This window comes from Tiliqua scincoides, chromosome 4 (genome assembly GCF_035046505.1).
Source record: "Tiliqua scincoides isolate rTilSci1 chromosome 4, rTilSci1.hap2, whole genome shotgun sequence".
Classification (NCBI taxonomy): Eukaryota; Metazoa; Chordata; class Lepidosauria; order Squamata; family Scincidae; genus Tiliqua; species Tiliqua scincoides.
The window spans coordinates 168,727,024-168,855,726 of record NC_089824.1 but is presented as its reverse complement, the minus strand read 5'-3'; the positions used below and the strand labels follow the sequence as shown (position 1 = coordinate 168,855,726).

Below are 128,703 nucleotides of genomic sequence, written 5' to 3'. Positions count from 1 at the left end.
GATAGACATAAAGGGAAATGGCGCCTGAAGCACCACAGAAACTATGTTGTTTGCCTACACAGGCATGCCCATGCACCCCCCTACTTTAGTTAGGAGGCAGCAGGGATCAGTGTTCTCAAACTGTGGCTCCGGACCCACTAGGTGGGTCACAAGCCAATTTCAGGCGGTCCCCATTCATTTCAATGTTTTGTTTTTAACATATTGGACTTGATGCTCCCATGGTACATGATTGGGTTTGGGGAAATGTTACAGATCTGTACTTTGAACAAGCTACTGTGTATAATCTTTTAACAATGATTGTAAATGGAACTCCTGGGTAAGTGAGCATTGCAGCCTGGGATTGTTAGAAATCTTCCTGCTTGATGATGTCACTTTCAGTCATGACATCATGACATCATCAGTAGGTCGTGACAGATTCTCATTCTGAAAAGTGCTAAAGGTGCTAAAGGTGCTAAAGGTGTGAGAACCACTGCTTTACATGATTGAGACATACAAAATTGTGCAGGGGAAGGATAGAGAGATGCTGTTTTCCCTCTCACATAACTTCAGAACCAGGGGACATCCACTAAAACAGAGTGTTGGGAGAGTTAGGACAGACATGAGAAAATATTTCTTTAACTCAGTGTGTAGTTAGTCTGTGGAACTCCTTGCCACAGGATGTGGTGATGGCATCTGGCCTAGATGCCTTTAAAAGGGGATTGGACAAATTTCTGGAGGAAAAGTCCATCATGGGTTACAAGCCAGGATGTGTATGTGCAACCTTCAGATTTCAGAAGTGGGTTACCTCAGAATGCCAGATGCAAGGGAGGGCACCAGGATGCAGGTCTCTTGTTGTCTTGTGTGCTCCCTGAGGCATTTGGTGGGCCACTGTGAGATACAGGAAGCTGGACTAGATGGGCCTCTGGCCTGATCCAGCTGGGCTGTTCTTATGTACCTGCCCACCGCTTTCTCTGGGATGGTCCTCCTTCTCAACCCTTTGCCTGTGCCTCAAAACAAAATGGTGACAGCAGCATTGCTGCAATCCACCTTTTGAAGTCTCTGGTCATTCAACGTAAGGTAACACAGCCAGTGTTGTGTTTCAGTGCATTTAATGGCAGGCTGAAGTCCCAGAAGTACAGCTTTCCTCCCTGACCATGTTTAGGCTGCAGAAACTGAACCTGTTGAAATTCTGGTTGCTCAGCTGTTAAAAGGCACAGGAGCCCTATCAGAAAAGAGGTTAAAGCTAAAGTTTGCTGCTGTTAAAATAATGTTGTTTGAGCTGTGCATGGAACTATTTGACTGGCAAAACCTGTCCCATATTCTCACATTTCACACTTCTAAAGTAGGCTAGCACAAAAAACTGGTGCCTTATTTTGTAGTTTTGCATGCCTTCTCAGCAAACAGTGCTCTAATTTTATCTCAGTCTAGGCAGGAGAGATAGCAGTGGGAAAATGACCAGCTGCAGCAGGCACTGGGATGTTTTTGGAATAATGTCATTGTGTATCTTATTCTTTTGGCCTTAATAGGCCACAGTTGCCAATATTACAATATTTTTTATTGTAAAAAGCAAAAGTATTTGTGGAGCTCTCCAAATGAATATCAAAGTCTGCCTCTGCAGCTCTACCTCTATCATATTTTAGCCTTTGTGGGATGTTCCTGCAGGGGGCAGTAGTACTATGCCTACTTGAAACTGAAGGGTGTTTTGTTGTTGCTGCTTTCCTACTGCTTCTTTTTGCACTTATATATACAGCAGTTATAATTTTTTGTGACATACATGAGTGAATACAAATTTATTGAAAGTTTTCAAGCTTTCTTGAAAGAATTCCATCCATATCAAGTTTGTCTCTGTGGGTCAGCCATGAAACACTGTATGCTGCAGAGGATATTTACTGAAGGCACTGGTCAGACCTCTTGGCCCTCACAGTTGACCTGCAAAAACCCAGCCCAAGCCTATGTGGGTTTACTCAGAAGTAAGTCCCATTAGTGTCAATGGGGCTTACTCCTGGGAAGGTTTGGATAGGATTGGGCTGTAAGTCTGCATTCATATATCAGGGGTGTCCAAAGTTTTTGGCAGGAGGGCCACATCATCTCTCTGACACTGTGTCAGGGGCCGAATTAATTTACATTTCAAATTTGAATAAATTTTCATAAATGAATATATTAAAGATGAACTTGTATGAATGAATGAAGGTCTTGCAGTACTTTAAGGCCTATAAAAGGCCTTGCACAAAGCAAGGCTGGCCTTTCCTTTCCTGCTGCTACTGCATCACAGACGTGAAACAACAAGCAGTGGAGGAAGCCCTCATCCCACAGCTCACTCGAGAGGCCAAACAGTTGCCCTCACACTGAGAGCAGTTGCATTGGGCCAGTGTGGGCTCCAAAAAATCTCCGGAGGGCCAGAGGCTCATTGGAGGCTAGAGGCTCCCTGAGGGCCACATAGAAAGGCCTTGAGGGCCGCAAGTGGCCCCCGGGCCGGGGTTTGGGCACCCCCTGATACACACACACACACACACACACACACACACACACACACTTTCCTGGGAGCAAATCCCACTGAACACAATGTATTCAATAGGATTTACTTATGAGTAAACCTGTATAGGAACGTGTTGTTATGAAAGTGCCATACACCAAATTAGACATTGATCAGTCCAGCTCAGTATTGTCTACACTGACAGCCAACTTCAAGGTTTTGGCACATAGCATTTGCACTACCACTGAGCTGTGGCCCCTCCCATAAATTTGAGGGGCATTGTGTGCTTGAACCACGTTCAACATTCCTAAGATTGTAGGGAGGAAAGATACTGGCAAGATCCGCCTTTCCAGGCACCTTTGATTGGCACTGCTGATAGAAACTTGAGTTCCCTGGGACCTTGAGTTCCCTGAAAACAAGTGCCTTAATGTTACTGAGAGGTCTACTCAACGTCTAACAAAGTTTGCTTGTTTTAATTAAAATTGAATAAATGCACAAAACAAGAGGAGCCTTGGAAGGGGAATTGCATTTCTTGTTATCTGTAATATCACAGTCACCATCCAGTGGCTCTTGCACAACTGCATTTTCTACAATACTCACCATCCCAATGGAAGAATGGAATGGAATGCAGACAAAGGAGAACAGTAGTTGTCTTGCAGCAGCCTTCTGAGCACCAAGAAAATGCAGTTGTTCAACAGCAGCACATTCTCAGTAGAGGGGAATAGGATCCTGCCTCCCTCCAACAATTGATAAAACACTGCACATTCCTGTACTGTGCAGTATATCAAAACCAAGCCTGTAGTTTCTCTGAAAGCCACTGTAGAAAGGAACTAGTAGTAAATCACAGGTAGTCTGGTCTACTTCTTTGCTAATCTTTTGAAAAACTTAACACTGGCTTTTGTTGGAAGGCTTCCATTATCTGCATGAGTGCTGTTGCAATTCATATGCCAATCTGTAGCAAGTTGATTTAGTTTCAGTCCTACACTCTTGATTAAATTGTCTCACTGTCTTGGATCTATCAGAACAAGAAGTCATAATGACTGCAGATAGAGAGCTGCATGAATACTGACAGATGGAGTATATAGTAGCCATGAGAGATGCCACCTTGAACTGCTGTGTGGCAGGAAGAAGCCTTCCAACCACTGCATATTTGTGCTGTGCTGGTTAAAATTGTGTGTATCAGATGCAACATATCCCAGAGTGAGAGAAGTTATTTGTGAAAAATCCTCTTTCTAGATTCAGTGCTGTCCTCCTTTGTATCTAGTCTCTAAGCCTAACTGGGTAAGAGACATGTATGGCAAGATATTTTGTTAACACTTTTTTCAGAATTCTTATTGCACGTTCTGTGCCCCAAGAGGATTCCACACACGAACACCCATGTAGAGCCTCCATGGCCTCATGGAGGCCATGAGCCTCCACCCATGTACAGCCATGTAGAACCCTATATGTAGAAACATGTAGAGTCACCATGTCACCCCAACAGGGGTAGCAAAGACAGTGCACCCCACACAGGTAAGATTCCCAGGAAACAACATACTGATGGTGTATATCTGTCTCAAGTCTCAGCCACCCAATACTGACCCCTCAGTATTGTTATATGTGTCTATATTCCATAAACTGTCTTGCCTAACCAACACTTTTTTTTTGCTACAGTTAATAGCAGTAAGTATTTCCCCCGAGGTGAATGGCAGTACTCCAACCATTGCCATTACTGGCCAAACACTCTTTTGGAACCCTTTGTTTTCCATGACTACAGCATTGCCTTAAAGCCAAGGATAGAAGGTACTATGTATCATACTCTAATTCCCAGCAGGGCTCTGCTCCATGAACATCCAGACATCACTACCCTTCCTCATGAACACTTACACAGTGTGCTCCACAAACCATATGTTGCTGCTGGACAGAGTGGATGGATGCTGGATGGACAGAGTGGATAGGGAGATGCTCTTTACACTCTCACATAATACCAGAACCAGGGGACATCCACTAAAATTGAGTGTTGGGCGGGTTAGGACAGACAAAAGAAAATATTTCTTTACTCAGCGCGTGGTCGGTCTGTGGAACTCCTTGCCACAGGATGTGGTGCTGGCGTCTAGCCTAGACGCCTTTAAAAGGGGATTGGACGAGTTTCTGGAGGAAAAATCCATTATGGGGTACAAGCCATGATGTGTATGCGCAACCTCCTGATTTTAGGAATGGGTTAAGTCAGAATGCCAGATGTAGGGGAGAGCACCAGGATGAGGTCTCTTGTTATCTGGTGTGCTCCCTGGGGCATTTGGTAGGCCGCTGTGAGATACAGGAAGCTGGACTAGATGGGCCTATGGCCTGATCCAGTGGGGCTGTTCTTATGTTCTTATGTTCTTATGCTGTTGCTATCTGCTTGGTATTTCTTTGTTCTCCACAAGCAGCTATGCAACATGGGAAGAGGAGACTGGACCTTCTACTTGCCCGGTTGTGCAGGCTCCAAGGTAATCCCATGGCATACCCCCTTGTAGTGATCAGCATGACCCATTTCCAGCTGCTGCTTGGTGAGGTTGCTGACTTACTTATTCCAGACAGGCCTCTGTTGCTTTGCAAACTGCTTGACAGGCAGGTAGCCAAACCTCACTGACACCTGCTACTTGGTTGTCTGTTGCAACAGATAACTTGGAACAAGATTGCTGGTAACCCCTTTGTATGTTTTACTGCAGATGCTGCTCTCTCTTTGAGATGGTGCAGTAAGAACTCTGACAATCACATTTGTTGCTTTGTTTTAGATAGGGCTTCCTTCTCTTAAGCCCCTCCTTGTTTCTTATCTCAGCTGGCCTCAGAGTGGTGTCTCTGCAGGGAAGAAGGCCTCTCTGTTACTAGGGCTGGGGGACATAGCCGGCTCTGGGGATGCAGGAAGCCCCACTGCTCACAAGCTACTTGTTTTCTGTTGCTCTCATGTATAAGTGAGAAAGGCGGACAGGGCAGGCAAGTGACTTCTACACCAGGGCTACTGGACAGCTTATGTCACCTCTTTTGCAATGGGCATGGGGTGTGGGAGAGGGCTACATGGGGGCTGCAACCATAGGAGGTCTGTGCCCTATGCAGACCTAATTATTTCCTAGGTAGCTGCTTTGATAAGGAGGAAGGCAAAGAGATAGTGGTGGCAGCAACCTTTCTTTTAATTCTGGTAGATCCATAGGTGGGCACCAGAAGAAGAGGTGGTGCAGGACCTCCCCCCATATTTCATACCTGAGCTGTATTTTCCTCCCCCAGATACCCCACCAGCTGTAGATTCTGCAGCTGTTGCAACCACTGCCTGCTTCTGTAACTGTTCTACGGGGTTGCATCAAGCAGGCCCTTGGGAAGGACAATCAGATTTGGCAGCAGGCAATAGAAGCCTCTTGTCAGGGCTGTGCACAGCTCCTGGAAGTGCTAGGACCTTCTGAGACAGGGAATGCACTCCATATGCTTACCATGGAGTCTAGGCAGGTGGTTCTGCTGGCAGACATGATAGGATTATGGTGCTGACTCTGGCACTGCTTAGGTGAATGCCTGGGTTGCTGCAGGAAGTGCCTGTGTGGGCATGGAGGGGGGAGCCTCTGCAGTGCTATGTGACCTATTGCAATCTTGGCTGGCATGCGTCTGTTGTCTGGCAGCTGCTATAACTGGTGAACTGTGTTGGGGTGCCCATGGATGTTGGTAGAATTAGTGGAAGGGCTGCACCAGCATGGAGTTTTGTGGGCTCATTTTTCCTTCCTTTCTTGTTGTGTTGAATGGGCTTTGGATGTGACAGACACTGTGTAAATCTAGCAGCAGCAGCAGCAGCAGCATTGGCACAACTTTGGTGTAGTATTGGACCATTATGCATAAGTGCAGTAAGATGAAGGGACCAGGAGAAATGCTAAAGCCTTCACAGATACTGAAGGTTTTGAGGAGGGATTTGAAAGAGGTAAGAGAGAAGGCACCCTACACTTGGTGACTGAAGGCATCTGACAAGGCACCAATCAAATAGATATGAGGGGGCAGTTCTGTAATGAGGAACAGCTGTAGAGAAGGCCATGTCCCAAATAGCCGTAGATCTTGCTTGAAGGAGCAGAAACTCGAGCTTCTGAAGAAAAATATAATGGCCAGGCAGGTTCATGTGGTACAGATGGCCCTTCAGATAGTAGTAATCCTATTCCTGCTCAATGTGTGTAACTTGGGGCACAAGCCTAACCAGGTCTACTCAGAAGTAAGTCCTATTCTGTTCAATGGGGCTTACTCTCAGGAAAGTGTGGTTAGGATTGCAGCCTTAAAGTTAGTACTGAGTTGAAAGACATAAAGGGCAGTAAGCAGGAAAAGACCCCCCCCCCCCAAAAAAAAAAACACCAGGAACTTTTCCATGATTAATCTGAACTGAGCAGAACAATTAGCTTATTCTTTCTGAAGGTTAAGGCATCCCAGTTCAGGGTTGCTTCACCAAGTTGTCAACAATAACAATTGACATATGTGTTGTATATGTTGTTGTTGGCAACCTTCAGTCTCGAAAGACTATGGTATCGCGTTCTGAAAGGTAGTTCTGGAACAGCGTCTAGTGTGGCTGAAAAGGCCGATTTGGGAGTGACAGTCCCTTCCACACTGGGAGCAAGTGCAGTCTGTCCCTGGTCTGTCTCCCTGGTTATGGGCCTTCTTTCTTTGCCTCTTAACCTCAGACTGTTGGCCAAGTGTCTCTTCAAACTGGGAAAGGCCATGCTGCACAGCCTGCCTCCAAGCGGGCCGCTCAGAGGCCAGGGTTTCCCACTTGTTGAGGTCCACTCCTAAGGCCTTCAGATCCCTCTTGCAGATGTCCTTGTATCGCAGCTGTGGTCTACCTGTAGGGCGCTTTCCTTGCACGAGTTCTCCATAGAGGAGATCCTTTGGGATCCGGCCATCATCCATTCTCACAACATGACCGAGGCAACGCAGGCGTCTGTTTCAGCAGTGCATACATGCTAGGGATTCCAGCACGTTCCAGGACTGTGTTGTTTGGAACTTTGTCCTGCCAGGTGATGCTGAGAATGCGTTGGAGGCAGCGCATGTGGAAAGCGTTCAGTTTCCTCTCCTGTTGTGAGTGAAGAGTCCATGACTCGCTGCAGTACAGAAGTGTACTCAGGACGCAAGCTCTGTAGACCTGGATCTTGGTATGTTCCGTCAGCTTCTTGTTGGACCAGACTCCCTTTGTGAGTCTGGAAAACGTCGTAGCCGCTTTACCAATGCGTTTGTTTAGCTTGCTATCGAGAGAAAGAGTGTCGGAGATCGTTGAGCTAAGGTACACAAAGTCATGGACAACCTCAGTTCATGTGCAGAGATTGTAATGCAGGAAGGTGAGTTCACATCCTGAACCATGACCTGTGTTTTCTTCAGGCTGATCGTTAGTCCAAAAACTTGGCAGGCCTTGCTAAAACGATCCATGAGGTGCTGGAGATCTTTGGCAGAGTGGATATTGACAGCTGCATCGTCAGCAAAGAGGAAGTCACGCAGACATTTCAGCAGGACTTTGGACTTTGCTCTCAGCCTGGAGAGGTTGAAGAGCTTTCCGTCTGATCTGGTCCGGAGATAGATGCCTTCTTTTGCAGTTCCAAAGGCATGCTTCAGCAGAACAGCGAAGAAAATCCCAAACAAGGTTGGTGCAAGAACAAACCTTCTGTATAATCCATTAGACGGCTGTTACTGCTTCTGAATTCTCTGTGCAAATCTCTGCTCACTCCGGGCTGAGCTGTTCCTAAGAAGAGATTGTGAGAGAATCCAATTTAGAAAAACACTCTCAGAGATGACCAGCGGAGGAAGAACGTGAAGGAGTTGCAAATGAAGTACCTTGCATTTGCAAGACAAACTCTGGCTACCTGGTGCAGCAGGATAATTTCCTAACAGTATTTGGGAATTTCTAGATAATTTAGGCTTGATTACCCTTAAAGCCGAGCCTTGCTCCAAGCAACAGAAGAAAATAGCCATCCTGGTCTCCTCTTTCTAGAGCTACTTTGATGGAGGAAAAATGTTCTTTTTAATCAGAGAAGTACTCCAAACATAGATCTGGATCCAAACTAAAAAGGACAAAAGGGTGCATCTCTGTAAGGAGTAATGTAAATGGCAAGCAGGTGCACAGAGACCTGCAATGTGAATTTCTGCTATTTAAATGGAAAGGAAACCTTGCATAAGAAGAAATCAACAACTCCACAGCTGTTCCACTGAGGATGTCTGAAGTGGATTTCAGGATGTCTGGTGCCCCACTTTCTCTTTCTTTTTCAGGTTGTGGCTTTCTTGCAATTTATGAGATAGGTGTAATTCAAGGTCTGTTGGATCAAGCACCTGTAATATTGCAATCTGCCCAAAAAGTGTATGGGGCATCATCTGGCTCAATCATTGCAGCAGCTGTAGTGTGCAAGCTTAGTCTTGGTAAGCAACTTGCACTTTTAGATTATGCTAGATAAATGCGTTGGTTATTATTTTTTTTTTTTAAACTAGGTAGTTTGCCTGTGAAATGTCATGAGTGGGGTAGGTGTGTTGGTGTGTGTGGAAGGACAGCATGCACATTTAGCTATGGTAAGACCTGAGGAAGGTCTTGTGATTGAAAAGTGCAGGGTTTCTGTCTAATAAATTGTTGGAGACTTGTTGGAATCAAATCTATTCTTATTTTATTTTATTCTGCAAAACATCATTCATTCATTCATTTAATTACAAGGTGTCAGCCCCACCTTTCCCTTGCCAAAGGAAATGCCCAAGGCTGCTTACAAAATTTTAATAAAACAATCATAAGAATTCTTATGAATTTTACAATGTTAGCGTCTTGCTATGGTATATGCAAATATTGCATATCTTGGGAATAAAATATCATCTAGCTTCTCTTTGGGAATATGAAAGAAAAACTGCAGAAAAGAGAATATTTCAACTTAGCTGCACTAAGCTGCTGATAACACCAGTGCTAAGACATCTGTCCACCCACACAGTGACATAGAGCCATCCCAGGAGTCATCATTTACTAATCATTGCTGTTCACCAGTTCAAAACTGGTGTATTGCACCAGTTCATGTTGAGCAATGCCGTAGCAGCAGAACATCAAGTTATCAAAGTTACTATTTCGCAAATTAAATGATGGACCTTCTTGCGAAGGACATGGTGTGAACTGGTTGCTCAATTGACTGGTAGAGTTGCCATGGTGTCTTGTTTTCTCATCAGTACTCCTGTGCTTTTAGAAGCGATGAGAACAGAAGTTCAGCCTAGGAAGCTTTTCCCAGGATGCAGTTACAATGACTAGAAAAATTACCTTTGCTGGATTTCTGCTTGTCACACAGCTGTTAAAAGTACAGGAGTGTGCTTGGTAGGGAGCAGTCCATGGGCTAAATTGAAGCACTCTACAGGAATCAGAAGAGCTGACATGTCATTGTCTGCCCTTGCTGTTAGAGTTGCCTGGAAATGCCCTAGATCTCTGAGTTCAGTAGGCTATGTGTCCTCCTGGTGAGGATCATGTCCCCATCCTATTTAAAGGAACAGCACAATCATGGTTTCGGTGAGACCAGAATGAGCAAGCCTCTCCCCAAGAGGCTTATTTATCATAAAAATCGAGCAAAGTTCTGTGATGGGAGTAAAAGACTGGAAAAATATTGCAGCTCATGAGTATATAGCAATCCCCAGCAATTTAATAAGAAAAGGTCCCATATTCTGTTGACCCCTTGACTGGAATGAATTTTTATGGTGATTCCTTCTGCAGCATCAGGTTTAGTTCAGTATGTCTTCAATTGCAACCCTAAACACACTCATTAGGAAATGTTCCATTATGTTCGGAATCAAGTTTTTCATTTCATCCTTGGTGGTTTTATAACTGGAAAATACTGTTCTCCACTGAAGCAAACCCTTTCACACCAAGCATCTTTTGCTTCGGTTCAGGAGTTTAGGAACCTCTTTGTGCCATTTGGGCTCCAGACCAAAAGCAGGTCAGTGTCTTTAAGTTTATTATTGTAAAGAGCAAACGAACAATCGGGATTGGCCTTTCATGCCATATTTAGGTATTCAGGCTTAGACGAATCATGACCTTACTTGAACTTGTGATGCAATCAACACGGTTGTCCTCCCTCTACTCAAACATTTATAACTGCTCTAATTCCCAAAGATCTAGCATCTTCAGGACACGGAAGTATTTTTGATCCATCTAATCTGTCTGTCTGCCTGTCCCATCTTTCTAAAGCAATCTCGAGATAAATGGCATGGTGATAGCTGCTAGGACATGTGAACTGAGTTTGCTTTATTACATGGCTCCATTCTAGAAAAGAAATGCTTCTGTGGCTAAGTTTAAAGATGTAAGCTCCTGGAGATCAACACTATCTGTGATTAACGTGATTAATTATACACTTTCAATATGGCGACACTTCCCCCCCCCCCCCATAACAGGGGCTCTGTGCCTTCAATAGCTTCAGGACTCACAATTCCTGTTCAGCAAATAGAGTTTTCCTTACTATGCAAATACATAATAGTTTTGCTAGTGATTTACTGATGCTGATGTATAAAAGGATTGCTGATTGGGAATAAAGTTGCATTTGGGACTACTTCTTTCCATTTCCCCTATAGAACACAAATTGGCCACAGTGGGCCCAATCCTATCCAATTTTCCCGTGCCGGTGCAGCCACGCCAATAGGGTGTACACTGTGTTCTGCAGTGGAGCAGCAGTCACAGACGCCTCCTCAAGGTATGGGAACATTTGTTCCCTTACCACAGGGCTGCATTGTGGTTGCACCAGTGCTGAAAAGTTGGATAGAATTGGGCCCTGTGTCATGTGGCCGAGTAATAGCTCTTTCAAGCAACAGTTTATACAGTGCTCCATTACTATTATACATTTCCTCATCACAAATCAATTGCTTTAAATAAAGCTGATTTTTATATATGTATATGTAGTTGTCGCCTCGAAAGCACGTTATGCTAAACAAGGAGTGTCAAACCCATTTCATATAGTGGACTGAATAGCACTTCTGACACCTGCTGAAGTGATCTCATTAAGCAGGAAATGATGTCATTAAGCAGATGATTGCCAGAAATAAGCACTTGGTTCTCACATAGAAACTCATTAGCTACAAATGACAAAAGAGAAAATATGCAAATTTTGATTGCATTTTCAAGATATAGAAAAGTCCAATTATCATGCTGGGAGAACCAACTATCACATGGGCTGCCCTTTCAGTAGTACTGCTTCTGCTGCAGCATCACTTCACAGCTCAGCAGCTGAGAGGTGGTCTCCAAAGTGATGCCTCAGCAGAAAAAGCACCGCTGAAAGGGTGGCCTGCATGATAACTGGGCTCTCCCAGCACCTTGGCAGCATTTCCTTTTTTCATACCTCTTGGACTACCGCTTCTCCCATAGCACTCCTTTCCTTCTGAGGCCACCTCCTGTTTCTCCATCCCAGAGCCTCAGCAGAAACAGCACTGCTGAAAGGGCAGCTCTGGGAGAACTCAGTTATAATGGGGACCGGATCCAGCCCGCAGGCATTACATTTGACACGCTAGTGCTAAACATTTCATTTCACTCTGTTTCTTTTTTTCTTCAATGCAAATTTATTACTGGGTAATAATTCTGATTGCTATATCCTAATAACTGCTGGTGAACTTTTTCCCCTTTTGCCAGATGATGTACAAAAGTGTTTTTATGAAGCAGCAAAAGATACCAGGAGAACCATTTTTGGTCCCTTTTCTCCTGGTTGTAACATGGTTTGGACCTTACAGAAGGAATTGTACCAAATTCTGCCAGAGAATTCTCACCAGATGGCCACAGGAAGGCTTTTCATTTCTCTCACTCGTTTCGTGGATGGCCAAAATGTCATGGTTTCAGAGTATCATTCCAAGAAGGAGCTTATTCAGGTGACAAAAAGCTTCCATTTGGTTTTATTCAGGGAAAGAAAGTTAATAATGATTCTGAAAGCTCACAGCTGAGAATAGATGGCCTTTAGAATGGATATTTTGCAATGATAAGGCATACCATCTGTATAGCACTTTTGATAGTTCAAGGTACTGCAGACAGATTACTTTGGTAGTCTTAGAGCCAAACTAGGTATGACATTAATTATGTCATTGGCCTTTATAGTAGCCTGGTAATGTAGAGGAGTATTATTATCCCCATATTGCAGTTAGAAAAATGAAACTGGAAAGAGAAGTTTGCAGAAGGCAGCAATAAAATGCATACACGCTTGAAAATTATCCTCGTTCAACGCAGCACAAATTCCTTCTGAATAAATATGCATTGGATTGGGCTGAAAGTCTGTCTTATGTGTTCATGGCTGAAATGAGATTTGAATGAATATGGTAGAATTGCTTTGCTCATCTAGTATATCACCCTTGTCTTGCTCTCCTTCCACAGGCATTGATCTGCAGCTGCTTTCTCCCAGTCTATGTTGGATTCATCCCACCTTCCTTCCAAGGTGTGGTGAGTGCCCTTTAAGCAAATAATCAAGAGGAGGCAATTTCTACTCTCTATCCTTTGAGACCAGTTTTGGATGCTTGCAGACAGTGGCTCCTAACAGTAGCCCCTTGTCTTGTGAAACAACACCACTACCTGGGTATTTAGCCCTGCCTTAAGTTAGGCCAAGTTGAAATAGATGGCCTGCAGGATTCAATCAATATCTATTGCTTTTCAATTGATTAAATCAGGGTGGAAAAACTTTCAATTTTAGGGATCCTGGACCTTTAACAACTGTATAGAAGAGGGAATTTCAGCAGGTGCAGCATGTCAACTCACAGATAACAAGCTGTTGTTGGCAACCTTCAGTCTCGAAAGACTATGGTAACGCACTCTGAAAGGTGGTTCTGGAACAGCGTCTAGTGTGGCTGAAAAGGCTGATTCGGGAGTGACAATCCCTTCCACACTGGGAGCAAGTGCAGTCTGTCCCTGGTCTGTCTCCCTGGCTATGGGCCTTCCTTCTTTGCCTCTTTGCCTCAGACTGTTGGCCAAGTGTCTCTTCAAACTGGGAAAGGCCATGCTGCACAGCCTGCCTCCAAGCAGGCCGCTCAGAGGCCAGGGTTTCCCACTTGTTGAGGTCCACTCCTAAGGCCTTCAGATCCCTCTCGCAGATGTCCTTGTATCACAGCTGTGGTCTACCTGTAGGGCGCTTTCCTTGCACAAGTTCTCCATAGAGGAGATCCTTTGGGATCCGGCCATCATCCATTCTCACGACATGACTGAGCCAACGCAGGCGTCTCTGTTTCAGCAGTGCATACATGCTAGGGATTCCAGCACGTTCCAGGACTGTGTTGTTTGGAACTTTGTCCTGCCAGGTGATGCCGAGGATGTGTCAGAGGCAGCGCATGTGGAAAGCGTTCAGTTTCCTCTCCTGTTGTGAGCGAAGAGTCCATGACTCGCTGCAGTACAGAAGTGAACTCAGGACACAAGCTCTGTAGACCTGGATCTTGGTATGTTCCGTCAGCTTCTTGTTGGACCAGACTCTCTTTGTGAGTCTGGAAAACATGGTAGCTGCTTTACCGATGCATTTGTTTAGCTCGATATCGAGAGAAAGAGTGTCTGAGATCATTGAGCCAAGGTACACAAAGTCATGGACAACCTCCAGTTCATGTGCAGAGATTGTAATGCAGGGAGGTGAGTCTACATCCTGAACCATGACCTGTGTTTTCTTCAGGCTGATTGTCAGTCCAAAATCTTGGCAGGCCTTGCTAAAACAATCCATGAGCTGCTGGAGATCTTTGGCAGAGTGGGTAGTGACAGCTACATCATCGGCAAAGAGGAAGTCATGCAGACATTTCAGCTGGACTTTGGACTTTGCTCTCAGTCTGGAGAGGTTGAAGAGCTTTCCATCTGATCTGGTCCGGACATAGATGCTTTCTGTTGCAGTTCCAAAGGCATACTTCAGCAGAACAGCGAAGAAAATCCCAAACAAGGTTGGTGCAAAAACACAGCCCTGCTTCACACTGCTTCGGATGTCAAAGGGGTCTGATGTGGAGCCATCAAAGACAACAGTGCCCTTCATGTCCTTATGGAAGGATCTGATGATGCTGAGGAGCCTGGGTGGACATCCAATCTTGGGGAGAATCTTGAAGAAGCCATCCCTGCTAACCAGGTCGAAGGCCTTCATGAGATCTATGAAGGCTAAAAAGAGTGGCTGTTGTTGTTCCCTGCATTTCTCCTGCAGGTGTCTAAGGGAGAGTACCATATCAGTGGTGGACCTGTTGGCTCGAAATCCGCACTGTGATTCTGGATAAACGCTCTCTGCAAGTACCTGGAGCCTCTTTAGTGCAACTCGGGCAAACAACTTTCCTACAACGCTAAGGAGAGAGATGCCATGGTAGTTGTTGCAGTCATCCCTGTCGCCTTTGTTCTTGTACAGCGTGATGATGTTTGCATCCCTCATGTCTTGAGGTACTCCACCTTCTCTCCAACAAAGAGGATTTCATGCAGCTCAGTGACGATGATCTCTTTGCAGCACTTTAGGACTTCAGCAGGGATGCTGTCTTTTCCAGGTGCCTTGCCAAAGGCAAGGGAGTCCAGGGCCACGTGAAGTTCTTCTAGGGTTGGTTCACTGTCCAGCTCCTCCAGCACAGGCAGGCACTCAATGTTGTTCAGCGCTTCTTCGGTGACTACATTTTCTATGGAATGTAGCTCAGAGTAGTGCTGCACCCAGCGTTCCATCTGCTGCATCCGATCCTGGATGACCTCACCTGTGGCAGACTTCAGAGGGGCAATTTTCTTCTGCGTTGGACCTAGGGCCTGCTTGATACCGTCATACATCCCCTTGATGTTGCCTGTGTCAGCTGCTATCTGTATCTGGGAGCAGAGCTGGAGCCAGTAGTCATTAGCACATCTGGCAATCTGCTGGACTTTGCTGCGAGCAAAGCTATACCTGTTAACAAGCTATACCTGATAACCTGATATATATAACCTGAACAAGATATACCTGATAACAAGCTATACCTGTTGAAATTCTCTCTCCTACACAATTGTTAAATTGTTAACAATTGTATAGAAGAGGCATGCTTCAGCAGGACATGCTTCAGCAGGACAAACAAGCAAGACAAACAAGCTAAACAAATGCATCAGTAAAGCAGCTACCACATTTTCCAGACTCACAAAGAGAGTCTGGTCCAACAAGAGGCTGACAGAACATACCAAGATACAGGTCTACAGAGCTTGTGTCTTGAGTACACTTTTGTACTGCAGTGAGTCATGGACTCATCGCACATGACAGAAGAGGAAACTGAACGCTTTCCACATGCGCTGCCTCAGACGCATCCTCAGTATCACCTGGCAGGACAAAGTTCCAAACAACACAGTCCTGCAACGAGCTGGATTCCCTAACGTATACACTGCTGAAACAGAGACGCCTGCATTGGCTTGGTCATGTTGTGAGAATGGACGATGGCCAGATCCCAAAGGATCTCCTCTATGGAGAACTCATGCAAGGAAAGCACCCTACAGGTAGACCACAGCTGGGATACAAGGATATCTACAAGAGGGATCTGAAGGCCTTAGGACTGGACCTCAACAGATGGGAAACCCTGGCCTCTGAGCGGCCCGCTTGGAGGCAGGCTGTGCAGCATGGACTTTCCCAGTTTGAAGAGACACTTGGCCACCAGACTGAGGCAAAGAAGGAAGGCCCATAGCCAGGGAGACAGACCAGGGACAGACTGCACTTGCTCCCAGTGTGGAAGGGATTGTCACTCCCGAATCGGCTTTTTCAGCCACACTAGACGCTGTTTCAGAACCACTTTTCAGAGCGCAATACCATAGTCTTTTGAGACTGAAGGTTGCCAACAACGTATAGAAGAAGGAATTTCAGCAGGAGCAACATGTCAACTCACAGATAACAAGCTGAACCTGTTGAAATTCTCTCTCCTACATAATTGTTAAAGGTCCAGGATCCCTTGAAAGTTTGCCCTCCTCTGGATTAAATACAGATGCATTAATCAGTTCTTCATCCCCAAAAAGCATAAGCAATTCAAACATTACCTGTTTTAATGCAGTTTTAGAATATAACTTTTTCAGGCAATCCTTCAGAACAGAGATACACAACAGTAACCCACCTTTTTGCAGTCCTGACTTTAGCTAGCTAAGTATAGAAATGCATACCTTTGGACCAAAGAATGAAATGTGAGCACCAGTAATGACATATATAAAAGGATACCTATCCTTCTGCTTGATCTGTTTTTGATAATTTATTATTGCCTTGAAATACTCCCCTTGCTTTCTTCCAGCATTATGTTGATGGAGCTTTATCCAACTTGCAGCCTCATTCTGACCTGGAGGCTGCCATCACAGTGTCTCCTTTTACAGGAGAAATTGATATCTGTCCTCGAGACTGCCCAGCTGGCTTCTATAGTTTGCATATCATGCACAGCAGCTTTCAGTTCTCCATAGAAAACTTGTGCAGGCTTGGCTATGCTATATTCCCACCCAACAGCCAGGTAAGTAGATTCAACTATGTGGTTATTGTACTCATCAGGCTGTAAAGAAAGTTGGTGGCGTCTGGGCCATTGCCACCCTTTCTCCTCTCACTTTCCCTCCCTTAAGAACTCAAGAGTTAATGTGTAGAATTCCTTGCCAGAAGATGTTGCCATGGCCCCTGACCTAGATGCCTTTAAAGGGGATTGGACAGATTTATGGAGGAAAAGAATATCACAGGTTATAAGTCATGATGACTGCGTGCAACCTCTGGGTGTTAGAGATATCTCTGAATGCCAGATGCAAGGGAGTGGCAACAGGATATAGATCTCTCATTGTCTTCTGTGCTGTCAGTGGTATCTGTTGGGCCACTGTGAAATACAAGAAGATGGACTAGATGGGCCCATGGCCTGATTTAGCAGGGTGGTTCTTAGGTTCTTCTGTGTGCTTTACTCTGCAATTGGGACAATTTTGCATTATTTATTTTGGTTTTGCTAATCATTGGGGGCAAAGAGCCATGCAGGCTCTATCCCTAATCCAAGGGAAAAACCTATTCAGCACTACACCTCCCACTGCCCAATGTCTGATATTTCAACAGGGATTGCTTGCATTCTTTTAAGCATATCTTAAAGCAGGGGTGTCCAAACTTTTTGACAGGAGGGCCACACCATCTCTCTGACACTGTATTGGGAGCCAGGAAAAAAAAAAGAATTAATTCACATTTCAAATTTGAATAAATTTACATAAATTTACATAAATGAATATATTACAACTGGGACTTATATGAATGAATGAAGGTCTTGCAATAGCTCAAGGCCTATAAAAGGCTATGCACAAAGCAAGGCTAGCCTTTCCTTCACTGCTGCTGCTGCATCACAGATGTGAAACCGCAAGCAGTGAAGGGAGCCCTCACCCCACAGCTCACGCAAGAAGTCGAACAGTCACTATCATGCTGAGAACAGTTACGTTGGGCCAGCGCGGTCTCCAGCAAGTCTCTGAAGGGCCAGAGGCTCATTGGATACTGGGGGCTTCCCACGGGCCAGATTAGGAGTTCCTGAGGGCCGCAAGTGGCCCCCGGGCCGGGGTTTGGGCACCCCTGTCTTAGAGGGACAGAAACTTGCTAAGGTTCTTCAGAAGCTGAATGTTGCCCGCAGTACTACATGCTGTTCTTTTTGGCACTGCTGCAGAATTGTGGCTTACATACACAGGGTGAGACTTTTCATGAGACCAACTGAGGCTGTCACCTCAGGCAACAGTTTGATGGAAGTGCACCCACCTCCATCTGCCCTCTCATCTCACTAGATTGGAAAAGGACTGAGTGGAAGTGGAAGTGGGTTAGAGTGTCACCTTTTTCCTTTCCAATTCAGTCAGGAGCAGAGGCTGGGATATCACAGCATAAGGGGGATAAGCACTTGACATGGCAGTTCAGTTGCCAAAAGTTTGGTACTTGCCATCCTGGTCACGACCCTTCCTACTACTACTACTACTACTACTACTACTACTACTACTACTACTATTATTATTATTATTATTATTATTATTATTTGTTAAGAATATTTATATAATTGCTTTTCAATCAAAAGTCATTCACATAGTGGTTTATACAGCAAAATAAATAGTTTCCTCAAAGGGGTCACAATCTTAAAAAAGTGTAGTGTAAGTTGAGCTGCATAGTTTTTGTGAAACATCTGCACACAAGCTGCTTGTAGTGACAGGAGCAGTTCTTTCCACAGATTCTGGATGAATATTATGCACAAGGATATCAAGATGCCATTTTCTTCTTACACAGACACAGTAAGTGTTATTCTCATCTGTTAATTAGAAAAAAAAATGCTTTTTTTAAAATACAAGAACTTGTTACCACAAGTACATGCTATGAGTGGAAAGACTGGGAAGACCCTAGTTAATTGTTCTGTTTTGAAGAAAAAATGATTTATTAGAAATAGTTTGGGGAGGAGTGGTTATCTCAGGAATGTTCAGTCTTTGAAATGGCCTTTGTTCAGTCGCCTGACTCCCTGAGTGAGTTCCACCACAAATATCCTTCATTTTGAGCCAGGTGAACCACTAAATGCAGATTATTTTGCTTATGAATAAATTATTGGGAGAGCATGTTGGGAATTTCCACAGAAACTCATGGAAGAGTGTAATCCAGATCTGGCAAACAAACTTTTGATTGATTCTTCCAGTCTAAAATTCTATTGATATTAAATGCTTGACTCTATCCCTCTATCTTGTTCTAGTTCTCCTAAAGTTCATAGTTTACTTGAGGGGCATGCCTGACTTCTTTACCTTCCATGTATCTTAATAAGAGGAATACAGTGTGTTGCAGCCAGGTACAGTGAATTAGCTGTGCACTGTTCCCTTAAAGCAGAGTCTAGTCTCCATTCATCCACATCCTCCTCTCCCTCTTTCCTGGGAGCCACCTTGCTGTAGACTTACGATTCTTGACAAAGAAGTGTATATAACAATGTTAATAAATTTACTAACCATAGCTGTGGGCTGGTTTGGCCAATACAGTCCAACTGACTGGTTCTACCCCTGTCCCATTCACACCCCAAACAGTGTGGGATTTTGACTTTAAATTGCTGTTCCTCTTTACAAAGGAAACTGGGTCCCCCCCTCCCTATAAGAACTTATGTATATTTTTTCTGTTTTTAAAAATACCTTCTTATGCCACTGTTTATACGTTTAATTCAGATCTTTTTGAAATTGGTTGTGTTGCCAAGACAGTGACGTTTGAGTCTGTCGGTGAATTAGAAAAAAAGGATTTGTTCCACACCACAGAGGGGCCTTCTTTCCAGAAAACTGGGAGGGGAGCCCTCAATGCTTCAAATGGGACAACTTCTACAGACTATTCCAAGCAGTATTATTCTGTGACTAGTGACGTGCACAGAACAGGCCAAAGACTAGAAAGGCAACTGCCTGGTCATTGCTCAACAGGTAAAGATTTTGTTTTCTGTTTAGTTTTTACTAGTTGATGGTGGAATTGTTGTTGTAGAAGTGGGAAGCAATGCTCTGCACACTATATGCAAAGCTTCTTTAACGCAACCATGAAGAGGCGGTCAGGAATGTTAGATTTCATTCATTGGGAGGCTGGAGCGAGAACAGTTTAGCCGATCGCATTCAGTGTGATGAGTAGTCAGAGATGCGAGTTGCCCCAAGCAAGTGCCTAAAACAAGAGGCCTTGTCTCTAGTGTGCCTATATCTCTCCTGCTATCTATCAGCTTGCAAGATTTGGTCCACTGGGCTTGGGAAGGAGTATGGACCTGTAGACTATTTCAAGAAGCAAAAGCTGAAGTTAAGCCCCTTGGGCAGTTGCTGAAATTATAGTCTCTTAGGACCGGTGGTAAAGTGGTACATTTTGAAATAACACCTTCTCATAACACCACTCATAGTCACATCCTCCAAGCCATGTGTTCAGAAGAACTTACTCCTAGGTAAATTTGTATTGGAGCCTTATGGCCCACTGCTAACAGGACCAGGTGCTGACGTAATGTGTGTTGCACCAGCAGAGGCTGCTTCATGGCAGTCACAAAGCAGCCTCTGCTGATGTGCACTGGCAGGATGCTGGCAGGGAGGCTGGAGTGGCTCCCTCCATGCTGGTTAATGGCTGAAGACCTGCCAGAGCAGGTAAGGCTACTCAGGGAGTGGAAAGGGACAGGGGAGGAGGAATGGGGGAGGGAATGCGCAGAATGGGGCAGTGATGGAGGTGGAGTCCTGGGAGGATGGCCGGTTCAGTGACAGCAAATGCCCTTCCTTGGCCTAATCTACCTTCACGAATCAACTTGGATTTACAGAGCATGGGTAGCTGGCATCTAGCCTTTCCAATCCTTTCAAGTCTACTTCTGGGGAAACTTCGGGTTTCTACTTTTAAAGTCAAGAAATCATTTTGTTTTTTTCTCTCACCCATTGGATTTTGGCTGTAACTTCAGCTGTCCTTCATGCACAGATGTGGCCTGGATTGCTAAATTCAGTAACTGGATTGCAGCATCTCATGTTCATGAAGTGTCCCACAAGAATGGCATTGGCTTTCTGTAAAAGGTATGGATACACTGACTGCAGTCTTCAACTGGGTCTTTGATTTTGTGATTTTTGTCTGTAACTTAGCAGCAAGATATTTTTGATGATTGGATTAGAAACACATAGCACAATTCTATGTGCATCTACTTGAGTTGAGTATCTTACTCCCAGGTAAGGATTGCAACCTAAGAAAATCATTATCGTATATAATGATTATGGGCAGGAGATCTGCTCTAGAGAGTAGAGCCACCATTAAGACTTAAGATAACATCTGAAGGCCACCAGTTCAAGATCACTGGAAGCTTCCATGAGCGTTGAGATCTCAGTTGCTTCCTGACAAGCTAAGCAAGAGAAACAAGAAGTTGGGTGAGAAACAAGAAGCCAGCTCTGCTGCCCTTCTAAGAGAGGGAAAGAGCTGATTGACAGCGTGGGAGGCAACCTGGACCAGAATGGTTACCAGACTGTGAAAAGATCCATCTGGAATGCTGTTTGTTTTTGAAAGATAGAACTTCTTTGTTATTGTAACCTCCCCCCCCCCCCAGTGGTTTAGAGAAAGCCTACCTATGTGAACTGCCTTGGATTAAAGTCAAAGGAGCAATCCAATGACCAAGAAAGGCAGTATATAAATACCAGTTGTTGTTATGTAATACCAAGCTGGTTCATGTATGGATGAAGAGTGCTGATATTTTAGGAAATGGCAGAAAGATGAAAAACTTTTTTCATACTTATGCTGCAATAGACAGATCCATAATTTAATATTCATAACTGTGCTGCTGAAACCCAGTGTATAGAAAATTTTGATATCATTTATTATCTTGATGTATACTGGGAAGGAGGGATTGCCCAGAAGCACAGAAATAGTTTGTACTGTTATGCTTAGAACTGCTTGTGTATATTGTCATGGTAAAGGTGTTGCAGGAGGAGCTTCAAGGAACTGCTCGAAGTTCATACTTCATACAAATACAGGTGTGAACTTTTAAGAAGAAGTGTGATATGTATTGTTTCCTAGTTTCAGAGGATGACATTGTTTGTCTTGTTTCCTCATTTTCCCTTTGTCAAAAATGCATTTGCTTTTTCTCTGTGTCTTTTCTTTTAAAGGCTAGAACAGCTGTGGCAGTTTTTGAAAGAGATCAGCTGGTTTGGAAGGCACTTTGGAAGGACCAAGAGATGGTTAGTCCAACACAGCCAGGGCAAAGTGTTAAGGAATCATATGGGTCTAGAACATCAAAAAGATATGCCTAAGAAAGGAAGGATCTGAAACTCAATGTGAGTCAAACATCTATTCCTTGTGTCTGACTTTGAAAATCAATATTGTATCATCATGAGTTTTCTAGAAATTCATCCTAGAGCAGTTCTGACCACGTGTTTAGGACATTTACAGCAGTCTTTGGGACATGACAAGCAGCTATTATCGTTTACCATTCTTATAGAAAGAAAAACATACAGCTCATAAAGTGCCAAAGCAATATAATTAGAACTAGAAAACTTCAGCTTCTTAAAAGCCCAGATTTTAGTACCGGCCAGGAAGACTTCAGAGCTGTGATTCCTCTGTGAAAGAGCTGCAGCCTTTGCTCTTGCATTTAGACTTAGTGAGCATCATGTATGTTCCTCAATGCCAAATTCTTGTAGTTGTTCTGCATCTAGTGCCTCCTGCTAAAAGAGGTTGGACAAGGTGCTGGTTTGACCTCTGACCCCAGGGAAATTTGGCTAAAAGATCAGCTTATTCCCTGTGTCCCACTGTGACCTTTGATACTGAGGTTACCTTCTTGATCCTGTTCACCACAGCCAAATGATAAAGCAATACAGAGAAAAGCGTCCTTGGAATTATGGAATCTCCCCCAGGAGGCTCACCCAAGCTTTCAAAAGTTCTATAAAATTTGGAGGGTGGGAGAGAGGACAATTTCTGGGAACTGCAGCAAAGTCTGACAGATATGTTTTCAGCCAAGGATTTTGTTGTTCTCAGCACTGGGTTTGTCAAGATAGATAAACCTCTTGAAAGCAGACTTCAGGAAGACTTTCACTGGTAAACAGAACAATGGACTTGCAGTGCTGTGACCTTCCTACAAGTCAAACTGCATGTTACTTAAAATGCATACATTGAGTATCCTGTAATTGTTCTTAAAATGAAAATAGCATGCATGGTGGCCTCAATCCAGATAAGACTGCAGCACAAGGTAGGGGGCTTTAACTCTCCCCCACCCCCCACATTCCCAATCCTGGTTGGGGGATCCTATACTTTCTATTTTTGTGTGAGAAAAACAAGCACAGAATGCTCAAACTAAGCATTTAAAGTTTGAGCCTAAGATACAGTATTTGTGGTTCCCTTGGTATGCCCCAGAGCCCTCCTGTAGGATTGTGCACTGCACAAGGGCACCACACCTAAGGGACACCATTCACATAGGAAGGAGGAAGAATGCCAGCAGAAGAGGAAGAGGTGCCTTTTTCTATTGCACACAAAGGTGTCATATGGGTTAGGTACACCTGGTACACCAAGCAGTAAAAATAAACCATTTGACCAAGCTGTTCATGATTTTGTCATAGTTAGGCAATTTGCATGGAGTCCCCAGAAGTCTCCTGCTTTACATACTATGCTAATGAAGCAATAAAGTATTTATTTCTTCCTTAATCATCATTTGTAGCAATCTTGATATTGTCCATCAAGGCTATTGTGCTAGCAAACGTATGTCTAACAGACTGTTGTTCAAGTATCTCAGCTAGGTATATTAAAAATTTAGATCAATCTAAATGTTTAGGTCCACCCATGTGAAAATTCACAACCCAGGAAGTTATATTTTAGTCTAGCTAACATATATAATTAACAGTCTAAGGGCACAATCTCAAAGCGCCCTTGGGCCAATGTAAGTCCCTTGTGCCAGCCCATAGTCATCATGAATGTGCCGTAAAGCACTTTTGCACAGACTTTAGAGCAGGGAGGCCAGTGCAAGGATGTGCACCAGCCTCCCTGTGCTGATGTGGGCCCTGGGCTCAGTAAGTTTGCACCAGCCGTTCCAGGCTGATGAAGGGGTTGGGGGGGAGGGCGGGGAGGAGGAGTTTTGGAGTGGGGGAGGATGGGTGGCAGGCAGGACCGTGGGTGGGGAGTGGAAGACGGGGCCAGGATCTGGCACTTATGTTCCTGGGTAGCTCCAGACTGTTTGGATTTGCACCACTGATTTAGTTGGCACAGATCCGAGTAGGCCCATTGGGGCTGCTGTGGTTCTATCCAGGGTAATGCTGCACGGCGAATCAGGGTTCAAAAACAATCTCAGCAGACTTAGAATTGTGGTTATCTTCAATCTTTATTCATTGCCAGCAATGGGCTTCTCTTGGTGGTTCAAAATGGGGAACACAGAGAGCTGTGATCTCTCAGTGTCCCAGAGAAAAAGCAACATTCCCATAGGTGTACATTGTTTAAATAGTATTCTGGCCTCTTTGTCTCTAAATCTCACACTCTCATTCGCTAGAAATTATGACATCAGAATTAGCTCGTTTTACAGACATTTGGTTGGCTAGGTTGAGAAGACCAATAAGAAAAATAGAAATTTGCATAAAACATGTCCAGAGGCGGCACTGTTCCCCCAATTATTACTGTCTTTGCCTGTCTCTGCTTATTCTTCTATTGGCCTGACCTTGACCATCTCTTTAACATTCTTAGTACGAAGCTTCATAGGGCTGTGTGCCAGCATTGTTTAAACTAAGTTTTCTCTTATATGTGTACTTTAGGAGATGTTAGCAAGGTATAGTAGTAAACATATATTTATTCTGTACAGGGAAACTAACTTTTAAATAAAGGTTTCCTTTTTAGAACTCTTTTCCTATTTATTTTAATTAAACTTAACTTTTTCTGTTAGCTTTTAGAAGCTTCATTAATGTTTTGCTGACCAGTGGACTTTCAAGAATGTTGGCCAATTAGACAACTTCATAGACAATTTATTACCTCATTATGCAGGTGTTTCTCTTATCTTAGAGACACAATGTTAGTTAGCTGGACTTGATTTACAAGTGTCCTCATTAGTGAGACTAGATTAATGGCTGCTTAGCTCAGACTTTCTTAAAATGATCTGAGTTATGTCTCTTTCGTGGTACTAAGAGATAAATTATCTCATTTCCTGGCCAGGTGCATCTTTGACTTCTCATTATTTTCAAATCTCCTTATGAGTTATGTTTCAGTTAAAACATCAAACAAAACTTTGAATCTTACAGAACTGGAATGTACTCCAACTAACTTTTATTCTTACAATTAACCTATTAAATTCACTTAAAATACCATACTTGTACTTTAAAGAATAGCTTCAGTAATTATTAAAGCTATTTTCCTGGTTTAATTATGTCCAAATTGCTCCTTTTGTCCAGTTTGACTTTCAAGCTTTTGGGGGTGTATTCTCTGTTCAGCCTGGCTCCATTTATCAATTCAATTAACTTCTTGACAACTGGATCATTCTGAACTCATCATTCTGGCAGGCTGCCAAGAGCAACACCCTTCAGGACTGCCTGACCAGCTTCCACTCTCTGTTCTCTGAGCATACCCCTAAATTTGCCTTTGTTTATTTGTGAAATGCTTAAAACACTCAGGCTTCTAGCATTTGATATGTTCTTAAGCATTATTGTGTACTTTATTTGTTTATTTGGCTAAAAAGGGAAACGTTGAATTACATTCTAACATTCACCTTAGCTTTTCCTATTGCATCCTATTAAAACTGTACAAAATACAACTTTTGCTAATTAGCCACTCATCTTGACATATCAGTTCCTTTGGCAGTTTTCCTGGACATTCCTTAAAACTGGATATTCTTTTAGCTGGGGTCCTCTCTAATTCCTTCAAAAGAACATTTGCTAGCTGTCAAATAGCATTTTTAATTGGAATGATATATAGACTTCAAACTGTTTCAAACTGTTTCAAACTGAGAGAGGGCAGAAATGAATCTTGCTGTTTGCCGTATGGGATCATATATATAAGCCTAACTAATTTACTCATAACATTGCATGAACAAGCATTTGCATAAATGATTAGTTTCAGCATAAGTAAACATGAGTAAACATTTAGCATTAAGTTGCTTACAGCGGCCTCTTGCACAAGCAGACCCTCTCAGAAAGAAAGAGAGAGCAAAGTTGCTTTTCTGGGCCTGCTTGAACAGAAGGCTGCTTCTGAGCAAACATACATGTTGGCTTACTTTGGGTATGCTGGACTCTTTCTCATTGATATATCTTGGCATCATACATTCATTAGCACATGAACATGTATGCAGTTTGATTACCTCTGCCAGCTTGCCTCAGTAAGGGGAATTTTTTCCCCCTTGTCCTAGGCTGGCCTGCAGTCAGCTCCAAACTTGCACTGGATAGAGTGCAGGCCCATCGGCCTGCCTGTTCCAACACAAGTTAGGATTGCGCTGCCCCAGACATTTAGTCAGGTGTATCCACATTATTATTATTATTAATTATTAACAGTATTTTATGAACAGTTAACAGTATTTTATTAACAGTTAATTATTATTAACATAACAGCTGATAGCAAACTTTGCTGAAGATATAACATGCCCCCATCTTGGGCTCTGTTTTTGCTCACTTGCTTCCAAGATTCAGGGTACTTCCTGAATCTTCCTGAATAGGCATACTTTGGACTTAGTGTGCTATAGTCATCATAGGGATGATCATGTGTGCAAAAGAGCAATAACAGTGCAGAATAACAGCACACATTTGTAGAAACAGGAGCTTCCTCCATTATCTTACCATGAATTTTAAATTGTGATTAAAATGGCCTGTTTTAGAGAAACAAACTGATGACAACAGTTCCTGCAAGACATTTGCTCTACTTTCATCATTGCCAAGATATGAATGATTCAGTGGGAACAAAAGTTCAGAATTAACTTCTGAAGTGGATGCATCCTTACAATATAGATCAGGGGTGTCCAAACCCCGGCCCTACTTGTGGCCCTCAAGGCCTCTCAATGCAGCGCTCAGGGAACACCCAGTCTCCAATGGCCCTCTGGAGATTTGTTGGAGCCCACACTGACCAGTCGCATCTGCTCTCAGCTTGAGGGTGACTGTTTGACCTCTCATGTGAGCTGTGGGATGAGGGCTCCCTCATAAGAACATAAGAACAGCCCCACTGGATCAGGCCATAGGCCCATCTAGTCCAGCTTCCTGTATCTCACAGCGGCCCACCAAATGCCCCAGGGAGCACACCAGATAACAAGAGACCTCATCCTGGTGCTCTCCCCTACATCTGGCATTCTGACTTAACCCATTCCTAAAATCAGGAGGTTGCGCATACACATCATGGCTTGTACCCCATAATGGATTTTTCCTCCAGAAACTCGTCCAATCCCCTTTTAAAGGCGTCTAGGCTAGACGCCAGCACCACATCCTGTGGCAAGGAGTTCCACAGACTGACCACACGCTGAATAAAGAAATATTTTCTTTTGTCTGTCCTAACCCGCCCAACACTCAATTTTAGTGGATGTCCCCTGGTTCTGGTATTATGTGAGAGTGTAAAGAGCATCTCCCTATCCACTCTGTCCATTCCCTGCATAATTTTGTATGTCTCAATCATGTCCCCCCTCAAGCGTCTCTTTTCTAGGCTGAAGAGGCCCAAACGCCGTAGCCTTTCCTCATAAGGAAGGTGCCCCAGCCCCGTAATCATCTTAGTCGCTCTCTTTTGCACCTTTTCCATTTCCACTATGTCTTTTTTGAGATGCGGCGACCAGAACTGGACACAATACTCCAGGTGTGGCCTTACCATCGATTTGTACAACGGCATTATAATACTAGCCGTTTTGTTCTCAATACCCTTCCTAATGATCCCAAGCATAGAATTGGCCTTCTTCACTGCTGCCGCACATTGGGTCGACACTTTCATCGACCTGTCCACCACCACCCCAAGATCTCTCTCCTGATCTGTCACAGACAGCTCAGAACCCATCAGCCTATATCTAAAGTTTTGATTTTTTGCCCCAATGTGCATGACTTTACACTTACTGACATTGAAGCGCATCTGCCATTTTGCTGCCCATTCTGCCAGTCTGGAGAGATCCTTCTGGAGCTCCTCACAATCACTTCTGGTCTTCACCACTCGGAAAAGTTTGGTGTCATCTGCAAACTTAGCCACTTCACTGCTCAACCCTGTCTCCAGGTCATTTATGAAGAGGTTGAAAAGCACCGGTCCCAGGACAGATCCTTGGGGCACACCGCTTTTCACCTCTCTCCATTGTGAAAATTGCCCATTGACACCCACTCTCTGCTTCCTGGCCTCCAACCAGTTCTCAATCCACGAGAGGACCTGTCCTCTAATTCCCTGACTGTGGAGTTTTTTCAGTAACCTTTGGTGAGGGACCGTGTCAAACGCCTTCTGAAAGTCCAGATATATAATGTCCACGGGTTCTCCCGCATCCACATGCCTGTTGACCTTTTCAAAGAATTCTATAAGGTTTGTGAGGCAAGACTTACCCTTACAGAAGCCATGCTGACTCTCCCTCCACTGCTTGTTGTTTCATGTCTGTAGCATGTAGTAGCAGCAGCAAAGGAAAGGCCAGCCTTGCTTTGTGCAGGGCCTTTTACAGGCCTTGAGCTATTGCAAGACCTTCATTCATTCATATAAGTTCATCTATAATATATTCATTTATGTAAACTTATGTAAATTTATTCAAATTTTAAATGTAAATTAATTCTTTTTTTTCCGCGGCCCACGACAAAGTGTCAGAGAGAGGATGTGGCCCTCCTGCCACAAAACTTTGGATACCCCAGGTATAGATCAATGGGGAGGGGGGATGTTGGTGTTGTTTGCTTCTGGGGTGAGGGTAGGGTGGGGTGGAGTGGCAAATAGTTGGACAAAAATTGGTTTATTATTTACAAAATTCTGAGCTGGCCATGATCAAAATGGCTGCTTACCCATATTATAGACGTTTGTGAACATCATTTTCTATGAATTTCCTGTTACTATGGCTAATTGCCACCATCCATTTTATCTTGTAACAGAATTGTACATTTCTAAAAAGACATCCCTTCCTCCATGCCTTCATGAACAAGGTCTGCTGGGAAAATCTGAAAGCAGTGTTGGTTGGAGTCAAGGCAAGAATATGGAGTCAGTAGATTACTTGAAACTGTAATCTAGGCTGTAATGACATGCAGTGTTGTGACAGCGCAAGCCTATGTATGTTTACTCAGAAGTAAGTCCCATTAAATGTAATTGGCCTTGCTCCCAAGTAAGTAGGTACAGTATAGGAATCAACTCATACAGAGCGGGTGGAGAGAAGTTTGGATGTACTGCTTCTATGTTGTTTGTAAATTGCTGTTATGTTGTATTTTACCGAGGAAGTTGCTCTGAGTACCTTTTGGTAAAAACAGGATAAAAAATGTTTTAAAATAAATAAATAAATATGTGACAATAATGACAGATGTTCCACTTGACCAAGCTGCCTGCAAATATCTATTATTAAACTATTCAAGCGTTTTAACTCTCTGTTGCAGCTTCTTTGCCTGAAGAATTGATTGGTGGTATTAGAATGGCAGTACTCAGTTATCCAACAATGGCTGAGCTATTCTAGAATAGAGAAAGATAGGAACACATTCTGAGGCACTGTGTGTAGTGATTTGAAGAGCACAGGATATATATTTTAAAAAAAGTTCTTAAGAGTGGCATGTCTCAGAGTTTGCTGTCAGTGCCAGGCAAAGAGCCTGGGCTTTTGACATTGGATGAGTTTTAATGTTCACTGCTTTTATCCCCGTTATAAAATATATAGGTTTATAGTGTTTATTATATTTTGTATATTGTATTTTCTTTTTTGTGAGGAACTGATAATTTTCACAAAAGGATATATATAAATCAATAATAATACACTGGTCGTATATAATACAATAATAACAACATACAATAATCGTAATAAACACATTCCTGTTCTCCATAGTGGTTTAGCTTTTTTGAATGTACAGCCACATGCCTCTTCTAAGAACTCAGCGGTCTATTGCTTGCCCCCAACTGCTTATGCTATCCCCAGAGTACGCCCCAATTTGTTTAAAAATGGAAGAACACCCCAGTACACTTCAAGATGAAGCATTTTATTTTATGTTTAGTTTTCATTTTCCTTTTTTATACAGATACATGGGTGAGAAATTTATACCCTTTATCCTACAACTACAACATTTGCTGTTTGAACAGCATATTGTCAGCATGTCATTTTATTTTAAATTTTATTCACATTTATTTACTCATCTTTTTACACTGACACTGCTAAAAGAATTTATAATCTTTATGTTTTATTCTGCACTGTGCACACTGAAGCATTTTCAGCTGCAATCCTAACCACACTTTCCTGAGAGTAAACCCCATTGAACAAAATAGGACTTACTTCTGAGTAGACCTGGTTAGATTGTGCCCTTACTCTCATAGGTCTTCAATATTTTTTTCTAACACTTCCTGAAGTTTTGCTACTTCCCCAACTGCTGTGTCTAGTATTAAAATGTGGTCAAATTCCAAGACACTAATGGGAATAAGCAGTCACTGAAACAATGCAAAGCTTAGGGTGCAAGTATAATGTCCCATAACTGATGTACAATTTTCCGTTGACATCTATTTATGTCCACATTGTACATTCATGTACAAGCTGCCTGAGAATGGTACACATTTGCCAAGAGCCAAATGAATACGGGTTAAGACAGTATTTCAAAACTCCATATACTTAGAGAGAAGCCCTGCTGGATCAAGCCAAAGACCCATCTCTTTCCCACAATATTAATAATCTGGAGTCAATGTGTCTACTACACGCATGTGAAATTGCCAGAGCTATTAGGTGAAGAGTGAAGTAATGATTTTTTTTGCCTATAGTAATTGCCAAAATAGTCACCTGGAATTGCTATATCCAGTGGAATGCAGAGACAGTGACAGGGTACCCCCTTAAGTGGCTGAAAGACTACATTATAAGAGGGGAGTGTTATATATACCAGGAGGCAGTGTGATTTTTGAATCCTCTTTTTCCCTGCTACCAAACACAGCAATGTATTTATGACATAATGAAAAATCCTGCCTTTTGTTCAAGGTGTCCAGGACCTCCCATTTCCAATATTTTATCCGCACAATTGCTATGTTCCATTATCCCACTAGATGGCCCCAGAAACAATAGTTTTAATTTTCACCATTCCCTTGCTGGAGGAGTTTGAATGCTTCAGTGCCCTGCTCTGAGTCCAGGAGGGTTTTTTCTTTCTCCTCTTTGGAGAGCCTTCCCCTGCTCTTTGTTGCACTTCTGCAGAGCACTGTACAGCGGAGCATCCATACGTTGCAATTGTATGCTTTTAAATAAATGTGTTTTGCATTTCCTGTGATATTTCTCACCAGTAAGAGAATAGAGACTCTTCTAGTGGATTTACAGAGTTATTCAAACCACACAATGAAGAAGAAACAAAAATTTACAAATGCTGTGCAACTTGTAAAAAGGAAGGATACTCGAAATCCCTCTCACTGCTTGTGAGATTGTTGCATGGAAGTATTTGCTGCACTGGTACTACAGTGTGATCCACCTGCTGTCTGGAGCATTTCGATGGGCAGTCCAGTCTTGTGGCAGAAGTCTAAAGTGAAACAAGACTTGGTCCCTTCTGATTCTTTAAAGGGGGGAATCTTATCCTTTGTTGACTCAAAAATTCACAGATTTACAATGGTAGGCATGAGGCATATTTCAGATCATCAACAATCCAGAGTCAGAATCTCAAGAGCAAAGAAAGCTTTTGTGAGATCCATGACTGCTGCTAATAGGAAACATGAGCAATGAGAAGTGACCAGCAGAGCCTAAGCATTGGGGGTGTGTGGAAGAGTTGCAACATTCTTCAGTTACCAAGAACACAGATACCAGAGTCTTTAAAATAACATAAATGTGATTCCTTGATAGTGGATGTCATTTTCATGAACTAGCTGTGTTTCCTAAAGAGATACCATAAGAGGTACACTTTATCAGAGCTTTTGGGGGGTGGAGTACCAAGTTCCCTGTAATTTCTACAGGGGCTGTGCAAAACCCGCACAGAGCTGCACAGTGGCAGCTCCAGAATGCTCAGCAGTGATGTAACAACCATCACTGAGCTATTGAGTGCTGTGGCAGGAGCTGTAATGGCCTTCAAGTCTGGCTGCACAGTTTCTATGTGGTTTATACGTAGATCTTGTGAGATTTGCTGGAGTCAATTAGAAGCAGTATTAAAACAGAACAGACAACAAGCTGAATAAATGTGCCATCTAACGCATAATTTTCCCTCTCAAGAACTAGAACGTCATGACCCCAGGCCTGGAATCCTCTCAGTTCAAAGTTGAGGACTAAGGATACAGGGGAGAAGACAGATGGAGGAAGGAGAATTCCCTTGAAGAAGGCCCTGTTCTCCTTGGACCACCTGAAAGTCTTGAATGAGGTCCTCCACCCCACTACAGTCTGTTGCTCTGCCCCTGTCCTAGGATTCCAAGGACTCCCTTGAAGCTTTGTATGGACTAGCATCCCTCCCATGTCATTGGAGTCAGTGCTTCCAAAGTCAGGTGAGGGCCGTCTTAAAACCAAAGGTTCCTTAGAGGACAGGGATGACATCAACTTAGTAGTTCACACACACACACACACACACACACACACACACAAAGACCTTGAGAGCTCCAGATCCTTGCTGGAATGTCTGCAGTCTTCCAATCACAGTGTCCAACTGTATTCCTTTGTCTCCCCTTGGAGAGGTCCTGACTGGCTTCTGGAGCTTGGTTGAGCCTGTTTTCAGCTACATCACCTACCTAGGCTGCTACAATGCCTGTAGTAGGATACTTAGTTCCTTGTAGTACACAGAAGCAGGAGTTATCAATAGGGCATGGCAGCCAACTATCAACAGGAAAGCAGACTAAGCACAATGTGTGCTAATTAGGCAAACTGAGATTCCAGAAATGGTAGAAGCTGATGCTGCAGATGAGATTTATAGGCCCCAGAATATATTGTATGTGAATATATGAATTAGACTCTGGCCTCTGCTCCCTGGAGTGTGTGGAAGAACTGACACTGGATTGCAGGAGCAGGGAATAGTACCCAAAGGACATTTGTCACTCATATATAATTAAGGCTGCAATCCTATACATACTTTCCTGAGAGTAAGCCCCACGGAACGCAATGGGACTTACCTCTCGGTAGACTTGCCAAGGATTGTGCTGTAATGCACATATTTGCCATATTGCCGTGCCCAGCTATAAATACAAATGGGCAGCCAGACACACAGCTTAAGCACAGCAACTGAGCCTGCATTTATTTAAAAAAAAAAAAAAAAACAGGCAAGAAATTTTGGCAGAGTGCAGGTAAACTGTGGTCCATGTTACAAATTCATGTTGGGCCCAATGCAATGAGGCTTGGACTGGACTTCATATTCAAGGACAGGGCCCAGCCCATCCATGAGACCCATTGGGACAGTCACCTCAGGCAGTACATAGGGGAGCACCCACTACTTTCCACCCATCCACCTCCACTGCTGCTCCGCCTCCCACTCCCTAACTGGAAAAGGAATATTGTGAGATATTCCTAGCCCAGCACTCTTGTTTCCTCCACACTTCCTTTTCTGCTCTGTCCTCCTCTTCCTTTTCTAGTGGGAGGCTGTGACATCACCAGGTGACAGCATTGGACATGCTGCTTCAGGCACTAGGAGGTTTCTTAACCATATTTCTGGGAAATTCTAGACCTGCAGTGTGAATTCTGCTTTGTGCAACACAACATATAGAAAAAGGCTGGAGCTTTTAATATTGCCTTTTTTACAATAGAGGTTTGGCCTTCCATCACTTTAAAGGGTGATTGATTAGAGCAGCTGCAATCTCATCTCTCATTCAGCTGACTGCTAATCAAGATGCCTGCAGCCCTTCCCTTTTTCTCAGGACTATATGGCAGAGATATACGGGTGGCTCTTTCCCTGGGAAGCTGCCCATGTGGTCAGTTTAGCAATGTTAAGATAATACCACTGTGGTATGCCACCAACACATACCATAATGAAGTACAGTTGCTGGCTAAGGTATCCATATGGGAGAAAGCAGGATTTTTTTGTTACTGTTCCCACATCTTCTGCTGATGCGGTGACCAGGAATGCCATGTCCCCTTTGACCTGGCAAGGAAGAACAAAGAGCTAAAAGCCAGCAAGATGGAACTGGAGAATGTTTGAGAAATTAGGGAACAGAGCAATATATAGGTCACAGGCAAATCAATCCACCCCAGCAGCAAATTTAGCCACTATGGTTTCCTGCAAAAATTATCCTGAGATCACAGAAAAGGATCATGACGGCCAGTGTGTTGTTGCAAAGTATGTGAGCTAGAAAGTAGCCCCTTATTCAGGTCTCCACAAGTGGCTTTGGCTGAGCCAGTATCTTTCAGCGCTTGACCTACAATGGGAGTCATAATACTGACTGATTTTACGTTGTTTTAAAGATTAACAAACTAATGGATGTGAAGTGCTTTTAGCTCTTCAAAAGTAACAGGTACATGCTTATATCACATTATTATCAAAATCACCTAGTGAACCAGAAAAGCACACAGTCTGGATTTATCTAGGAAGTATACCTAGGAAGTATGCATGCCAAATATTAGTTGTACCTGCAGAAGCTCCAAGAATATTCATAGCAGATAAATGCGTGACTTACAGTGCAATCCCATATCTACTCAGAGATGAGTCCTGCTGGGTTTAATGAGAAGTATTCCCAGGTAAGTATGTATAGGACTGCAGCCTGAAACCTACTGAATTGAACACTTGCATCTTACTGAGGATTGTCTTATGCATATATATGCATGCTTATTACTTGGTATCACCTGGTGAGTCACAGCTGAACATATGGATGGCCTCCACTGAAAACTTTCAGAGCTGGTGAGAAATTCTGCTAGTGGTGTTTAATCTGTGATGGGTGTTTCGCAAAGAGCCACTTGATGTTGTATCACCAAGAGATGAATACATATGTTTGAACTCACTCTTGGGCATGAGCAGTTTGGAAGGATGACCACAGCACAGAGATAGAGGTTCCCTGCCTCTCATCTCTGCCTACTTGTTAGCACAGAAAACCATTGGTTTCCTGATCTCCTCTGTCTCGTCAACAGCCATATACATCTTCGTACACATGACTCCGTAATACTGGTCCTATTTGGTCATCTAAATAAGCGTCAGAGCTTTCCTCCTGGTCCCAAAATGACCATTATCCTGAGGCTATTTTTAAATAAACTGTAATCCATAATCCATGACAAGCATCAAGAGTTCTGCCAAGTACTTTGCAGCTTTCACTTAGGACTTCAGCGAAAACAATAGAATATTTGCAAGACCATGACTGAGACACACAGGCTGGGCCTACATTTGGTTTCCTTAAAAGTGAAAGGTATTTTTGCCTTTGACTCGTAGAAACAACTTTAGTAATTTATGTAATTATTTGTTGGGATAGTTTTATTATTTTGCCATGCCCTTCTGCCAAATGTTAGTTGGAAGCCACACAAGCCTTTGCAAAAGGCCCCACCAAAATGATCTTGAAAATACAGCTTATAGACTCCAAAACTAACCCAATGCAGAAGGTGGTAAGCCATGACATTTCATGGGCATTTGACAAATTGAGACCACAAAGAGAGGTCATATGGTTTGCTCATCCTCTTGCATATCTTCACATGTTTCCTTACAGCTGGATTGGTGGCGGTCCACAAAACATGTACTGGAAATTTTCATACATGCCCTGGTGTGTCAGTTGCACTTTCTTTCTTAAGGGTAGATCAGGGCTATACCCTAGTAAGGGGCCATAGGTAAATAGGAAAACATATGCTTTGCATATATAAGGTTCAGTAAGCATCTCCAGTTAAAGGATCTTATGCTGAATGGTTAGGAAAACTTTTTATATGAGGCTGTGGGAAGCTGGTTGAAGCAAATGATGCTGTGTTGGGATGACCCAATCACCTAACTGTATATGACACCATTTTCTGTGTTTATATACATATGAGACTGAAAATATACATGATCATAATCAGTCATCTGCTTGCATTCTTTAAATTACTTTTCATCAATCACTGTTAGAATGATATAGGATCACTCAGGTATCCTTAAAAACTTGCATTGACAAGTTCATTTCTAGGTCCAATTCAAGGTACTGGTTAACTTTAAAGCTCTATCCAGTGTTTCTCAAACTGTGGGTTGGGACCCACTAGGTGGGTTGCAAGCCATTTTCAGGTGGGTCCCCATTCATCTCAATATTTTATTATTAATATATTAGACTTGATGCTACCATGGCATGTGACTGCACTGGGGAAATGACATACAGTTGTACTTTTAACAGGCTACCCTGTATATGCTTTTAACAATGATAGTCAATGGGGCTTACTCCTGGGTAAGTGTGGGTAGGATTGCAGCCTAGGATTGTTAAACGTTTTCCTGCTTGATGATGTCACTTCCAGTCATGACATCATTTCCATTGAGTCCTGACAGATTCATATTCTAAAAAGTGGGTCCTGCTGCTAAAAGTTTGAGAACCACTGCTCTATACAGTTTGGGCTCAATACCTTATGGGCTGCCTTCTGCCATATGAATCTACCCTTCCTTCCATATCTTCTGGGAAGGCTCCTTGTGGCATCATTGAGTAAAGCTTGACTGATGCTAACACAGGTCAGAGACTTATCTCCTTGATCACCACTTCTCCGATGAGGAGCACCCTGCTTTGAGGACCCCTTTCTCTTTGCTTTTAAAAGAGTCTTCAAAGCACACCTGTTTTGTCAGGGTTTTGAATTGGGAAGCTGAACTGCTCCTGTGTTTGCTGCTGCAATGTTGTATTTTGGATAGTATGTAATTTTCTCTAATGTAAAATTTGTTTTTACTATAAATCTTTTTTTATGCTTTTATACCCTTGTTAGCAGTCTTGGGTCTATTCAATGAAAGGTAGAGTAGAAATGAATGAATGAACAAATGAATAAATCCACGGCCTTTTAACAAGAACATCAGAATTACAGATTCTGCCCTTTTAAATAAGGTGTCTGCTGTTCTGCTCTTGTGTTTTAGGGCAGAAGAAGTAAGAATGTTTATAGATCACTTCAACAAAAGCACTCACAAAATGGATTGGATAAAATAAATAAGTGAAAGATTCCCTGTCCCCAAAGAGGCTCACAGTCTTAAAAAGATGCAGAAGAGACACCAGCAGCAAAAAAAACAGTGGAAAAAGCACCTTGCTGGGGTGCAGAGGAATGGTAGCTCTTCCTCTGCTAAATGTAAGAGGAGGACCACTGCTTGTTCACTCAGACAGCAGGATTCACCTAGCTGAGAAGGGATTTGAATGTAGGATTCACATCATAGCTGAGAAGGGATTTGAATGCAGGTCTTCTCAATCTATGTCCAATGCTACAGTGATGCAGCCATATTGGATCTCTTCTATTGGAGAAGAGAAACACAATCATATTGGATCTCTTGGTCTCATTTTCCATTTTCTGCAGTACCTACAGTATTGGAAAATCACCACCACTGCAGATGACTCCACAATACTAAACGTCAAGGTCAGATGAACCGTTATGCTGTGTGTGGCAAATGTGCTTTCTTGATGGTATCAGACCCAGCTCTTGTAGAGTCTTTGAAAGTTATCTGGGACAGCAAGATTTGAGAAATAAGTCAAGGCTGGTTAAGACAAACCAAGTTTAAGTCAATAAAAGTTTTGGGAAACTATGAAAATGCATTGCAGTGTTTTGTTGCTTTTTAAATTACTTATTAGAAGAAACACTTTACCTGTAGTGCAGTCACCAAAAGAGTTCGATTTTGTGCCGACATGGGGTGAGGAGGTTCCAATAATGGAGATGTGCTTTTTCTGTACAGGCTCTTCCTCTTAAAATTAATAGGTGAAGAGCACCATCAAGAGATCATTCACAGAACTGCTTTACAATTACAAGTGTAAGGTTATGTACAACACACTGGTGTGGTGCATATTTTCATTTATGGGTATCATACAGCAACATGCTCCAAGGAACCACGATGAACCAATGAAACCGCCTTACGTTAGCCAATATTCCATGTAGCTCACCGTTCTCTCTACACTGATTGCCAGGCCCACAGGGAGAGGTCACTCCCAGCTCCTGCTACTCAAGCCCCTTTATTCACAGATACATGGATTGAATTTGGGAATTTGGAAACTTATGCATGCAAAATATGGACTTTACCAATCTATGCCCTTCCCAACATATTGGGGTAAATTTACATTTGCCACTCAAAGTATGAAGCAGCTTTCCAGTGACTGTGGAGAAGATGATTTTAGAAATGGGCTATGTCAGAATGCCAGGTGCAAAGGAGGGCACCAGGATGAGGTCTCTTGTTATCTGGTGTGCTCCCTGGGGCATTTGGTGGGCCACTGTGAGATACAGGAAGCTGGACTAGATGGGCCTCTAGCCTGAACCAGTGGGGCTGTTCTTATGTTCTTATGATCAGCTACAGAGAAGAAGCCAGCTCTGAAGATAGCCATTTCTGTGATCTAGGCCACTTTTTGGCAAAGCCCTAGTCAATGAACACATAAAATAAAAACAACAATAAGAACAACCACAGTAAGATCACCAAGGAGAGAAAGCTTGAAAACTCTGCGCCCAAAACCCCCTGTGGGACAATGCATGACCTAACGTCCTTCTAAGGTTGCTTACTACAGCAGCCGTTACAGAATAGGCAGATACAATTTCAGGCAACCGTCATGCAGCTTGTTGTTCAAGTGTGCAGAGAAAGGGAGCAGTGGAGAGGGAAGTGACGGCGTGAATGAACCCTTTTCTCCTCAGAAGCTCCCTTCCCCACCCACATCCCTTCCCCTGGCCTGAAAAATGGCTTTGAGCTGAGTATGAAGAAGCAACAGCTGCTGGCTCTTTTGCTGCCTCAGGAAATCTGACAGCCCTGGGAGCCAGGCTGATGGCTAATTATAACTTGCGCTTGATGTATTTGTGTCTGTGGGTGTGTGATTTCCAGCCCCGCAGCCCACACCACACTGGGAAGTTTGGCTCTGCAGACAAGATCCAGAGGGGGCTGCAGCCACCCCACTGCTGGGGACGAAGAAGAGGAAGAGGAGGTGGGGGCAAGGCAAGCTTGGCTGGAGTAGGCACCTAAGGGAGGGAGAGCAACCATGGAGCCCACTTCAGGCCAGGATGATAGCCAGAAGAAAAAGCAGCAGAAGGAAAAGGCTAAGAAAGCAGCACTGGAACTTCCCCCCAGGCCTCCTCGGTCTCTGCTCTGCCTCACCCTCCAGAACCCAGTGCGCAAGGCCTGCATCGCCATTGTGGAATGGAAGTATCCTTTAGGGGAGACTCTTGGGTTGCCTCTGGGTTGACTTTCCATGGACAGGAGCCCAGCAGCCGTACATAGAGGGAGAGCTGAGACCAGGAGGAAGCACAGGCAACTTGTGAGGGCCGGAAAATACTTGTTAACAATGAAACAAGTATGAAAGTCTAAATTCTTCCCAGTGGCTTTTCTATGTTCCCCAGAAGCGCTGGAAAGGCAACTGATATTCACATTTATCTCTGTCACTAATAGAAAGGCACAGGGAGCAGGGAAGAACTCAAGAGAAAAAATTGTGTGACCCTGATTTGAAGTGACAGGGGGATGTGTGTCCGGGAGTGTAAATCAGGAGTTATATTTTACAAACTAGAATAGAGTAAGAATGGAGGCTTCTAACTCTTGAAAATATACAGTTCCAAAATCATTTCTTTATGGATGTCAAAATAGAGCCGGGTAAATTTCTGATTGTCACTTCATCTGGTTTGTCAACTGGAGTGCATTGAGTTCAGGAATAGATTCCCTGCCTCATCCCAGATTTGGGGACTTATTGGTTTGGAGACTTATTGGTGGGTGTTAAGAAATGGAAGTCCCCTGGCTAAGAGGCCAAGACATTTTCTCTGAAGCTGTTGAACAAATTAGTTTTGCTTTCAGGCTCAGGATCTGAAAAATCATCATGTTTGCTGTTAGAAAAGAATGTTCATAGGTCAGATTGGCTATCAGTGTTGTAGGGATTTCTTTTTAGAACCTACCCATAATGTGCAACTTGAGTCACTTGCTTGAGCCATCTGGATTGTTTTAGCAAGTAGTTTTTTGAATGGCATAGGCATATCTGCCATGCAGTTTCTGGTTCACTCCTGCTCTCTGCTTGTGGCACAGTATACCTTGGACAACGTGTGTCCGTCTGTAAGGAATTAATGTATGATGTGCATCTTGTTCCTAGAGCAGCCATTTTCAACCACTGTGCCGTGGCACACTGGTGTGCTGCAGATGGTCCCCAAGTGTGCCGCAGGAATTTGGGAGAGGGTCATTTATCAATAGGACCATTAAGGGATGTGAACCCCCCCCCCCATTGACAGCACAGTGTGCCTTGTCAATTGTCAAAAAGCTGATGGTGTGCCTTGACCATTTTAGTGCCTTGCCAGTGTGCCATGAGATGAAAAAGGTTGAAAATCACTGTCCTAGAGGATACTGTCCTAAGTCAGAAGTTTGGAGTAGATGATTATTTGAGCCATATGATTTCTTGCTAAAACTAGTGGTGTAAAGCGGAGCATCATTGGTGTCAAAGAAGATGTATCCCACTGCTTCGAATCACAGAAAATACCACAAATACAGTAGTAGTTTGTTTATATGGAACAAATTGAAAAGAGGCAAAAATATGATGGACAAAGGAAGGGAAACTGAACTTTGTTGCTTCTTTTCTCAACTACTTTGGAATAAATTAAGGGATAACATGGGGACACTGCAGGAGTAAGGAAAGCTTTTAATTTGAACACCAAGGAAACTAATTCCAGGTGATGCTGTCTCTCAGGCATGGTGTGTTGTAGGAGACCAGGGAATTGCTTCAGTTCTCCCATATGAAGGGGTATATTAACCTGGGGCCTACCAAGGCCTCCTTTGATTAGAGGAAGGCAAGGGATCATGAGGCTATTTGGGAGCTGTGGTGTCATTCTGTTTCACCCCTCTGCAGCTGCCTTTTTTTGAATGTAAAAGAAATGCAATAATGCATTTCATGTCATGTTTCTTTGCCTTGGAGGTGCAAACTAGGAAATCCTACCTGTGCTATGAATTCAGTAAGTGGCCTTCGGCAAGCTACTATCTCTCAGTCCCTCCATTTCCACTATGAGAATAATAATACTGAACCACATCAAATACAGGAATAATAATACACTCACAGCCCTATCCTGACCAGTGCTGGTACAGTGGGGCTGTGTGTCCCACACTGTATCCAACACTGGAAAGGAGTAGGCTGAAGGTCTCCTTGGGGTAAGGGAACATTTGCGCAATGGGGCTCTAATCTGCACCTGCCAAATGGCTGGCACAAATCCAAGAAGCCCCATGTCAGGCTTTCTGACCCAGGACAGGGGTTAGGATTCAATGAGCATCAACACTACAGATCCCACCACCTCTTGGGCCTGATCCACCCCCATATCTGCTTTCCCCCACCCTGTTACAACTCCTCCACACCATCCCCCAACCCCTGTGCTGCCTGGTGGGTGTTTAATTGCTCTGTTGGGTATGCAGTCAAGATCCAGCACCGGTGGGACAGCACTGGCCTTCCACTGGATCTGCTTACCCTCTGGGTGTCACAGAGCACTTTATGGTGCTTTTGTAACACCCTACACTACCCTACTGCGCCGGTGTTCTTTGAGAATAGCATTGTGCCATCAGCCACATGCACACATAAAAGTATCCCAATCTCCCCACTCCGACAGCCGTTCTGTGCTGTGACTTGCCCATCGCTCCATTGGCAGCTCTACCCCATCTTCTCTACTAGCTTAGCCATCATCTTCATAAGTATCGTACATATTTGATTGGATTGAAATAAAACATCCAATATTATAATGCCATTGTACAAATCAATGGTACAGCCCCATCTGGAGTATTGTGTCCACTTCTGGTCGCCACATCTCAAAAAAATATATAGTAGAAATGGAAAAGGTGCAGAAAAGAATGACCAAAAAATGGAGAAGAGTGACCAAAATTATTACTGGGCTGGGGCACCTCCCTTATGAGGAAAGGCTACAGTGTTTGGGGCTCATCAGTCTAGAACAGCCATTTTCAACCACTGTGCCGTGGCACATTGGTGTGCTGCAAGTGGTCCACAGGTGTGCCATAGGAATTGGGGGGAAGGTCATTTATTAATAGGGCCAATGGGAGATGTGAGCTCCCACTGGCAGCATGGTGTGCCTTGTCAATTGTCAAAAATCTGGTGGTGTGCCTTGACCATTTCAGTGCCTTGTCAGTGTGCCGTGAAATGAAAAAGGTTGAAAATCACTGGTCTAGAAAAAAGATGACTGAGGAAGGACATGATTGAGACATACAAAATTATGCAAGGAATGGATAGAGTGGAGGAAAAGTCCATTACAGGTTACAAGCCATGATGGGTATATACAACATCCTGTTTTGAGAAGTAGGCTACCTCAGAATACCAGATGCAAGGGTGGCGCCAGGATGCAGGTCTCTTGTTGTCTTGTGTGCTCCCTGAGGCATCTGATGGGCCACTGTGAGATACAGGATGTTGGATTAAACAGGCCTTTGGCCTAAGCCAATGGGGCTCTTATGTTCTTATGTTTCTTTATGCACAGTGGCCCTTGGTTTGTATTGAATTTAGTACCTGATATTGGAATTCACTTTCTGTCTGTTATCTGGTTGGTATAATCATGCCTATTTAAACTGGAATAGATCTGAAATAGTTTTGAATTTGTTGACTGAAATCCTGAATATTTTAATACTTTGGGAGTGAGGTGTATAGGCATTGCATAATATATGAATTGAGGATCACTAAATTGGATTATATGCTTTCTAGATTCATGAGCCTATTTATTTTGAAGTTGTTACTTTGAAAAGGGATATCTGCAAACAGTAGTAGATTTAAAAGTGCAGATGTTTGTCATGACACTCCCCCATACCATATCCATGCCCACATAGCCATAGCCTATTGTGACTACTCCCCCCTCCCAAAAAGATCAACTTCAAATGTTTTCATCAGTGTTCTCTAGCCACATATTTTTGCTTTGAGGCTTACTAAACTTCACTTAAACATCTAGCTCATTTCACCCCAAACCCTTGGTATGAGTTACAATAGTTTTAAAACAAATGTATAAAAAAGGGAGAACTGAATTTAAAATATTCCAAATAAATATGAAAGTTATGTTAGAGTGTTAGCCTATGCAAGTCAATTTCACTGTGACCAATAAGATTTACTGCCCACGCCTTTGGACAGACTCCACTACTGGAACTAGCTTTCTGGCAGTGGAACACATTTAGGGCGCAATCCTAACCCCTTCTGTCAGTGCTTTCCAGTTTTCCACTGACATAAGGGCAATGCAGCGCCGAGGTAAGGGAACAAACATTCCCTGACTTTGAGGAGGCCTCCGTGAGTGACACCCAACTGCAGGATGCAGCACATGTCCCATTGGCACCGCTATGCCAGTGCTGGAAAGCACTGATGTAAGGGGTTTGGATTGCGCCCTTAGTGTTGCAAAAACTATTCCGATGCAACGCATTGCCACGTTCTTCTAGGCTGCCACCTGAGACGGTGAGTGGCACTCCACACACAGCAGCAGCCAAGGGAGGCTCTGCCAATCCTAGTGCATTGGTGGGGAGAGTGTTTCATGGGCAGGGGGAGAGTGTTCCTGGGTAGACTCTGTGCCATGATGCTTTCTCCTCCGCAGCCTCCCAACATGCTCCCTTTCTTTCCTCAGACTTGTGCCGGCTACATAGTTGGTGCAGGTCTGAGGAGACCCATAGGCAATCAAGGGCCTTACAAAGGGATAAAGGAAAATATTTTCCCTGCCTCTCCCAAGCTTCCTGAACTTTTCCTGTGAGGAAAATTTGCATAAGATGGTGACCCTAATGTAGAATGAGCTATATGCTGTCTCTCAGTTACTCCTTGCAAAAAGACCATGACCTCCTAGACCAGGGATGTCAAGCTTGTTTCATACAGAGGGCCGAAGTTAGCATTCATGGTGACTGCTGAGGGCCAGAAGTGACCTCGTTCAGCAGGAAGTGGCATCATTAAGCAGATGATGGCCAGAAAGAAGCACTTTGTTCTCACATAGAAACTCATTAGCTGCAAATGACAGAAGAGAAAAATGTGCAAACCTTGTTCATATTTTCAAGATGTGAGTGAGCCCAATTATCATGCTGGGAGAGATCAAGTATAATGGGGGCCAGATAAATTGCTTCTGGGAGCATTATGTTTGACACCCCTGTCTTAGACCTTAATATGCACCCTCAGGCAAATTTCTGTTTGCCTCCTGTTGGCTATGCTGCTTCTTCTCCACTCTTTGAAAAATCGTTTCAAAGGCAGCACCTGAATTCTCCTGCTGATGACATCCCTGCTCCTGCAGTAGGATAAATTCCAGAGCCTCCCTCCCCCCATTCACTTTGACTACACCCCTACCTGCAGATTCCATAGAAGTAGCTCACTCTCTACAATGAGTGCATTAATTAATGCACAAGAAATACTGTATAGTCTTTTATCAGAGTACATACTGCTTTTCTCCCTTTGCTGTGGCACTTTTTCATTTTTTTTTTATGAATTCCACTTTGCATGGTACTGAGCCCTTTCATCACTGTCTGCAAAGCACCTAACGAGATGAACATTGTTAACCTGTACTCCATTTGCTTAACCCTAAGTATAAAAGTACAGTACTCTCTATCAACTCATTAGTGGTCATGCACAGTGAACCCTTCATTCTAGCATTTGCATTCTTCCCTTCTTCAGTAATTGTGTAATTTCCTTGCCATCGTTTTCCTTTTATCTGATTTGCTAAATATTTTCAGGGACCTTCAGAATTTTTTATTTATTTATTTATTTAAAAGACTTATAAACCACCCTTCCAAAAGCTCAGAGTGGTGTATATTAAACATAATAAAACACTAAAATAATGAAAAAACATAAAAATAAATGCAATAAATAAATGTGGTTGCCAATGATCAAAAGCAGGCAAAACCAAAAAACGGCAGGTAGTCACACTGGTTAAAAAGGGGTCGTTAAGAGCATCATTCCTTCCTGAAAGCCAAGCAAAATAGATGTGTTCTTAAATCCCATTGGAAACCAGGAAGAGAGGGGGCCATCCTCCAGTCTTCTGGGATTTGACATGGTGTCGCAGACATGGTGCCACAACAGAAAAGGCCCTACATCTTGCTGCCATCTCCTTGGCTTCAGATGGCAGCAGTATCCTAAGCAGGACCCTATCTTACAGTTGTAGGGGATAAGTAGGGTTATGCAGGAGAAGGTAGTCCTTAAGATATCCCTGTCCCATGCTGCCTAGGGCTTTAAAGGTCATTGCCAACACCTTGAATTGGGCCCAGAATTGAATGGGCAGCTAGTGTAGCAACGGCATGGCAGACATTAACTGCTGAGCCTGCGTGACCATTTGGGGCACCATGATCTGCAATAACTACAGCTTCTGTACCATCTTCAACCAGTGGTATAGCAAATGATCGTGTAGCCTGGTGGTGAGCTCAAAATGATGCCCCAGAAATGATGTCATGCCCAGTCTTTTAAAAAAGTGAAAATGGGGGAAAAGCCATCTCCTTCCTGGGAGGTTTAATAAATCAAATGCACTGTACAGTGTCATTGCTTTGCGAGTTTCCCCACTCCCAAAAGTGGCAACCAATGGGAACATTACAAGCGATGACATCACATCACACATTTTGGTTTACAAAACATAACCTGGGAAAAGAGCAGAATGGGACATAAGGACTTTGCTACACAACTGAGCTATTCTGGCCATTCAGAGGGAGATTGTGACATTTTGTGTACATAGTTTGAGTCTTAAAGAGCTGGAATAAGAGTGCTCAAACCAGACTCCTGCTTGCACGAAAGTCTAATCTGTCACAGTTGGCCCAAGAGGAGACCTTCAAGCAATTGAGCAGGCACCACCCTCCTTTTTGCAGCAATTTGCTATGCCACTTGCCACCTCCCTTACCCATTTGGGGTAAATAGTGAAGAGAAATAACATTCCAGTATCAGGAAGGTCAAGGGAGATATCACTACAAACAGGGAGCGAGACTGTGTGTGTGTGTGTGTGTGTGTGTGTGTGTGTGCGCGCGCGCGCATGAGAGAGAGAGAGAGAGAGAGAGCGAGAGAGCTGTCTGAATCAAGTTACATTAGTACTCAAAGAACCTGACATGCCCCCAGATCTTTGGGCACCTTGTAAATTCTGCTGCAAGACTGCCAAGAAACAGTCTATCATCTGTTGTACTAATATGCTTTTGGCAGAACTGAAAAGTACTATTTGTTCATAGGAGCTCTGCCTGACTACAGCATCAGATCTTAACATACTGGGGAGCACTGCATATCCACACTGGATATGCAGGGGAATTCACTGGAACATGATGAAAATAAAGAGCATGTGATTTTAGAGAATATTTAAATGGAATACAAATGTTTAAATATTAAAACAATGAGGACTTTATGTAAAATATTTTAATTGTTCAAAAAGCATTGTAAGTTTATTTCATTACTTTCAGCAGTCCTATCCCATCTTTCTGTTATAGTAGCAGAAAAAAAGCAGTAATAAAATTTTTTACAAATCCAAAGTTATCACTGTAAAAAAAAACTGCAATAGAAAACCATAATTAATACGAAAAAGGTGCAATCAGACACCTATTTTCATAAGGCAGCACCCAAAAATGAGACAGGTCTGAGCTGCTCAACGAAAAGTTGAGCCATGATGGAGCCAGGTGAACCTCCTCCTGAAACAGGCCGTTCCACTGTTGTATTGCCACTGCAGATAATGTCCTGCCTCTTGTGCCTACCCACCATACTTCTAATGGTGGTGCGCAGACATGTGCGCGCACACACGGATGTGTACAATCAGGTGCAAGATTACCATTCAGAATCCTCATTAGGCATTATTTGATACTGTTATAATATTGATTAAATTATGTATACAAGAAAATAGAGAAAGGAAAGAAAATCTAGTCTTCACAAATGTATAATCTTGTCAAGTACATCCATATATTAAAAAGGCATTTAAGAAGTGTTTTAGAAGTATTTTAAGGTCAGATTTATTACATGTGATGTGTCTTTGACTCATATGTTTCTCAAACATGGGGATTCCCTTTATTGCACCATAAAATATGAGTGGATAGCATGGTACCTTTACCTTATAGTTCCAGCATTTTGTAAACTGGAGCATTTTTCAATGAAACCATTTTCAAGCTCCCTATGTTCCCTAGCTGTGACCATATTAGACAATTAAATCCCAAACTCTGTCTACGAGCATTACTTCATTCAAGGAGTGTTCCTTTCCTTCGAACAGAAGCTTATCAACATCACTACCAAATGAAACATCATTCCCACATCTGATAAAAAACAGGATCTTACATCATCAAACATGGTTACTTTGGCAAATTTTACCTGTCAATCCATGATTTTATCCCACACTGATTTCCAGTTGGTATTTATATTTCTCCAAGATCAGACCTATTGTTACAAGACTGAGGGTTAATATTGCAAATAGCATCTCACTAGAGTTGCCTTAAGACAGTGATTTTCAACCTTTTTTGTCTCACGGCACACTGGCAAAGTGCTAAAATTGTCAAGACACACTGTCGGTTTTTGGACAATTGACAAGGCACAACATGCTGTTGGTGGGGGGCTCATATCCCCCAATGGTCCTATTAAAACATGACCCTCCACCAAACTCCCGCAGCACACCTGGGGACCATTTGTGGCACACCAGTGTGCCACGGCACAGTGGTTGAAAATGGCTGCCTTAAGGCTTCATCAGGCAAACCAAAGCCCTTAATGGTCCAGGATGCTGCCTTAATGGAAGTTTTCTTAGGAATGTGGGCCACCAGAGTCTGATAAGATGGCACATGCTCTACTTTCCTTCACCAGACAGAAGGGGTTGATGCATGAAGGAAAAGAGAGAACACAAGACAGAATTTCTGAGCAAGGCAGGCAGAGACAGTCTGAATGGAAAAGAGCTGAACCACCTTCCAGTGCAGGACTACTCTCTGGGGGTCTGTTATAATTTGTTGCTGCTTGTTAGAGTGCTGTGCTACTTGCCTTCATCTAATGCCCAACCTGTATATTTGCAAGTAAATCAAACTTAAGAAGGTGTGAAATCTACTCCCCCCCCCCCAGGAAAGCCAGAATTTGGACAAGGCTCTGTCCCTACCAGAACTTCTCACCTCACGGGGAAATGGCGAATGCACATAGCAACTTAACAGAAGCACCCTTTGAATGGGTTTCAACTCCACTATTCCTGTTGCTGCCACAATATTCTGCAATCAGCTGTTCTTTAACAAGCATTCTCAGGCCCTTCGAGATCATAATCCTGCTTACCATCTTTGCCAATTGTGTGGCGCTGGCTATCTACCTGCCCATGCCTGAAGATGATACCAACAAGGTCAACGTAAGATTGGTAAGAAGTTATCTTTCTTGCTTCTCTCCTGTCTGAATGCATACCAAAATGATGTCATCATCCCCTCTCCCAAAATGATTCCGTGAGTTATGCTCCAAACTAGCTTTATGATAATTACTGGTACAGCATCAAGGCAGCATCAGGAAGATTCCCTGAGCTTCTAATATTTTTAACACATGAAACCCCAAACACCAGATTTGGTTGGTCTGAAACACATACGTTTGGATCCATTGTACACAGATTTTTGTGGCTGCAAAGTGAATAAACCAAATTCTGCACTAAGAAACGTGTATTCTGAAAAATTATGCAAACAAGCCACCTTGTACATAATCTGAGTGTGGGCCAACATGCATAGCATTGGGCTGAGAGTAATGGCAAACCTATGACATGCATGTGAAAGGTGACATGCCACAACATTTTTGGGTGACACACGTTCACCAACACCTTTGTTACACTCTTACATGTGTATTTGCAGATAAAATTTAGAAAATCCTTAGACAGAGAAAAATGTATGCTACCACTGCAATCTGAAAAGGCTGGGTAAAACTTAGACCAGTGCTGGTGAAACTTTTGGGCCTGGCATGTCAAATATTTGGAAAATGCCTAAGTTGACTCTGCTGTTACCTCCCCCACCCTGAACAAAAGAGAAACAATTCATATTTCATGTATGTAATCTTTATATAATACGTAGCACTGCTTTATATGTATATGTAAAATATTGAATATATATTAAATTTATATAAATATATATAATATATAAATTATTATATATATAAAACATAGCACTGCAATTTTAAAAAATAAATATGTAAAGAATTATTTCTCTTTTGTTCTGGATTGTGTGTGCAAGAGCAGCTCAGAAGGAAATAAATGCTGTAAATAACAAAGTTATTTATAAAATAAATAAATGTTATTCATAACAATCCTTGACTGTAATAGATTGTCCTCGCTGGTCTCTTCTGCCATCTTGAATTCTATGATGGGGAGTAATAAAACAGAGCATGGAGGAACAGAGGCAGGAGTGGGCAGATCGGGTCTGGGAGGGGGCAGGATTGATGGTTCTGGCACGCACCATGCCCTATCCCCCTTCCTGGGCTCAATCCACCTGCGCAAATCAACTTGGACTTGCGCCAGCTATATCACTTGTGCAGGTCAGAATTGACCCATGAGGCTGCTGGGGCTTGCACTGGGGCAGGGGGACAAATATCCCCTTATCCTGAGGTGACCTGCAGCAGCCTAAATTCCCCTGCAGGATGCAGTGAAGTCTGCGCTGGTATCACTGCATCACCACATGGGAATTTAGTTAGGGTTGGGCTGTTGCTGAAGGACTACAGTATTTAAAGAATATCACAGTGAGAACGAATGCAAAACATACAAATACTGTACAGATAAACCTCACTAACCTCAGTCCCCTTCATTCTAAAACATGTAAAGTCTGACAGGGAAGAGGCCCTGACAGCTCTGAGGGGAGTTGAGGGTGACGGACAGTTGCAGCTGTGAGTGACAGGTTGGCAACGGCCACCTCTGATGTGAACTGTGGGGGCTGGAAGGGTACCAGCCTCAGTAACTATTCTAGGCTGTGACCGCCAAAGGTAGCCATGCAGGCAATTGAGCCAGCTGCAGCACTAAGCAGCTGAGAATGGACAGGGCTTAAGTCAGCAGCCTCTTTGGCTCAGGGGTGCTTAAAGAGCTTTCTTTCCTCCTTAGCCATGTTAAATGACATCATCTTCCATGCTTCAAAGTACTAGCAAGGGCAGGGCAACAGACTGCTGGAGCAGGGAAAGATCTGCCAGAAGGAAATAGAGTCCATTGGTTTCTCTTCGAGAATATAAAACAAGACTCATATTGCTTCCTCAAAATTTATAGGGCAGGGTATTTGTTGTTGTTCTGGTTGGTTGGCAGCCTTAGATTGGACGCAAGCATGGCTAGCAATTCTATAATCACTCACGTAGAATCAAGAAGAGCCAAATTGCTATTGTGAATCCATCTGACCCAGTTGTGTGGCTTTGGCTGCAATCCTATACACACTTTTCTACGAGTAAGCCCCATAGAATGCAATGGGATTTACTTCTGAATAGACATGCATAGGATTGTGCCCTTAGTTGTGTTAATTACCACACATACAGGTATAACCTAACTATCCACAGATTTTTTTTAACCTGTGGTTTTATCTCAACAGGATGAGGGGCCCTTTAAATTAAAGGGAAAAAGTCCCTCATTACTGGGAGAGAGGGCAGCCAGCTGACAATCCATCTGTTGTTCTCTCTCCAGGCACTTAGAACAGCTTCAGTCCAAGTCGAGCAATCCCTCCCTTCCCCCCCCCCCCCAGCACTGAAAGAAAGATAATTACTTTGCTCTGGGTGAAGGGAGGGGTTGCTGGCCTTAAGTAAAGCTTTTCTAAGTGCCTGGAGGGAGACTGATTGATGGATTGTCTGCCTACTGACTCTGTCTTACACCACAAAGGTTAGCAAGGCTGTTTTTAAATCATGGAGCAAAGGGACATTGTTTTTTAAATGGATTTGCTTTAATGCAATTTTTGGTATCCACTTCTGGGAATAATAATAATACAGGTATAACAAGACTCAACCTATGTTACTGTGCCCTTATACAATTCAAATTGCATTGATGACCTGATAATATATTAATTGGATTGATATTTATAGAAAGTTGTTGATTGTCAATCATGCTGCATTTGGATTTGTCACTGTGTGCTGTCCCAATTATGGACTGGGATCCTTGAACCCATGCCCCCGCCATCAACTTCCTTACGTGGGCTGGCAGAGTGTTCAGACAAGTTTGGCACACGTGCTAAGCTGCTGGTCATTTCCACCAGTGCTCCATGGTGCTCGACAGTGGTGTGAGAGATTGTGAGATGCACTGCCGTAGGACCTTGATGGAATTGGGCCTTCAGTCTGTTCTGAAATGTACGTTGTGGGTGACGGATGTTCCCATGGCTGAAATTTGTGAGTTTCTGCTGACATGAGATGGGGAAAGCAGCAGAAATTAGCCAGTGAATTGGCCTTTAGTCACTGAACCTGGATCTTCTCACCTCACTAAATAGATGAGACTTCTAAAAATGCCAAATTGGTAAGAACAAGAGTTGGTGGTGACACTGCATTTTAGGAAAGCAATGCCCATAGCTTTGGGTTTTTCAACATCCTTTCTGTGGAACCAGTGTGTAAGAAGAGAATCTGATTGAGGTGAGGTATCCGTGTCATTAACATTGTCCATCTTTTCCCTCTCCCTTCTGTGTTTTACAGGAGAAGCTAGAATATTTCTTTCTATCTGTATTTGCCATTGAGGCAGCACTAAAGATAATTGCCTATGGGTTTTTATTCCATGCGGACGCCTACCTCAGAAATGGCTGGAATATACTGGATTTTACCATAGTCTTTTTGGGGTAAAGGAACACATTTTAATTTATCTCTCTGTATGTAGGATTGAATGGGATTTGATGGGTGATGTCACAGTTTCCTTAAGTTGCAGCATAAGCCTATGCATGTCTACACAGAAGTCCCATTGGGTTCACTGGGACAATCTCCCAGGTAAGCATGCACAGGACTGCAGTCTAAATTATCAATTCACAACACAGTGCTACTTACCTGGTCCACCTGTGCAGCGGTTCCTGCACTGACCTAGAGTATCACAAACATCTTGTAAAGCACATTTGCGATGATCTAGAGTAACCAGCACTGGTGAGAAGATATACACTCACCTGCCAGTGCAGTATTGAAGCCCCTGGTCACCAGTGGAGGTAAGGGGTGGCGCAGGAGCTGGGAGAGGGTGGCGGGATGGTGATCTGGAGGTGGGGAGGGGTGTAGCTTGGTGGGAGAGGGCAGAATGAGACATAGGTCAGGTCCAGGAGGAGTGTGGGATCAGCAGAGGAGGCCCCTTCCATATCCTATCCTTCCTCCTGGGCCTGGAAGCCCAACATGGGGTTTCTTGGACTTGCACCAACTAAATAGCTGATGCAGAATCAGAGTAGCCCTGACTGGGGCATTACTTGGGATAAGGGAAAAATTACCCCTAACCCTGATGAGACCTTCAGCCTGCTCTTAACAAGTGCTGGATACAGCATAGGCCACTTGACCCCACTATGCCAGTACTAGTTAGAACTGGGCTGATAGTATTTGGAAGAACATGTTCCTCATTCCAGAAATCCCTCCACATACTAAACTGACGTATTAAATAAATGCATACAGTAAATGCAGGCATAAATAACACATTTTTCTGTTCTTCACCCACCCCTTTTGGGAAATGTGTTAACCCAAGGCCCTAGGAAAGGATGACTGGAGGCTCGCTAGGTGCTCACAAGCCCCACTTAGTTGATTGATATATTATGCAGTTGTGGTGTTCCCCTCACTTCAGTTGTGTTTGCTTTAGTGAACACCATAAAGTGTGAAGAGAAAAAGTGTGTAAACAACAAGCAAACATGTGCCGTGTTGTATTCCCCGAATGCATGTGTCCACCACATAGTCCTGAATGTTTAGTGAAATATGTCTGTCAGGGCAAACACAAAAAAGTGTACAGAATCTGCTGCATAAACTGTGAATCAGGCCTTGTTTTCTCCATACGACTGTGAATATGAATACATGACTTCCTGAAGAAAAGCTAATGTGAACCAGATGGCGCATGGAGAATGCTGCAGCCATTTCATTCTTGTAATCACAGCAACTGGCAAAGTACTACTAGAATCTCAAATGTAGCTGCCACCTGTTGCCTTGTGCTGCCTGGGTCACGCTAAAATATCTCCATTGTGCATGCGTGGAGAAAATAAGTAGGACTTGCATTTTTAAATGTGCTTTAGCAGTGTTAGTATAAGACTGCTAAAGTACTACCAGTGGATGTATCTGGTTTGATTCGGCCACACAAACCAGGTAGCTGAGGAAAATGAACTGACTAGGGTGGAGTGGGGTGGGGTAGACTATTTGCATACAGGGAAGCCCTTACTAAAAAATTAATTGAGCTGATGCTTCAATAGTGAGAAGATTCAGGAGCCCATAGAGACATCCACTCACTCCAGCTGAGAGCAAGGCCGGACATCTGTATCCAGTGCATACATTCCCTGCTAAATTCCATTCTCCAAGGAAGAGGGGTGGATAGATGATTGGAGCAGGTTTTCACATACATCTTGTGGGATGCAGGGCGCAATCCTAATCAACTTTCCAGTACTGGCATAGCTGTGTCAGTGGGGCATGTGCTGCATCCTGCAGTTGGGGGACAGTCATGGAGGCCTCCTCAGGGTAAGGCAATGTTTGTTCCTTTACCTCGGAGTTGCATTGCCCTTATGTCAGTGCTGGAAAGTTGGTTAGGATTGCAGCCATAGAGTCAGATCATCTTCTGGCTTTTTCTGTTTTAGCTTATCATAAAAAGGTGGTGACTTAAATTGTATTCTTTCTCCAACATAGTCACTGCCATATGGAGAGCACATTAACTCACTCCACATGGAGTTGTCACCATATGGTGAATCATTGCTGTGCAGCTTCTCACTATGCTGGCTGTTTTTGCCTTTCCACTGGAAAACATCCTTTTTGGCCCACATTCATCAAACTAGAAAGGGACCATAGCTCAGTGGCAGAGCACATGGTTTGTGCAGTCTCAGGTTCAATCCTTGGCATCTCCCGATAAGGCTGTGGAAAACTCCTCTCTGAAACCATGGAGAGCGGTGCAGTCAGTGCAGAAAATACTGAGCTAGAAGATGGACCAATGGTCTAACTTAGTATAAGGAAACTTTCTTTGTATCTCATCTGTGTGATTTAAAGTAGCTTCCATATGGCATCCATAATAGCCGAAGAAGTCAAATTCCATTCCAAGACACAGTAGGATGATAAGAACATAAGAACACAAGAACAGCCCCACTGTATCAGGCCATAGGCCCATCTAGTCCAGCTTCCTGTATCTCACAGCAGCCTGCCAAATGCCCCAGGGAGCACACCAGATAACAAGAGACCTCATTCTGGTGCCCTCCCTTGCATCTGGCATTCTGACATAGCCCATTTCTAAAATCAGGAGGTTGCACATACACATCATGGCTTGTACCCCATAATGGATTTTTCCTCCAGAAACTTGTCCAATCCCCTTTTAAAGGCGCCCAGGCCAGACGCCATCACCACATCCTGTGGCAAGGAGTTCCACAGACCAACCACATGCTGAGTAAAGAAATATATTCTTTTGTCTGTTCCAACTCTCCTAACACTCAGTGCTGCTTGATTGATGTGCCTTTGCTTTAATTGCCACTTGAACATATATATGAATCTGATTTATACTAAGTGGTTTGGACCATTGGTCCATCTTAGTAAGTACTGGCCATGTCTCTCCACAGTTTGAGACAGGGATCTTTCATAGAGATGCCAGGGATTGAACCTGGGATGTTCAGCATGCTGATCATGTCACTGAATCTCTCTTTCTGACTTTTCCATTGTTGCCACCATCTTCCTGTTTCTTTTTGCTTGCCATTTCTGCTGTCTTGTAGAGTCTTCACAGTGATCCTGGAGAGAATCAGCTTAATCGAGGGTGCACTTCTCAGTGGGCAGGGTGGCTTTGATGTCAAAGCTCTGCGAGCCTTTCGTGTGCTGCGGCCTCTACGTCTAGTGTCAGGAATACCAAGTGGGTGAACCTTTCATACGGTTTGGTGACTAGACATATGTAGGAGGATAGAACTGAGACAGCGGAACACCGTTCCACTTTGGTTTTCCATCCATAGATGATCAGAGAAATAAGAATAAAATAAATGGATTGTGTTGTTGCATCAGCTCGTTGCAATTAAAAAAAGGAAAGGGAAAGAATTATTTAGAGCAGACTATGATAAGTAGATTATAACTACAGCTGGCTAAAGTGGCTTAGGCATGTTTGTCATAAAAGAGTAATTAATCACATCCCAACTCCACAGTAGACATTAATGGAAAGGTAGTTACTGGTACTTACTATGCTGATCTCTTGTATGCACCCAGCATTTCTCACAGCTGACAGCTGTCATTACAGTGCCTGCACTAATTGTGCAATCCATAAAGCCAGCTTTGTTCTGTGAAAGCTGGGAAATGTTACTCTTCTCTTTGAGTGCTTCTCACACTTAGCCGTACAGCAGAGAAAGCTGCAAACAGCCCCAGCATATTCACGTAGGGATTTGATAGCCAATTTTACTGTCACTGCTTCCCCCATAGAATCCTGCAAATTGTAGTTCAGCAGGAGTGTCATTTTTCAGCTAGAGATCTCTAGCCTCTTCTCAGAAGTACTATTTCCATTTAGGGCTACAAAATCAGCTTCAGTCTGAGGTGCAGGTATTCCCAGTTTTTCCAGAAACAAATGGCACAGTCATTGGCAGCTTTGGGGGCTCATCAAGATGCCATAACCCATGACTTCCTCCCTACAACCTTTTTACCCCCACTTTCACACAGCAAGACAGCAGGCAAGCGATGGTGGGAAGGAACTCGTGCCACGTTCACTTACTTATTTGCCTGCCTGTCTTTCTGTCTAGACAGCAGTGATGGGATCCACCCCTAACTGATCTTTGAAACATACCAGCTGCCACCACTCTCCCTTGCTCACCTCTCTTTTCTCGGGGGGGGGGGGGGGAGGATTGGACCTAGTGGCCTCTTGAAGTCACTTGTGATTATTTTGCACTTGCTTGCAGTCACCTCTGCCTGAATGCCTGCCCTTTCCCTCCGGGCAGAAGTAATGATTGGGTCTGTGTGGCCCAATTCCCAATACTGCCTGGGGGAGAGCACAGGCAGTGGGGTCCCATGCACCTCACAAGGCAGTTGCTTACCCACCTACTTGGGTGGGCAGATGAGTGAGCAACAGCAGTGCTGTAGGGAGCAGTAAAGTGGGAAGAAGGAGGTGTCTCTTGTGCCACCAGCAGCTGCAGCACAGCACATTGTACAAGGGAAGACAGGGTGTGAGAGTGGTGGAAATGAAAACAGTGGTGTGAAGAGCTTGCTCCTTCCTCCTCATTGCAGGTTTGCAAGTGGTGCTGAACTCTATCGTCAAGGCCATGTTGCCGCTGCTGCACATTGCTGTGCTTGTTGTCTTCATGCTCGTCATCTATGCCATTGTAGGGCAGGAACTCTTCAAGGGCAAGATGCACAAGACCTGCTACTTCATTGGGACAGGTAGGACTTATGATGGGTCCTCCAACAAACACATGTTCAGGAAATATCTGGGGCGTTACCTGAAGGGGCAAGACCTCTGCTTCTAGTGCTCTTGTACAAGCAGGAACTTGATGGAGTCTTCTGTACTCTCTTCTGAAGCTCCACCCCATTTAGAACTGGAGACTGGTGTACTTGCAGATGAAAGCAAGATTACATTCCCCATCCCTGTAGATCCTTTCATCTGAATCTATTTTTTCCCCACAGACATCATTGCCACAGTGGAAAATGAAAAACCTTCGCCATGTACAACCGCAGGCCACGGACGCCACTGCAGCATCAATGGCTCTGAGTGCAGGGGCTGGTGGGCAGGACCCAATAATGGCATCACACACTTTGATAACTTTGGGTTTTCTATGCTGACTGTCTTCCAGTGTATCTCCATGGAAGGGTGGACTCAAGTCCTTTACTGGGTAGGTTGAGCATTGGGGGGGAGAGGCCATGTGGTCAATCCAAGGATGTGAACCTAAGAGTATGTGGTCCTACGAGTATGTGGGTCCTCGTATATGGTCCCAGGTACTCACTGCAGAGTTGTTCCAATGAATGGCATATACTGTAGTAAGTTTCAGACAAAATGTTTCGTTCCAGTCCTAAGAGCATCAAAGGTGGAGACCTGTTGATCCTCCAAGATTTTCACTTTGTTCAAGCCACAAGTCTGCCCTTGAAATTATCAGTGACCAAAGTTGTCAAAGCAGATGTTGCAGGTGATGTTGCAGTTGTTGCAGGCAGAAACCCAGGCCCTCACTTTTACCAGTGAGTTATTCATCAGGTTTATCATTAAATTAGGGGACAAATTATGAAGAGCTACTGAATGAGTTAAGGATCATTAAGGACCTAGCTCTGGTCTTGGTTGTTTCCCAAGCCCTGGAGTCAACCCTTTCCCCAGAATGGGAAGATTTCTCTCAAAGTGACACTTACAACCTTGCAAATCTTTATCATCTCATCTCTGTTCTGCCTCAGGTAAATGATGCCATTGGCAATGAGTGGCCCTGGATCTACTTTGTCAGCCTCATCTTACTTGGGTCATTTTTTATCCTGAACCTGATCTTGGGTGTGCTCAGTGGGTAAGCATTGCTAGCATGTGGCCTCCTACATCCTCACTTAGCATTATTGACAGGCAGGTTTGTCCTGAATGTGATGTGCAGCACAAACCATGCAGATTTACTCAGAAGTAAGTCACACTGTGTTCAAGGGGCTTACTCCCAAGTAAATGTGCATAGGATTTGCAACCTTGACGTTCTAACAGCCCAATCTTATCTCCCACCAAGGTATAGCATGCATCCATGCTACTCTAACAGAGTACTTGCTGCATGCTATGGAGGGATGACCAGAAGGCCAACCAAGGATAAATAAAAATGTTTTTCATTTACCTCTTGGTAGGCCTTCTGTGGCCTGTGGGTCTCCTCGAACTTAATGTCAGCTATGCAGTTTGAGGAGACAAAAGGAGCAGGGCAGGCTGGGAAAGAGGGAATAGGATCAAGTTGGTACAAATTCCTGCCACCAGGATCGACCTCCTCCCTGCCCCCTGCTGCCCCTGCTTTCCCCTTCCCCACTCCAAACCTTCCCTTTCCTACTCACAACATGCAGCTCAGCAACTGAGAGGTGATGTGCCAAGTGACACCTCAGCAGAAGTAGTGCTGCTGAAAGAATGGTCTGCATGATAATTGGGCTCTCCTAGCATCTCAGCAGTGTCTTGTCGCTCTCTCCGTTCGCCCCTTCCCCAGTAGTGTCCCTCACCTTCTGAAGCCTCCTTTTGTCTCCCCCTCCCAGCATCTTGGCAGAAGTGGGGCTACTGAAAGAGTGATGCTATCACGTGGACCATCCTTTTAGCAATGACATGTCAGCAGAAGTGGTGCTACCAAAAGGGTGGCTTGTGTGATAGTTGGGTTCTACAAGTGCTGCCCTTTCAGCAGCTCCACTCCTGCCAAGGCATCACTTCGCGGTGCTGGGTGGTGCTGGGAGCAGCAGATGGCAGTGCTGCATTATTATTGATACCCCTGGTCTTGGGAGTTTCTTTACGATGGTGAAAACATCTTATCTTTCCTTCATATTTTGATTGCTCCTGTCTCAGTTGCTTGTTTCATTAGTTCTGCACAGCAGAATGCCAGGGGCATGAAGATCTCTTAAGAACATCATACTCATACATGTAAACATATCTTGGGGTGCAGCACGAATAGACTGCAACTTGGACTCAAGCAATGACATGGAGTTCAGTTTGCAGTGTCAGGAGTTGACTGGGAATACTTGGCAAGGTAGCAAATGCTCTGATGTTGCAGACTTTAACATCATAAGAACATAAGAACAGCCCCACTGGATCAGGCCATAGGCCCATCTAGTCCAGCTTCCTGTATCTCACAGCGGCCCACCAAATGCCCCAGGGAGCACACCAGATAATAAGAGACCTCATCCTGGTGCCCTCCCCTGCATCTGGCATCCTCTTTTGCTTACACAAATGTGAAGAACCAGTTTGTAGCATGGAGTATTAGATTCTTCTCAGGCTTGTTCCTCTTACCCAGGATGCATTTATTTGTGATCTGCCAATAACAAATCAGATAACCAAATGAACTACTTCGCCTGGGTGAAGGCAGATGATTCAATGCTTGATAATTAGCTCCAGGTTGAAATATCCTCCCTTCTGCCTCCTAGCCCAGCCCACTTAGTCTTTGGACAAAATGTTCACTGACATGGGGAAAAATATGTTGATTTGGCTCATATAGTTCATGTCCATAACCATTACATTATGTTAATTCTCTTCTGGATTTGTTCCAGTGAATTTACCAAAGAGCGTGAGAAAGCCAAATCCCGGGGTACCTTCCAGAAACTGAGGGAGAAGCAACAATTAGAGGAGGACATGAAAGGCTATATGGACTGGATCGTCCATGCAGAAGTCATGGACAGTGATCGGACACGTGGTGAAGGTACTGTGACCATCAACTAGCACTGCTTGACTAGTGGTTCACCCAACTACTGCTAGATAAAAATTGCCATGAATCAGAAACCACTGCAGCTTCTAGAAGAAGACATTTATATGAACAAGGCATTTTTATTTTGACAGTCAAGCAGGTTTTGCTGGTTCTCATGATGTCGTGCTACTCGTTCACATCATGATACTTATTCACAGGGTCAGCCCCCCCCCATGAGGCCAACTGAGGCAGTCACCTTGGACAGTAGATTTGTTGGGGTCACCCACTTCTATCTACCTACTTGCCTCCACTTTTCCTCCTTCACCCTCTGAATTGGAAAAGGAAGAGGGATCAGAGGGGAATAGGAAGTGTGGAGGAAGGAGAATGGTGAGTTAGAGTGTCAGAAACACTTCCCTCTCCTCCACACTTCTGTTTCATCTCCCTCTTTCTTTACCAATCCAGGGAGTAGGAGGAGTAGAGGCTAGCACATCACCAAGTAGGAGGAGAGCCGTATTTAGGATGTTGCTTCAGCCACCAGGCAATCTTAAACTGGCCCTGCTTGTCCAGTGTGGATGAACACAATAGTTTAATGTCCGATAGGGTTTTATAGCTCTTTGGAGATATGCTAGAGAAGGGGAAGGACCTTTCCTTCTCCTACTCCATCACTACCTGTGGGTTCATCTCCTGCTGCTGGCCTGGGCTCTCTGTATTTTCTGGGCTGGTTGGCATCCTGGCACTTTTCACTCAGTCTTCCACATATTATTCCTATTGTCACTATGATTTCTCATTTCTTTGTGTATATTTTTGTTCCTTGTAATTTCTTGTTTGATTTTATCTCTTGGGATCATCTGTGTGTTTGGAAATACCAAAATTGGATGTACTATATACAGGGTGATCAGATTTCCTCTTTTTCCAGGACATGTCCTCTTTTTAGCCTCCTGTCCTGGAAAATAACTTAAATGTCCTCCTTTTCCCTGTGAGTAGGCCCCTGCAGGCAGCACATAGCCTTGTTGTAGTTAATAAATTATATGTAATATAGTTTCAAATTTAATAAGTAAACTAAATTAACCACATGAAATCAATACACAAGTGTTTTTAGCTTTTATTTTATCATATCCTATATTTTTCTTGGATGTCCTACATTTTGGGGTGCCTTCTCTTTTGCAGTTATGACATCTGGTCACCCTGACTATATAGGTACATTTGAGAGTTGGATATCTACAAATAGACATCCCAGATGCACTGCGTGGGGCTTAGTAGTTTTATGGTGTTCTCAGATATGCTGCTGTCAGGAATCACCAGGGCTGAGAGCATTGCCTGTTGTCTAAGCATTGCTTGGTGTGTAGTCTAAGAGAAGAAGGAAGAGCAGGAAGAGAGAAGGAAGGAGAACTGCTTGACCTTAGATGGAGTTACACTTCCATCCAGTGTTTGTAGAATACGTTTTTAGTTTTATAAATAACCTTGTTAGAACTTAAACTGTGCTCCTCTTTCTTTTTCTTCCACAGGGATGATGCCGTTGGACGAAGGTGGCTCAGAGACAGAGAGTCTATATGAAATTGAAGGCATGAATAAATGGATTCTCTTCTTGTAAGCAGAATGCCCACCAAGCCAAACCCGTTTATATGCCCTGCCACTGGAGTGCACAACAATATGGGCTCCTTTTAATATTTATACTCTTGAATGAATATACTTAAAATGGCTTTTCCATGGTTAACCCAGAATGCTCAGGACTATTAGCCATGGAAAAGCTATGTAAAGTTTTTGTGAAAAGACTTGAGTCTTGTTTTTGAATAACCCCTTTTCTCCCTACGCTTCTCCCTGCATCTCTCTCTTTCTGTCCCTGCTTCTCCTCAATGAATCCAATGGCAATGGCACACAAGGCTTTGGTTCCCCCCACAGTTCACCCACTAAGGGAATCCTGGTACCAGTGAGTCATGTGGCTTAACTATCTGCAACAGGCTGGAAAACTGATGCCAACTTCTCTAAATCCGCAGAGAGGAAGAGTAGCAATGTGAACATAGTGATGCAGGAATTCTCCCACCTCATCCCTGTTTTTGATGGTTCTGTAGGCCTTAGATGTTTGCACAAAGAATTGAGAAGACTGAAAGTATTTGGAAATCAGCCAGGAGGTTTCAAGGAAGGAGACTGCAATTGCCCAAAGGGCCCTGTGTTTTGCAGGCTTGCTCTAGTGTATCACTGCAACCCTACTGGTACCAGCCATCTTTCCAAAGGCACTCTTGTGGTTCTCAGTCACAGTTTCTAGAGAAGGTGACATCATAGAAGAGCTGGGCTCTGAATCCTTTGTAGGGGCTCTATGCTCTAGGTTGGCAAAAGGGATTAATCTGCCACCATATTGATTTTTATTCTTCTTATCCTCTTTTCCTTTAGCCGGCACTGGCGTCGATGGAACCGCCTTTTCCGCAGGAAATGCCGTGAAGTGGTTAAGTCCAAGTTCTTCTATTGGTTCGTGATCCTGATTGTTGGTTTGAACACCATTTCAATAGCCTCTGAGCATCACTACCAACCTGACTGGCTGACTCGGGCCCAAGGTGAGCTCGGAATGATGATTTTAGAGAGTTTTTAGAGAATTTCCCAGGAACTGATGAATGAAGCAGGGCAGGGACCTGTGATGATGTCCATCTTCAATTTCCTTGCTGGATCCCCTTAGGAATCTCATTGCTCTAGCCCACTGGTTCTCACCTATTTAGCACTAGGACCCACTTTTTAGAATCAGAATCTATCAGGACCCACTGGAAGTGATGTCATAACCAAAAGTGACATCATCAAGCAGGAAAATTTTTAACAATCCTAGGCTGCAATCCAATCACACTTACTCAGGAGTAAATCCCATTTACTATCATGTTAAAAGAATATACATAGTAGCTTGTTAAAAGTGCAGGTCTGTAACATTTCCCCAAATGCAGTCATATATCATGGTAGCATCAAGTCTAATATGTTAAAAATAAAATATTGAAATGAATGGGGACCCACCTGAAATTGGCTCATGACCACCTAGTGCAGGGGTTGGCAACCCGTGGCTCTGGAGCCACATGCGGCTCTTTCAGCTGTCTGCTGCGGCTCCTCCAGGTGAAAGTGGCAAAGGGGTTAACAGGAGGCACCTGTGTTGGGAGTGCAGGCTGCTTCCCTCTGCCCCCTGAGCTCACTGCCCTCCTCTCCCTTCAACCCCACCTGCCCCACATTGGTTTCCCTTTTCAATTTTGCCCGCTCTGCAGGCTTAAGCTCCGTTTTTCCCTTCCCCAACTCTCCAGCAGGATGCCCTCCTCCTCAGCCATTGCGAGCCCTTGCAGCCTGGTCCCTGAGCAGGTCCCCTCTCAGTGCAAGAAGAGGCTTTTCCTCCACAGCAGAGGAGACATCCTGTGTGTCTACTCAGTAGTAAGCCCCATTACAGCGGATGAAGCTTACTCGCAGGAAAGGGTGCCTGGGATGGCAGGCTTGGAGCCTGCTCAAGGCCAAGCACAAGGACGGGTGAGTGGGAGCCCTCGTCCGGCAGGTCTGTTAGCTAGCAAGCAAGCAAGCCCCGCTGTAGTCCCTGGACTACTCCCAGGAAGGTATGGAGGGCTGTAGCCTCAGCCCCCTCCTGTGCAGGTCTACTCACAAGTAAGCCCCACTGTAGTCAGTGGGGCTTCCTCCCAGGAAGGTGTGGAGGGCTGCAGCTTCAGCCCCCTCCCATGCAGGTCTACTCACAAGTAGTCAGTGAGGCTTCCTCCCAGGAAAGTGTGGAGAGGACTGCAACCTGAGAGCTCCAACCAACTTGTCTGCTCAGAAGTCCCATTGTAGTCAATGGGGCTTAGTCCCAGGATAGTGTGGAGAGGGTTGCAGCCTGAGTGAGGGAGGACAGGCAGGCAGGGCAGAAGCTCCCCCCCCCAGCTCCCCTCCCCCCCCCAGCTCTGGCTTCTTCTCTTCCCCACCTCTGGAGTCTGTGTCCTTTTTTCCTTCCAGCAGGCTGCCTCTGGAAGGTGGGGGGAGTTCTTTAGTATCCATGTAAGATAAGCAGATGACATAACTGCCATATGTATTGGAATCCTGGAAGATCTGGTGAGGAGGTAGATGTGGTGTCAGCAGTGGCCCCTTTAAGGGTAAAGCCTGGGCATCCAGCAGAGTGTGCTGCACAGCTGCAGCCACTTGAAGGCAATAGGGCCCTCAGGGATATAAGGAGCACCTGAGGCGGGAGGGGGGGGTGTGGGTTGGAGAAGGAGTGCAGGTTGGAGAGGAGATTGACTGGGCTTATTGATTTTGACACTCTGATTTGACTGACTTACTTTGGAATCTGACCTTGGACTGTGACTTGGCTTATTGACTTTGGACTCTGCCCTGGATACTCTGACTGACTTTGTGACTAACTGACTGCTGGAGACATTGGAGTTTGAAGAGTGGCTGCTGTGCCCAAGACCTGCTGATGACCCAGGGTCTGTTGTAGTGGTGGGAGGCTGCTGGCAGGAGAGAGGACCTCTGCAGATTGAACAGGCGAGCTACCCTGAAGGTGGGGTCCAGCAGGACTGCAGGGCAGAACCAGGGTCATTCTTTGGGGGAAAGAAGGGGAGCTAATTTACTTAAAGTGGGCATAATTCTCCAGGCAGAGAATGGCCTTGGAATCAGGTAAAACACCATAGAGGACCAGGCGTCTGAAAACACAGGACAAGAATGTATGACAGAACTAACTAAAAGCTAAAAGAGGGGGCTACATTATAAAAATGGGACCTATAAAAGCATAAAGGTAAAAAAAAAAAACTATATATGCAGTGTTATCTTCATTTTAGATGTCAAAAGGGTTTTGTGGCTCCTGAAGTTTTTTCTCTCTCCAGAAAACAGGTCCGAATGGCTCTTTGAGTATTTAAGGTTGCTGACCCCTGACCTAGTGGGTCCTGACCCACAGTTTGAGAAACACTGCCTAGACTCATCCTATCCTATCTCCTACCCATATTTGCTTTACTTCCTGTTCCATCTTCTACTGCAACCTATTTTCACATTTGCATATATATTATATGTTTCAATGCACACTCAGTTTTCTCCTTGACTTTTGTTCTTTCCTCTCTTAGCTCTAGTCTCTGCTATACACAGTTACACATTTTTTCCTCTGCCTTTCTCCAGCTGCATCAGAAGCTGCTATCGGCAGCAAATGATGAGCAAGAGTGAGCAAACCCTGGCCCTGGGGCCACTTGTGGCTCTTGAGGCCTCTCAATGCAGCCCTCAGGGAGTCCCCAGTCTCCAATGAGCCTGTGGCCCTCCAGAGATTTGTTGGAGCCCACACTGGCCCGATGCAGCTGATCTCAGCGTGAGGGCGAATGTTTGACCTCTTGCGTGAGCTGTGGGATGAGAGCTCCCTCCACCGCTTGTTGTGTCATATCTGTGATGCAGTAGCAGCAGCACAAAGCAAAGCCAGCCTTGCTTTGTACAAGGCCTTTTATAGGCCTTGAGCTATTGCAAGTCCTTCATTCATTCATATAAGTTCATCTTTAATATATTAATTTATGTAAATTTATTCAAATTTTAAATGTAAATTAATTCTTTTTCCCCCAGCCCCCAACACATTGTCAGAGAGACAGTGTGGCCCTCCTGCTAAAAACTGTGGACACCCCTGAGCTAGAACAAGAAAGATTGCTGAACTTTCACTTGCTCAAAGATATGGAGACCCAATAACTTTTTCACCATAAGTGGGAAAGCAGCTGATGGGGGGGGCAGCAATTATGAGCAGATGAAGTATAGGAACAGGTGGGAATTTCAGCAGCCTGTTGTCCCACCAGTCTTCCACTACCAATGGCAATTTCAAGGCCTAATTCTATCCAACTTTCCAGTGCCAATGCAGCCTTGAGGTAAGGGAACAAATGTTCCCTTACCTTGAGGAGCCCTCCGTGACTGCCCCCCCCCACAGTTTGCAGTGCATGCTCCATTGTCACAGCTGCACCAGCCCTGTAACATTGAATAGGATTGGTCCCTCAGTTTAAAAAAAATCAGGGGAAGGAAACCTGTAACTGCTGCATGTAATGGGTAGTTTGCCTTTCATGTATGTGCTAATGACTCTTCTGGGGGCTGGATGTGAATGTGCTACTGTCCTAGCAGAGGGGATAGCTGGATAGGAGGAAGAGAAATAATAGTACTCAACTCTTCTCTGCCCCCCACTTCTTCTTTCTTCCTCTCTCTGAGAAGGAATCAGACTCTTGGGCTGCCTTTCACTGCAAAGTGGTGTCTCCTTCACCTACCTCTAGCTCTGTTTTCTTGATTGCAGATATTGCCAACCGGGTGCTTCTAGCCCTCTTCACAGTTGAGATGATTCTGAAGATGTATGCCTTGGGCCTTCGTCAGTATTTCATGTCCCTCTTCAACCGCTTTGATTGCCTTGTGGTCTGCACTGGCATCTTGGAGATTATATTGGTGGAGATCACTTCTATGACACCCCTGGGCATCTCAGTTTTGCGATGCATTCGCCTACTGAGGATCTTGAAGATAACCAAGTGAGTGTCCCTCTCAGGGTGGAGGGAACAGAGAATTGTAGTCAGTAGTGACATTTCTGGAGAGTCTTTCCCTGTGCTGTTCCCATTCAGTCAAACCTCATTCTTGGGTTCAGAGCATGCAAGCACATTTATTATTCACAAGGCACTTTAAATATGTGACCTGTTACCATTCTTATCTTTTCAATCCTCATGGCATTTCTGTGGGTTAAATAAGTCAGTATATTAAGTGGCATAGCTAAGAGATCTGGTACCCAACATTTTTTTACACCCCTACCCTAGGATGTTAACAACCCTGGAGATCAGATGCCCAGAACACTCCCGGAGCATGTATGCTGCATATATATTTACTGTATCTATGAGAATCAGAAAGAAGACTAACATTCTTTCAGGTTTTTAGTCTTATAGAATTGACTATCAGCCAAATTCAACACAGCTCCCATGCTGCAATGCAGTGGAGCTAATGTGGCATCCTCTGCATCCTGTGGGGGAGTTTCAGCATCTGGAGGCTCACTTGGGGCCCATATTTCTTTGCCCCAGGGTAAACCTATGCCAGCCTGCTGGATCTACTTGAACCTGCAGCAGCTCTATCAGTGGTACAAGTCTGCATGGACTTGGGTCAGAGGATTGAAGCTGGGAAGGGGTTTAGGATTTCAGTGTACACTGCTGCCACCAATACCGCCTCCTTACCAGTCCTGATCTGCCCTCTTCCCTGTGCCTGTTTGTCCAGAAGTCAGAATGTATGGAAGCTGAAACAGCCGCTCTTGCCGGCCCAGTACTTTTGTGCCTGCACAAAAGCACCACAGTGGACTGAGCCTGAGCAAAAGTGCTAACGCGGGTGTTCATAACATGGGCACCCATGATTTGGGGACCCAGTGTACACTGGCTCCTCCACATAGATGTACACATATCAGGAACATTATCTCTTTCTCTAGGTATTGGACTTCTCTGAACAACTTAGTGGCATCTCTGCTGAATTCAGTGCGCTCCATTGCCTCCCTCCTCACCCTCCTCTTCCTCTTCATCGTCATCTTTGCCCTTCTAGGGATGCAGCTTTTTGGAGGGAAGTTTGACTTTGATGACAATGTGGTATGGCGTAGCACCTTTGATAATTTTCCCCAGGCTCTCATCAGCGTCTTCCAGGTATGCCCCATGGGATGCACTGTCTAGTTAAGGGCAAAGTGCTGGAAGTCAAGGATCTTACATTCTATGATAAGTTATTGGAATAAATGAGGAACTGCCAGAAGAACAGAAGACATGACTCCCAGGATATTTTCTGTGCTTGAGGTTTTTTCATAGCCTCAAGGAAAGGCACTCAGGTTATCTTCTGGACTCAGAATGAATGCAGTGGCTGTGCCCAGACCAGGGCCATATTAACCCATGGCTGGGCCCCTAGGTTTGCAGGTATTTCAGGCTCCCTCAAGCACTGCAATATTTCACCCCACTACAGCTGACAGCCTGACCCTGATATGGTAGGTACTGGACCATAGTAGATAGCCCTATATCCATTTATATATACATAGCCCTATATATTTCTAAATATATATGTACACATATTCTATAGCACAAAGTACCTTTAACCACTGGAGCCCTAGGGCGCAGATAACATGCCTCTGCACGCACACACGCATGCATGCATGCATGCATGAATAAACAAACGAATGAATGAATGAATGAATAAATGATGGTTTGTAGGCTTTAGCTTAATCAGCCTTATGAATAATATGGCTCTGGCCCAGACCATCCTGTCACTTAGAGAATTTGTTACCTTTTCTAGGTCCTGACTGGAGAAGACTGGACGTCTATCATGTACAATGCGATCATGTCCTATGGAGGGCCAACCTATCCTGGCATTCTGGTCTGCCTTTACTTTGTTGTGCTCTTTGTCTGTGGGAACTGTATCCTTTCTTTAAACGGTTTTCATGCGTTGTTGCCCAGTACTGTAATGTGGAATCCTCTATTAACAGATTCAGGTACACACTGCTCCAGTAGACACAAATGTGTTTACTTTGTACAAGATGCAATGCAAGTAATGACTAGTTCAGTACTTAGTTCAGTACTTTAATGAATTGCAATAATGCTAAACTAGCACAAATCAAATCTCATGCCTCAAAGTATGGACAGATTATTGTTGGGAATTTGCCAACATAGAGCCGTAGTCAAGTGTTCTTATGGTGGTGGAAAACCTTCAGTCTCGAAAGACTATGGTATAAGCCTACAGCACCCAGGATTCCCAGGCGGTCTCCCATCCAAGTACTAACCAGGCCTGACCCTGATTAGCTTCCGAGATCAGGCATCTGCAGGATAACAGTTGCTGTGAAGTGTTCTTAGATGCTTTCTTTTTTTCTGTATATTCAAATAGGATTGTGCATTACAGGTCTACGCTTACACCTGGAGACTGGATGTGCAGCTAAGGTGGATGAGAGTTTAATATGAAAATTTTTTTTTTGCAACGAAGTTTATTTATTTGTTACAGATACAGGTAAGGAAAATAGGTTAGACTTAGGGCTGGGACTACACAGGTCACACATGAGGGTATTGGCCATTGATTACAACATGCATTAGTCCAAAAAAAAATTGATAATATCTAAAAACAAAATTATTCATCCATACAAAAATTATCATATTTGTTAATCTACTAATTAATAATTTAAGTAAACGATCAGTATTTTTTATCTAAAATTATCTATCCAATCATAAAAAGACTTCAAATTTTACTTATATACTATTCTTGCCACTAAACTAATATTTAGAATAAAATATTTCTTATCTGATTCTTAATTTCTGATGTTGCATTTAAGAGGAGTGTTTCCAGTTTGAATGGTAATACACACTTTAATATCTCTTATAACAGTTTATATATCATTTTCCAATATTTCTTTGCTTTTTCGCATATCCACCACATTAAAAAGTTTCCTCAACTCTTTACTTATCCAACATTTGTTTGATGACCCAGGGTACATTTTTACTATTTTCTCTGGAATTAAATACCATCTATAAAACATTTTATATAATTTCTCTTTTAAAAAATAACCCTTTTAGTTATCTTAATACCACTTTAATTATCACAATATTTGTGTTCCAGATTTGTTTTCATTTACATCTGCTTTGCTTTGATATAATTAATGGAATACTCTTCACTTCTAAGGAGAATTCGGTCCATTAATATCTACAAAAAAAAAAAATTCTAGTTGTTGTTCAGCCATTTTCACTTTCTGTCTTAGTACTTTCTTTGTTCTCTGTCTTGCTGTTGTTTTCCTTCTTGCTCCTTCCACTGCTCCACTTCTTTTTCTTTTTAACTCTCTTGTATTTCTTGATCCCTCTCTTTCCTTCTTTCTTTTTCTTCATTCTGATCTTTTTGGATTTAATCCAAAAATTCTTCCTCTTCTTGAAACGATATGCTCTCTGAAAGTTCTCTCTTTTTTTCTTCCTTAAAATTCTTAATTCTGATAATAACGGTTGCTTTTTCCATCTCCTGTCTCATTTCAAAAATCTCCACTTCTTTAGTTTCATCCGACATTTGATCCATTCTTTTTTCTTGTATTCTTGTTATTTGTAATCTGTTCCTGCATGCTTGTCAGGGAGGAGTTTATTTGCTTCATTTGTTCAGATAATTTTCTGACCTGTTGCTTCATTTCACTTTTGAAATCCCACAACAAATTCATTAATAAGGACTGGCTTTTACGAACATCCTTTAAATTTTTGAATGCCATTCTTATCAATATCAAATCAAGCCAATATACCTCTGACTGTAAAAAACAGAGATAAAATGGTCCAACAATTTTAAAAAACCAACCAACGCTCAATATCTTGTTTCACCTTCTTGTAAGGCTAATTTTCAATTTTTATATCCAAAAGGGGTAAGTCAATATTCACTTCCAGTCAATAACAATGTCAAATCAGTCAAACAATTAAAAAGTCATCCAAGTCTTATTGTCTTGCATCCCTTCTTGTCCAAGGTAATCCTTATTTTTTAATATCCAAAAGGGGTTGATCAGTAATCCAGGTCAATAACACTGTCAAATTAAGTTAGTATGCCTTTAAATGACCAGGCCTGAATCGAGCCTTCTTGCTAGGAAAGCGAAAGTAAAAGTTTTTTTAGCCGTTAAAGGTTAGTTATTTATTTCTTTTCCATGCATACCATTTCAGCAGGGTGATCTTTCATCTTCCCTTATTTATCTTATCTTATCTTATCTCTCACCTTTTCTTCCAGTCACCCTTATTACAAAAAAGAAAAATACTCCAGCAAGGGTTTCTTTAAATCCAGGTTTGCTCTTTTCACCTCTGGGTGGCTACCAGCCAACGTAAATAATCTTAAAGTTATCTTTCCCTCCTTCCAACCTATTGATTGCAGTTCTTTTTATAGCCTTTTAATGAACTGGTTACTCACAGTTTAATTTCGCTGTCATGTTGTTGTATCTAGGCTGGGGGGGGGGTACCCAGCTATCCGAATCTATCTTCTCCGAAGATGGCGTCCGGTTTACAATGTGATCCAGCATAGAACAATTTCTGGGGGTTTCCTCTGCGACCGCCGTCCCTAGAGATCCCCAGAGTTCAAGCTCTCAGCCTTCATGTCTTCTTCTTAGACAATGAAGAGTCCCTCATTGCTGAGGTCCTCTGGAAACACATCTATTTAGCAGTCGTCATCCCCCCGGAGTCCTCCGAGGTTCCCTGCTACTGCACTGAGTGTTAACTCCACCCCCCGTTTAATATGAAGATTTTAAATGATCAGACTCAGTACAACACAGTATATTAGTTTCAAACAAAGGCACCATTTAGACTGAGCAAGAGAAGAAAGATCCCCTTAACACCTAATAATGTTTAAGAATTGTCTGAAACTCACAGTCTGACCCTAAGTTTCCTGGTACTGCACAGTAGAGTGACACTGAAATGCCACCGCTGTACCGTGCAGGGTCAGGGAAGCTGCCAGATGTCTCCTTGGAGGAATGGGACATTCATCCCCTTACCCCAGAGTTTTTCAAACTGGGGTGTCATGACGCCCCAGCCTGAGGGCCCTGGTCTCTTTCCCCTTATGGGGCAAGGGCAGCGAGGAGGCAGGGAGGAGGCAGCAATGCGATCCCCAGGATCGTGCCACTCAGGGAGCTGCAGGGGCTTGGCTGCACTTACCAGAGCCTCCTGCAGCCTCCTGGGGTGCGGGGAGCCCTGCATGACCTTCTGTATGGCTCCCCAAAACTTTGAAAGTGAAAGCGATCGTGCTCTACTTCCAGTTTGGCGGAGGCGGGGCGCAATCGCTCCACTTTCATTTCCAAAGCTTTGGGGAGCCCTGCAAAAGGCCGTGCAGGGCTCCCCGCACCGTGGGAGACTGCAGGAGGCTCTGGTAAGTGCAACCAAGCCCATACAGCCTCCTGAGCGGCGCAATCCTGGGGATCGCATTGCTGCCTCCCCCCGTCCTGCAAGAATGTAGAGTGGTTTTCAAACTCCCTGAGAGTTTGAAAACCACTGCCTTACCCTGAGTAAAGCCCCTTACCCATGGCTCTGCCAAGGGGCTTCTCAAGTCTGCATGAGAGAAGCCCTGTGTCAAGCTTCCAAACCCAACAGAGGAGATAGGCCCCCTCCAGTCCCACCCTGAACCAGTCCTGCCCCTGTTCTGGCCTCTCTGCACCTTCCCCCCCACCCAAGAACACCTTCCCCATACCCTCCCCACTCCCCTGCACCATCTGACACTCACCTCCTCACCAGCCCCCTTGAGTGTCCTAATGAATTAATTTTACCAGGAGAAAGGCAGGGTATCAATTGACTAGTTAATTAAGCACACATGTTACCTTGAGGATCAGTGGCAGCTTGCCTCTGAATACCAACTGCAGGATATATAGGCAGGACCATGAAAAAAATGGTTGGATTCATTGGGCTTATTGCAAAATCCTATTTGATTTTTCATGTCAAGGTAGTGTCCTTATGTCAGAGAAAGGAAAGTGGTGGCAGTTATGAGCATGTAATGCCTACCTGCAAGCTGCAACGGTCCATCCTATGTGTAAAGGTGTGACTCTCTAGTAATCTACGATTGTAGGTATGCAGCAAAACTGCTCTTTTCCTTTTTCACTATAGTTACAAAAGACACAGTTACAAAAGACACAGTTAGCTTAATTTTAGTTGCTGAACAAATTCCCTTTCATGAAGCCCAGAGTACCTGCATGACAATTTTGAAGAGAGTCTGATATGCTTACTCACCCTTTTCTCACCCCACAATCCTCATGCACTGGTGATATCAGTCTTGAGCAAGACCCTTGTCTGTCTTCAGGTGTCCGCACGACATACAGGAAGGGTATGTGATTGTGGAGACCAGTGCAGGCTGTACAGTCCACATGTAAAATTCCTTAGCCTTCCTTCCCTCATTCCAGACGTCTTGCTCAATGTCTTTCTGGCCATCGCTGTGGACAACCTTGCTGAGGCTGAAACTTTGACTTCTGCACAGAAAGCCAAAGCAGAAGAGAAGAAGAGGAAGAAAATGGCCAGGTCTGTTCTTCTGCCAGTGATGGCACTCATTCCCCCTGGGTTTTGTTCTCCAGATGTCTGTGGGAGCTGGCAGTGTGCCTGGCCCAACATTTTTTCAATATCTCTCCACTTTGGTATCACTTTAGTCTCCTCTTGCTTTCTTGGTTCTTCTCTAGAGGTTACCCTGAGAAATCTGATGAGGAAAAGCAGCTGTTGGCTAAGAAGCTGGAACAGAAAGCCAAAGCAGAAGGAATTCCCACCACAGCAAAGGTCAGCCAGGGGTGACAGCTACAACATCCGTACTTCTTGCACCCCAGTATTTTCCATGCTTTACAGGAGCCCCAGAAGAAAAAGCATTGATATTGCTTGCAGAACTGTGAATCCTTTTCATAATTGCTCAATGATATCACACAATGTTTGGTTTAAAAACTTTTGTGTCAGCAAGCTTTCTCCTACCTTAAAAAGGCCTCCTACTTCCAAACTATCCAGATTTTCAGGTGATTTCTGGTCTTAGTGGAAACAAGTCGAACTCTGTATTCACTATGAAAAATAGAGAGCTTGATTGTACCAGGCTAGGACCATCCCATCTGTGAGGGCTGCCTGAGCTGGTTGCCTCAGAGGGCTTCTGCCTCCACACTTCTGCTCCATTCCCCTCCTTCCTTCATGGTGCCAGGGACCAAGAGGAGTGGTGTAGATAGTGACTGGCATGTTTCCGCACATGGGGGAGTGCATTTGGCCTACTGTCCCAGTCACCAGAGATCTTGAACAAAACATGTATTTTCTCTCACTGTAGAGGGAGGCACCTTCAAGTGAGTAACTCCTTCCATTGACTCCAGATAGACAAAAACATGCAAATTTAGAAAACCTAAGTTCCCTGGGAGAAGCTAGCCTCTCTGGTCCTGTTTCTTTCTTGCTCCAAGGACTAGGGCTGTGACGGATCTCATTATCCATCACCATTTACACTTTTTAATTAATTATTTTTAGTCAGATTTACAGCCCAATCCTATTAGGTTGCCTTGCTGGCAGAACTAGCATTCCTTCTGAGCTGGTTTTGGAAAAGCAGCTGTAAAACATTCTCCGGCAGTATGTGCAGCTGGCGTGCCAGTGTGTAGGCTGGAGCCTTCCTCTATGTGTGTCACTGGAACATTGGCCAGCTGCCAGAGCAGGTAAGCCAGAACAGGACAGGAGGTGGGAGGGTGGGGAGGCTGCAGGAGGGAGTGGATTTGTGGTGACGCATGTGCTGGATCCTATGCCTTCCTGCTGTAGCCTGTCTGCCCCCTTTCTCTCCTTAGATGTGTGTCAGCTAAAGGGCTGGAGCAGGTCCAAAGAGACCCATTGCATGCCAGGACGCTTACAGAGGAGAAAGGGAGTTAAAATACCCTTTCCCTTCCAAAGTATCCTACTCCATTCCTCTCCCAGATACAGTGTGTGCCTTTTTGGATGGGTTGGGGGGGGGGTTTAGGATTGGTCCATTAGTTGATTACCAGCTAATTAAAAATGATTTCAACATCAGTGGAAGAAGAGCCCCCTACAGGCTTCCATCTCTGAGGCGGCAGGCCTTGTTGCTGCACCTTCCTTATCTGAAGACAGGTCTGCTTCAGAAACGATTAGGAGGAAGAAGCTTCCATCTTCTGCCCACAAACAGGGCCACTGCACACACTGCACCTGGGAACACTTCTGCATTGAAACTGTCAAAATGGGGTGGTTGTACATGTGTGTGTTTCACAATTTACCATGATTTTCCAGGCAGTATATACACAGTGAAGTATGGGAATATCTGGTTGTCTTTTGTGATAAGCTACGTATTTATTCCACTTTCTATGCAGGAAATGTGTAATGTGCAAAAGTGTCCTAAGTGCCATTTCTTTGGCGTTCCTTTTATTTTTGGCTTTTTGGCATCCCCTGCTTTAGGCCTTAGCCTTGAGGTACTATCCAGATGGAATGCAAGTGTGAGAAGAGAGGGCTGCCTGCAACACTCAACACTTCTTTTTCTTTTTTCTGTTCAGTTGAAAGTGGATGAGTTCGAATCAAATGTCAATGAGATCAAGGACCCTTATCCCTCTGCTGACTTCCCAGGTAAGGAAGATTCAGCTGAGCTTGTCTCTCCTCCCACAAGAATTGGTCTGGTGTGACTTGTACAGTATGCAGAGACTTTTTTGAATGGGCAGGTATCATGTGCTGCTAACATCAGGATTCACATCGCCCAGAATAGCTGGCTACGCAGATGTACCTGATGCTACTGCACAGCTACAGTAAAAAAAAGAAGGGCCCAAACTGCCTTGTGCAGTTTTTAACTGTAAAGACAGAGTAGACATTCACTGAATGAATGAAAGTGATATCATTACTCTGGGTACATAAACTGCCATGGCAGCAAGTGTTCATAAGCCTGAGATTAGTTTGACAACACAAAGTTTTTGGAGCACTGAACACAACATCATTGAACAACTATTGATCTACAGCAGGGGTGCCCAAACCCCGGCCCGGGGGCCACTTGCGGCCCTCAAGGCCTCTCTATGTGGCCCTCAGGGAGCCCCTAGCCTCCAATGAGCTTCTGACCCTCCAGAGATTTGTTGGACCCCACACTGACCCGATGCAACTGCTCTCAGCATGAGGGCAACTGTTTGGCCTCTCGAGTGAGCTGTGGGATGAGGGCTCCCTCCGCTGCTTGTTGTTTCACATCTGTGATGCAGTAGCAGCAGGAAAGGAAAGGCCAGCCTTGCTTCATGCAAGGCCTTTTATAGGCCTTGAACTACTGCAAGACCTTCATTCATTCATATAAGTTCATCTTTAATATATTCATTTATGTAAATTTATTCAAATTAGAAATGTAAATTAATTCGGCCCCCAGCACGGTGTCAGAGAGATGATGTGGCCCTCCTGCCAAAAACTTTGGACACCCCTGATCTACAGCAAAGTTTAAAGCCTTGTGGTGGGCTGAGGGCTGGAGGGAGGAAGGTTCTGGGTCTGTAGTTTTAGTAAAGGACTTGGGCATGCCAATTTTCAGTGCCTGACCTTGTGCCTTGTAGGTGACGATGAGGAAGATGAACCTGAGATCCCACTGAGTCCTCGGCCACGTCCTCTAGCAGAGTTACAGTTGAAGGAGAAGGCTGTGCCTATGCCTGAAGCCAGTGCATTCTTCATCTTTAGCCCTACAAACAAGTAAGCCCTGGTCCTGCTGGTCTTCGTCCTTCCCGCCATCTCTGTCTGCCTGTCTTAGTTGGCCACATGACAGAAACAGAACAGCCTGTTGAACTGGCCATAAGTCCATAGCGAAAGCTTGGGCTTTAGCTCATTGGTAGAATTGGCCATAAGTCCCAAACTAAAACTTGGGCTATAGCTCATTGGTAGAGCAGCTGCATTGCATGCAGAAAATCCCAGGTTCAATCCTCGATATGTCCAGGTAGGGCAGATGAATGAATTCTGTCTGAAACTCAGTGTTGACAGTACCAGTTGTCTGATTCCATATAAGACAGCTTTATTTGTATCTCTGAGCGGTCCTCTGTGGAGATTTAAGAGGGAATATTTGCCACCAGGTACAGATTCCTGGCTGACTGACAGTCAATCCTATCCACAGTTTCCTGGGAGTAAGCCCCATTGACTCTCATGGGATTTACTTCTGACTAGACATGCATAGGAGTGGACTGTGAACCTGCTCAGCCTTGCAGCCACCTGATAAGCACAACAGACACCTTCAGATCATTCACTTGATCCCCAAGCTTTTCTTAACTGTGTATCACACTAGCTCTGTGATGAGGAAAGTGCTGGTGGGGTCATGGAAGTGTTATAGGATAGCAATTCCTATAATAATATCTTGGGCTGGGCTGTCTGGAAGCCACGTAAACTTAGGCCTCCCAATGCATTTCATGGGTGTCAGGAATAGGAGACTTCAGCCATATTCCAGAACAGGTTTCTTAATCTCTTAGAGAAATACAGAAATGCCACAGGTGCCACTTTTCCTATGGCAGTGATAGGAAGAATTTCACCTGCTCAATGCTAAACTTCTTGAACTCTTAAAGAGACACATGCTTCCTGTCTGTTTTCAAATATGGCACCTTATTATCAGGCCCAACAGTAGAACCACATCCCCTGCAGTGGAACAGGGATTTTTACCTCACTTGCCTATGGATGTAGTGTTGCTTGCCCCTAGTAGCCCATGATCTAATTCCCATCCAGGTGCTCTTGCTACTATGAACGTTTGTTTGGCTCAGTTATCATGTAAGCCTGCCTCTTTTTGTCTCTCTCCCCTGCCCTCCACAGGATCCGTGTCCTGTGCCACCGAATTGTCAATGCCACTTGGTTCACCAACTTCATTCTCCTCTTCATCCTGCTCAGCAGCATCTCATTGGCAGCTGAGGATCCAATACGAGCAGAATCCTTCAGGAACAAGGTGACTCAGTAGTGGTGGTTTAGACCCAAGGTATGGCGTGGTGACAGTGAACGATCAGACTCGCCTCTGGGAATATCTGACTGGGTGATGAACACTCTTTGGAGCTAACTGGAGCAAGATGCCAAAGGCCTACAAAGGGCTGCTATCATGACTGGTTTCCCAAAGGTATAGGAAACCATTTAATGGATGTGTCACCAGCTTGAAGAACAAGCACCATGTCTCCCAATGTATTCATTAAAGAATTCTTTAATGAATCCCACACTTTAAATTCAAGGGTGGGGAGGAATGTAACGGGGCAGGGGGAGGGCAGCAACAGGAGCAGGAGTGAGTAGATTGGGCCCAGAAGGAGATGGGATCAGTGGCAGAGGGGGGCAGGATTGGCAGCTACCTCCTTTCCTGGCCCAATCCACCAACATGGGGCAATGTGGACTTGCACCAGCTATGTAGTTCACACGGATACAAGTTGCCCCATTATGGCTGCTGGGGCTTAACCTGGGGCAAAGGGACGAATGTCCCTTTCCCCCCAGGGACCTTTAGCATGCAGAATTCCCACACAGGATGCAGCATTACCTTCACCGGTGCCACTGCATACCTGTGCGAGGATTTGTGATGGATTGGGCTACCTGTTTTGTCACACCATTTACAAGTACAATCTCCTTTATCATGTCCTAGAGATAAACCAAAATGTATGCAGGCCAGTCCTATCCTCCCTTCCCCTCTGCCCATTCAACCACGTCAGATAGGCTGGCACTGCATTTTGGGGCTGTGGGAGGATCAGGAGGCTTGGAAGATGTAAGGTGAAATATTTGTTTTTCTCTGTAAGCCTCCCACTTGCCAATGGGTCTCCTTGGACCTGCAGTGCTCCCCCTGCAGTGCTCTTCCTCCTCCTTCCACTACTTGGATTGGAAAAGGAAGAGGGGGGTAGAAGTCCAATAGGATTGGGCTGCTAGTATGGATGTGCTTTGGAAATAGCTCTTTAGCTGGTGCAAGTCCAAGGAGGAAAAGGGGCATGTTGGGAGGTGACGCAATGGATAGCATCCGGTGCAAGTCACCCACACTGGGTGCCACCCCTCCCACCTCCCAACATGCTTCCCATTCTACCTGCCCCATTCTGTCCCTGCTGCCAACTCACCATTGACAGGTACTCCTCCATTCTGTGGCATGCATTGTCAGAACGGCTTTGAAGACTGTTAAAAGACAGGTTCCAATGCTGGAACACTAGTTGGCCTCCAGAAAAGGAAGAAGGGGACAGAAGCCCAATAGGATTGGGCTGTTAGTATGGATGTACCTTGGAAATCAAAAACATTGAATGGAATTGTATTGACAAAGCTAAAACTTTATTTCTTTGTGGAATTTGTCTTCAGATTCTAGGTTATTTTGACATTGGCTTCACTTCTGTATTCACAGTGGAAATAGTTCTTAAGGTGAGTGTTCTTATATAGATCAGTTTTTTATAGGATTGGGTATGCTTATTTATGAGCCTCTTAATGGGTATAGATTTCAGGAATTGGATTAGGAGATTTTGTACATTTACTCCTCACATGTCATAGGGTTCCAGGGCTGAATCTGCATTAGCTCCCCTCCCTGTGCAGCAAATGGGGATAAAATGGGGAAATGTGGGCTTCCCTGTTCAGCAATATTGGTGCCAGGCTTTCCACATCACATCTCCTTTTTAAAAAAAACTTGAGTCAAAAAAACTTGAAAAAGTGCCTCTTACCCAGTTAGCAGGGGTTAACTCCCAGTTAACTCTTCCCAAGTTGAGCTCTAGTCATGTGGAGGTCTGATAATCTGAAAGGTTCAGCTGCACAGTGAGCTGATTGTTACCCTGAACTTTTGAGTGGCAAGGGAGTATAACACTAGGCTCACCACATATCTAATGAGTGGATTCTCACAGAGTTAGAGTCAAGAAAGGGGAAGCTTTATGATAGCAATCACGAAGTGGTTGACTCTTTACACCCACACATGACCCACACATTCATTATCAAGAATGCCCATAGCAAGCCCCACATATCACTTCATGTTTCTTCATTTAGCACAGTGATTTTCATCCTTTCCCCTCTCACGGCACACTGACAAATTGTCATGGCACACCATCCGTTTTTTGACCATTGACAAGGCATCCCACACTGCCAGCAGGGGTCTCATGTCCCCCAGTGACTCTACTAATAAATGACCCTCCCCCATACTCCCGCAGCACACCTGTAGGGAAGGTGAGGGGGTAGAGCTGTAAGTGCCACATGGCTTCAAAACTCACCATGTAAGCTGCCCCTCCCCCTCGGTCTTGGGGCCATTTCGAGGAGCAAAGCAATGTGGAATCATCTCCTCAGGCTCTGAAAGCAAGGGAGAGGGGCAGCTTACACGGCACGTTTTGGAGCCATGCAACAGTTACAGCTCCGCATCATTTCTGGCATCACTACTGCCTGTGAACTGTTCACAGCTCACACCATGACCCAATGGTTGGAAATTGCTGATTTGACACATGCACACAAACTGAGATAGTGAAAAAAGGTATAGATTCTGTGGGGCATACACACTGCACACTGCCCATGAATTCATATAAAGGCAGGAGTACATAGACATCTTCAGGAAAAGGTTTATTGTACTCAAGATGGTCCACGTTGCTTGTGGTGCATTGGTCACCTGAATCAGTCATCTGAATAGTTAGCCCACCATCTGAAGAGTTAACCACAAGCACAGATGACTACAGTAGTTGCCCCAAACTCCAACTTTCCAACTATCTGTGCTTGTAATACGCTGTTCATTCTCAGACAACCACTTCACCACGAAAACCATGCTCATGTGTCCAAATGGTACTCTGAATTTGGTTACTGAGAGAAGCACCCTCGCAGAAACAAAGGAACATAGAGCTAGATCTACTCCAAAACTAATCCACCCTTTTTGCTCCCCACAGATGACTGCTTATGGTGCGTTCCTCCACAAAGGGTCCTTCTGCCGCAACTCTTTCAACATCCTTGACTTGCTTGTGGTCGCGGTCTCCCTCATTTCCATGGGAATTGAGTAAGCAAACAACAGAAGAACAGACTTGACAATGGACTATTCCTGCATTTCTTCTGGATCATAAGCCATCTGTAGTAGTCCCATCTGTGAGACAGAGGAAGGGGAAAGTAGGATGAGACTTGAGCATTAGCCTTATGCTTTTGGCCGCCACTGTGGGGCTCTTGAATATGAGCTTATGAGGTATGCGTCTGTTTTACTACAGAGTAAGGAATATTTTAAAATATAAGAAAGGTACATTTATTTCTGAAGAAATATAAGGAAGGTATTTTAGGAAGAAGTTAGCAGCACCTTGAAGAACAAGACTGCATAAAGCAGGGTGTGCATGGTCATGGGGGGGGGCTGAAATTTGGTCCTGAAATTCCCAAAGCTGCTGGCAATAGTCACAGCCAGAGTTATCATCAATCAAAACATACTAAGAATCAAAGAACCACCTCCCCCTACCAAGAAACTCAGGATGGAAATTGGAAACGCAATCAGGTCCTACAATTTAATCCTGTTGGGTGATTACTGCAAGGGTTTTTGAAGCGGTGTTATTCTACAATGATTGGAGGGTGAAGGCCATCTTTATCCACTCTTCCCCAAACCCACACACAATGCTCCTTCATAGTTTTCTTTGTAGAGTTTTCATAGAGGCAGTGCAGTCAGCTGGGTAGCAAGATCAGGGACTACAGTTTGTTCACTGTCTTCAGGCCTCATACTCTGAGAGTACATTCAGCACAAGATGATTGGCACCTGACAGTACAAGTTTTAGTTCTCATATTGCCATATTGCCTCACAACAGGGGTGCCCAAACCCTGGCCCGGGGGCCACTTGTGGCCCTCGGGGACTCTCATTCTGGCCTGCAGGGAGCCCCTAGTCTCCAATAAGCCTCTAGCCCTCCAGAGACTTGCTGGAGCCCGTGATGGCCCGACGCAATTGCTCTCAGTTTGAGAGCAACTGTTCGACCTCTCATGTGAGCTGTGGGATGAGGGCTCCCTCCACTGCTTGCTATTTCACATCTGTGATGCAGCAGCGGCAGTGAAGGAAAGGCCAGCCTTGCTTTGTGCAAGGCCTTTTATAGGCTTTTTATAAGCTTGAGCTGCTGCAAGATCTTCATTCATTCATATAAGTTCCATCTCTAATATATTCATTTATGTAAATTTATTCAAATTTGAAATGTAAATTAATTCCTATTTCCCCCCGGCCCCTGATACAGTGTCAGAGAGATGATGTGGCCCTCCCGCCAAAATATTGGACACCCCTACCTCACAATATCAAATCCCTTTGATGCCAAATCTGTGCTCTGAAATCAGCCTTAGTTTTTGACTGGGAGTTAATTTAGTGTCAGATTGATAGCGGCAGGGCTGTGAAATGATCACGTCCTTCTGAAGAGTTCTCTCCTGGGGGCTTGTAGCATTATCAGACCTGCATTCCCATCCATGGAGTGCTCCATTTCATTACTAGAAAATCTAAAGACCATCTTGTTCTTGACACATGATGCCTTTGTGGGCAGGGCATGCGGCATGAAGACAAAGGTTTACATTCACTAAACACCTTTCTCATTTCTTGCAACAGGTCCAGTGCCATATCAGTGGTGAAAATCCTGAGGGTACTCAGAGTACTGCGACCACTGAGGGCTATTAATAGAGCAAAGGGACTGAAGGTGAGCATGGTCATGGGGAAGTTATCCTTTACCTGCTAACACAGAAACGGGGAATAGCAGGCAATAACTCCCCACCTCAAAGCTCTTAGCATGCCTCTATTCAGTGAACTATGTAAAATAATTTCCACTTATAACTATATTTTACTGGACTGTGATTATTGGGTCTTGGGAAATCTGTCTGCCTACTAGTCATGATGAATTTGTGCTATCTCCAGATTGAGCAGCATTATGCATGTGAATATCAGTTGCAGGGAAGTAATGGTTGGAGACAAGGGTGTGAGCTTCCCAGAGGCATTTAGTTGCCCACTATGGGAAACGGAATGCTGGACTAGATAGACCTTTTGCTGGTTCCAGTAGGGCTCTTCTTATGTTGTTCCTGTTATCTACGTTACGTTGACATAGTTACCCAAAAAAACCACCATGTTAAACATATCAAATTCAATCTCTCTCTCTCTCTCTCTCTCTCTCTAGCATGTAGTCCAGTGTGTTTTTGTGGCCATCAAGACGATCGGCAATATTGTGCTTGTCACCTTCTTGCTGCAGTTCATGTTTGCCTGCATTGGAGTGCAGCTGTTCAAGGTGAAAATCTTTCCTGTGGAGAATGATGGCTAACCTTTATCCTGTTCTCTTCCGCAGTGTTGCAGTTAAGGGATTTTTTTTCACAATCAGGGTCAGATGTGGGTGTTTCTTTAGTTATTATTGATATGGTGGAGCAGAACCTGAATGTGAAGAATAGCTTGGGTTTGGAATAGGCATAACTTGGCAGGATTATCTGGACTATGAGATAAATGTGAAAACCCTACAGGAAAACTTATTCAAGCTCCTCTAGAATAGTTGATGGGAAATACAGATATCCAAGAAGCTAACACAACAATATCATTGAGGTGGATAATTTTTTTTTTAGCCAATGCACAAATTAAACTGGCCGAATTTTAGCTTCTCCCAATACTATTTCTAAATGGTTTGCTAGCCATACGTTTCAGTAGCAAAGGGAGAACCCCGCCATAGCCGGTTCCAAGCCCGGTTGAGAAAGGGGGAGGTGGTCATCTTGCCACAGTGTCCAGAACTGGGAAGCCAGGGAAACTAGGCAAGAATCCGCATGGAGATGTGTCATTTAAACCTATGCACTCATACTACTGCATCCGGGGACCTGATGCACCAGCATTACTGACCTGGGGTGCTGCCAAGAATCATGCGACTGGGCAAACAAACAAAAATCAAAAGCAACAAAAAATAAAACTCATGATGCCAAAATTAGGAATTCGAATAGCTGCATGGAATGTACAAACTGGGCGCCATGTGGGCCAAAAGGAAATAATTGCTAAGAAATTATTAAAATGCAAAATATCAATTGCTCCATTTACTGAATTAGGCCTTATGGAGTCTGGAATGCTAACCATCCAATCACCAATGACTGATGAAAAAGTGAAGAATTGGTCAAGCTACCACAGCTTTTGCATCATTGAAATGTTGTCTTTGGAGAAAGACAAACATCTCCATTAAAACTAAAATGCACGTATTCTGGGCATTAATTTTACTGATTCTCCTTTATGGGTCAGAAACATGGACTATACTTGAATCTGACATCAATAAATTAGATGCATTCCAAAAGCGTTGCTTGAGGCAGATACTTGGGATCTCCCGCTGTGATTGCCATCAAAATGAAACAATTCGAATGTGGTGTGACCATCAATCAACAATCATGGAATAGGTTCAAAAACAGAGTTGGTTTGGCCATGTTTGCAGAATGGTTACCATGCGGATTCCAGAAAAACTTCTTTGGTGACAGCGACCTGACAGCTGGAAAATCCAGCAAAAGGTGCCAAAGAAAACATGGCTAAAGGCACAATCCTATCCTGTGCTGGAACAGGCAAGCCAAGAGGCTTGTGCTGTATCCAGTGCAGGATTGTGGCCTGAAGCATCTTAGCCTGAGGCAAGGGGCAACTTTCCCCCTTACCCCTGGGGAAGGCCCGCCAGCCCCCATGGGTCTCCTTGGACTTAAGCCACTTCCTGAGGTGGCGCAAGTCTGAGGAGTGGAGTGACTTGAAGCCGCTCCGTTCTCCCCGGGAATGGGGGTTGGGATCAGGCATAACTGCTGTATCCCAGCCCGCCTCCTACGCCCCACTCACCAGCCCCCAGGGCCACCCACCTCCTGCCCTCCCCCCACCCAGGAATGGCTCCCTCCCATCTCCTCCCTGCCTCCCCACTGCCTCTTCCCCCCCCCCCCCAGCTGGGCCGATGCAAGTGTCAAGGAGGAAGCCAGTGTGGAGGCTTATGTCATCCTCTGCAGACCGGGGCTTTTCAGTTCCTTTACAGCATGTTTGCGACCCTCCTGGGCCAGTGCAAGGGACTTGTGTTGACCCAAGGGTGCATTTGGATTGCGCCCTAAAACATATAGAAGAAGATCTAAAGAACCAGCGATTGCCCATTGAAACAGCTAAAATCATTGCCATGGATCGCAATTAATGGAAGCGCATTGTGATTAATGCATTGAAACCTGCGGCACCTATAGCAGCATATTGGCTAAGAAGATGACCTGGTGTCCCAAACGCCAGCTAAAGGAAAGAAGAAGAAGCAAGGGAGAGAAGCTAAACTCTCTGTCAAACATTGGGCCCTTCAGCAGTGGTAACCTGACATGTTGGTATAGCTGGAAACATTCATTTTTCAGAGTGGCCTGGCAAGAGAGACCTTATAAAAACGAACAAACAAACTGCACAATTCATTAATGATAAAATCAGTAACTTGACTAATTTGTTTTGATCTTTGTTAAAATTTAGGGGATGTTCTATAGCTGTACAGATCCGACCAAGATAACTGAAAAGGAATGCAGGTAGGCCATCTGCTGGTGACACAGCGTACTCTTGTATACTGTCTTGGAAGTAACCACAGTATCATGTGGGACTGAAAGTCAAACTAATTTCATTAAAGGCGTAGTTACTGCTGTAAATGGCAACTGCACATTTAGCTCCCCCTCTACCACATGAAGCAGCATTTATGTTGTGATATAATTATGTTCCATGTCCCACACAGCACCACTTCACATCATTGGTTTCCACTGGCTGAGGTAGTTAGTGTTGGGTGGGCAATATCATGTTGTTATAACACAGAGTAAGTTTTTCTCCATGCAGCAGAGTGGGGAGTGCTTGCCCTTTGGGGTAGTAACAGCATGCTTTGTTTAACATCTAGTCCAGCCTTGAGGACGTTTGTACAAAATCAGATGTTGTAGACGTCTTATGCAGTCCACTGAGCTCAGGATAGTGCCATTGTGAACAACAGTTCCATTTCAAAACTTGGGCAGTTCAGTTTATGTAGGTACTCTTGGGAGATGAGGTTAGTGTGGTTCAAGCTTGATTTTGCTTTTTGGATTTTAAAACATGGCAGAGACATCTCCTCCTCTAAGACCTAGCAAAACAAAAATCTGATTTAATGAATGATATGCTAAACACTTTGGTGGTTCTTATCCAAAAGCTGAATGGGTTAGTTGCAGCATAGCCCACTCTCTTTGTCTTGTATCCAGACAAAAACTAATCTGAGCTTTCTTTAAAAACCTCCCATAGAGGAAGTTTACTATCTTCCCTAAGCAAGAAGGGGACAGATTCCATTTTCCACTGGACAGTTCAATGCAATCTGAATTTTTGATCGAGCAAATTCTGTCTTGCTGCACCTTCTCGTATTATCACCTGTAACCAGTGGCGTCACTAGGGTTCGCATCACCCAGTGCGGGATGCCAGCCCATCACCCCCCCATGCCGTGGGCGGGGCAACACCCCAGGTGGTGGGTGTGGTGATGTACCATCACTCGGCCCCTACTGGTTTTTGGCTGTACCTTTTGATAGAACAAAGAACACATTCTGCATGAAATTACGCATTGATTGATATGTAACATGATGGTATTATTCCTCCAAACTGTGATTTTAGTGATTTTGGTCACTAGTAGTGTCAAACACACACACACCCGCCTGGGGTGCCAACTTACCTTATTGCAGCAGTTCTCAAACTTTTAGCACTGGGACCCACTTTTTAGAATGACAGTCGGTCCAAAACCTACCACAAGTGATGTCATGGTGGAAGTGACATCATCAGGCAAATTAAAATAAATAAGTATAAATAAAGTAAAACAAATAATTAAATAAGCAGAAGCCAGCCCTGGTCCACCAAGTGAATTTCCTCTGTAGCCTGCCTATAATAACAGCCCCCCCCTTCAAAATCAGTAAGGTTTTCAGCCCTACCCAGTGCCCAGTTCAATTAGATACTCGCCTTTTGTACATGCATTTTTTGCCAAGTAATCAAGCTCAAATTATCTCTGGGTCAATCAGAGGGCAGAGCCTTTCAACTCTGAAAAGTTTCTTTTCTCTGGAGCAGCAGGCAGGCGCTGCTCATCAAAAGCAATGCACAGATCTTTTGTTTCTACAGTAACTGTCCTGGGAAATTCCAGCCAAAGTTAACCTTTTATTCTCTTTTGCAAATGCTGCTGCAACCTGGTTCCTTTATGCAAATGCAGGCATTTGGCAGAGGTATTTTTTTTCAACACCAGGATGGGATCCTCCTTTCCATTTGAAATAAAGTCCCAGGCTACAATTCAGTGCACCATTATTTAAGAATAACTCCCATGGAAAGCAGTGGGTCTACTTCTGAGTAAAAAAGGGTTGCAAATATATGCAGCTGCATCTCTCTGCTGTGAATTGAATTGCACACTCTCAGTTATGTGTTATTGATTGTATGTTGTATGTAGAGCTTCTGGCTTAACACACCAGACACCTTAAAGGAGGATTTGATTCATGGTTCTCCTGCAGTGGTTCCCAACCTTTTTCACTTGCATATCTCTTGGCAGCCTATCTGCATAAATTATACCCTTCATATTAGCAAAACATTTGTAATAATACAAGCCCTCATCTCCTCTCTATGAAAACCCAGACTTCATGTATTCATCACATATTTTCTCTTTTCATCTGTTTGAAGAACAGAAGACTCTGCCTTTCCTTTGCACTGTTTTGTACCAGAAGTGTGCTGAGAAATTCTGGGTGATTGATCACTTTCCATATTATGTTTCAGCTTTTTTACTGTGCTGGTTTTCAATCACTGGTTCATGGTTGAATTGATGACCAAAAACTAGCTATTGGTGGGGCTTTCAACTAGCTACCTCCCTTCCTACCTTGCTGGCCCTGCAAAGCATTCTGGATCACGACCTGCCTTTTTCTGCCATTATTCCATTCTTTTTCAAGTAGCCCTACAGGTCCTGTTGAGTTTCCCTGGGAGTACATGAATACCAGATTGGGAACCACTGTTTTACTGGTATGTTGTTTACAGTGCACTTACTGTGATTGTGTTCACAAAAAGGTGGTGAAGACCAGAATTTAAAAAGAATAAAAATGTATCTTATATCTTTTACTATGTTTTTAATAAATTAGAGACTACAGTTCTTAGGTAACAATTAGTGGTAGGTTATTTTTCAGGATCTGGCCTTGGGTAAAATCAGACAAAACTATAGTCAGACACCCCCTAAGTTTAACCCCCAACTTATTCGAGGGTCATAGAAAATTTCATTATTTTTTGGCTCATACCTGCCCTCAACTCATCTGTGGGATCGACTTATAGGTGGGTGTCTACGGTGAGAGCTTCTGTTTAAACCCGATCACTGTCAGGATCCATCTAGCTTTGCAAGTCTCAAAAACGTTCACCTTATCAACTGAAGCCTCTGTTTTGATCCTTTTTAATGGGGGGGGGAGGCTACCTTCTGAAGCATTTGTTGAGCTCCAGTTCCATCAGATCAGGACCATTCTGATCCCTTCACATTCCCCTTTGTCTGGCCTGACCACCAGCCAAGGTACATTTGCTTACTTGCAAGTAAACGTGACCGTGAGGCTTAGTTTCACTTTCCATAGGGCTCAATACATTCATCTGCTTGGAGGGAGGGACTTCCTTCTCAGGTGTTTTTGGGGGCTGTCTTAATTGGATCAGGACCATTCTGGTGTCATTGGATTCCTCTCAGCCTGCCCTTTGTCGCAGACTAAGGCAAGTTCGCCTACTCGTGAGTAAATGCACAATATGGCTCAGTTTCATTCTCCATAGGGCTTCATGCAGTTTTTGTTCTCTGGTTTTTTGGCCATAACTGTTGATAGAAAGGAGCTATTTCACTCTGGCTTCTTGCATTGCATTATGCTGGAAATTCTGCATCCAACAGTATATAACATGACAGTATTACTCCTAACCATCGTGATTTTAGCGTGTCACCCCCCAGTGCGCTTCACCCCCCCATGCATGTCACCTGGTGCGGCCCGCACCACCAGCACCCCCCTAGCGACGCCACTGCCTGTAGCCAAGCACCAAAAATACAGAAACCTACAACTTTTCATGTGTTAATCAGTCATACTCAGCTGAGGCGATTTTTTTTTCACCATAGTGAAGATCAAGAGTGAAATTAATCTAGTATAAATTCAAGAAAAACCCAGGCTTCTTGATTGTAACTAACATGAAATTTCTTATCCCAGGGGAGAATTCATTACCTTTGTTGATGCCGATCCAACCCAGGTTGTGCAGCACAAGCGGATCTGGTTGCACAATGAATTCCACTTTGATAATATCTTCTCAGCCATGATGTCTCTCTTCACCGTATCCACCTTTGAGGGATGGCCTCAGTGAGTCCAGAGCCCCATGTGGGGGAAGGGTATAAGGTGGCTAATAGGGATGGAGGGATGAGTTAGTATGTCAGTATTGTTGCCTGTTGGCTTGGCTGTTCTGTGCAAGCAAACTGGCACAGAAAGGGGAAGCATTCAAGCACGTAGGGCCCAATCTTATCCCCACCAGTCCATGCTGGGGGGGGAGCGGGCAAACCTGGGACACCCTGGGAAAGGGAGGTAAAATATTTTTATTTATTTGTTTGTTTGTTTGTTCGTTCGTTTATAGGATTTTATACTGCTTTTTAAAAAACCCAAAGTGGTTCTGTAGGCTGCCTGGCCACCTACTTAGGCAGCCTACTTAGTGTTCTGTAGGCCACCTGGCCATCAACAGGTCTCCTTGGACCTATGCCAGCTATTTTGCTGGCATGAGTCCAAGGAGGGGCGAATAGCATGTCGGGTCAGGGGAACGGTGCTCTGCATGCGCTGCCGTCACTGGGCACTCCCTCCCACTCTTAAAACACCCCCTGCCCTGCTTTCCATCCCACTTCTCCACCTTCTACCCTTGAACTGCCACCTTACCTGCTTCAGTGCTCTGTCTGGGTGCTGCTGCCACACATGAGTTGCCTCCAGCTGTTTGTGCCAGCAGCCCAACAGTGCATGACAGCAGCACCCTTTTCCAACACGGTAGCAGCACTTATGGTGGTGGGCTGTGAGAGTTCCACCATTGTAAGTGCCCAACAGGATTGGGCTGTGAGGATATCAAATTTCTGCACCAGAAATTGCATTAAAATCATTTGTGTAACCGCTGCAGTTGGTATTGCAGGTAGTGAGATGATGGAGGTAAACAATGTGTTTTTCTCCACATAAAAATATGGCTTGAATACTGGGAAATTTGCTAGTCTCACAGTGCTGTTCTGAAGAAAGATTTGGAAATGACAGTGCAAATGAGCTTTTAACTAAGCTATAAACAGGTCTTTGGAAAACCCTTTAAAAGTGGGTAGCCCTTGTCACAGAAGACATAGTATCAATTAACTGGCATTCCACCCATATCTGCAATGTGTTTTCACCTCTTATTTCATCAGGGGCCCTTTTGTCTTCAGGACCTCTATTGATCTTGCTGCTGTGCTATCCTTATAGGTTGCTGTACACAGCAATTGACTCTCACAGTGAGGATATGGGCCCCATATACAACTATCGCATGGGCATCGCCATCTTCTTCATCATCTATCTCATCCTAATAGCCTTCTTCATGATGAACATCTTTGTAGGTTTTATCATTGTAACCTTCCAGGAGCAAGGTGAAACAGAGTACAAAAACTGTGAGCTGGACAAGAATCAGGTATGTTACACCTGAACTCAGGGCGGGGATGGGATGAAGTAACCAGACACAGGTATTGCAAACCAAAGTCCTAAGCATGAGGAATATGAATTGTAGCAGAAGCTTGGATTATGAGTATGGTGGAGCTAAGCAATTAACCCAGGAGTAGTAACAAGTTTGGATCTGGCCATCTTGTGGACAACCTGGTGCCTTTGAAAGTTTCTGCTAAAAGGCAAGGAGGATATTTTGTGGGTGGCAGCAGCGAGTGTGTCTGCCACTTCTTTTACAGGTGTAGACAGGAAGACTGAGCTACAGGTAGTCATCTGTTTGTTTCTGTTGGTTGGCCATGATCAAAAGCATTACAATATAACCTGAAATACTTGGTCAATTGCACATTCCTGTCATAGACATCACTTAAACTTTCTCTGGTTAGGATACTGAATCTATGAAAGTGGTGTTTGTTGCAGCCCAGTTTGCCCAACTTGCTGTTGTAAGCATTGCTCATGAGATGGGGTAAAGGGGGTAATTTATACCCAGTCCCAGGGTCAAAAAGGGGGCCCAGGAGCCAAAGGAGGGGGCCCAGAAATTTCCTGGGATCTTACATTTTCTGATCTCACTGGAACTTGTTGACTGTATGGGATGATGGGTACACAGTGGCAGCTGCTGCTGCAAGCTATATCTGCTGGGCCAAGGAATATATATATCACTCCTTAATACAGTGTTAAATTTGGGAGCAAACTGGCTGCTAACCATGAAGGAGTATATAGGAACTCAGGGACGCAGCTGTAGGACCACAGCTGCTGCAGAAGTAAGTTTTGGTATACACAGGACACTTGCCATTCTAGTGTGAACATAAATATGATGATGCTAATTTTCTGCAATGATACTCTACATCCAGTGCTGGATATGTGGAAAACCACACACTTCTAAGTCTATCTAAAGACTTAGGAGTGTGTGGTTTTCCACATATCCAGCACTGGCAAGTAGACCTGGGCTTTGCATTAGGAAGTCCAGGAGACCTGGGCTCCAAAGGTTTTTCTGTCTGTCATCACCCTCCCCCTGCCCTATTTTGCTTCCTGCCCAGCTCTGTTCTGCCCACACACTCATAACCTCCCCTGCTCTGTTTTACCCTTTCCCTCTGAGAAGGGGCTCAAAAGAAAATTTGTCCCCCCTGAAGGTTCCTCTCAGAAGCCCTGACTTCAGGAAGAGCATTCATACAAGAAAAATGTATGTAACATCAGGGATTTCTAACACACCCACTGTCCTGTCTGTTGGGAGGCAATCTATTTAAGAAGAGAGAATAGGCATATGAAATTTTTGTCCTTCCTGTTGATCAAAGAACAATACCTGATGAAGGGAAGACCCTAGGAATGACTGCTGTTTGGCCTTATATATGAACGGCATTGCCTTTCCTTTTCACCCTACCACACCTTGTCTTTTATTTTGCTCCAGCGCCAATGTGTCCAGTACGCACTGAAAGCACGCCCTCTGAGATGTTACATTCCCAAGAATCCCTATCAATACCAAATATGGTATGTGGTGACCTCCTCCTACTTTGAGTACCTCATGTTCTTCCTGATCACGCTGAACACCATCTGCTTGGGTATGCAGGTATGGATGACTAAAACTCCTGCCTAGGTGTGAAATGGTCATGGCAGGATATTGAGGCAAGCCTACCTCTGAAAGAAGAGTAGCAAAGCATTTTTACTCTAGTGAGCATTGCTGCGATTGTGTTTGGAAATATTCATTCTTGAGTTGTACATTCTACAGAACTTCATGTCGTTGACCTGGCCTAGTGGCTATTGTTGAGGGTCTCGTTGTAAGTGAGCAGTAATGCTAAATAATAAAAAATGAATAATAATAAAAATAATAATACAAAAATAATAAAAAAATTTCTTATAGAGTTTGAGGTGCTGAAAATGAATTTGACAATGAAAATGCAAAATTAGCAATGGTTTGTGAGGGATCTGCAATAGACAGTTCCATAGACATGTACTGGGAAATGTCCACTTCTTTCCCACCACCTATGTACACAGTGCATTTAGTTTATCCTGAACTAGAGCAGATAGACAGATTACACTGTCATTTTCATGTTCAGCACATAGAAACTAGTAAAGTTTAGCTATTTTCATTTTAGGGGCAAATTGTGCATTGTCCAATGCAATTGACAGTGGTTATGTTGGGTAGGGGCAGCTCTACATTTACTCAATTGTCATGAGCCTTACTTCTCAAATCAAATCTTTGTTTTTTACTGCTTGTCCAGTCCTATAAATGCATGGCTCTATAGTAGGGTATTGGTTTTTCACTAAAACAGTTGCTGTGTAAATTATCAACTTTCAACTATCTCTACAGCATTATAATCAATCAGAGACAATGAACCAGGTCTCCGATGTCCTCAATGTGGTCTTCACCATCCTTTTTACTGTTGAGATGATCCTTAAGCTTATTGCTTTCAAGGCGAAGGTGAGTGGAGTGCATAAGCTTCCCAGCAGGATTTGCCATTTTGGTTAGAGCACACATTTCCACTTTTCAGTGGGGATACGCCAAACACACTGTTGGAAGGGAGATACTTTTGTGTCAGTTTTTTCTCCTTCTGAAACACACAGTCCAATCGGATCCTGAGTTGGGAAGGTGCCAGAAAGGCACATTTAAAAGTCCTTCCATTAGTTGCATTCCAGTCTCGTTTCACTACATTATGACCCAGTTTCTTTTTTGCTTTACAGGGCTACTTTGGAGACCCTTGGAATGTCTTTGATTTCCTCATAGTCATTGGTAGCATTATTGATGTCATCTTGAGCCAGGTTGATGTAAGTACAAAGCACTGGAGGATAGTATGGGGCAGGGAATGTCTCAGAAAAGGCAAACTTGAAACTGGGAAAGAAGAAAAAACAGTGGCTCTTGCTATGCAGTAGCATTAATTTCCCAGCTTCCCAGAGAAGCTGTGATTTCCTGCATGGTTGCCTGGAAAGAACTTCAGCAGCCATCTCCAACCCTTCAGCTGCCTTCTGAAAGGAATACAATCATTGAGCTGAGGGCATGGTAGCCCTCCCACACAGACTGTGCACTGGAACCCTCAGATGACCTCACCAAGGAGTACTTGTCCTTGATCATGGCCAGCAGGCTGATGTGTCACCATGCCCAGGAGGCTTCACCTGCCCTGTCATTTTTGTGTGCTCTCTAAATATGTGCTCTTGGCCAGTAATATGTAGCTAGCACATTTAGCCTGAAACCAGCCTTGACATGGTTTGCCTTATGGCACCTTCAGAAAATTTCTGACTGGGTGTCCATGACAACCATGTTTCAACTATCTGCTTACTGTATGCGCTTATAGTTTGACTGTCTTCATGGCCACACTTGCGTATATGAATTGTGCCTTCTGTATACATCTGCATGGATGCTATGATATATTAAAAGTATACCATAGTGGAATAGCACATGCGTGCCTTTCATTATGTGTGCGCATAAAGAGAAAATATGAGCAACATCAGATAACAGTAAGTTAATGTGCCTTCATGTGCCTGATACACTGCTAATGTGACAGCTGTAGAAGCAATTTTAGCTGTAGGGAAATCTACAGTGGCATTCATAGTACTATTCATTCTAACTTCATATTACAGTACTAAGAAGTCCCATCAGGACCATCACTTTCATTTTCTTTTATCATTATCTTCCTTTACATAATCTAGCCCCTGGGGAAACCTGCTATGCTTCTTTATAGACCCAACTTACCTTACCAGTGCCAAAGTTTTAGACATCACCAGGACAATAAGATGTGAGTTGTTACTTTTGAGTTTAAGTGCAAAGAATTATTCTAAGAATCCAGCCATTAACACCAGCTGACCATATTTTGCTCTCTTCCTTGGGTTGTTGGGAGACTGTCCCTTTCAGCTACTTGGGGATGCCGAGATTTCATTTTCTAGTTTTATACCTACTGTACTCATTCACTTCAATACTCTTGCTGAATGTGGCTTGGCTCATTAGATGACCAGAAGGCTCTGAGGAGGGATCTAAGTATTAATTGATTAAAGTAGAAGGAGATAAAGTTTAATTTAAAAAAAAATGGAATGTGAACTGGTAAAATATTCTGTCTCCTCTGGCACCTGTTGTTTTGTTCTCTATGAGGCAGATCAGTTCTTGCCCTCATTCTATTTTTCCCAGAATTCTTTCTCTTCCTCAATAGAAAGTCGCTTCTTGTTGTGCAGCTAGGGGCTGGGTACCGCAAAAATCTAAGAGGGATAATGCTTGGACCATGATTCTCATAAAATGCTCCACTCCATGATACCAATATAATCTCTCGCCTTTACTGAAACAATGACAAGACTCCATCAGAAGTACTCTTCTATAGCGTTGCTGTTTTTCTGTGCAAGGACATTAACTTTGGATTATGAACCTTTTCATTATGTCCCTCTCTATACTTCCTGTTGTTTCTTCCTCTTTCCTTCCTCCTTGTTCATTTGTCTCATTTACCTGTATATTGATGTTCAAAAAAACACCCTGCTAGTTTATCTTTGTGCTAAGGGCCTCAAAGCATCACTGGCACTATCTCTGGGCTTTCCACCAGAATTATATGATGCTGTATGAAAGAAGCATGTGAAAGATGCTCTGTGAAAGAAGCACCTGGCAGCAAGGCCTGCCAAGATTTTGGACTGATGATCAGCCTGAAGAAAACATAGGTTATGGTTCAGGAGGTGGACTCACCTCCCTGCATTACAATCTCTGTGCATGAACTGGAGGTTGTCCATGACTTTGTGTACCTTGGCTCAACGATCTCCGACACTCTTTCTCTCAATACCGAGCTAAACAAACGCATCAGTAAAGCAGCTACCATGTTTTCCAGACTCACAAAGAGAGTCTGGTCCAACAAGAAGCTGACGGAACATACCAAGATCCAGGTCTACAGAGCTTGCGTCCTGAGTACACTTCTGTACTGCAGCGAGTCATGGACTCTTCACTCACAACAGGAGAGGAAACTGAACGCTTTCCACATGCGCTGCCTCCGACGCATTCTTGGCATCACCTGGCAGGACAAAGTTCCAAACAACACAGTCCTGGAACGTGCTGGAATCCCTAGCATGTATGCACTGCTGAAACAGAGACACCTGTATTGGCTCAGTCATGTTATGAGAATGGATGATGGCCAGATCCCAAAGGATCTCCTCTATGGAGAACTCATGCAAGGAAAGCACCCTACAGGTAGACCACAGCTGCGATACAAGGACATCTGCAAGAGGGATCTGAAGGCCTTAGGAGTGGACCTCAACAGGTGGGAAACTCTGGCCTCTGAGCAGCCTGCTTGGCGGCAGGTTGTGCAGCATGGCCTTTCCCAGTTTGAAGAGACACTTGGCCACCAGACTGAGGCAAAGAGGCAAAGAAGGAAGGCCCATAGCCAGGGAGACAGACCAGGGACAGACTGCACTTGCTCCCAGTGTGGAAGGGATTGTCACTCCGGAATCGGCCTTTTCAGCCACACTACACGCTGTTCCAGAATCACCATTCAGAGCGCGATACCATAGTCTTTCGAGACTGAAGGTTGCCAACATGACATGAAAGAAGAAACAGAAAACAATCATCTTGACAGGTGTTTTGGTCAGGAAAAGAAAAAGAAGACTTAAAGCACTGATCTAACAAGTGGACACATCCATTTTATTGCCACTGGGTTCAGTGGGAACATATATTGTAGGGATTAATAATTGTAGGAATTAATCAAATACAGACATGTCCTTGTAGAACCAGGATTTAAAACTAGTCTGCATTTGGACATTGATCTGTTCTGTTTGAATACATTTTGAAAATTACCTGCCACAAAACATCATTAAGCAAAAATTTCTCTTGGCCTGAGCAATCTCATTAAATTCTGCAGAAGGCTGTCTTCCCTCTTTCCCCCAGGTCTTTCTGTTCAGACTATTTTCCTGTACAAAACAAAGGCTTATATCTTCAGATGAACTCAGTAAGATAGGAGGCATTCAGAGAGCTCAGCCCTTCTGAAGAATTGACCACGAAAGGTCACAGTAGGGGTGCCTAATGGGGAAGGGAGATATTGAGAACACTCATCACTCAGCTGGAATGCTGACTCCTTGGGGCTGTTTTCAAAATTCCAATTTTAATGGGTCAATTCTAAGTTCCATTCAAGACAGTGGCAATCCTCAGTTCAGTACCCTTCTCTTCAAGTCAATGCACTAGACGTTGGTCTCTATTCCATCCTACCATTACTGTTAATTCATGTATTTTCCCTCAAGTCTTTTTTCCCTTCCTCCTTGTCTTAACTTCCTTATTGTGGCTCACATCTTCCAGTATCTTCCCTTTGTGAAACACGCAACTTCTCCCACTCATCCATTTCCATCCCTTCTGTCTCTCTTTCACTCTGTCCCTCATTTCTCTACCTTTGCAGTTATGGAATTCTTTGACTGACTCTTTTGTTCTCTTGACAGACTGTTCTTGCTTCCAGCGGCGGATTGTACTGCCTAAGCGGTGGCTGTAATGGCATTGTAAATATCAGCTGCATGAGCTTGCTGTGAACAACCTTTTCTTCCATATTTCCCTTCCAGTACCATGCCTTATTATGGTGTCCTGCTGTGCGAGTGTGGATTGCATGAGATGGATGCCAAAAGAGCCTTTGCAATGGAAGAGAGAAAGAGAGTTGTGCATCTCTAGAAAGGATGTGGGTGGAGAGAAGAGAGTTGAAAGGCATGTTTAAACAGCTACTTCCTGAAGTATCAGTTTAGCCCTTTAGCACTAACCTAGAAGCAAAGAAACCACAGGGAAGAATCTCTTAAATAAGGTATTTTTTTTCCTACCTGGAAAGCCAGGGCTCATGTATAGAACATACATTGGTTTTATGCCAATTTTACTGCCATGGCATCTCTGAGGATGCCGAGAATCCTCTGAGATCCCTAGTCTCTCTCACAAAATTACAGTTCCCTGAATAGAAGAAATAACTTTTAAATCAGTTAAAAATGGTCTTGGGTACAGCCTTTCCTCCACTCATACAGATGGAACTGCTGGTGCTGAAACCTCAGAGATCCCCTTTTATGATGTGGATTGTCAGGAATTGAATGAGAGCTAGCGCAATACCAGCACCTTTTGTTTGCATAGACCAGTGGTTTTCAAACGTTTTAGTACTGGGGCTTGCTTTTTAGAATGACAATATGTTGGGACCCACCGGAAGTGATGTCATGGCCAGAAGTGACATCATCAAGCAGGAACATTTTTAACAATCCTTGGCTGCAATTCTATCCACACTTACCCAGGAGTAAGCCCCATTGACCATCATTGTTAAAAACATATCCATACTAGCCTGTTAATAGTACAGATCCATAACATTTCCCCAAATGAGTCACATACCATGTGAGTCTAATATATTAAAAATAAAATATTGAAATGAACGAGGAACCACCAGAAATTGGCTCACAACCCACCTACTGGGTCCTGACCCACACACTGACAGAGACTATACAATTTGAAAATGCATCCAGGTTTTCAACCAAACACTTCTAATACATATTTGTGGTTGAGGCTCAAGAACACACCTTGCTTCATGAAGAGACAAAAAGGCTGTAAGTGCTCACGTTTAAAAGAATGATTTTCATAGAAACTTTGAGCTTCTGCCTAGAGAGCAGAGCAAAGAAAAACAAACTTCTCAGGCTTAATTATTGTACTTGGACTTTTGTAAAAAGTGGAGTTGATCATATACCTGAGATGCTGTGATGCACAACTGTCCCATGTGACCTGCAATTATGGTGCTGGTGTCTATGCTGTGTATAGACTGTTGGGGTTTGCTACACCACCTACCTAATTCCTCTTTAAGCTGAAATATCCTTCTTAGGACAGCTCATCTCACAGTGCCAGCTCAAAGGCAGACTCAGTCCCAGCAACTGTGTGGTAACTTTGAAGGACAATAGATGAATATCCAGCACAGATCATCGTATGGTATGAAAATGATACTTCCTTCCTAATGATAGCAGATGAAAGCCAGGAACCCCCCCTCAAATAGATATATAAGCAGCTAATTCCAGATTCTAGTTCATGACAGCACCCTGGTTCTCTCCCTCATATATGCCAAATAAAGGTGAAAGACTGAATTTTAAAAAGTGTCCTTATCACAAACTGTAAAAAAAAAAAAAAAAAAAAGGTTGAAACATTATAAATAGCTGTTCAGATAGAATATATAGATCCATTCTGTAAGACTGTGAAAGCATTGCTGCAGAGAACTAAAAGCTTTTAGCATTCAGCTTTTTATGTTAAGTTTCTAACACAGCTGTGGTGACCTTTCTATGGTAGTACCCAAAGAGCAGTCCTATAAAGTAGGTGGCGGGGGCAGCCCTGGCAGTGCAATTGTCAATTCTGCTCACTAATGGACAGTAAGTGCCCACAAATGTATCACTGTGAGTCTAGGACAAGATTCATTTAATGTCTATTCCTGGCTTAGCCTGCAGGCTTGTTCTGTGCGGTTTTGCTATAGAAGAAGCAAGAGCTGAAGATTCTAAAGGCCTCAGAGATGAAACCAAACTCTTAGTGCAGGAGCCACTTGCAGAGTAAAGCTTTTCATCACAGTGTCTGCACAAACAAGACATGGATCAGTTTTATCCTTGATATGTACTGATGCTCTGCTGACCCATGTGATTTGCGCTGCAATGTGACATGAAGCTGGCAGTGTACTGAATATGCACCAGAGTGTTTGCTACTTAGCAGTCATTGTGCTAAAATCTGCGCACAATTAGGCCATATGTACACCACAAACACAAACTACCATGGCTCTCCTACAATGAACCCTCATAACTGTAACTCTACTAGAATTATTCTACATGCTACTGAATAAGCCACATGCACATAACTACGGTTTTGAAGGTTCCTAGGGAAAAATCATGGCAGTTATAACAGTTTCAAACTGATTGGAATGGTAAACTAGATGTGCTGATAAGATCTGTGGTGGTGCCATATCATCCAATGCCACTTTATCTGAGATGCGCGGAGCAGATGGTGTCCTCTTCCCTTCTGCTTACTTCCTGCCATGCTGGACCTGCAACTCCCATTAATCACGCTTATGACCTAATTTTATTGGTACCTAGCACCACCGGAACAAGTGTTCCAGTGGCACTCGGTGCTTTCTGGCTGTCATAAAAGGTGACTTGCCAGAGTTTGCTGCCTGGCCACCACCACCAGTGGCAAGTGGCCAGTTCTGTGTGCCAGCAGACTCTGGACAGCCACTGCCCCTAGTAATTCCATGCAGGGGATGGGAGGGAGGTGGGGTGGACAGAATGGGGTAGCAATGGGGGCAGGGAGGAGGGAGGTTCAGGACTGGGAGGGGGGGCAGGTTCAGCAGCAGTAGCGTCTACTAAATCCTAGCCCCCTTCTCAGCCTTGATCCCCCAACCCAGTTCCTCACGGATGTGCACCAGCTGTAGAACTGGCGCAGGTCCAGATAGGCCCAGCAGCACAGACTTACCCCAGGCAAGGAAACAGATGTTCCTTTATCCTAAGGAGGCCTCCAGAGGCCAAAACTCCCATGGGGTACAACAGGCACAACATTGGTTAACTGCTTAACACAGGAAGTTAAGGTTGGGCTGTCCATTTCAGTAAAGCCAGCAAATCAACAGTTCTAGAGGGAACATACCATTAACCCAGTGAAGAATTGTCAGGCCTAGAAGCAGAGAGATTTGTCTTCCTCTTGGCAACCTGAATATAATGGTGGTTGCATGAACCTTCCTTCCTTCCTTCCTTCCACACCTTTAAGTTAGCATGCTATTTAGCATTATCCTTTCCACTCATTTACCATGCCATGGGCTCTGAGGCCCTAGTTCTACTTGTGTTGCAGTCATTGCTATGCTTGCTGCTATGGGATAAATTCACAGACCAAGTAGCAGGTGAACTGGAGAGGCAATGCCACTGGTATACATGACAAACCTGCTGAACACGCCAGATCCCCCGGTGGAGGCTGTTTTCTTCCACCTGCTTCCATTATCACTCACTGCCTAAGGGCTGTGCTCTTTCCACAGCCACCTTCTGCAAGTGATGATGAAAGTGGTCGGGTCTCAATCACATTTTTCCGCCTTTTCCGTGTCTTGCGGCTGGTAAAACTGCTGAGTCGAGGAGAAGGAATTAGAAACTTGCTTTGGACCTTCATTAAATCCTTCCAGGTAAGTGTATCACACTGAACCCAGCTCCAGGTGCAAGAAGGATCTGGGGTGTGTAAGCAAAGGGCATGTATTGCAACCAGCAATTTCCATTGGTTTTCTATGTCAATGTTTTGTACGCCTCATAGAATTACTCTGTGCATTGTCCCACAGGCCCTGCCTCATGTGGCCTTGCTGATTGTGATGCTGTTCTTTATCTACGCTGTGATTGGGATGCAGGTAAGGATGTACAAAAAGGCTTGTACTCCATCAGCAGAGAAGTGCAACCTCTAGAACTCTGGATAAATCACTCGTGGAGATCAGGTCAGAGATCCTGTCCTCCTCCTCCCTGGAAGTCTTGTTTGCTTTCAGCTCCTGAAACTTCAGGAGCATTCTGCAAAGGCGGGCACAGTATTCTACTTGTAATGCAGGCAGGAAAGCCAGTGGTCCTGAATTCAACAAATCAACAGGAGACCTAGAAAGAAAATGTACATGAAATCATCATGCCTTGAAAGTGCCATGCTCCTCTCCGTGGGTACATGAACAGTTACTCCAAAGGATGCCAGAGAAATTTATGCTTAGTTCTCATAGAATTTCAGTTTGGAGTTTTAATCCCAATTTTGTTTTGCTTGTTTGCTTACTCCTACTTGAGTACTGTGGGATGGGACTGAGCACTGGTGCAGAAGGCTTGGAAAGGGGATTAGACAATTCATGGAGAATGGGTGGGTCTTTTCATGGTGATTAGGCATGATAGCTGAATAGAACCTGAAATTCAGAAGCAGCATGTCACTAAATACCAATTGTCAGAGAGCAAAGGTGGTAGAGAACAGTTTCCTTCATGGGCTTCCTAGAAACATCTGACTGGCCACTGCTGGAAATAGACTACTAGACTAGATCTAATCCAGCACTGCTCTTATTACGTTATGAATTAAGGACCCAGTCCTATCCAATTGTACAGCACTGATGCAGCCGTGCCAATGGTGCATGTGCTGCATCCTGTAGTGGTGGGGCAGTCATGGAGGCCTCCTCAAGGTCAGGGAACGCCTGTTCTCTTACCTCAGGACTGCATTGCGGCTGCATCAGCGCTGGAGCATTGGATAGGATTGGGACAATTCTGAGTCAATATGCTTAGGATTGCAACCTTAGGGACACCCAACATGCTACAAAAGAGATATGTAAATCTATCTCTGTCTCATTATGTTTTTTAAAATAATAGCTGGGGTATCCACATCAGAACTGTAGGGGGCAGTATCTTCCCTCCCCCCAATACTGTTTTCTAAATGAAAATGCAGGTTGTGCCCAACTCTGTTTTCTCTAAGAGACCAAATAGCAATGGGGGAGGGGAGCAGTGGCAATTTTCACTGGGAAAACTGGGGGGTTGGAAGGGTTGAAAAAACCTTTTTGACTGAGGTCTTGATTTGGATTCGTTCCACCCCAGCTGCTGCTATTTTCTAAAAAAATCAAGGAACTGAGATACATTCACATCTCTTTCATAATAAGTAGTTTGACCTTGAGTCACTCACAGTGCAATCCTATGCATGTCTACTCAGAAGTAAGTCCAGTTATGTTCAGTGGGGCTCCCTCCCAGGAAAGCATGTTTAGAATTACAGCCTTTGGCTACAATCCTATGCAAGCTTATCTGGGAATAAGCCCTATTGAACATAATGGGACATACTTGTGAGTGCACATGCATAGGATGTCAGAGCTTATTTCCTTTGAGAATAAAACAGCCTACAAGAGAGAAACTAAACCACTGATGTACTGTTGATGCCTGCAGCCTTGAGTTCCTCCTGCCAATGATGAATGAATTGTTTGTTCTACAGATGTTTGGGAAAGTTGCTCTGGTGGATGGAACCCAAATAAATCGAAACAACCACTTTCAGACCTTCCCACAAGCAGTGCTGCTACTGTTCAGGTCTGTGTATCATCTACATCTCTCCTGGGTAAAAGGCTCTGATAGTGCAATTTCCACAATGCCCAGTAATGCACAATTGCCTTTTTTTCACCCTTCCTCTGTAGATAGCCTCTTTTCACAGCGTCCTTGAGCAAAGAGACTTTAAAATCCCCACCCATAAAAAGCACTGTTATTGTGATCTATTTAAGAACAAGGATCCAAGCATATTCCCTTGTTTGATTCAAATGTTAGCACATGAGTGTTGCCATTGAGAATAGCTTTGTTGTGGTCAGCAAATCACAGACCACTGCAGGATTGTTTAAACTCACTTTTCATGTGTCTGTCCATGGGGTCTCCTGGGAAGTGCCCAATCCAACCCCAAGGGAAGTGCAGTACTAGTTCTGATACTTCCCACATGATCCAGTGAACAGCCATGTGGAGTGATGCTAATAGGGTGGAGTCTTATACAGTAAAAGTTATGCGATTTATAATGTGACCATTTGAATATTCTTTCTTGGCTGTCCAAGCCATGGAAGAGCCTTCCATAATTTGGGTTCCATGTCATATTTTCATTCATTGCGGTTAGATGCAGCACACTCCCTCGTGCCAGTAAGTTCACCAGCAAGTATCACAATGTAGATGAAGGTGTTGGCAAGCCAATCTTCTTATTCTCACTCCCTTGTCCTATACAGAAATTACATCCAAAAAGAATAGAACTTAAGAATTAGATTTCTCTTGATCATCCTATCAATATTGCATATAGGAAATGTCTGGATGAATAAATGTGGGATTTATTGTGGGATTTCCACATGTGGGATTTCCAGAAAGAAACACATGTCTGTTTGTTAATATTAAGTATCCAGAGGCTTCAGCATTTGGCCCTGGTAATATCTGAGATAATATCTGAGTAACATTTCAAAGAATGGTTCAATAGTCTGAATTCCAAAGGGGAGACCCAACAGGCATTTTGAAAGATACACAGTACATGTATTTGTCACAGTTTGACATCTCAAGGCCAGAAGCCACTAATCTTGTTCTTGCTGCTTACTTACCTGTCCCCAAAACTGGTTTCTTTCTACTCTGGAGTTTCTGAAATAGCTAAAAGGTGACATGGGTTGGTGGATGGTTCCTACAGTTGTTGCCATTTACTATATACAGTCCATTCATCACACTACTACCCAGTGTGTGAAACTTTCATCTTCTTATACTGGACCAGCTGATAAATGTTCCATTTCTTCTCCTAAGTTGCATTGCCCTGCCAAGATCAGCACCAAAATCCCCCCCCCCTTTTTTGCTGTTTTTCTTTGCTAGTAGTCTGTCCAGGAATAATACTTTTGGACTTCCTAACAAGGTTCGGTGTTAAAACATCTTTGACCTGGAGGAAAAGTCTGGCTCACACCCAACTCACAATGGTTTCCAGTTTTGTTTGTCAGCACATCACCTACTTGGATGAGGATTCAGCTTTGGAGTTGGTTCTTTAAGATCTCACCATATTCTTTAAGATCTTACTCTGCTGCATTCCAGAACAGGCCATGGCTTTGTTTTTTAAAATTCTGGCAACTCAGAATGAAAGTACTGGAATTGAAGGTTTTTCAAATTAAAAATGGAGACAGGGCAATGCTTGAAATTTCATATTATACAGGCTTAGATTCCATGAATGATGGTCCCTATTCACTGTGCATACCATAGGTCTTCTAATGCATTCAGGAAAGGGGACTCTATCTCACCATATCCTTCTCTCTAGGTGTGCAACAGGTGAGGCCTGGCAAGAGATCTTACTGGCTGCCAGCTATGGGCAGCCGTGTGACCCTGAGTCTGACTTTGCTCCTGGAGAAGAATACACTTGTGGCACAGGCTTTGCTTATTTCTATTTCATCAGCTTCTACATGATATGTGCATTCCTGGTATGTGATTTTTGCTATCCTGTCTTATACTTTCTTCCTGGGCATTTAACATGTGCTTGCAGCATGAGAATAAATGTAACTATGATGGGGAAGCTCAGAACCATCAGATCCTGATCTCCGTGTCGGGTCGCAGGGCCCGATATGGGATTCCTTGATTCTGCACTGGCTCAAGAGCTGCCTCAGAATCAAGTAACCCCATTGCAGGGCTACATCCTTTACCTGGGGGAAGGGGACAAATGTCCCCTTCCCCCGAGGAGCCATGGTGTGCTGTTCAGTGTGTGTTGGATGCCACAGTCACTCTTTTGTTGCCGCGGCAGCCTCACACATTGGTCAGCTCAGAATTCGGCTTTAAATCCCCACATGGAGATACAACAGCACTGGTGCAGCTACCGCTCTATCCTGCGAGAGTTTTTCAACTGCTAGAAGTCACCTTGGAGCAAGGGAACAATTGTCCCCTTGCCCCAGGGTAAGCCGCAGCAGCTGCTATGGGTCAACTTGGACCTGCACCAGCTCAACTGCTAGTGCAAATCCATGTTGATCTGGGAAGATGGATCAGGTCCAGGGATAGGATTGGGATTTGGCATGCACTGCTACTGTTGATCCCACTACATCCCAAACCTAATCCGCCCTCCTCCCTGCCCCTGTTCATTGCCAACAATCACTTTCTTGAGAGAGTTGAAGATAACTTGAAAGAGGAATCCCCATTTGTGGTATCTGGATACTTGTTCCACTTCCAACTCAACCAAAACAGGTCATGCATGCTTTTGCAGTGCCTCAAAATGTGCAGACCCTATTTTATCAGAGGAGACAGTGGGACAAAAGAAATGAGTGCATATACCATGGGAGGCAATGCCTCTCTCAAACCACTCCACTCTCTAAAAGCTGTCTATCACCAACTCTTGTCTTGCCCCTGCACATAGCATAATTCATTCTCCCTGATGACAGGCTGTTAATAGAACTCCAAGAATTGGTGTTAGGAGCCACCGATTTCCAATCTCCACAACTCAGGCACCTTTCCCCCTGAGCTTTGAAGTGTTGATTTGCCAGCGTTCCAAATCACAGGGAGATTGCATTCAGTGCTGGCCTCAGACACACACAGTGTCTGGGGACTGCAAGAATGTGTCTAGGTGCATGGGCTCTGAGGGATGGGGTTGGTGCTGTCCTACTCCCCCTGCACCAGGGTCAAATGCACCCAGATGTATAAAATGAACAAGGCTCTAGAGTCCTCTGCTTCCTTTGCCGATCAGTTTGATTGCCTTTCAAAAGTGCTACAGTTCAGTATGCTACCATGAACAGCAGTGCTATCTTGAATCATGGGTTGGACTTGTGACAGCATCTTAATAGAATAACCCATTCTCTACTAGTACACTTTACAGTGCAGCTCTATGTGTGTCTACTCAGAAGTAAACCCCAATGAGTTTACTGGGACTTACTCTTAAGTAAGTGTGCGTAGAATTGCAACTTTAACCTGGCTGGTTGCCTGGGCATGCACATGAAATGGCTATATGAAATCCGCTTCTGAGACTTGAACCAACCACCACTATAGGGTGTTTGTTACATGCTTTGCATCCCCATTTTGGGTTCTGCCTGCACTTTTAAAACTATTTAAACAGATACGTAACCAGGAAGTTCCTGAATGTTTTGCCTGGTCAGAGAAATCCAGCCAGCAACATCTGAAAACAGAGAGAAGAGACTGCTATAAAGTCAACGCTCATGCCAAATAAACTAATATCTCCTTTTAATTGGAAATGCCAGGGACTGAACCTGGAATCCTCTCCTTGCTATGTGCTTTATCACAGAGCTATGGCCCTTCCCTGGCCAGAGGTCTCCAGCTGAATTTGTTCTGGTAGAGGTGTCAGCAGCACAGTCCCTTGCCACCTTTCCAATGCGTTGTCTTGATGCATCTTGCTTTAGATTATCAACCTCTTTGTTGCTGTCATCATGGACAACTTCGACTACCTCACACGGGACTGGTCCATATTGGGTCCCCATCACCTCGATGAATTCAAAAAGATCTGGGCAGAATACGACCCTGAAGCCAAGTGAGAACCTATCAGTTTTTAAGCTTGTAAATTATGTGACCTGAATTGTCACGGGCAGTGACTCAGTGTGGTTTCTTAGAAATGTATTTATAGAATTTATAACCCACCTTTCCCCCTAGAACAGTGTTTCTCAAACTGTGGGTTGGACCCAATAGGTGAGTCATGAGCCAATTTCAGGTGGTCCCCATTCATTTCAATATTTTATTTTTAATACATTAGATTTGATGCTACCATGGTATATGACTGCATTTCAGGAAATGTGACAGATCTGTACTTTTGACAGGTTTTTATATGTATATGCTTTTAACAATGTTAGTCAATGAGACTTATTCCTGGGTAAGTGTGAACAGAATTGCAGCCTAGAATTGTTAAAAATTTTCTTGTTTGATGATGTCACTTCTGGTCATGACATCACTTCCGGTGGCTCCTGACAGATTCTCATTCTAAAAAGTGGGTCCTGGTGCTAAAAGTGTGAGAACCACTGCTCTAGAACATAGGATTTTAGTAAAGTTAGTTCTGATGGAAGACATTTGAGAATAGAGCCAGATAAGTAATCTACAGAATGGGGAATATCAATACTACTACATACCTACTTATTATTATTATTAACAGTATTTATATACCGCTTTTCAACTAAAAGTTCACAAAGCGGTTTACAGAGAAAAATCAAATAACTAAATGGCTCCCTGTCCCAAAAGGGCTCGCAATCTAAAAAGATGCAAAAAGAACACCAGCAGACAGCCACTAGAACAGACACTGCTGGGGTGAGGTGGGCCAGTTACTCTCCCCCTGCTAAAAAGAGGAGCACCCACTTGAAAAAAGTGCCTCTTACCCAATTAGCAGGGTTACATTACTACATTACTACATTCATGCTACTACATACCTCAATTTTAACATAATTTAAATTGTATCAGATTTATCTGAAAAGTATGTTTAGAATATAGATGTCAGATAGCAAATTTCCCTGCTCTTGCTATGATCACTGCTGGCTATGATTTAGAACAGTCAACCATTAAAAAGGGTTTGAGATCTGCAAGTTCAAATGTGGTGCACGTAATATGACCCCCACATTGTGGAAGGTTAGATTTAGAATGGCTAACACTTCTAGAGACAGAGCAACGGAGAATAAGCTCTGCATTTGCAGGAGGGGCAGTTCGGGGCTTTCCAGAGACTCAGAAAACATGATTGGTACCTATTGATGAGATAATAGATATATAACCTTTTAAAAATACAGCTCTCCGTTGTGGGTTTCAGCCCATTCTGGTCATCTCCTATCCACAAGACTAGGAAGCTTTGAGACCCTCACATGGTCTGCATGGCTGGCTCTCTGTTTTGGATAGGTCCTAATGGTAAAGTACCAACCTTTTTTCAGGAGTGATTCCTGAACTTCTGATTCTAAACTGCATTCTAAAAAGAGCATAGGCAATATTGTATGTTTTTACTGTTGTGTGCTACATAATTCAGTGAGATAAAATAACATCTCAGAGACACCATTGAACGTCAATGGTTGAAGTGGCTGAATCAGAGGTTGAAGTTCCATTGTATAATAGATGGATGAACTGTGGTTTTTTCTCACTCTTCTTTAGGGGTCGCATCAAACACCTAGATGTGGTGACTCTGTTGAGACGAATCCAGCCTCCCCTGGGCTTTGGGAAGTTTTGTCCACACCGTGTGGCTTGCAAGGTATTAAACTTAAGACTCTTTCTTCAATCCTAACTAGGGCTGAGTCTTGACTTACAGTGCAAGCCTATGCATGGTTGTTGGGAAGTAAAACCTGTTGTTTTCAATGGGAGCTCACTCCCAGGTCACTGTATAGCACCGCAGTCCAAGGGCTGAAACATATCCAGTTTTCCAGTGCTGGTGCTGCTGTGCCAATGGTGTATGCACTGCTTCCTGTGTTGGGGAGACAGTCACAGAGGCCTCCTCTAGGTATGGGAACATTTATTTCCTTACCTTGGGGCTGCATGGCAGCAGCACCAGTGTTGAAAGTTGAATGGGATTGGGCTCCAAGTCACTGCCTCATCGTGCCTGTTCCTTAAACAAAACGAATCCATAGTTCCCACTGCAATAGACTATATTTATTGTAGATACAGTGCAGGAAAATTCAGAGCTGATTTTCAGTATTGCTATCTGGTACAAGACTGAAGGACACTGTAATAACTATCAAGGGCAGGGTACCTCAGTGTGCATGTAAAGTGTTTTCTTTGTCATGTGTGAAATTTGTGTGTTACACAGCGCCTGGTGGGCATGAATATGCCTCTGAATAGTGATGGGACAGTCACCTTCAATGCTACGCTCTTTGCTCTGGTACGAACAGCTCTCAAGATCAAGACAGAAGGTGAGACCTACCCATGACCACACTCTGAATTATTCCATTTTGTTCTCCGATAGCGGGATCTATTCATCTCGTGAGTTATTAATCACATTGCATTGCAACAGAAACTCTGTTCACATTAAAATCCATCACTGTTAGAAATGAGCAAGCTAGCCGAGGTTCAACTCTAAACAATTTGAAAATGATCCAGTCTTTCTTCCACAAAAATTGGGGGAAAAAAATCAGAAATTGGTGGACCATTTACCAAGCCATTTTGAGGCTCATTACATGACTTTGACAGCTTCCCCTACTCTCAAACACTCTCGCCACCAACCTTCCATCCCCCTCAATCAACACTGGTCTTATCCCAGCAGCAGTGGGGTCAGTGGCGTAGCTAATGATCGTGTAGCCTGGTGCCAAGCTCAAAATGTTGTCCCGGAAGTGATGTCACAACCGGAAGTGACGTCACACCCAGGCTTTTTAAAAAGTGAAAATTGGAACCCACCTGCCATCCCAGCAGCTCACCACCCACTTGCTCTGCTGCCTCTTCCTGGTCAGTGGCATGGCTAAGGCATCTGTCTGCTGCCTGGGGTCAAAGAAGATTTTGTAGTTCGCCAAAATCAAATTTAATTAAGTAAATAAATAAAAAGTTATTGGATCCATGCTGTATCATAACTTCTCATTGGGTCTCAGAACAATCAGTCTCATAGGTCAGTTTTGAGTTAAGCAAATCCACTTGTTGTTCCATAAGGCAGTTGTGTTTTCATTTTCTGGTTAATTGCCCATAACTTTTGATAGAATACAAATATTCCAATGCTGTTTGTTTCATTGCATTCAGCATTAAATTATCTTTCCAATGATGTATAACATGATGGTATTATTGTTACATACCAAGATTTTCACAATTTAGGTCACTAGTGTCAAGCTCAGCTTGTTGCCCCCCTAAAGCTTGATGCTTGGTGCAACTGCTACCCCCTGCACCGCCGTAGCTATGCCACTGAGTGGGGTGGGCTATTCTCTTCCTTCATTACTTTGGATGCAGCACAGATTTTTTCCCCCTTGTCTCCTAACAGGAAGAAAGGTAAAGGGATTTGTGGGATCATTCTTAAAATACATAAAATTACAGTCTTTGTGAGAATTATTGACCCTGAAGTAGCCCTTTATGAAGTAGTCCTCACAAACAGGGCCTCTGAGAGGAATCATATCGGGGGTACAAAGTTTCTTTTGTGCCCCTTCCCAAAGAGGGAGGGGGTGAAAGTGAGAGGGTAGCAATGGGGTGAGCAGAATGGGAGCCAGGCAGGGGGAAGTGGCAACAGCCAGAATAGCCTTTGGAGCCCAGGTCTACCAGTCTTCCCAATGCAGAACTCAGGTCTACCTGCCTGTCTGACGTTGGCTGCTAGATACAGTAATACGGAAAACCAAATACACTCCTAGTCTCTCTAAAATCTTTCAAATATAGAAAATCATTGCAGGAGGTGAGTATTTAGACTCACACTAGAACGGAAAGTGTCCTGTTTGCACCAAAACATACTTCTGCAGCAGTAGCTGTGTCCCTGAGCTTCTCTACACTCCTTGATGGTAAGCAGCTCTACTGTAGCAGCCCAGCTTCCTCTCAGATGCGACATTGTTAAGGAATGTTCCTGGGCATGGTGTGTACGGCTTGGGGCAATAGTCACTGCCATGTGCCCATGGTAATGCCCCCAGCATCCCATGTGGGCAGTGAGTCTGGGTGAGATTGGAAAATGTAAGATCCCAGGAAATTTCTGGGCCCCCTCCTTTGGCTCCTGGGCCCCCTTTTTGACCCTGGGCCCAGGTACAAATTACCCTCTTTAACCCCCTCTCCTAGGCCCTACTCACAAAGTTTACAACTCCCACAAGCCCCTTTGTCATTCTTTCTTTCTATTTGGAGAAAAGGAAAGAACTCCCTTATGCAGCATCAAAAAAAAAAAAAAAGGTGAAGAGAGGGGAGAAAGAGTCCCCACTGCTGCTGGGGTAAGTGAAGGATATATGGCAAAGGTTGGAAGATAGAGGAAGGCTGCTAAGGCAGGACCAAGATTCTTCAGGTTCTGGCTCAGGAGCCAAGTTTTAGGAATTTGTCTCTCCTTTTGGGGGGGAGGGAGAGAGAATTTAGAACTCCTTTTTTGTACTTTATTTTTTATTTTATGCAAAAGAAAAAAGAGAGCATGTGATCATTACAAATTTGCAAGTCCCCCCTCCCAAGGAGGGGGGCGGGAGATGGATATATAAGCAGTCTAAAATATTATGTAAATATAACTACATGCTTCATGTGGTTTAAGATATTTTATCGAAGAACAACCTCCAGATAGTTTAGAAAATTTAGCGTTCCTCAAATTAGTTTTCAGACCCTGGAGAATGTCAGTGACACTTCCAATTACTGTACTATACAAGCCCAACAGAGGATGCTATAAATCAATAGCAGCTAATGTCTTCTCATGCATTTAATGACGCGACCCAAAAGAGTCAGGTTCTCATCTGTTGTAAATTAGCATAAGTTGCTTCTATGGAATCATGCCAACGTGCTGCATCTGGTGTTTTATTGGATTAACAAGACTAAGCCTCACAAAAGGCAAATGTTACAATAGCTGCTGGAGGTCTGAAAAAGAGGAAGGGGGCTTTGCAAAAGTCACCAAAAAGTCACCACAAATGTTCATGTGCTCCACAAAGCCAGTGTCACGTTTTAAAGGCTTTTACTCCCAACTACTGGCCCCGGACACATACAGCATTTGCACACCAGCAGTGATGGTCAAATGCTGCACACATTTGGTCTGTACATAGAGGTAAGAGCCTTGTATATGTGGTACAGCTGCTTGGACCATCTACTTAGGTAAATGCCCTAGTACAGTGTTTCTCAAACTGTGGGTCAGGACCCAATAGGTGGGTTGCGGGCCAATTTCAGGTGTGTTCCCATAAATTTCAATATTTTATTTTTAATGTATTAGACTTGATGCCACTGTGTTATGTGACTACATTTGGGGAAATATTACAGATCTATACTTTATACTTTTAATTTTTAACATTCCCCTGGGGGCTGGGGATAAGAATAGGCCCTCCGTTTGGCTGTACTTGTCGTAAGAGGCAACTAAACAGCCACCGGGTAGATGGGACTTGTCAGCCTGGGAAGGCAACTCATCTGAGAGAAGGAAAACTCTGATCCCAGACCTCCACTGCCTTATGGCTACATCCAGTTATGGAAAAGGCTTCAGGACTCAACCTCGAGGCAAAATCCGGAGCCGGAGTCCCTGAGGCAGTTCATGGCTGAACACAGTCACGTTCTGGCAACTCCTGCGACGCCGCTGGAACCAACCGTATTGGCTTCTGCCTTTCCATTGGACCATTTCAGCGACGTGGAGAGGGGGGATTTGCTGCATGGGTAACAGCCTATCCTCCATACCTACTTTACCCAGACTTCGCGCACTGGAGAGGACACTCTGTTCACCATTCAGAGTGTGACACCGTAGTCTTCCGAGAATGAAGGATGCCAACAATACTTTTAACAGGCTACTATGTATTTGCTTTTAACAATGATAGTAAATGGGACTTACTCCTGGATAAGTGTAGGATTGCAGTCTAGGATTGCTAAAAATCTTCCTGCTTGATGATGCCACTTTCAGTCATGACATCACTTCCGGTGGGTCCTGACAGATTCTCATTCTAAAAAGTGGGTCCCGATGCTAAAAGTTTGAGAACCACTGCCCTAGTGGGCACCATTAGCCCTCCAGTGTGGTCAGCACTAGGGTTACCAGCTGTTCAGGGCTGGCTTGGCATTTCCAGGAATCACAAATAAACAAAAGTGTATCACTCAATCAATCAATCAAGAGAAAAGAAGTACTATAGGGTAAACCATATGACTGACCTGATGGCAAAGTCAGTAGAGGACAGGCTATAATTCAGTAGCAGAGTAGATATTCCACCTAGTTTAACCCCTGACTTACCCAGTTTGCAAAAATCTCAAGTGGAAGGGCTTGGAAAGTCCACTGCCTGAGGACCTAGAGAATGCCATTGCCATAGTTGGAGTGGACAAGACTGTGCAAGGTGGACCAGTGGTTTGTCTCAGTATACAACAGCTTTTTATCACTGGTGCTTTTGTAGGTAACTTTGAGCAAGCCAATGAAGAACTGAGGATGATTATCAAAAAAATCTGGAAGAGAACCAGCATGAAGCTCCTGGATCAAGTCATTCCACCAATTGGAGGTAAGGCTTTAGTATGGCAGTCAAGAGAGAATTTCTGATCTCTGCTCCTTTTCCAGCACTTGTGTATCCCTCTTACCCCCTCCCCTTCATGAATCTCTTTTGCACATTCTCAGGCAATCAGGGACATATTGATGGATGGGGTGCTGTTGCTGAGCACACCTAAAACCTTTCGCTTGTACTTACCCCTCTAGATGATGAAGTGACTGTGGGCAAGTTCTACGCTACTTTCCTCATCCAGGAACATTTCAGAAAATTCATGAAGCGCCAGGAAGAGTATTATGGATACCGGCCCAAGAAGAATGCTGTTGAAATCCAGGTAAGGGGAAAATGTGCTGAGGCAGTGTTTCTCAAACTGTGGGTTGGGACCCACTAGGTGCGTTGCGAGCCAATTTCAGGTGGGTCCCCATTCATTTCAATATTTTATTTTTAATATAAATGTGCTAAATGTGTGAGAACCACTGTGCTGAGGGATTGCATGTTTCCCCCAACAGTGAGAAAGACCAGTTAAGCAAAACAGGGTGAAAGCTTAGTAATCAGCGTTCTGCACCAAATTCCAGATCCTGTACTTCAGTGGTTCTCACACATTTAGCACTGGGACCCATTTTTTAGAATGAGAATCTGTCAGGATGCATTGGAAGTAACATCATGACCAGAAGTGACATAATCAAGCATGAACATTAAACAATCCTAGGCTGCAATCCTACCCACAGGAGTAAGTCCCATTTACTATCATTGTTAAAAGAATATACAAGGTAGCTCAGGGGTGTCAAACGTATGGCCCACAGGCCGGATAAGGCCCGCGGAGCCTATATGGGCGGCCTGCATACTCCTGGGGGAGTTCCAGGGCCATCCTGCCCCTCCTCGCTTGGACTGCAACCGGTGCTCTGCCGCATCCGGATGAGAATTTTGAGGGCTGCAGAAACTGTGCGTAGCATCCCCAGCCCTCAGAATGACGTTCTGAGGCCTTGGAGGTCCTTAATGTCATCCCCCTCCTTCACTGGAATAACAGCCTCGCGTTTGCGCAAGGCCTTTTATAGGCTTTGAGCTCGCGCAAGGCCTTCTGGTCTCCCGTGACCTCAAGGCCTATAAAAGGCCTTGCGCAAGCTTGAGGTCGGCTTTCCAGTGCTACAGCTGAGGTGTGAGGGTGTGCAGATCAGTGCTCCTGCCTAGCTCCTCTTGGGGCTTGGTCCCCCCCCCTGCACAGTGCTTCTGCCTGGGGCTTTGCAGCCACCAGGAGGTGCTCTTCCTTGGGGCTTCCCCCCCCCGCCTGCACCAGTGCTCCTGCCTCGCTCCTCTTGGGGTTTCTCCCCCCCATACCAACGCTCCTGCCTTGGGACTTCTCCCCTGCACCAGCATTCCTGCCTCGCTCTTCCTGGGGCTTTGCAGCCACCAGCAAGTGCTCCTGCCTCACCCCCCTTGGAGTTCCTGCACCCACCAAGCAGCACACCTTGTGCTTCAGACGTTTGGGTTGCCTCCAAGCACTCTCCGCTACTTCTCTCCACTACTCTCCACTACTTTGAGAAAGGTGAATCTGCCAGCAGCTACCTGCTGTTTTTCCCCTGCTCTTTTTTTCTGCAAAATAACTTTCTTAGCCATATGCGTGTCTGCCCCAATTTCTGCAAAACAAGTTTCTTCTAAACACACTTTCCTTTCCATTGAACAAAATAGGACTTACTTCTGAGTAGACCTGGTTAGGATTGCGCGCTTGTGAACTGCTGTTTTATGTATTTATATGAACAAGCCAAAGTATTGTTCTCAGCTCAGTTTGAATGCTGTTTTGCAGTCACTTGCAAGTAGCAAGGTAAATAAACAGCAATCACATCATGGTACAACAGTGATGCTTTATTATTTATTTCTATTGTTTCAAAATTGTTCAGTGGTGAGTAACAGCACTATAGGGGCAGGTGGATATAGCCAGTAACATACAATGGTTGTGAATAGTGATTACCTGCTCTACAGTCAGTGTCTGTTATACAAATATGATGTGTAATACCAGCCCTCACAGCTGCCATGAATCCAATGTGGCCCCCAGGATGAAATGAGTTTGACACTCCTGAGGTAGCTTGTTAAAAGTACAGGTCTGTAACATTTCTCCAAACGCAGTTACATACCATGGTAGCATCAAGTCTAATATATTAAAAATAAAATATTGAAATGAATGGGGACCCACCTGAAATTGGCTTGTGACCCACTTAGTGGGTCCCGATCCACAGTTTGAGAAACACTGCTGCACTGTGATATGTGCATAGAAGGTGATATTTGCAATTTTCACAGTCCTGTTTTGTGGTCCACTGGACCTGTTTTTTTTAATAAATACAAATATTTTATAAAGATAATCTTTAAAAAAATATATCTTAATAAAGTTATTGTCCCATTATTATCTTATTCCCCCTCTTTTTTCCCCTCAAATGACACTTGTAGGTCACTTCTTCCTACAAGTTTTACTTCTGCACCAATTTATATACTGTGGGGAACTGATAGGTAAGGTAATGATTGCACAGAGTTTCAGAGTTATCATGTGTGAGTCAAATCTCCCAAATTTATTTCAAGGGAAGAAAAGTTTAAAACAAACAAAAACCTCTCTGGGAGTAGGTGACCCTTACTCCCATTCTGTTGCACGCTCTCTCTCTCTCTCTCTGTTGTAAATGATCCTTGGCAATGATCCTCACTTTCATACTGCTCTACCCAGGCTGGCCTAAGAACCATTGAAGAGGAAGCTGCTCCTGAGATCCGCAGAGCAATCTCTGGAGATCTGACTGCAGAGGAGGAGCTCGAGAGAGCCATGGTGGAAGCAGCAATGGAGGAAGGCATCTACAGAGTAAGTGCGGAGCCAGGTAAAATATTGCACTCAGAGTCCAACTAAAATGTCTCTCAGCTGCAAACTTCAGCAGTTAGTATCATGATCAATGACATGATCAAGTGGCCTATGACCCACTTGCAGTGCTTTCTGACAAAATGAGGACATCTGCCCCCTGCATGCCTCTCTCACAGGAAAGTACCATTGTTCATCACCAACAACCTAGTAGTGTGTCCTTGGTTGAAACAGGCAGAGTGTTCAAGAGCAGGAGGACCTGTGCTCTGCTGTTTTTTCCCCATACTAGAGTATGAGTTTTTAATAGCAAAATAGTCATCATTATGATGGTAGATGGGTGGGGAAAAAGGTTCAGGGCCAGCCTTCCCTACAGAGCTCCAGGGGAGCCAATGAAAATCAAGGCACCTCCTATCTGCACATCTCCACCATGATGTCTGTTTCTTGGTCACATTAAAAGGTGACAAAGAGATGAAACCCTGGAACTTAGTTAATATGATTATGGAGCTGTTGACATTAACGTTCTAAAGAGTTGAAACTCTATGAAAAGCAGTTCAGAAAAAATTCATAGAATTGTAGCTTTTGAAAGCACTGCACATAAATCTGTTACTATCCCTTGTACAGAGGCAAATCTAAAATTAGGAAACCAACATCTAACATTAAATCTTGTGATACCGCACAACAGCCCTAAGGAGGTTGATGGCTTGGCCGTTGGGAATGCTGGGGCAAACACTGCTTCCCATTTTAGCACAAAGCAGCTGGGTTGCCTTGGGCTAACTGCTCAGTCTCTCATGGCTAAATTGTGGGCACATCCTTATCTTTCTGAAAGCTTTCAGCAATTGCAGCATGAAGCTAGTAACTGCTATTATTATCCATACTTGCATTATTGTTGCTGTTTTTATTCATGCTGCCTTTCCTCTCAGGCAGTATTCATGGTCTTTCCCTTCTTTTATCTTCACAACAACCCTGCAAGGCAAATTCAGCAACAAGAGTTGTTCGTGGCTGAGTGGGGATCTGAACTTGGATATACATGGCTCAAGTCCTACACTCTAGCCACTACCCCACATGGACTTTCCAAAAGATTGATAGGCTACACAGTGGTTCAAACAGTACCTTTTAATTAAACCATCTCTGTTGGCAAGGGACATGAGCTAGCTGTCAAATTGTGCATCACTATGACTCAAGAGCTCTGTAGAACTTGAAAACTTCTAATAATGATTTAGGGTTTTTCTATCTTTCTGACATAGGAATTAACATGGCAGTGATTGCAACTTTACTTGTAATTATTTGGAAGACATGTTGGAAATTGTTGTTTCCCCTTCCCAACAAACCAGTAGGCTTAAAATTAAGCCTCACTGTAATTTGTGTCATTAACTGAGCTCCTTCCTTTCCCATTCAAAACCAAAAAGACTCTGAAGGACCAAAGCAACAGCCTCCTCTTTCTTTCCTTCTTGATCTCAGAGGACAGGGGGGTTGTTTGGCCAGGCAGACACCTTTATGGAACCCAGCAGCCCACTGCCACCCCAGATGGCTAGCCAGAGGCCTCTACAGTTCACAGAGGTGGGGAGTGAAGATTTAGACTCTCCTGTCTTCCTGGACGACTTTCCACCCAAAGGGCACACCAATGTAAACAACAGCAACAGCAATGCCAACAACAATGCGACAACACGGTAAACCCTGGTGTGGGGGGACAGACATGGGAGCAGATCAGTCACTGTTAATAAGGTTGAAGGGAACTCACTCCAAGCACTTTTTTCCATAGAATAATATACAAGAATGAAATGAGGGGAGAGCATCAGCCACCTGTCCCAGGTGAGTTCCTGCTTACCTTCTACCTATGAAGAGTTCTGGTCTTCTGCCCAAGTGATGTGGTGTTGCAAACAAAAGAATTTCCAAAGCAAATCTAAGCTTATGAGCCTTAAGCCATCTGTACTGAAACTGGTGTGTGTCTTGGACCTAGAGAGTTAACGACTGCTCTGATGAAGAACACTGTTCCCTTGTTATGTTCCATGTGTGTATTGTATACACATGATTGGATGCACATGTTAAACTGTATGCATATATAGCCATTCACGTTAGTTTCAGTGAGTTGTCACAAGATGTGGCGATGGCCACTAGCTTGGACAGTTTTCAAAGTGGGTTAGACAAATTCATGGAAATTAGACTAACAATGGCTACTAGTCATGATGGCTGTTTGGTATGCCTCTGAACACCACTGGCAGGGCAATGCTGATGGTAGAGGTATCTGCCTTCTTCTGTTTCTCATGTGCTTTCCAGAGGCAGGCAGGTACTCTGGAAAAGAGGATGCTAGAACAGATGAACCTTTGGCCTGACTCGACAACACTTTTCTTATGTTATGTTCAATTTATACATACCATCTATAGACGCTATGTTTTTTAAAGGTCTAGTTGCTGAACATGTACATGTGTGCAAACACCTGTACATATATGACAACAATACATGGATAGGCTTTGTGTAATTCAAATGTTCATATATTCCTACTGAAACTGGTCCAGTAAATATGTTTTGTATTTCTAGCAGGGACACCATTTTAATATTTGTCAGACATAAGTATCTCCATGACTTCCATGTCTCTTTTTCTCTCCATCAGCCAATAAATGTTCTACTCTGTCTGGAAAGCAACAACAGACAATGAAGACGATGCCAGCACACAGAGTCAAGAGCTGTTCAGAAGTACAGTTTTCCACCCAGCAGGTGAACTCAACTCCATTGCTTAATTCTGTCTATGCTAATCTAGAAAAAAAGCCCAAACTGTGCTTTCATTGTCCACCCAGTACCATCAGAGAACAAAGTTATGAAATATGTAGTTTGGAGCTAGCCTGGAGCTTCACTTTGGTGTCTCAATGAAGGAAAGAAATGAGACTATGCAGCTGTTCAATGAAATGAGGGTCCAGTTTTCAGTTGGAATGAACGCTCTTCCAAACTGTTTTCTAGAGCCCCAAATCAAGGGTTGGGTTCCCTACTACAATAAGCTGTATCTTGGGCCTCCTTTTATTCTGTACGTGCCTGGGTGGCTGATGTCTTGCTTGTGCATTCCCTTTGTAGCAGACCTACATTTTAGCATTGCAACTGCACCACACCAGCTCTGTTAAAAGATGGTGGCTTTTTATCTTGCAGCTTCTTATCTTAGGATATCAGTGCACATGAGAAAAGAGACAAATGAGGAAAGATGTTATGACATGGCAAAGTATCCAACTATTATTTTATATATCCATTGGTTGACATAAGAACAGCCCTGCTGGATCAGGCCATAGGCCCATCTAGTCCAGCTTCCTGTGTCTCACAGTGGCCCACCAAATGCCTCAGGGAGCACACAAGACAAGAGACCTGCATCCTGGTGCCCTCCCTTGCATCTGGCATTCTGAGGTAGCCCACTTTTTAAATCAGGAGGTCGCACATTTCACATGATGGCTTGTAACCCGTGATCAACTTTTCCTCCAGAAATTTGTCCAATCCCCTTTGAAAGGCATCTAGGCCAGATGCCATCACCACATCCTGTGGCAAGGCGTACCACAGACTAACTACATGCTAAGTAAAGAAATTTTTTTTTGTCTGTCCTAACTCTCCCAACACTCAATTTTAGCAATGTCCCCTTTTTCTGGTGTTGAGTGAGAGGGAAAAGAGCATCTCTCTATCCACTCTCTATCCACTCCCTACATAATTTTGTTTGTCTCAGTCATGTCCCCTCTCATATTCTAACTGAAGAGCCCCAAACGCTGTAGCCTTTCCTCATTAAGGAGGTGCCCCAGCCCAGTAATCATTTTGGTCACTCTCTTTTGCACTTTTACCATTTCTACTATATCCTTTTTGAGAAGTGGCGACCAGAACTGGACACAATACTCTAGGTGTGGCCTTACAATTGATTTGTACAATGTTACTATAATATTAGCCATTTTATTCTCAATAAATTTTGTAATGATACCAAGCATAGAATTGGCCTTCTTCACTGCCACCCACATTGGATTGACCTTTTATGAACCCTATATTAATTCTTAAAATATAGGCAGGGTTCACAGGACATCTCTGTTTCTTACTGAAGAGGACTCCATCTGTAAATTGTGCCAGGGGCTTAATGGCATTCTTCCTCTAAGGAAGGGCAAAGGACAGTAAAGCAAGTGATCTCAAGTTTGCAAAACATTCCACAGTCAGGGTAACAGAGAGGTGTATCTGTTCTTGTTTTTGTGCAGTTGCCCCAACAGCATCTCAGGATCTCGCAACAAGAATTTGACAATGGTGAAGCTCCACAGTCTAGAAGAAGCAGTGAAGGAAATGCGCCAGGGAACACTGAAGAAGCATCTACCCCAGCCATTACAGAGCTCATCCAGAAGGTACAGTTGTTGGCACATAACCTTGCATCTTGGCAGGATGTTCTGAGGAATTTGAGACAAGGTCATGAGCTGGCAATGACTAGGGACAGAATGGGATAATGAACATTGCTGGCTTAAAGTGCAAGGACAGATTGAGAAAGACGAGAATAAACAATTGTCTGCATAAGTGAGAGCAGAAATCGGTTATGGCTGTTTGATTGTGGTAAAGGAAACAGGAAGGAGATTGTGAAAGGGCTCATGGAATACTACATTATGAGCTTCTGAAACCTTTTTTTCCTTTGCTTGGGACCATTTCTTGGTTTGGGTGGTGAGTCACTTTGTGAAGAACTTCCATTTTAGAGGGCTTGTTTTGCTAACAGTTCCACTCCTGTATGCCCATCAGTCTTGATTGAGCTGTACATTGACCAAAGGAAGACACAGCAAAATGTGGTTTGGAGCAGGTGAGGGCTCAGCCATTCAAAATCTAGCTCTGAGAGGTTATTTTCACATGGAAGTACTCTTGAGGCCTGAAGTGGAGGAACTCTGTGTCTAGCTGTGCTCAAGACTATCGAGAAGGGGTCTTTCTCAAGACCTGGCAGGTACTGCATTAAAGTTCCATTTCCTTTTCTACAGGCTCTGACTTCTGGGGGACTTGGTTCTCTAGCTAAGGACTGTTCCTTTCTAAAAATGACAAGAGACGAGATGTCTGCTGCCTTCCAGATCGACGTGACCGAGATGGAGGAGGCTGCAGCCACATTGCTGAAGAGAAGGGAAAGTTCAGCTACATACCTGGAGGCCACTAGAGATACCAGATTGTGAGATGTTGGCCCCAGCTCTTTTTTTTTTCCCCAGCAGCACTACTGTACAGTGCCATTGATTTGTCTGCTGCTCAGGTGGTTACCTTGAAAACATGCAGTATCTACTTATGGTAACCCCTGACTGGTTGGTGCCTGCAACATGACAAGCAGGTGACGGAATTGCAGAGGAAAGAAGGGTTTCCTTGGCTGTCCAAAGAGGATATATTAGGAATGGACTTCCAGGGTGTTTCACACAAGTGAAGATAAGGTCTCTGAGCAGGGCCTCCCTACTACAGTACTTCTATGAAATCTACAGCATGTATGTTAGATATGCTAAATACGTCCAGTGTGTGATACCAAAGTTCCCTCCTAGCTTATTTATTTTCTCTGGCACCTGGCAAACATCTGGAACAGTGCCCTCTGATTAAATTGTTATGAAGGAAAAGTAAGTGATTTTTAAAAAAAAACTACCAATTTTAATAAACTGCAAGAATGACAAAAAAAATGATCAATTCTGATTTATATGCATACACACCAAAAATGAGCGTGAAGGACTTGTTGCTGAATTGTATGAAGTCTCCAGATAATCCAACTATTTTAAAAGCTATCGAACTAGTTTTGCCTAGTACAAGGGATTGCAGTTTATCAGCATCAAAACAATTTTTGGTTTATAACTCTTATGGTATGTAGTTACCCAGCTCTCTAGCTCACCTGACTCCTGGGCGGGGGGGGGGGGGGGTTGGTGGTTTACAATGTAATACTTCCACATAACTGTGTTTTAATTAAATCAGACTACCAATGACATATGCTAGAATATTCCACACTTCGAAAGCTTAATTATGGTTACCAAAAGAAGTCCAAACACAGACTAGGGGTTTGGCGATGCAGAACTACTTTGAAAATCTGGCCCTTTCTGGAGCTGTACAATTCTAATTTTCAACTTTTTGGTTGTCCATGTCTTCAGATAAATGAATACAGAAATAATTTCAGGTACTTATATAATACCTTTCGACAAATTTATCAAGGCAGTTTATTTATCCATTCAGTTAAGCCTGACTCTTGGCAACTTATTCTATATGGAATTCTTAGTTGTGGGCAGTCACTGAAAATGCTTCTTGGTGCATAGATGGAGTGGAGATGTCTTTGAAGCCAGATGCCTGTATCACCATCTTCCCTTCATGTGCTCCCTCACATTTAAATTACATTAATACTATTACCTAGTAACGAAGGTGTGGGGTGATTGTAGGAAACAAAGAAGAGTGGAAGGGTGCAATCCTAACCCCTTATGTCAGTGCTTTCCAGCACTGACATAAGGGTAATACAGCTCTGAGGTAAGGGAACAAACATTCCCTTACTTTGAGAAGGCCTCCGTGAGTGACACCCAACTGCAGGATGCAGCACATGTCCCATTGGCACAGCTTTACCAGTGCTGGAAAGCACTGACATAAGGGGTTAGGATTGCTCCTGAAACCATATATCTACTGACTCAGCTGCATTAGGACAGTCTGGCACCATCACTGTTCTGATCTCAGAATAAACTATAATGCTAAAATACAGACAAGCTAATGAAGCTGAAACAATCACATGTAAAGTGTTTCAATTTCCAGTCAATCTATCATGCCTAATTCCTAGAAACCATTGACATTAAAGACGTTAAGGACCCATTAAATGAATATTCTGCCATTCAGATTTTGTTAAATGTTTCTTTCAAATCTTGTTCCTTCCTTAAATTAAAAAAAAAAAGGCCAGAAAGATTGAAAGTAGCACACCAAAAAGATGCCTCAGAATAGAGCTGAAAACAATTCTGGATTTCAGATTTAGAAATACCATTGCATGTCAGCTGTCAAGTATCAACTTTGAATGTTGTCAGATATTGAGATCAAATATCCAATGTTATCAGATGTCCAGTACTGGCACTGAATATTAGGTGAACTTTTACAGCCTAATTCTATCAAGTGCCTGTGGCAGTGGATCTTGTGCCACCATGCCATGCCACCATCATGCATTTTGTAGCTGCAATGCAAATGGACAACCCAGGCTGCGCTGGAGAAGGTAAAGTGGGCTTAGGCAGTTTGTGAGCAATTTGGAGTGGACAACGGACCAATCAGGGACTGTTTCAGGGGAGGGAGGGGGTAGATTCCTCTTTCCCCACCCCAAAATGCCCCCTGCCTCTCCCTGAACTTAGCACAGATCCAAGGAGACTCATTGGTAACCTATGGAGATGTAAGGAAAAAAATGTTACTTACATTTCCTGGACTGTCTGGTTTCCCCCCTCCCCCACTTAGCATGCAACGAGTACGCTGTTGGCAGTGTTGCATGCTATGGACTGGCAGGAAATAAAATTGAGCAGGAAATAGGATTTTCCCCCACAGTGCCATACTTGTGCTAGGCCCTGATCCAGCACTAGTTTGTAATATTCCTGTCCCCGTGTAATGGATGCTGGGGCAGGGATAGCTTCATTTCAAGGAGACAGTCATATTTTCAACTATAGGATTTTAGGATTTGCTGCTTTAAGACATTATTATTATTGTCATTTAACAAAACTACAATTAATCACATTCTCAGTTTTCACAACATTATACAAATGCTTATATTTCTGATACTATCACTAAAATCTTATTAAACGTTAATACTGTACACATATTATATCTTTGACTGATTCAAATAAGTTCAATAATAGCAACCACTTATTCTCAAAAGCTGATAATGAAATCTATCTTCCCACATGTTAACATATTTATTCACAGCACAGCTCTATGCATGCTTACTCCAGAACAAGTCTCACTGTGTCCAATTCGGCTTACTCCCAGGCATCAAATGACCCAGCTATGCCTGTACTCCCAGGTAAGTCTGTCTACAATTGCAGCATCAGCTAACCTAGCCATTTCAGCAGTTTTCCATATTTTAACTAGCCATTCCTTTAATTTTAGTGTCTCAAAACTCTCAATACTGCAACTAGTATTTTAGAAACTGTCAAGAGATTCCACAACAATTTTTGATACCTAGATATTTTCTACTTGGTTTTTAAATTAAGATAGATGCCTACTTCTGTGCTGGAAAAGAAAAGCACATAGCTTTCAAATAACTAAATTTATAAACGCAAGAAGCAAATCTGACCAGAGCTACCCAATAGAATCCATGACAGAGCTGGACTTGGACCATAGCTCTCCCAAACCTTTAGTGTTACTTTCTGTGCCACTGGCACATTTCTTCTGAACTCTCTTGCCTCTTCTCATCTTAATATTAAAATATTTCTATTAGATGTTGACTAAGGATAATAGTCCCAGTCCCTTAATTTTATCTCATAAGACTACTGATCTTCAGCCTAGCCCTAGAAAACAATCAATCCACCCTGTGTGTGACCATTTGGAGAAAGTATATTAGCTTTTACTGTATCCATTACATTAAAACAAGGTTGCTAACTTGTTTACACCCTTTTGCGTCTATATACCTTTAATAATAGTTTGCTGCACCAATATTAGCAGGTGATAATGTTTATCTCTCTGTCATGCAAAGCTTCACCTGTCCTTTGCTGCAGATCAGACTACTGTTTAGGGCACAAGAGCAGGCCTGGCTATTATTCCTTGACATTTGGCAACTCTGCTATAAAGCAACTGAAAGAATATGTGCTCTGCAGGCAACAGAAGCTGTTGGCTCTCTTCTGCTGCCATGGCACTCCACATGTCCTGTATTTTTAAGAGTCTGACATCATTCTGACACCATCTCAGCAGCCAGCTCCTTGCAAACCTGGCTTCATCTGTGCTAACAGATATTAAAATACTGAGAAATTATGCATCCCTAGGGAGATGCTGAATCAATAGAGCCTAGTTTCTCTCAGGGCTTTTATTTGTTAACTCAAAAAGGGGGGGGGGGAATGATAAGGGTCTGTTGGGAAGCAACTCATGCCGCCAAGCCCTTGTGAAAAAAGAGCAGGAGAGGATTCCCTTGGGTGACCAAAGGAAATCGCCTTCTCTCCAGAGGCCAAGCTCTGTTATAGTCAATCCAGTCTACTGAAGAGCCTGGAGCAGTGAAGAGCTACATGCCCAGCTGTCCAAGGAATTGTTTCCATTTCAAAGCATTTAATTACAAATTAGTGTTAGAAAGAGAGGGAAAGGGTTGGGAGCTTCTTGCTCTCTCATCACCAAGCTCAGAACTAAAAAGGAAGACGAGGACTGTGCCTGTAACATTTCCCTTTTATCAATCTTCTTTTGCTTTGTCCCTGATATATATTGTTGGCTCCTGTTAATAAGTAACACAGGTAAGGAACAGATCATTACGGAGATAGAATGAGAGGCATATGGCAGACTGGGGCATTTACTCACAAGAAGATCTGTTCTCTGGCAAGCACTCCAGTGGGCTCTTTCAAAAAGCCAGCTTGCAAAGGAAAATGTTAATCAGGCCTCATTATAGCCATGATACAAACGGGGACAAGTAAGAAGACCTGAAGTCACAGAATACAGTATCTCCTCTTGCCCACTTCAGTTCTCTGCCTTCAGCTCACATGGCCTTTGTCAGTAAGTAATAAACTCCCTTTGAAATACATATTAAGACATGCTATTAAGGCTTCCATTCTACTGTCTTGGCCAGAGAAGGAGGAGTAAGATATTCTTTGTAAATTTGCTACATTAAGAAAAGATGTTGAGTGGCTGCTTCACTGATTTTCTTATTTCTTATTCAGTGTAAACCGCCAAACACAGTTGTGAATTCTGGAGGTCTGTTGGGCACAGAGAAACAAGTCCCATGAGCACAGTTTAGTTCAACCCAGGTTTGGAAATAATCAAGCAGTTGGCTGGTGTAATTACAGCATCTGGAAAAAACACAAGAAAACATTTTCTATTTGTGAAAAACGAGGCAGTGGCTTTCACTTGCTTTCCCTGGTGGCAAAAGCTCCATCATTCCTCAAATCTGCCACATTCGCTATAGCTGGTGCTCTTTTCCTTGCACTGTTAGCTCTCTTCACTTTTCCCATCATACAATAGAAGTATATATAAGATTAGAAGTAGGCATCTATGTATCTACCCTCTTTTGTGCATTAATATTTTAAATACATATGATCAAATAATCACATTAAAAAGTCTTGGCTTTGGGTTGAAGGCAGAGTTGGAGATGGACTCTCCAGTACCGGCCATTTAATTAAAAATCAATCAATCATGCTCTTTATGTCAAGGCAAAAGATGATCAAATTTTCTGTTATGACTCATCAAAGTCATTCCCTCCCCAAAGGCTCCCAAGTGTTTTCCTCTTGACTAATTCTTAAGGTCAAACATTTTGCTGACAAGTTACTTCTAGCATATTTGTGTAGAACCAATAGTGCAGAGATAACTGAAAGAAAAGCCAATGCACAATCAGTTAAGAATTTTTATTGAGAAGATGCATTCAGACAACCAGTTTATCATTCAGAGCAATGACTCACTGTGCCATCGTTTGAGGTTAGTATTTTTGCCAGCCAGCAGTAGGCATTCAGAATTAAGCATTATGTAAACAACCAGAAAGGAACTAGAATCATTTTCTCAATACTCCATTGAATGTTGACTAAAGGTAACAGGATTTGAAGTACTAGACTGGTAGTTGAGAGCCACAAAAGCAAACGCTCTTGGAAAATTCTTCTGCTAGCCTTTTCTGATCATTGTGTACAGAATATGACATTTTATGCTAATGAATCAGACACTTATGTAAATTCTTCCTCATCAATAAGCTTTATGTCCTGTCTGTATGAGACTAAAATATCATCCCAACAAGACAGCACAAATTGCTTGCAGTATGATTCTCAGCACCAGATGAAATTTAAAATAATTCTCATAGCCATCTTGGCTACTGGAGTCTGAACAAAATCCATTACAAAGCCAAAATAATAACTAATAATAACTAGATATTTATATACCACCTTTCTGGTTATCGGATTACTCCTTTGACTTTATTCAAGAACCAACATTTCATAATGGATCTTCCTGGTTTGGTCTCACTTCTGGCCTCCAATTCTCCCACACAGGCTGACAAGCAGCTCCATCTCTCACATGGAGTGCAGCCAAGATGCTTCTTGCTCACACCAAGAGCAGGTCAGCTGCTTCAAGGTCTTGCCATTCTCAGCCTTTTGGGGAGCTGCCAGTGTCCTCGAACTCGCAACCTTCTGATGTTATCTTCGGGCTAACGGAGACTCTACCCACTAGACCAGACCTCCTGACGCTCTAGACCAGACCTCCTGTCCATCTAGGCCCATCTAGTCTAGCATCCTGTTTCACACAATGGCCTGCCAACCAATAAGAGCAGGGAACAAAAATAGATCTTAATACCACAGCCATGCTTGATTAGTTTCATTAACAGATCAGGGATAGGCTTTCTTGATTCCTTCTTGAATTGACATGGCTGCCAGACTATAGACCCTCAACACACTTCTCAATTTGCTGCAGCTTTTTTTTTCTTATCAGGAGCACAGGCAAGGATGAAAGTCAGGAAGTCTGAGATACAGCATCCCATAATCTCAGGGGGTATCCAGAGGGACTTTGGCTGTCATTATGACTTCACAGCCACAAGTGGGTTGTCATTACTGGTGACAAAAGTCTTATTACCAATCTATTATATCTCAGTAGGGCTTCCTGTCAGCCATTGATACAAGGCCTCTGTATTTAATAGTGCTTAAATGTGAAAGCAAACTATTAATTACTTGCAGGAATGACATAAACAGCTTAGCCAGTTGGCTGATTGTCATCATAAATCGGGATTTCCGAAGCTAATGCAACATTGCTTACAAGAAGGCTGGCTAAGGAAACCAGAGGGCATTTTTTTTAAGTCAGTGTGGCATTTCTATTGCTTACAGAAACAAATTATTGATAGCATAATAAATAGAAGTGCATTATTCAGAGCCTTGAGCTTTTAATCTTCTGGGTAGTTACAGGTAGCTCTTCAATCATGTGCCTTCATCTTATATTGTAATGACAAAGATACGTAGTATGCATATACTGATAAGGTTGCAGAGTTTCAAGGGGATAATAAGCATGTTTTTTACATCCTCTGATGCAGTAGAGAGGAAGCTTCTGTCAATTCAATTACCTGCTCTGTTCCCAGTCTGCTCACTTATCCCACCTGCTACAGTTAGTAAGCCTTTAGGTGTGCTATGCAGCAGGTCTGAGAGAGAAATGGATGACAGGATCAGGAAAGGAACAAGCAGGAGAAAGCTGCTTTATCTAATCTGTTGCATTATGAAATGTAAAGTTATATTTGATAGATTCTTTGCTTGTGGCCTGGCTCCTCTGTGCACTAAGCAGAAGAGGGGGGGATCTGTGTGGGCAAGAAACTATGCACCTTATTTATTCCTGCCATGCACCAGAGAAAGAAATGGTGAAGCACAAGCACTCATCACTATGGATGGACACCATATGATCTACCCCACTGCAGGCCAAACAAATATCTCACATATTCTGTTTTGCAAAAGCACATCCAGATAAAAAAAGCAGCATACACACACAGTGATTTAGACTTCCAAGGCTACAAACTCTGTATGTTATGCATACATATTGCTCCTTATCATCAATGCAAACAGGTGAGCTGCCATTCAATTCAGGGAGTAAACACTCAATGAGAGAGTGGAAGGGTGGGCCTGAACCAGTGCTAATTGAGTAAGGAGTAATGCGCAGAGGTGATTCCAACATGCAGCAACTACTTGTCTCAGCTGCCTGCTATTACTACTACCACTAGTACACACACCTTCCCCCTCTCCAGGCAGGCCAGCTTCCATCCAGTGCTCATAAAAATGGGGAAAATTCTCTATCCAGGATAGTGAAGCAAAGCACCTGTAGCTACTGCAACCATGGGGCCCATTTAGGTGGAACCTGTCTCTGGTGAGTCATGATTTAACATCTCCAAGTAACCAACCAGCAAGGGTGCAGCAGGAGCTCCTCCTGGTCACTGGCAGTGATGGCCAAAGGGCTTTAAAAATGTGGCCACAGGTGGGGCAAAATGGTGTCAGTTGGTGCCCAATCACAGGGTGATTAGCACAATGAACCACCGATATTTCCAAGTCAAAGACTTTTAAAATATAATGGAAAAAAGTACAGTACATTAGCCTAATACAGGAAATTGTGCAAGTCTGCTGCACATGTCATATGGGCAGCTTGGCTATATGTGCCCAGCAGGGGGCATAGGAGACTCTCTCACAGTCCCACTGTCTTAAAGTTAAAGGCACCTTTATACCAGCATTAACACAGCTCTTACTTGGGCTGTGAGAATGTACAAGGACTCCTGTGTGTCTTGAAGTCTAGCAATAGGCAAGGGAGGATTATCAACATATCCCTTCTACATGGAATCAAAAGCTTAAGAAGAACTATTTTGCATAGAAACTGACAATTTACCCCCACCCTTCTCTTCACACCCTGTTCATGTATTACATTTGTGTGTAGACTAGAATATTTCAATTCATTTCAAGAGAGGCCTTCTCATGGTCACACATTAAGTTTGTGGTAACTCCGTTTGTTGTTGACATTAATTTTGCTGCAACAGTGTGTGTGTTTCAATTTAGCTGATTGGTTATCTTGCTTTTTGTCAAGTAAAGTGGGATACACACTTTAAAAATACAGTTTAAAAAAATACAGTCCTCTGAGGTTTTGTTCTAGATTAGAAGATGTATGGAGGGCTGGCTGTGTTTAGTGGCAAATATGATTCTCTGCACATGTTTATTACTTTATTACATGTTGTTACTTCTTATTACTACTTTGTTTGCTACAGCTGAACATTACAGCTGAATTATGATCTCATCCTTCCTCCAAGAAGGGTAGATGGTCCTCAAGAAGCTTAGGGTGGTCCTCAAAGTTCTCCCTCTTATCTTCACAACAACCCTGCAAGTAAGTTAGGTTTAGGCTGAGAGAGAGAGATTTGAATGTGGTCCTCCCAGGTCCTAGTCTGACACTCTAACCCAGCTATTTTCAACCACTGTGCCTGGCACATTGGTGTGCCGCAAATGGTCTGCAGGTGTGCCATAGTAGTTTGGGGAAGGGTCATTTATTAGTAGGACCATTGGGGGATGTGAGCTACCCCACCAACAGCATGGTGTGCCTTGTCAATTGCCAAAAAACTGCTGGTGTGTCTTGACCATTTGTCACTGTGCTGTGGGATGAAAAAGGTTGAAAATCACTACTCTCACCACTCCATCACACTGCCTCTCACACCAGCCCTGAAGGCAGGTTCTGGATGAGGACTGCAATTCTCT

General features: G+C 43.8%; 2 protein-coding genes and 1 long non-coding RNA gene across 4 annotated transcripts; all 3 read left to right on the top strand.

Annotated features, from left to right (window-relative positions):
• The first annotated feature begins 8,631 nt into the window (after positions 1 to 8,631).
• PNPLA1 (patatin like phospholipase domain containing 1) lies at positions 8,632 to 19,054 on the top strand. The gene is made up of 5 exons (XM_066624642.1): positions 8,632 to 8,833; positions 12,048 to 12,280; positions 12,777 to 12,842; positions 16,619 to 16,828; positions 19,046 to 19,054. The coding sequence occupies exons 1-5, from the start codon at positions 8,632 to 8,634 to the stop codon at positions 19,052 to 19,054; spliced, it is 720 nt and encodes a 239-aa protein (XP_066480739.1).
• Positions 19,055 to 19,507: 453 nt separating this feature from the next.
• Positions 19,508 to 29,512, top strand: LOC136649657 (uncharacterized). The gene is made up of 4 exons (XR_010794416.1): positions 19,508 to 19,745; positions 20,738 to 20,846; positions 21,924 to 22,091; positions 28,794 to 29,512. It is a non-coding gene; the product is annotated as an uncharacterized lncRNA (long non-coding RNA).
• A 9,220-nt stretch (positions 29,513 to 38,732) lies between these two features.
• CACNA1S (calcium voltage-gated channel subunit alpha1 S) lies at positions 38,733 to 119,992 on the top strand. Of its 2 annotated transcripts, XM_066625170.1 has the most exons (44): positions 38,733 to 39,053; positions 48,043 to 48,148; positions 51,409 to 51,548; positions 54,621 to 54,754; positions 56,104 to 56,256; positions 56,500 to 56,705; positions 57,253 to 57,356; positions 59,062 to 59,210; positions 60,701 to 60,782; positions 61,584 to 61,744; positions 65,440 to 65,665; positions 66,598 to 66,805; positions 67,440 to 67,560; positions 72,022 to 72,136; positions 72,292 to 72,385; positions 74,122 to 74,191; positions 75,142 to 75,274; positions 76,373 to 76,502; positions 77,867 to 77,926; positions 79,414 to 79,520; positions 81,075 to 81,162; positions 81,634 to 81,741; positions 83,940 to 83,992; positions 87,650 to 87,796; positions 88,916 to 89,117; positions 90,549 to 90,707; positions 91,449 to 91,559; positions 91,820 to 91,903; positions 95,525 to 95,581; positions 99,088 to 99,228; positions 99,379 to 99,444; positions 101,028 to 101,119; positions 102,843 to 103,002; positions 104,917 to 105,044; positions 106,631 to 106,727; positions 107,280 to 107,382; positions 111,469 to 111,570; positions 111,762 to 111,886; positions 114,260 to 114,388; positions 115,841 to 116,049; positions 116,142 to 116,191; positions 116,991 to 117,094; positions 118,588 to 118,728; positions 119,341 to 119,992. In XM_066625170.1, exons 1-44 carry the CDS (start codon positions 38,890 to 38,892, stop codon positions 119,524 to 119,526), a joined length of 5,505 nt encoding a protein of 1,834 aa, XP_066481267.1. In that variant the 5' UTR covers positions 38,733 to 38,889; the 3' UTR covers positions 119,527 to 119,992. The 2 variants fall into 2 exon arrangements, with proteins under 2 accessions (XP_066481267.1, XP_066481268.1); XM_066625171.1 differs by lacking the exon at positions 87,650 to 87,796.
• The last annotated feature ends 8,711 nt before the right edge of the window (positions 119,993 to 128,703 follow it).

What these genes read in the sequence shown, in the direction of transcription:
- PNPLA1 (XM_066624642.1), top strand. Translation starts at nt 8,632, where the DNA reads ATGTCTGAAGTGGATTTCAGGATGTCTGGTGCCCCACTTTCTCTTTCT. An exon ending in CCAAGAAGGAGCTTATTCAG is followed by an intron (nt 12,281 to 12,776) that starts GTGACAAAAAGC and finishes CTCCTTCCACAG; the next exon opens with GCATTGATCTGCAGCTGCTT. An exon ending in CACCTTCCTTCCAAGGTGTG is followed by an intron (nt 12,843 to 16,618) that starts GTGAGTGCCCTT and finishes GCTTTCTTCCAG; the next exon opens with CATTATGTTGATGGAGCTTT.
- CACNA1S (XM_066625170.1), top strand. Translation starts at nt 38,890, where the DNA reads ATGGAGCCCACTTCAGGCCAGGATGATAGCCAGAAGAAAAAGCAGCAG. An exon ending in CTGGCTGACTCGGGCCCAAG is followed by an intron (nt 61,745 to 65,439) that starts GTGAGCTCGGAA and finishes TCTTGATTGCAG; the next exon opens with ATATTGCCAACCGGGTGCTT. An exon ending in AACAACAATGCGACAACACG is followed by an intron (nt 116,050 to 116,141) that starts GTAAACCCTGGT and finishes TTTTTTCCATAG; the next exon opens with AATAATATACAAGAATGAAA.